The sequence below is a fragment of the Micromesistius poutassou genome (genome assembly GCF_964030765.1).
Source record: "Micromesistius poutassou genome assembly, chromosome: 11".
NCBI lineage: Eukaryota > Metazoa > Chordata > Actinopteri > Gadiformes > Gadidae > Micromesistius > Micromesistius poutassou.
In genome coordinates this window covers 13,226,828-13,370,427 of record NC_140281.1, presented here as the reverse complement: position 1 = coordinate 13,370,427, position 143,600 = coordinate 13,226,828, and the positions used below count along the sequence as shown (strand labels likewise).

At 45.8% G+C, this 143,600-nt stretch overlaps 6 protein-coding genes and 1 pseudogene across 7 annotated transcripts in view; 4 read left to right on the top strand and 3 right to left on the bottom strand.

The window, feature by feature from the left end:
• LOC311355424 (disks large-associated protein 1-like) overlaps positions 1–20,369 on the top strand; it is a 28,748-nt pseudogene extending 8,379 nt beyond the window's left edge. The window contains exons 7-12 of the transcript XR_014684171.1: positions 11,139–11,503; positions 11,700–11,791; positions 14,684–15,114; positions 15,447–15,538; positions 15,674–15,826; positions 17,309–20,369. The product of XR_014684171.1 is annotated as a disks large-associated protein 1-like (transcript). The remainder of the gene's footprint in view (positions 1–11,138; positions 11,504–11,699; positions 11,792–14,683; positions 15,115–15,446; positions 15,539–15,673; positions 15,827–17,308) is intronic.
• Positions 20,370–21,224: 855 nt separating this feature from the next.
• Positions 21,225–26,393, bottom strand: tgif1 (TGFB-induced factor homeobox 1). Its single transcript, XM_084475081.1, has 4 exons — positions 26,294–26,393; positions 24,989–25,126; positions 23,095–23,309; positions 21,225–22,647 (listed from the first exon to the last, which is right to left on the bottom strand). The coding sequence occupies exons 2-4, from the start codon at positions 25,002–25,004 to the stop codon at positions 21,931–21,933; spliced, it is 948 nt and encodes a 315-aa protein (XP_084331207.1). The 5' UTR covers positions 25,005–25,126; positions 26,294–26,393; the 3' UTR covers positions 21,225–21,930.
• A 942-nt stretch (positions 26,394–27,335) lies between these two features.
• otud1 (OTU deubiquitinase 1) lies at positions 27,336–29,524 on the top strand. Its single transcript, XM_084475080.1, has one exon. It carries the CDS (start codon positions 27,883–27,885, stop codon positions 29,251–29,253), a length of 1,371 nt encoding a protein of 456 aa, XP_084331206.1. The 5' UTR covers positions 27,336–27,882; the 3' UTR covers positions 29,254–29,524.
• Positions 29,525–54,759: 25,235 nt separating this feature from the next.
• Positions 54,760–99,414, top strand: prkdc (protein kinase, DNA-activated, catalytic subunit). Its single transcript, XM_084475589.1, has 86 exons — positions 54,760–55,031; positions 55,524–55,600; positions 55,688–55,792; positions 55,940–56,014; positions 56,482–56,590; positions 56,725–56,837; positions 57,431–57,530; positions 57,751–57,806; positions 57,918–57,948; positions 58,232–58,389; positions 58,540–58,686; positions 59,093–59,257; positions 59,484–59,652; positions 59,843–59,892; positions 60,811–60,918; positions 61,194–61,343; positions 61,891–62,003; positions 62,483–62,642; positions 63,100–63,180; positions 63,774–63,893; positions 64,686–64,845; positions 65,310–65,419; positions 65,592–65,679; positions 65,865–66,028; positions 66,531–66,683; positions 67,704–67,811; positions 68,073–68,299; positions 68,491–68,585; positions 68,867–68,969; positions 69,262–69,395; positions 70,021–70,251; positions 70,940–71,166; positions 71,460–71,668; positions 71,998–72,130; positions 72,431–72,589; positions 73,083–73,289; positions 73,910–74,098; positions 74,263–74,367; positions 74,712–74,879; positions 75,327–75,454; positions 76,350–76,557; positions 77,000–77,178; positions 77,491–77,659; positions 77,870–77,935; positions 78,092–78,155; positions 78,271–78,419; positions 78,744–78,884; positions 79,255–79,374; positions 79,460–79,603; positions 79,691–79,842; positions 79,972–80,103; positions 80,292–80,403; positions 80,890–81,014; positions 81,679–81,828; positions 81,995–82,168; positions 82,486–82,584; positions 82,835–83,045; positions 83,484–83,667; positions 84,552–84,749; positions 85,168–85,283; positions 85,710–85,841; positions 86,400–86,579; positions 87,587–87,798; positions 87,906–88,044; positions 88,412–88,600; positions 89,872–90,096; positions 90,353–90,461; positions 90,702–90,804; positions 91,003–91,150; positions 91,391–91,565; positions 91,963–92,156; positions 92,402–92,585; positions 92,967–93,127; positions 93,282–93,493; positions 94,034–94,121; positions 94,220–94,363; positions 94,630–94,837; positions 95,845–95,912; positions 96,017–96,237; positions 96,531–96,623; positions 97,066–97,146; positions 97,257–97,328; positions 97,523–97,724; positions 97,933–98,121; positions 98,482–98,621; positions 99,000–99,414. The coding sequence occupies exons 1-86, from the start codon at positions 54,869–54,871 to the stop codon at positions 99,202–99,204; spliced, it is 12,315 nt and encodes a 4,104-aa protein (XP_084331715.1). The 5' UTR covers positions 54,760–54,868; the 3' UTR covers positions 99,205–99,414.
• Positions 99,415–125,417: 26,003 nt separating this feature from the next.
• garem (GRB2 associated, regulator of MAPK1) lies at positions 125,418–133,467 on the bottom strand. Its single transcript, XM_084475163.1, has 6 exons — positions 133,149–133,467; positions 132,289–132,429; positions 131,610–131,740; positions 129,844–131,073; positions 129,552–129,715; positions 125,418–128,542 (listed from the first exon to the last, which is right to left on the bottom strand). The coding sequence occupies exons 1-6, from the start codon at positions 133,276–133,278 to the stop codon at positions 127,720–127,722; spliced, it is 2,619 nt and encodes an 872-aa protein (XP_084331289.1). The 5' UTR covers positions 133,279–133,467; the 3' UTR covers positions 125,418–127,719.
• A 1,343-nt stretch (positions 133,468–134,810) lies between these two features.
• Positions 134,811–139,967, top strand: ncf2 (neutrophil cytosolic factor 2). The gene is made up of 15 exons (XM_084475120.1): positions 134,811–135,046; positions 135,251–135,333; positions 135,436–135,544; positions 135,790–135,924; positions 136,070–136,177; positions 136,480–136,539; positions 136,691–136,734; positions 137,530–137,671; positions 137,825–137,890; positions 138,139–138,214; positions 138,351–138,394; positions 138,510–138,661; positions 139,020–139,134; positions 139,251–139,368; positions 139,450–139,967. Exons 1-15 carry the CDS (start codon positions 134,873–134,875, stop codon positions 139,533–139,535), a joined length of 1,512 nt encoding a protein of 503 aa, XP_084331246.1. The 5' UTR covers positions 134,811–134,872; the 3' UTR covers positions 139,536–139,967.
• A 128-nt stretch (positions 139,968–140,095) lies between these two features.
• dph2 (diphthamide biosynthesis 2) overlaps positions 140,096–143,600 on the bottom strand; it is a 4,110-nt gene continuing 605 nt past the window's right edge. The window contains exons 2-7 of the mRNA XM_084475121.1: positions 143,598–143,600; positions 143,325–143,437; positions 142,530–142,750; positions 141,414–142,091; positions 140,856–141,041; positions 140,096–140,341 (exon numbers count right to left, since the gene is read on the bottom strand). The exon at positions 143,598–143,600 is cut by the window's right edge and continues 165 nt beyond it. Coding sequence (XP_084331247.1) covers positions 140,214–140,341; positions 140,856–141,041; positions 141,414–142,091; positions 142,530–142,750; positions 143,325–143,437; positions 143,598–143,600 — 1,329 coding nt within the window. The 3' untranslated portion in view covers positions 140,096–140,213. The remainder of the gene's footprint in view (positions 140,342–140,855; positions 141,042–141,413; positions 142,092–142,529; positions 142,751–143,324; positions 143,438–143,597) is intronic.

Here is a 143,600-nt window from a genome sequence, read left to right as displayed (position 1 = left end):
GGCTCAAAGCTCTCCGCAGATTACATTATATGACACGTTACATTATATGAGAGAGAGAGAGAGAGAGAGAGAGAGAGAGAGAGAGAGAGAGAGAGAGAGAGAGAGAGAGAGAGAGAGAGACTACAGTAACACACATGCAATTACACCAAAGTTATCTCTAGCTTGTATTAAAACAACGAGACGGCCAAACAGAACGGTTTGTATCATATGAATTAATATGAAGCAGTGAGAGAGAGAGACCCCATTTGTGTGACCATCTGGGGGACTCAAGTTTTCTTGCAGCAGACACATGCTACTGATTCCAGTTATGCTAACCCTCCAACACACACACACACACACACACACACCTTCACTTGCTATTTAAAGTCAGGACTTCAAGCCCTCTGTTCATACCAGACATGCACACATCCACACACCCACTTAAAACACACCCACTTAAAAACTCATGTAACACACACATAAACACACATACACACACAGACCTACAGTGGTTAGGTGGTGATGCTAGTTTAAGATAGTTAGAATGAGGCTAGCAGACCTAGATAAGCTAGTTTATGAGTAGTTAGCCAGAGGCTAGCAGACCTACAGGGTCTAGGTGATGATGCTAGGCGATGAGCTGTTAGCATGAGGTAGCAGACATACTAGTAGGCTCTATGGTGATGCCAGGTGTTAAGTAGTTAGCATGAATCTAGCAGACCAACAGATAGGCTAGGTGGTTATGTAAGGGGACCATAGCTGGCTAACCAGGCTGTGAATGCAGTTGCTGCTAATCTGAACAGTGACTTGTTAATATGTAGACTAATAAGTTATATCTGTCTCTCTGTCTCTAAACGTTTACATAAACACTGCTGAACATTGCTTAAGCACTGCTTCAGCACACGGTTAAAAGCGTTTTTTCAGCCATGTAATGCAACTTCAACCACTTCTTCAAACACAATCTTTGCTTTCCAGTTCCAACGTGATCTAGAAGGGGTATGGGCCTTTATTGTCTTCACCTATAGGTGGCGGTGTTTGACTAGTCTTCAATAGTTTAAACAGCAGCTGGGTGCACACATGTTGTGATGTGAATTGTTAATTGTATTCATGTGGCCTGCCTGTAAGATACCCCTATCCCCAGATAATTCCTTTTTCAAAAGAGTTATCCGTCCATTATCCAACTATCTTGTATTTGGTTAAATTAGCCCCTCTGAGTAATTGCCTCACACAAATCAGACTTTACTAAAGATCCTTCACACAAAACACTCTCAGACAAGCTCAAAACAATAACTTCATTTAAACAGCAGCTACTGACAGGTGACAAAGTGACATGTCTCTGTAGTATATATACACATGTGGGTGTGGGTGGTAAGGTTTGTGGTGTGTGTGTGTGTGTGTATGTGTGTGTGTGTGGGTGTGTGGTATTTCCTGTAGCAGGTTAATTAGAGGCCAGGTGAGCCGCTAAGCTACACTGCTTATCTGCAGCGCTACAGCACTAAGCTATGGTGCTAAGCTACCATGCTAAGCTCGGGGGCCTCAGCTTCTTTGCAGAGGAAATGGAAGATCAAAGATGGATTCTGTTACCCTGGAATTATTTATCAAAGTAATCCATAAATCACACAGCAGACGTCTCCCTGTCTGTCTGTCTACTTCTCTCTACCCCCCCCCCCTCTCTCGCTCTCTCTCTCTCTCTCTCTCTCTCTCGCTTGCCCGGTACACCTGCAGGTAGCTTTGAAGCTCAGTAGGTGTGTCTGACAGGAACACATACACAATACCTGCCCCCTGAATCAAAGTTTCAGGTACAAGCTGCAGACTGTGCATGTTGGGTTGTCTATAATCCTTGTTTGTGCGCATGGTCGTGTTTGCTTTTGTGTGTGTCTGTGTGGACAGTATCTATGACTGTCGTTTGCTGTCTTTTTGAGAGCAAAAGAGAGAGGGCGGGCGGAAGGGAGAGAGAGAGATGTACTTAACAATTATCTCTCTCTCTCTCTCATCTCGCTCATTCTTTCTCTCGCTTTCTTACAGCAAGGGAGGTGAGGGGGTGAATGGGGGAGAGAGAAATGAGGGAGAATGGTTGAGAGAGTTTGAGAGGTGGATAGATTGGAGGCAGAGAGGGAGGGAGGTGGAGAGAGATAAAAGGGGAGAGGACTACCTCCCTTCCAGGAAAAGATGAGTGTGTGTGTGTGTGTGTGTGTGTCAGTACGTTTACATGCACAGCTTAATTCGATTAAAGCCATAGCTTGACTATGCTCCTCAATTGGACAACTGCAATTGTCCTTATTCAGAGAATACCCCCGTCAGTTCGGCCGCGGCGCAATAAATTAACAAAGATCGTAGTTACTACTTTACAACCTCGTTGATGAGCAACATTTAGAAAAACATGTACTTTTAATTCAGTCTTGGGTGAAATCGAAGCGTAGTGTGTACTGAATGCATGTAGATGATGATACACTCCTTATAGAGGGTAACTACATTGGCACAACACCGGCTTCCTCCATCTTCTGTGCCAGCTTTTTAAATAAATCACAGACCCGAAGTGAGTTGACAGCTGTCTACTGAAAACATCTTTCTCCCGCCGGAGCAGCCCCTCCGCCACTCATCCGTATACGGCATTCCCCGCCACGGCGCAATGAATGAATAAAGATCGTAGTTTCTACTTTACAACCTCGTTGATGAGCAACATTTAGAAAAACATGTACTTTTAATTCAGCCTTGGGTTAAATCGAAGCGTAGTGTGTACTGAATGCATGTTGATGATGATACACTCCTTTTAGGGGGTAACTACATTGGCACGACACCGGCTTCCTCCATCTTCTGCGCCAGCATTTAAAATAAATCGCCGACCCGAAGTAAGTTGACAGCTGTCTACTGAAAACATCTTTCTCCCGCCGGAGCAGCCCCTCCACCGCCCGTCCGTATACGGCATTCCCGCCGCGCCGCAATGAATGAATAAAGATTGTAAACACGTCAGGAGAAAAAAACATTTATTTTGACAGATGTGCCTGAAGTTACTACTTTACAACCTTGTTGATGACCCACATTTAGAAAAACATGTACTTTTAATTCAGCCTTGGGTGAAATCGAAGCGTAGTGTCTGTGTGCTTCCACCTTTAATGAATGCATGCCATGCATTCATTATAGGGTGAATGGGGTCATGGGGTAACTACATTCACTGGCTTCCTCCATCTTCTGCGCCACCTTTTTAAATAAATCGCTGTTTCTCGTTTTCCGACGGCGACAACAACAACAACACGACTATCGCCTCCTTTTACTTCCAGCTCACAGCCCCGGGAAAAGATCTCGAGCATGCGCAGAACGCAATTCAATGCATAAGCCAATTCGACTCCGTACATGCACGCTTAACTCGACTATGAATCGCATTATCTAGGGGTCTTAATTAGTAACCCAATTTGATTCGAGTATAGCTCGTCTAAGTTGTATACATGCATCTTAGTAATGTAATCATAGTTGGACTAAGCCAATAAGTCGACTTTCTTGAGTGTCATATAAACGCACTGTGTGTGTGTGTGTGTGTGTGTGTGTGTGTGTGTGTGTGTGTGTGTGTGTGTGTGTGTGTGTGTGTGTGTGTGTGTGCATGCTTGGGTGCATGCTTGCATGCTCGCGTGTGTGTGCATACAAACGTGTGGGTGTGTTTTCTGTAGCCTAGGGATAGTTTGTTGGGCTAGTCATGGCAGTAGCTGTTAAATTGCTACCCTTTACCAGAGGAGTCATTATATATTACCTGATGTTCCTGGAGGTTAGACAGGGAATGCAGATACAGGTCATTAAGTAGGTAGGGGTTAGGGTTAGACAGAGATAGTGAAATCAAGATGTCTCTGTTTGTAATTCTCTATTCGCTTCGGAAGGATCTTGGATAGTCTGTAGCCTATTTAGAAGAATTCAAAGTCAACCACTAGGGACCGCCACAGTCCTTTCCTCATTAGCGCCTTCAGCAACGTCATGGTTGAAAGCAGCTTTGCCTGTTGCCTGTATTGTGAGTCACAGTCCTGATCATAACATGTCTCTAGAGGTCGCGACGACAACGGTGGGACTCAGAAGACAGGACCTCCTAATTCAGGAGTTCTATCAGACTATTTGAAGTTTCTTTGTTTGGAAGTTGTGTGTTTGGCGGGGGAGTGAATTCTGTTGCCAGAGAAAAAGGGGGAGGGAGGGAGGGAGGAAGGGAGCGAGACAGAAGGGGGGGTGTGTGTGTGTGTTTGTGTGTGTGTGTGTGTGTGTGTGTGTGTGTGTGTGTGTGTGTGTGTGTGTGTGTAAAAGGATGCTAGGTGTTGATGTTTACTTACGACTTAATTGGTCCAAGTCTCTTCAGGCCTGGAATGCTTTGATTTGATCCTCAGCTACTAGGCTCTTCTGATAGGCTCTCGCCACAGGAAGTCACTCGTCCCTCTCCACCTGAGAGAGGGAGAGAGAGAGATGAGGGAGTTTGGGGGAGGGAGGCAATGGGAGATGGAGGGGGGAGGAATTGAGGGATGGAAATTAAAGAGAGATGGCATGGCTGTGGTAAACTCTAATTAGAAATACGCACACACACACACACACACACACACTCAGCTTCTGAAAGCTGCCCCTCTCCCAGTTCAGAACATATGGCAGTGATTTTCTGACTTCCTGTAGAACAAAGTCGACCCGGCCAATCAGAACCCATCGGCTATGGCCTATCAGAACCAGCCTTTGGGAGCCTGTTTACTTTGAGAACGCCTGTAGCAGATGCCATTGTAGTCTGGACAGACAGACAGACAGACAGACAGGCAGGCAGGCAGGCAGGCAGGCCGGTGTGTGTGTGTGTGTGTGTGTGTGTGTGTGTGTGTGTGTGTGTGTGTGTGTGTGTGTGTGTGTGTGTGTGTGTGTGCGCGCGTGCGCTCGCGTGAGGGTGTGTGTACTGGGTGGTTTAGCTGTTCAACAGTGTGGGAGGGCCACAGTGTAAATTAAAGACTTCACTCTGAAAGTGTGTGTATGGTGTGTTTTTGTGTGCGTGAGTGTGTCGGTTTGTGCGTGTGTGGCTTCAGACAGACCCACCCTCTCTTTTTTATTCTCTAACCATCATTAAAATAAGTCTCTTCCTCTCTCTTGCTCTCTTTCATCCCTGCTTCACTAACCAAGTGAAGGAAGGGGGAGGAGGAGGGGTCAGAGGCCGTTTATTGAGACCAGGAGGGAGGGAGAGGGAGAGAGAGAGAGAGAGAGAGAGAGAGAGAGAGAGAGAGAGAGATGAATGGGCTTCAGGAATGCAGCAGATAAACTAATGTTCTCAGCAGGAGAGCTGGAATGTTTAAGGGGATTCTCTCTCCCCCCCTCCCTCCCTACCCTCAGTCCCAACGGTCTCAGATGGTACTCACAACAGACAGACACACACAGGGGTGAATGACGTGTGTGTGCGTGCGCAACAGTGTACCCACACACACCAAAAGTACCGTCTCGTCTTTCTCCCTCTCTCCTTCTTCTGCTCCTCCCCCACAGGATGTTGAAGGGCCGAAGGTCACCAGTGGATACCACACAGACCTCCTCCCCCCTTCTCCCCCCTCCTTCTCCCAGCACATACCTCTACTCTATGTAATGTCTACACCTCTCTCTCTCTCTCTCTCTCTCTCTCTCTCTCTCTGTTCTCAGTAAGCCTCGCTCTACCCTGCAGATGGTTTAAGCGTCTGCAACAGATTGCATTTCCTCTACATGTGTGAGCACTCAGTGTGTGTGTGTGTATATGTGTGTGTCTGTGTGTGTGAGGAATTTGAGGAAAAACCCCCTGCTTGTCAGACGACACTAGACACTGCATCCCACTGCATTCTGGGACATTTCCTCTCAGCCCGCGCACAGCCAGCTAAACTCTGCTTTGTGGTCGTATTGTAAGCTATCGTTGATGCTAGCCAGCGATGTGTGTGTTGTTACCTTGCAATGTGTAATTGTAAGCTTGCTGTGTGTGTGTGTTGTGACAACCCAAGCTTGTGTTAGTTTTGTTGCTAGCTAGCAGTGTGTGTTGCTAGATTTCTAGCACTGTTGTGTTGTTGCTAGTGTAGGTACTTTATCTAGCTGTGTGTGTGTATGTGTGTGTGTGTGTGTGTGTGTGGGGGGGGGGGGTCTGAGTTTGTGTGTGTCTTTGATGTGTTTGTGATGGAAAGAGCATGAACTATTGACCATACTAGATTGTAAAGACAAGCTGACAGCTAATTCTTCTTCTGAAGACCTCAGCTTTGTCTCCGGGTCCTCAGAAAGCTGACTCAGTGTGTGTGTGTGTGTGTGTGTGTGTGTGTGTGTGTGTGTGTGTGTGTGTGTACATATTGTTCCATTGCCTCAGTGTTTAGTGGTGATCAGCTGTGTATCCTGTGGACTGATTGTTATCGGGGAACATGCTGTAGTACTACACACCGTACCGTACCACATACTTCACACACAGTACCAGATCATACTTAATACTACAGTAAGTGACTCACAGTGGAGAATTTATTTATAGACCCTGGTGGGTTCCTCGTGAAAACATCTCACCTCAATAGTCAGGTCTCTCTCTCTCTCTCTCTCTCTATCTCTCTCTCTCTCTCTCTCTCTCTCTCTCTCTCTCACTATCACCCTCTCTTTATTCTTCGTCTCTTGTCATTCCTTCTTCATCTCGCTCCTCTTTCTCAACCCGTCTCTGTCTCATCGCTAACTGGCCTAAATCGTGTTGAGGTGTGTTGTGGGAGTGTTGAAGTGTGTTGTGGGAGTGTTCAGGTGTGTTCAGGTGATTTCAGGTGTGTTCCGGTGAGGGCAGCAGTGGATTTCAAACACCTCTCTTCAGCTTTGCCCCAACATGTTAGCAATGCACCTCCATTATGAACCCACAATGGGATGAATGTGTAAAGTTAAATATAGCTCCTAGCCCTGTTAGCATCAACTACCTAGCCCCTGGGTCCTGCTGCATACTCCCTAGCCCCTAATTACTGCTAGTCCTTATCTCCTATCTCCTAGTCCTGACCCACTTGCTCCGAATTCATACCTCCTAGTTCCTACCCCCTAGTGCCTACTTCCTACAATGTTCTTCCTCTATCCTAGTTCCTACCTCCTACTCCCTACCAGTTAGCTCCTACATCCTTTCAGTGCAGGACCCAGCAGGGTCAGAGTGAGTGGTGCGTGAGTGCTGCTGTGGGCGTGTTAGCTTAGCTTAGCCACCGCTCACTCTCTGCCCCACCAAGCAGCTGGAATGTTAATACAGGAACTGAAGAATCATGTTATCCTCCCTCCCTCCCTCCCTCTCTCTCGCCCTCTCTCTTTCCCACTCTGTCTCTGTCTCTGTGACTCTCGTCTTTCTCTCTCTCTCTCTCTCTCTCTCTCTCTCTCTCTCTCTCTCTCTGTCTCTCTCTCCCTCTCCATCTCTCTCCCTCTCCCTCTCCCTCTCCCTCTTTCTCTCTCTGATGTTGACTCACAGAGTGATCCGTCTTTCCCAGCCCCCAGGGCTGGTGTTTCGGGCCGAGACAAAGGAGCGATGTGTCTGTTCATGTGGACTAGTCAGGCTTAACTCCTGGCCAAGGAGGTCTGGAGAACAATAGAGCTACCTCCTCCTCTTCCACTCCCTCTGCACCTCCTCCCCCTCCTCCACCACCACACACAAGCACGCACAAGTTTGAAAGCGTCCTCGCAGGCTGGCAGGATAGCCATAGATTAGCAGCACAGTTGTCATTAGTCAGAGAAGAAAGTTTGGACTGTGCTAGCGTCACCACCTGTAGAACTAAACTCAAGCACCAAGGCAGACACAGACATGTTTGGCTGACATGTTCAAATGACATCACACCTTAAAACGAAAGTTTTTCTTTTAGTACTGTTGTTCTACTAAATGTACAATACTTGCTGCTGTGACAATGTCCCAAATGTCCTGTCTGGGATCACTGAAATATCATCTTATCGTCTCATCTTATCTTTATTAACCACAAGCACTGTTGCTGTTTTTTTATAGAAATACAAAATTCCACAAACATGACGAGTTTCAGACGTCGTCTTGCGTCAGCACAGACCATATGACACCAAACCGACTCTGCTTCCACTAAATGAAACCAAACGCCATAAGTCAACACTAAACAACAGAGCTTTTCTCCTTCTGAAGCCCCGCCCTCGTGTGGCTGAGAGCCGGTCATTGGCTGAGGGTCTTGTTGATTGACAGCGAGGGTCTTGTTTAAGAGGAAGGCAGGTAACCAGGTGCGAACGAGGGAAGTGGTTAGAGTAGATTGGTTCTACTGGCAGACAGAGAGCAGCTGCCAGATGTAGCCCTGGCTGTAAACATGTTCTTATCTTCGCTCCACATGCACTCAAAATACGGCTCTGTTGACATTACTCTCTGTCACCAGCTACTCACCATGCACGGCCCTGGGGAGCATGTGTAGCACGGCTCTATGTAGCACACACACCTGATGATACCTGATGATGACTTACAAGTTAACTCACCCAAATGGACACACACAATTTGAAGTCCCCACCACGATAGCAAAATGGGAATATGCACACACAAACTCACAGACACACACACACACACACACACACACGCAAACACAGGCCGCTGTTGTGTCTATAGGCATCTTGAGTGCTGTAGCCTTTGACCTGTGGTAGTTGGGAGATGCACCCAAACTGTTAGCTTAGCATTATCACTTAGCATTAGCCTAGCCGTTACTAGCATTAAATCTTGCTTTGCACTTAGTTTTAGCCTAGCCCACCAGCGCCCACCAGCTAGCAGCATGTTGCCCCGCCATGGGGACTTCATTACAAAGGACTCCAGTTGGCCTGTGTGTGTGTGTGTGTGTGTGTGTGTGTTGTGTGTGTGTGTGTGTGTGTGTGTGTGTGTGTGTGTGTGTGTGTGTGTGTGTGTGTGTGTGTGTGTGTGTGTGTGTGTGTGTGTGTGTGTGTGTGTGTGTATCTGGGATTGTAAACTCTATGCTGTGCCGAGTGCACACTCCTGACACACACACACACACACACACACACACACACACACACACACACACACACACACGGACACACACAACGTTGAATCACAGTGATTAAACAGAAGCTATAGGAAGCAAGCTTGTGTGTGATTGTGAGGAGAAAGAGAATGAATGAATGGAGAGTTCTTTGTGTTGGGCAGGGAGGTGTCTTTTGATTTGTAGGCCCTGGGGGGGTCTCCTAGTTGGGGTGTGCTTGTGTGTAGGGGTATGTTTAGGGGGATAGGGTAAGGGTTGTGTTAGCTCTTCACACCAGCATGTCAGTTCACTCCACACGACTTCCCGCATTCCCAGTGGGCAGTGCCTATTGCCTGGAACTTAAGACAGGAATTTGGTTACAACACGTCAAAGCTGCTAGGGCTAACATGCTAACGCTACAGGGAAACTTTACTGTGATGTCATCCTCAAAAGCGATGAACAACCAAAAGCAAAGTTTGTTTATGTGTGTGTGTGTGTGTGTGTGTGTGTGTGTGTGTGTGTGTGTGTGTGTGATGGATGTGAAAAAGCCAGTGCAGTGCAGCAGCCGTTTGCTCTGATGTTGTTGCCAGAGATCAACATCTGGAGCCTTCAGCATCACACACACTCACACCCATACATGTTAACCTCTTTGTGTGTGTGTGTGTGTGTGTGTGTGTGTGTGTGTGTGTGTGTACTGAAGCTGTCAAAACTGTTAAGGTGTTAGGGTGTGGTGAGTTGTCTCCTGTTACACACACACACACACACACACACACACACACACACACATACACACACACAGAAGATATGAGGTTGTTCTGTGTGTGAGGTTAAAGAGATAGAATGTCTCCTTTATAACGCATATTCCCCAAGTACAATGTGTGTGTGTGTGTGTGTGTGTGTGTGTGTGTGTGTGTGTGTGTGTGTGTGTGTGTGTGTGTGTATTTGACACCATTGTAAAGAAAAGACTTGTCAATCATATTCTCAACCTGTAGCCTCTCAACAATATGACCAGACAATATAGCCAACCATTAGCACAACACTAAATCAAAATGAGCATGCTGTAGACCAGAGTTTTTGTTTACGTCTGTATGAAGCCAGACAACAATGAGCTCACCTGAGAATCAGTCTGTCTCAACTTGATACCTGTCCCAACCTGACCATACTGACACCACACTCTTGTTCTCATTTCACTTAAATTCAAAGGGGCATTATTGGCATGGGAAATATATATTTGCATTGCCAATCTCTCTCTCTCTATCTCTCGCTCTCTCTTTTGCTGTGAGTGAGCAGCCGGCAGGAAGTACCAGTGACCGGTGTCATCCGGTGCTGTCCTCTCTGACACCAGAGAGAGACTGATAGATGGAGGGATAAAAAAAAAGCCAGAGTGCATGACTTAGCGTCTCTGTGGGCGTGTCCATCTCTCAGTGGGTGTGTCCATCTCCTGTCAGTGCGTGGATTGGATGTTTCTGTGAGGTTTAACAAGAAGAACTCAATAAGGAAACAATAAATCACAATAAGGAAGTTGTCTGCCCTTCTTTCTACCGGGCTGGCGCTCTGTCTGTCACTCTGTTTACCTGTCTTTCTCTCTCCCTGCCTACCTGTCTGTCTCCCAGTTGGTCCCAGAGGGGGCCAAGGGACCAGGGTCTAGGGGCCGACTGTGTGTCTGTCATCAGGCTCCTAAAGCTGGGCTCCTGTATGGGAGACAAACCCCTATTGTTCTATCTTCCTATGTAACCTGAGAGGGAGAGAGACATTCTGATGGAGAGAGAGAGAGAGAGAGAGAGAGAGAGAGAGAGAGAGAGAGAGAGAGAGAGAGAGAGTTCTAACTGACTTCAATGTGTACTTAGGCCTATGCTCTAAAAGTTTTATTGAAAGCCTGACGAAACTTAAATAGGAACGAAGGAGGTTAAACCGTCTAAGTCACTGGAACACCTAACAGCAGGCGATCTGGCATTTTAATGTACATATACATACATACATATTTGTTGCCCAGTCATGTCTGATCGAATAATCCATTCAGCTATAGCTTCTACACTGTCATTTAATGCTATGCTATATGCTATAAATACTGCATAAAGCGAATTAAGTCCCACTTTATTCATGTATAGCTTTCGGTGAGTTCCAACCTACAACAAAGTTCCAACCTACATGAATGGATACCGCCATTCTTTGTTCAGTGTTTACTTACTGTTCTGGGGACTGACCTCTGACCTCCTCCTCCTTCTCCCCCTCCTCCGCCGCCTCCTCTAGTTTCGTCATGCATCACCACCTACAAGAAGACCCCTCCCCCGGTGCCACCGCGCACCACCCCCTCCAAGCCCTTCATCTCCATCACGGCCCAGAGCAGCACGGAGTCGGCCCAGGACGCCTACCTGGAGGGGGGCTGCGGGGGCATCAGCTCCGGGGGGGCGGGCCTGTCCAACTCCACCGAGAGCATCGACAGCATGAAGGCGCTGACGGCGGCCATCGAGGCCGCCAACGCCCAGGTGCACGGCCCGCCCAGCCAGCACGTCACCAACAGCGTGGCGGTCGCCAGCCGGGTCGCCGTGGCGACGGGGCCCGACAGCAGGGAGCAGCGGGAGGCGCTCAGGAAGTGCCTTTCCATCGGCATCCAGGTCCGGTTTGAATCCCACTTCCGGCGCCTGTGCCCTCTCACTTACTGTCTGAACCTCGCTACTTCTTGTCTCTTATCTCCTTTCACCTCACCGCCTGTACATCTCACTTGCAGTTACCTCGCTTCCTGTACCTTTCACTACCGCCTGTACCTCACTTCCTGGTACCTCATTCACTTCTTCCTGCCTCCTGTTGTAGGTGGATCCTGATGAATCAGAGCCCATCAAGGAGGAGGAGGAGGAGGAGTCCAAGTTCCAGTCCATCGGTATCCAGGTGGAGGACGAGAGAGGGTGAGGAGAGAGAGAGAGAGAGGGGGGGGGGGTGAGTAGACAGCGAGAGAGAGACAGAGAGAGAAAGTCCTGGCAGAACCAGATACATAAGATACAGCGGACATCAACATGTCCTCTGTCAGCAACTAAACATACAGTTTGATTTCGGGATTGGGAGAGCAATAGAATAAAGTATAAGAAATTCAAATACTCATTAAGTAGAGAGATACATTGTATTATATAACAGAATTTTTTTATACAACAGAAGCAGAGAAGTGGTAGTAGGAGGGGTGATGGTAAATGTACGTTTCCCATGCCAATAAAGTCCTTTGAATTGAATAAACAGTGAGACAGAGAGAGAGAGAGAGAGAGAGAGAGAGAGAGAGAGAGGCTGTGTGTCACACACATACACACACCCTGGCCAGTGGACAGCTGCTGCTAAAGGGCTTGGCCAAGGGGGTGTGTGTGTGGGGGGGGTGCTGGGGTGGGGGCGACAGCCATCTGTTGCTGTAGTCATTGTGATTCAGAGACCATGCGACTTTTATAGCCGTGTGTGTGTGTGTGTGTGTGTGTGTGTGTGTGTGTGTGTGTGTGTGTGTGTGTGTGTGTGTGCTGTAAAACAGTGTGAGGAAGAGAGAAAGAAGGGCAGTCGAGTTAGAAAGAGAGTAAAAGAGAAAGACAGACAAAAGACACAGTGAGAGAGAGAGTGTGTGTGTGTGTGTGTGTGTGTGTGTGTGTGTGTGTGTGTGTGTGTGAGGAAGAGAGAGTGACACAGTCTGCTGTGTATGGTAGTCTAAGTGTGAAACATTGGCTTATATTAGCTTACATTGCGACACTCTTGTGGTAGAAATGTCAACAAGATGTACAGGATGTTTCTCTCTTGTAGGATACATCGTGTTCCTTGATGTAGTTCATTGACAAGCTGCAGTAGCACTATACACAGAGATCAGTATGATGCTGTTAGCATGTAAGCTTCAAGATGGAGTGGAGGGAGTCTTGACTCTAGTCTGTTATGTCTGTTCAAACATGGTCCTGTCTACCTAGTAGTATACCTATCTGTCTGTAAATATACCTGAAAGTTCACCTGGCCAAAAGTCTGTGGGGTTACCTGTCCGTCAGCTAGGTTACCTGTCTCCTATGTTACCTATCTGTCTGTAAGGTTATCTGTCTGTTTGATAGGTTACCTGTCTGTCTGAGTGCACCTGTCTTTGGTAATATCTATCCACCTGCAAAGGTGTGGAGGAAGGCTGTAAAACCACTTCAAACACACCTGGACTCACCTGCTGGCACTCAAACATTACTGCTACTCTGTTATTTACAAGATATTTAGAACTATTATAAATATTGAGATCACGGATATAAGTTAACCATCTCACTTTTTGACGCACCACATATTTGTTGGTTTGGGTAGTTTATTTATCCATTGAGGGTGTATCTGTGAGCTAAGGTGCAGCCAGATCATGTGTCTTGAAGCTAGCGAAGATGTAGTTCAAGAAATAGATATATATAGATGCTGCATTGGCCTTTGGATTGTACTTTAACGTCGCCACAATAATGGAGAGGCCAAAGACAGGTCTTTAAACAAATACAAGAAAATGACTTAAAAGGTAAAAAAAGGTAAAAGAAATGACTTTATTATTGACATTTCTCAACCGGAGTCTCCAATTTGGCCGCAGTGTGGACGTATCACAGGAATGGGTCAAAGGAGTCAATGCATTCTCTATGTATACATGTCTATTGTTGAAACTAATTCAGGGGATTAAGCTAGTGCTGGTGTTTAGCGGCTTCTAAGGTGTAGTTTAGGCTAGCTCAGGTGATGAAGCTACCTCTGATGTTTTGCGCCGCCCACCGAGGTTTAGTTTAAGCCAGCTCTAGTGTAGTTAAAGCTAGCTCGGGGTCTGCTTGTCTCATACAATGTTCCACTGAGTTTAACCGAGTTTGAATCCAGGTGGCTTTTTAGTCACACACAGTTTAGGACCCACAACATGACACCAGTAAGACATGTCATGACCTCCGGTCTGACTTTTAATGTTCGAAACTGAACTTGGGTTCAGAAAATGTTTGTGTGTGTGTGTGTGTGTGTGTGTGTGTGTGTGTGTGTGTGTGTGTGTGTGTGTGTGTGTGTGTGTGTGTGTGTGTGTGTGTGTGTGTGTGGGCTTAAATTATCCGATAGCTAACAAGTCAGATGGCTACTACTTTACTTTAGTAGGGACACACTTTAATAATATCATCAGAAAAGGGAAAGAAGGCGTGTCCGTTTAGGGGGCGTCTAGTTCCACCATGTGGGAATGTGAGAATGCTGTTAACGATGGCTGGGAATCTGAACACATTGAGCTGTTTTCCTGCTGACTGCCTGCCACTGTGTCGTGTAGTTTTAGGAGACTTTAGGAGAAATGTCAGAAAGACTTGAATATTATCGCATCTTGTTACATATTTGGGATAATAAAACGATGGATCACCACATCTCTCTGTCTGTCTATCTCACTTTCTCTCTCTGTTTCGCTATTACTTTCTATCTCTATGCCCCTCTTTCTCAGTTTATTCTCTCTGTTTCTCTATTACTCTTTATCTCAGTCCCGCAACTCTCTAGTTACCTTTGATTCTTTCTCTCTCTCTCTCCTTTCTCACTCTTGGTTCTGCCTCTCTCTACCGACAGGAAGTTGGTAGGCAGGCAGGAAGCATACTGGTGTCATTAGAACTGAACACCTGCTACAAGGAGTTAGGCTTTAACTGCCAGACACACCTGTACATGTACACACAACCACAAACACACATGAGCATGCACACAAACACACACCCTCACACGACCACACACAAACAAACAAACACACATAAACCTATTCCCTCCAGACGTGCAGCATCAGCACCGTATCACTCTGTCTCCCCGTCTCTCCTCTCCCCGGCGTTGCATAGTTACCGGAGGATGACACGCTCCAACAGCGTCACCGCGGCCGTGCAGGCGGACATGGACGAGCCAGCCCCTCCCCCTGCCATGCCCACCCCCCGCTGCTCCACCATGCCGCGGGGGTGGTCCCGCGACGCCACCTCCACCACGTCCTCAACCTCCACGGTCAGTATCCAGGGCTCGGGAAACCACTACCACGCCTGCAGCGGAGACGACTACAGCGACCCGGGCTTTGACCCCTCCATCCTGCCGCCGCCCGACCCCTGGATGGACGCCGGGTCTGGGGGGGAGGAGCTAGACCTGGGGGGCGAGGGGAGGTCTCTGTGTCCACGGGACGGGCTCTGGTTCTTAAAGCTGCTCCGGGCGGAGACGGAGCGCATGGAAGGGTGGTGTCAGCAGATGGAGAGAGAGGAGGAGGACCACCAGCTCCCTGAGGAGAGTGAGTGCACCTCTTCTTCTCCCCCCCGCCGATCTGTTTCTATGCCTCCACTCTTCCTGTTTTCACCTCTTTCTCGCCTCTCCTCTTTTCTCCTCTTCTCCTTCTCATTCCCCCTCCTCTCTCTACTCACCTCCTCCTCCCCTCCCCCCTCCTCTTTCCTCCCCCTTTAATGGTCATTTCCCGAAAAGATGCTATATGACAATCTATGTGGACTTATTTTTCATTGACTACATTTCCTGTTGAAGGTCTCCTTATCACCACTTCTATTGGTAATGAAGCTGGTGGTAACTGTGTGTGTGTGTGTGTGTGTGTGTGTGTGTGTGTGTGTGTAGTCCAGGGGAAGATCCGCAGTGCTGTGGGCTCGGCTCAGCTCCTCATTAACCAAAAGTTCCAGCAGTTCAGAGAACTCTGTGAGGAGAACCTGGTGGGTACTGTCCCTATCTGTCCACTCCCCCATGGAACCCCTCTCTGACTCTGCCCCTTTCTAACCACACCTCTTCTTCTCATCTCTTATTAACACAACAACAACAATTGTGTGTGTGTGTGTGTGTTGACTCAGAACCCAGACACACGGCCGCGGCCCGTCTCCCAGGACCTGGCCGGGTTCTGGGATATGCTGCAGCTGTCCATTGAGAACATCAGCCTCAAGTTTGACGAGCTGCACCAACTGAAGGCCAACCACTGGAAACCCCTGGAGCCCCCTCCCATTAAGGTACCCTCCCCTCCCATTAAGGTACCCCCACACCAGCCCTGAGACACCCCTACACCTTTTCTGGGAGACCCCCTTCATCTGTCTTGATACACCCCCACACCTGCATGAGACACCCCTGAACCTTTCCTAAAACACCCCTACACCTGTCCTGAGCCACCCCTGCACCCTTCCTGAGATACCTCTACACACCTTTACACCCGTCCCAAGACACCCCTACACCTGTTACCCCTCTGAGACACTGCTACACCTGTCCATAGACACCTCTACATTTGTCCTGAGACACCCCTATACCTGCCCTTAGACACCCCTACACCTGTCCTAAGACACCCCCACACGTCTGAGACACCCCTGTACCTGTCCCGAGATACCTACTTCCTAATTTAAAAAAGAAAATGTGTTTAAATGCTACTAATTCTAACCAGCATGTTACATTAGCCGCCATGACTTCCCAGCCATTAATGTATAATGTAACGTGTGCTAAGTGGTCTGTGTTGGTTTAGCATTAGCATGCAGTGTGACGTGTATTAGCATCAGCTAGTGTGCATTAGCGGGTGTAACATGTTATATGTACAGTATTAGTTTCAGCATGCAGTGTAAAAAGTGTGCTGAATTACTCAGTCCCCGATTGACACTTTAGACCCTCTGAAAGCCTTAACTGCAAAATTTTGGGGGGCTCTGGAAAAATCTTTAAAGACAGGCAGAAGAAGAATGATATCAATTGGTAACAAGTATTTGTGGCGTCGTAGTATCTTAAAATAACAGATAATAATAATAACAGAAAGAAGAGGTATAGCTTGGTATTTTGCACACTGAGTGTAAGCGTGTGTTAGCGTCTAACATATTGCCTGCATTAGTGTAAGCATGCAGTGTTAGCATGTTGAGCATCAGTTAACATGCTTAAGCGGATGTCTTAGTTCAAGCATGCAGTATTAGAGTGTGTTAGTGTATAACATTTAATCTGCTTTAGCATTAGCTCTGGGGGCTGTTAGCATGTATTAGCATCAGTTAGCGTGCGTTAGCAGGTGTAACATGTCGTGAGCCTTAGTGGAAGCATGCGGTGTTAGCATGCCTCATGTTCTGTGGCTTTTAGCATTAGCGTGTGTCAGCATGCACCGTTAAAGTGTGTTAGCGTGTAACACGTTGTGTTTGGCATCACCTGGTGTCTCTGGTGTTGTGTTTTGTCGACAGTGAGCCGTGTTACCGAGCTGCGCCCCGGCGCGCCGCGGGCCCCCTGTTCCACCGCTAACAGCCACTTTGATCTCACGCAAACGGCCGCCGCCGCCACCGCCACTCACCCTTTACCCCACGCAAATGGCTGCCGCTGTGAATCCGTTACGTCTTTTCAAACCTGCTGCATGCGCTGACATCACTGTGTAACCCTAATCCTCATCATCACCAGCTGATCTCAAAGCTCTCACTCCGCGCCGCGCCACCGCCGGCCGGGGGGGGGCGTGACTCAGACTGTTTATGGTTCCCATCCAGGAGAGGAAGATGGCCCCTGTCGTGCCAAAGAAGCCCCAGAAGGGGCACCCTCCCCTGGCTAGAGACCGCTCGCTGGAGAGCTCTGAGCGCCAGCGGCTGGAGGCCCGCAAGCGCCTGCTAGCCGCTAAGCGTGCCGCGTCCGTCCGCCAGAGCTCCGCCACGGAGAGCGCCGACAGCATCGAGATCTACATCCCCGAGGCCCAGACCCGGCTATGAGACGCTTACACACACACACACAACAGCATAAACGCACATACACACACATCAGCATACAGGCACATACACACTCGCGTCGACACATGCATAGACATGCAGATACACACATGCAGATACAAACACACACACACACACACACCGGATATACACACACACACACACACACACACACACACACACACACACACAGACACACACAAGAACACTGAACACACAGACTCACCAGTGCAGGTGGGTCTCCTATAGCAATACTTGGCAGGTGCTTTGAGCAAAGCGCAGGGTGCACCTCAGTCCCCAGGGTGGTGGTTGCGGAGACAGAACGCAGGCCGCAACCAGATCTATATTTGTTATTTATTTATTTATTTGGATTTATTTATGGATTTATTCTCCTCTACTCCACCCAGTTGGGATGTAGCACCCCCCCCAGACGCTACTAGTGACTTCTGTATTCCTACGACCCTGTGACCCCATCAGGTGACCCGCTATCACAGAGCTAGCTGCTAGCCTCCAGCTAACAACACTAGCCTCAGATAACCCCTGCTAGTACTGCGAGCATTGCTAGACTCTGCTAGCCTCCTGCTAGTAGCACTAGCAACACTAGCCTCAATTAACCCCTGCTAGTACTGCTAGCACAGCTTGCCTTTGCTAGGCCTCATTAGTACCGTTAGCACCCTAGCCTCAGTTAGCCCCTGCTAGTAGCACTAGCACCGGTAGTCTGCTAGCACCGCATGATGCTCTGTAAATACTGTGTTCATTGTGCCGTTAAATACAGCACAGCAGAGAAAGGCTTGTGTGTGTGTGTGTGTGTGTGTGTGTGTGTGTGTGTGTGTGTGTGTGTGTGTGTGTGTGTGTGCTTGCGTAACACGCTGCCAATCATTTGCCATGTCAGTACGGATTTTGTATGCAACACACAGACACTAAAACATATGAATGTGTGATCAAACATGACAATAAGACCCTATTGAAGGTTTCTAATCTCTAGTGAAAGTCATTTTCCTGTCACTTCGATCACTGATTGGCTCATATATGTCAGCCAATCACAATGATTCTGAGGGGATTGCTCCACTAGAGATGGGGCCCATGGTTTGACTGTTGCTCTTTAATTAGGTGATAACGTGACAAACTGTGACAACTGTTTTACAGTTCTATGAGCACCAAGTGGGTGGAGTAAACTTGACAGCTAACAACTAACCTGGGATTTGGTCATCAGCAGGTCTTTAAACCTGTATTTATTTGTAACCAGGGCAGCAGAACACAACAACAAATGACTCACACACCTGGTAGACTGCTACTGCTTCTAAAATACTGGCTGGCATGCTAGTGTGCTAGCTAGCTAGCGAGTATGCCAATAGTTGGCATCCTAATAGGTAGCAGGTTAATAGCTAGTGTGCCACTAGTTAGCTTGCTAATGAAAAATCCCTTCTGTGGAACTGTGTGTGCTTATGCACTTGTGTGTGTGTGTGTGTGTGTGTGTGTGTGTGTGTGTGTGTGTGTGTGTGTGTGTGTGTGTGTGTCTGTGTCTGTGTGTGTGTGTGTGTGTGTGTGTGTGTGTGTGTGTGTGCTAACACACTCATTTCAAGAGTTCTTCCTATTTTTGTAGGTCCCACGTGGCCTGTTGAATAATAATAATAACCAGTATAGACGACCCCTCCTCCGCATACATGATATATTCTATATTCTATATTTATTCTGCGCTTCGAGCGTCTTTTGGTTTGTTGTGAGTACCGACAGGACCGCACGCATGCCGTCTCTCACCCGTGTTCGATTAGGTTCTGTTAGGTTCTGGTGTTGTGTTCCACCGTCTGTGTCACTCTCTGGAATGTTCTTCAGGAGAACACAGAGAGACTGGGAGAGAACCTCTCTCTCCACATTCTCCTCCCAAAACCCGGAGACTTTCTAACGCCACTTCTGATGTTTTATATCAACCTTTTATTTATGGAGTAGGATTTTTAAAATGACTGTTTATGAACATTGTGAATATTGATATTATGCACTGAGGACATGGCCCTTCAACTGTGTCTGTGTTGTTGTTTTTTATTTTACTTCTTATTTTATTGGTTCTCCTCTGCTTCTCTGTCATCAGCCTTAATTTACCTATTGAGCACAACAGCAGCCTCAGGGGAACCGTGTGTGTGTGTGTGTATGTGTGTGTGTGTCCGTGTGTCCGTGTGTGACTGACTGTGTTACCCATGAGCAGTGTTAGTTTCCCGGGTCAGGATCTTTCGGGGTTCGAACCCACAACCTCCTCCGTCTGTTGAGTTCTCAGTTACTAAGTTCAGTCTATCTCTTGTTTAGTGGGTTTTGACTAGAGAAACGCCAAAAGGTTTAACGTCTGGTGCCATTGGGGGTGATGAGAGGCGAGCCTGCTGCCTCCATCGCTAGAAGAAGAGGGAGAGAGAGATTGTACGTGAGCAAACATAGGCAAATTTGTCTCACTTCTGCCATATGATCAAGAGTCTTTATTTATCTGTTTATTTTGTACAACTATTTTGGAACTTCTATTTGAATAGTGTGTAAAATGTTTGACATCCTATCTGTCCTGTTCCGTGTGTAACATATCAGAACCGAGCTCCCTGTCATTCCTGGGTGTCACCCAGGAACCCAGAATGTTGGATTGTGGGTAACAGCCAAAATTGAACAGAGACTCTACAGCAATCCGACACTTCTACGGTTTTGGCATCTAGAAGGATCAGAGAAACCGTTCAACTGGACATCATTTGTACATAAATTAATGTTTCCTTTATGTAAATGTTAAAAAGTAATCCTAATATAATTAAGTAGTCATACTTATTTTGTAATTAATATTACTACACTGTTCATGTCATGGCACGTGTATTAAACTCTATCAGCATTACAATAAATATCTATATATATATATACATATATATATATATATACATATCGCCATCATCTTGTGTTTGTTTGTGTGAGTTTGACCAATTAAAAGCATTACAATGAGGAGTGGCTTAGTTTAAACCCTGTTCTCTCCGTGGGGGCGTCTGTGTTCATCCTACCATGACCCCTGATTTCCTCTGGGGAAGAAGCCTTCAAACATCAATCACTCCCTTTACCACCAAGTGATGTTGACAAGCCATTTAAAAAGTACCCGGTAGGGACATCCCAATTTAGGAGCATCCCCCCGGATGAATGTTCCATGGGTCAGCCTACCTGTCTAAAGTCTCCCCAGTGGACTGTACCAACTGGTAGTCTGATCTATGTTCATTCATCACGGTGGACGCTCCCTCTTGTAATGTCATTGAGGGTCATTTTGCAATGTCTTGTGCTTTTCTTATCAACATCACCTGGTGGTAAAACAGGAGCACTTTAAAGACAGACCACAGCTAATGAGAGCAGACCAGCACCTCCAGACTGATCCACCTACTAGGTTTTAGGTATCTTGCTCAAGGGCACCCTTAGATCAGAGCTACTGGCACCTCTGTCACCACTGCAAGGTCACCTCTTGCAGATGTTCAATCTTGAACCAGCACTCATTTATGCATGGGTGCCTTAAAAAGTGCTTTATGAATGCAATTAATCATTATTATCCAAGTATCATGAGTCAAGACTTCCAGCAGGAAAAAATTAACTTTTCAGAGATTTAGAAAAAAACAAAAAAACAACTTTATTTGAATTGCAAGTGACCTTTGCTCGCCACAAACAGTATGAAAACAAATCACATCTGTGGGCATGGAATCACATGACCTATACATCGTACATAAACGGTATTTAGTTCTGTAGTTTAGTGTGTTTGGCTGACTGGCCTTAGCATCGTGGAGGGACGGCTGGGTCAGCTGACCCCCCCCTCCCTGCTGGAAAACAAACTTAACCTTTAACAGGAAATAGAGACGTTTAAAAATGGCAAAAAACTGTAAAAGCAAAATCCAAAAAAAGACAAAACAAAAAAACGATATTCTTATGAAAATACATAACATGAACTACAGTAGTGATGTCATAAATGCAGAATATTGTTCTGAAGACACTGAGATGAGCTTCCGCTGCCTTAGTGGGCCAACCAATCAGCAACTGATCTACAAAATGTAAAAAATAAAAGGAAAACTTGTGGAATCGACCAATCCCGGTACGGACTAAGGCCTCCGACTCCTCCCCCTTTCTCATTGTTTAAAAGGAATAACATAAAGCAGGCAGCGTTAGTCTGACAATTGTTTTTTGGTCCCTGTGTGCAAAAAGATGGAGCATGTAGAAAGTAACATGTACATGAAGAAATCATAGACAGCCAAGGCACCTGAATAACGTCTCTTGTTCAACAAGGAACCTCCTCCTCCACCACGGATTGGTTCCTTGAACTGGGTGGGGCTTACCGCAGTCCGGCCCCGCCTTCCCACCTCACCATCGAGTCACTGAATGGTGGAGCTCCTGCTCCTCCTCCTGCTGCTCCTCCTCCTGGTCTAGGGGACCAGCTGCTTGGCCTGGAGCTCCATCTCCGCGGCCCTCTTGAGGGCCACATCCACCAGGAGCTGGAAGCCGCTGAAGTCCTGGGTGAGGTCTGGGGGCGTCGGAGGGGGAGTGTTGAACAGCCCGCTGCTGCTGGGGCTCAGATTGCCCTCCAGGGTGGAGCTGATGGAGGTCAGGAGGGAGGCGATGGTGGACGCGCTGATGACGTCGGGGGCCAGGGCGACGGAGGTCATGGAGGAGGTGGGAGAGGAGGGCTGCTGGTGCTGACCGTCGCTGGGGGGTGTGTCCTCTCGGCACCTCGTGGTGCCTGCCGCCCCCCTGTCCGTCTCCGTGGCGACCGCGAGGGGGGGGATGCTGGCCTGCATCGCCGTGGTGACAGTGGTGTGACAGATGACGGAGGGGCGGAGGGGCAGGGAGAGAGATGAAGAGGAGGAGGAGGATGATGAAGAGGAAGAAGAGGGGGAGGAGGCTTTCCGTAAGACCCCCGGCAGGGCGGCATGGCAGCCGGACGGGTGCAGCACCCGCTGGTCGTAGGCGTCGTCGGCGCTGGGCGGCGTGCCGGGCGGTTTGGGCGACTGGGAGCCGTCGGAGAAGCTGTCCCCGGACTTGGAGCTCTTCCGGGAGATGGTGAACTGGTCGGGGTCCTTGCCGTCCTTACGGAGCATCTCCGGGAGCAGGCGCCGCCGGGCGTTGATGAACCAGTTACACACCTGGAGATCAAACATACACACACACACATTTCGTTTCAGATCACAGATACGTGAGGAACAACCACCACACACACACACACACACACTTAGTGTCAGATCACAGGTACACTAGGAGCACACACACACACTTAGTTTCAGATGCATCTTGGGAGCAAAACTCGCTGACTCAAACTTGCTTCTTCGGTTTTGAAAATGATGATGCAGCAATATTTGAGTTGCTGGGAAAGAGGAGCAAGGAGAGGATAAGAGTGAAGAGTAGAAGACAGAGGACAGGAGAAGAGAGGAGAGAAGACGATCATAGATATAAACGAGGAGCCAGAAATACCCTGATATAAACGAGGAGCCAGAAATACCCTGACCCCCCCTCCCCCCCTGTCCTCGTTGTCAACACTCCCTCATCCTAGCATCACCACAGACCTCCTCATGAGGCTGCCCGTCTCCTCCTACCTGCAGGGTAGAGAGCTGTGTCTGGCGGGACAGCTGGGCCTTCTCGTTCTCCGAGGGGTAGGCATTGTAGCGGTGCTCGTACAGCCAGTCCCGCAGGATCTGCACCGACTCCTTGGGAAGGTTCCCACGCCGCTTCCTCTTGCCGCCGCTGGACGACAGATCCAGCGGAGCGCTGTCCTCGTCCTCCGACTCGCTGGCCGACAGCATCATCATGCCTGGGGGGGGAAGGGAGTTCAACATTTTATTTTATACATTGCCTGCTTCGTAGGCAATTGCGTTTGTGTGAGCTACAGTTAGGATACGTGAGTGAGTGAAAACAACTATAGTATCATGGTTCCTCCAAGCGCTAACCCGCCTGTAGCCCCGCCCTCCCGTCTGCTCGGCAGCTGATGTGTCAGAGCTGTCATCTCGCTGCACCATGTGATTCATAAAGGAGGAGGGGGCGGGAGAGCCCTTCACAAAAGGCAGATCTGACGGCGCTGTGTGTGTCTTTGAGGGTTATAAAACCTGCCTTGACAAACACAACCGAGGTCGGGCCGCATGCCACGACTCACATCCCAGGACTCACATCCCAGACGATCAAGGAAACAATTATTGACCAAATGGGGAATTCCTCCCTAACGAGTTTTTTTTGTTGTTCTGGGCGGCTTTCACTCGTTCTTTGTTTTTATTGAATCCCTCTCATTACAAACGCACCCGTTTGACGTGTTAAACATTGACCTGGGCTTTTGATTTAACTCACTGGGGGGGAGGGGGGTTGGTGAGTTGGTGACTTTGCAGCGTTTCGACGGTTGAACGAGTTTCAGAAATAAACAAACAACTTTAACCACGGTAATAGGTTGAAGCAGGTAAAGTTTAGAAGAGTTTCCGTGGCGGAGATTTGCGCTGCAGCGGGATGAGGTCACCGGGGGGAGGGGACCTGTGGCTGCGTCTCGCAGACTAAACAAAAGAATCCTGTGGAGTCTCGGCTTCTTTGTGTGTTCGCTTCAAAAAGTTTTCCAACAGACCAACTGCTGCACTTTCGACTCAAAATCATTCCCGGTAGACTGTAGATCTCTATCACCACCGAGAGGGGATAACATTAAAACGGCTAGAAAGTTTCCCGCGGAGAGCGTGTCTGTTGGGTAAGTTTGAAGAAGTTGTGTGAGTCTATTGTGTTGTCTGAGGACCACGAGGTCAGGGACCGGAGAGCAACACACGCATACACACACTTCTCTTCGAGGTCACAAAACACTGAAACAAACTCTCCCACTGCGTCCCCCTACAACAAGATACAGTCAACAATATCAGCTGCAACATGGGCTTTGAGGCAATAATCCACCTTCTTGAGTTAGGTAAAGTATGGGCTACCAACACGGAGGAACAGTTGCTACACTACAATAAACTTTCTCGCTTTTCAAAGCGTCACCACACACACACACACACACACACACACACACACACACACACACACACACACACACACACACACACACACACACACACACACACACACACACACACACACACACACACACACACACACACACAGGTTTAACGTCTTAATGTATGGTCGCCACATGTAGAACCACCGGTAAACAGGCTTCAACTAAACAACACTCGACCCTTTAACAGCATAAAAGTTAAAGCCTCGAATAAATCAAAAGCGGTAGTAATACATTAAGTGTGAATGTGTTGGAATATGCTGTGCTGTCGGTGTTCAGGGCTGGAAGGTAGCGGTGTATGTGTGTGTGGAGGATATAAAGTGGTAGGATGGACGTCCCGCAGCACATGGACGAGCTGGAGGAGACAATGGACTGCATGGCGCACGGAGGCGCACGGCGATTACCGTCAACAATTCGGTTACATTACGCTCTTTTGCACACGATATCCACTTTTATACGCGGGAGCTTACCCTTTTTTGACTTCATCTCTGCGAATAATTCCCTTTTTCGCCGTTCGCCACGGACGAAGCGCAGTAGTCAGTTTCCTCAAGTCGCTGCAGTTTTTCCTCCAGATATTCCCAGCAGCGAGCGTGTATCCGTAAATTATCCTGTAACACAACACTTCTTGTTTTCTCTTCTCTTCTGATGATATTTTTTCCCCAGTCCAGCGTGTTTCGGGGGGAGAGTGACCTGAGACGTTCACTAAAAGCCGTCTGGCCGTGTGTTTGATCGAGGATTTGGGTGACAGCTATCGCTGACAGCTGTGTGACTCAACCGCTAAGACCCGCCCACCAGCCAGGACTCTGACATCAGCAGCCTGGAGACACACAATGACACACACTACACAACACTATGCACACGCAAAATCAAAACACTACAACGCACACACCCTGTGACACACAATAACACATGCTACACAACACTATGCATACACAATACACAACACTACAACACACAGCTTGTAGAGACACACAATAACACACCCTACACATCACTATGCACAAACAATACACAACACTGCAACCCACACGGCCTGTAGAGACACATGGTAACAAACCCTACACTACACTTTACACATGCTAAGCAAAATACAGCCTACAGACAGACTAATGCACACCAAACAACACAAGTCGACACATACAGCCTGTAGCGACAAATAATTACAAACAATAAAACACACTACACAACACGGCATACAGCTTGTAGAGACAAAACAATAACAACAATAATACAAACTGCACACTATACGAGACTACACTATATGTAGCCTACAACACTACACAACATACAGCCTGTAGAGACAATATTACACACTACATAACAAATACAGCCGGATAAAGACTGCACTACACAATACAATATACACAATGCATGTCTTGTGTCAGTTCAGTTTCTTGTGTGAAATGCTCATCACAGCCCTTTTTTTTAGTCTTTCACAACACAACAGACTTGAGGAGTGACGTCACACGTGTCTCTCGAACCGCGAGAGGGAATCAGACTCGATGTTGTTTATGAATCGGTGCGACAGTGTTGTACAAGCACTGCCGTGTTACATATTAAAACATATTGTACCATTCATATATTCTTAACATTATTATTAGTATTCATATAATGCGGTGCTAACGCCTCAGTATCTACGGGCAGCTAACCACCACGCAACAACAGACTCGGTCGGCGGTTCATTTGTATGCGTCGCGCGGCTCTGCGACAGCTGCTGCAGCGGCGTCGCCTCGCGCTCTTTTATCATAATCCCAGCCCCGTCTTTTGTTCCGCACCGTAACGGTAACCACGGGCTTGACTCGCGGTCCGATGGCGCCCTCTGCTGGTCTGGCGTTGGCACCAAGTAAAATCACAGGGGCGGCTTGTTTTGAAGTGTCATGCTCTGAAATAGGCCTAAAATATTAGTCATTAGTCAGACTCCCAAAACAAATAACATCTGGAATTGAATTAACTTTAAATTGTATTCAACTTTATTTTTGATTATTTTGTATCGTTGAATGTCAGAATTGGGTCTTCCTTCCTATTTTTATGATTACCAGCCTATTATATTGATATTGTATGATATAATGTGTTCCTATGTTGTTTAACCTGAATCTCCTCTAGTGGATGAATATAAAGCCTGTACCTGTAACATCTAAAGAAAATTTAATCTGACCGAGATCACCGAGATCATTTTAAAGGGATAGTTCAGGATTTTGGACAACGGGTCTCATTTCCAAGTGAGCCAGTGTGTTATTTATCATTGGAGACCGTTTCAGTCCTTCTAGTTGCAGAAATCGCTGGTGCAGTTTTTATTGGCAGGCTAGCAGTTCCCCATCTGCAATCTCACACTCGGAGAATATTTTTTAAAAACAAAACTGATGGATTTATCTCAAACTAATTTTCAAATAACAGTGATTTATTTACATCCCGGAGACACGCGCGCCAACGGCGCCCCTGTCGGCCACGTCAGCAATAGCAGAAAATACAAGACCAGTCAGGACAGTTGGGTCACTTTTGTATGGAAATCATAATTTCCTGAAATAGCAATAAAACAATAATAATGATTATAATGTAGGCCTTATATTTTACAGTCTTTAGGCCGACGTTATAATTCTAATATTTACTAACCTTAGATTTTTGAGTGTAGGACATACTCTGCACTGAGTAGCCTACATTATATATATATATATATATATATATATATATATATATATGTATGTATACTTCTATGAAATGTAAAAAAATAAAGATTAAACGCATGCGTTTGATACCGATCATTGTAACATCCTAACATAGGAAATATCACCCCTTCTTTCCTGGGCTTCAGTTGTCCACTGGCAATTCAACAAATACTGGATTATAAAATCACTAATAGCATATTACTAAACCACTTTTATCTCAAACTATTGTTTCTATGACACTGGTCTATTAAAGGCTGTGATTCATCAGAGGGAGACCTCAGAACTTTATTGGTTATGTTGGCACACTGAACGCATTCCACAGCAGCGACGCCACAGCGGCGGCTCGAGGCGCGTCTGAGCGCTGGTCACCGGATGGTTCGCATTCTCTCGGGGTGCTGAACGTTACCGAATGTCACCGGAACCCGACCATGACATGACACGACCTGAAAGAGGAGAGGCGCTGAATATAACACGTCAAGGTCTAAAATTAGTTGGGTTCGTTGCCCTACACGCATGACGCGCACGACGGCTCAACTTGACCGCGTCCCTTCTCCGCAGTGGGCGGTGGGACTCACGGCCATGGAAACGTTCACTACAACTCTCATGTTGTCTCTCTTGACGACACGCAGTATTTTTAGCCGTGGCGGTCACCGTCCCCCTCTCAACAGCCGCCACACTTCACTATAAAGCAGCCGGGCACCATGCGGCAGTACAGCAGCGGTCTGACGCATTACCCGCGCGCATCCAGCAAAGTCTTCATAACTTTACGACGCGGATCGGAGCTGTTGAACGAGACGACGAATTCAGATAATAACGGAACCGACACACAGCACGGGACTCCTCCTTCTTCGACGACCTGTAACGGTAAAACCGAGGATATACTAAACACAGCGCAGTCGCCACCTTCCGCTAGAGGCATGCCCGCGTTCTCCTACTACGAGGCTGTGCCGGTACATCCGGTCCGCTTCACCACTACGGCGGAAGTCATCGTCCGGCGCTCCGGTGTGGGTGAGAGGTCGGTACCGATCCACATCACCACAGAGACCAGGAGGAAGAGCCGGTCTCCGGGTTCTGAGTCTCCGGACTGGGAGGCTTCACACCTCACCGAGAGTGACACCGACAGGATGCTTTCGAGTCTCATAGAACATCTGAGCAACGGAACCGAACTTTTCCCCTCGGAGTCGGAGCACTCCGGAGTTGGAAATTGTCTCTTCGCTAGCTCTGACGGGACGAACGGAATCGGTACCGGTAGGGGCAGAGAAACGGCGCGAAATCCAAACGAATCAAGAGTCGTTGTCCCGCCACTGGACGTGGGACCCATCACAGGTGACAGCTTGGTGATATCATCATCACTCCCGGAGGAGGACGGGGAGGAGCCTACCCTTCTGAGGGAGTCCAGAAGAGACCCGGAGGACCGGGGAATCCAGACCCCGGTCCATGAAGCCCCCCTCCCCCGCGGTCTGCGGGACCAGGTGAGCCGGTACCTGGCGGAAGTGGAGGAGCAGAACGCCTACCTCCGCGAGAGGAACAAGTTCCGCTTCCAGGTCATCCCAGACGGGAACTGTCTGTATCGTGCGGTGTGTCGCGCGACCTCCGGCGACCAGTCGGGACACTTGGAGCTGCGCGAGCGCACCGTCCACCACATCGCAGACCACCTCGAGCAGTTCAGTCACGTGATCGAGGGTGACGTAGGGGAGTTCCTTATCAGCGCGTCGCAGGACGGCGCCTGGGCCGGATATCCGGAGCTGCTGGCCATGAGCCAGATGCTGCGCGTGCACGTTCACCTGACCACGGGGGGTGGCGCGCGCAGTCCCACAGTCTCCACAATGGTGCACTACCTGGGCGGCGACGAGCAGGAGACCGAGTGCACGCCCCCGCGACTAGACGACATCTGGCTCAGCTGGCTCAGCAACGGACACTATGACGTCATACTGGACCAGAGTGACGTCCCAAACCCGGAATACGAGGACTGGTGCATGCAAGCGCAGGCGCAGAGGAGGCGAGACGAGGAGCTGGCGCGCGCCATGGCCGCCTCGCTCTCCCGGATGTACCTGGAGCAGAACGGAAAGTGACGCAATAGACTGAACCTATGACGCACTGCAACTGGCACTTTGTTTCTTACTGACTTGTTTTTATGGGATTTAAATTATTTTTCTAATACGTTTTTGTACTCTAGAACGAAGTGCAGTGCACCTGGTGTTCCCTCTGTCGCTCAGGCGTGCAGATGTTTTTATAAAGTTAGATATTGTGATGATTCAGAATCTTTTTTTGTGTTTGTTATTTCGTATCTTGACTTTATTTTCATGTATTCCTACATAAAGTCTGATTTTAGCTTGTGCCCTGGTTGTTGCCTGTTCATTATCCTATACAGTTTCACTCATTCAAATCTCAAAGGATTTGAGTTATAGTAATACATTTAAGTGTCAACATATAACTTGTCATATCGGTCTACTAAAAACATGCTGCACCAGGATTTACTTTGATTGCGCACGATCGCTAGTTTCAATTAAATAGCCTTTTATATTTAGGCCAACTAAAATACAAGAATCAGAAGAACCTTCAGCTTCTTACTTCATAATTTATGTCTGGCAAAGTCATTTGGGAAGGCACCTTTAATACAATTTAGTCTCGTTATTGTAGTCAAAAACCAACAAACAAATCTTCACAAAGTCCACCATCACTATGGGGTGCCGTTTGTAAAAATTTGGTTACATTTTTTTAGCTGATACATTTCCAACATTTAGCTCACTTTCCTCACATTTAGTGCATTTTCCTCACATTTGAGACAGAAATTCATGTAAAACAACACGTTATATGTAATTTTCAACAATATGTTCAAATGTAAAAAATCCATGTTAAAAATTATATATAAATGTTATATCTAAATCTAAATGTTATATCTAAATGTAAATGTTAAATCTAAATCTAAATGTTACATTTATATCTAAATGTTAAATGTTAAATCTAAATCTAAATGTTACATTTATATCTAAATGTTAAATGTTAAATCTAAATGTTAAATCTAAATCTAAATGTTATATCTAAATCTAAATCTTAAATTCATATCTAAATGTTAAATGTTAAATCTAAATCTAAATGTTAAATGTTAAATCTAAATGTTAAATCTAAATCTAAATGTTAAATCTAAATCTAAATGTTAAATGTTAAATGTAAATGTTAAATCTAAATGGGGTCGCCAAGTGTAAAGCTAAATGTTTAGAAAATATTCCTTAATATTCCTTGGTTCCCCAAGGAAACCACGCCCACTGCAGTGGCTTCAAATCGTGCGGCAACGATCGCACGGCCCCGCCCCCCTCCCCCGGACTTGTGGTGAAAGGCAGGCGGGCATGGCCGGTTCTCTAGAGCAGGGGTTCCCAAACTTTTCCATGCCAAGGCCCCCCAAAAATCATTAGCTTCTGGCCGGGGACCCCCTTTGCAAACCCACCAACAATGCTACAAAATATGTCACACATCAACTTTAAGAACGTTTTTTTAGCAGCATCCTTGCCAAGCAATTCTCGGACAATGTCTTTGGTAGCTGGTAAAAGCAAATCCTCTCCGATTGTGTGAGGTTTTTTTGCACGAGCAATGTGGTATGAAGCTAAAAATGATGCCTTCAGGGCCCGCTCGGGAACGGTAGCTTGCTGTGTGAATGCAGCAGATTGCCTGGCCAAATGCTCCTCTTTACGTCTGAAGAAGTCTGCCGTTTTTTCGGCCTCTGCCGGATGTTTTTGCATCAAGTGACGCTGAAGTTTCGAAGGTTTTAAACACTCGTTTGAGAGGGTCTCCAGACAGAGCACACACTTCGGGCAATCATGGCCATTTTTCTGTATGGCTGTAAAGCCATACTTAATGTACGCTGCCTCGTACCTTCTGATTTTAATTGGTCAGGAGTTCTTAGGTTTTTTTGCAGCAGTGTCCTCCACAGCAGGGCTGTTGGTCGGTTCCGTTGACCTGTTCTTTGTCAAAAACCTGTCCATTTTGAGCTAGCTAGCTTGCTCGCTTGAGGAGCAAAGCAGCTTGATAAATGGCGCAAACCGCCAGGTCTAAACATGACGTCATGGCGTCGTGAACGATGTTTTGACTGGTAGGCAATCAGAAAGATGACTATGGCAAATTATATGTTCCATTATTATAAATTATATTTTATAATTATGATTTTTTTTTTTTATCAGATTTAAAATATTTATTAAAAAATAATTAGAATTTTTTTTTTTTTGTCTTTCCTTTTTTTTTCTTATCTTCCCTCCAATTTTCTGAGGCCCCCCTAGCGCCCCCTGGCGGCCCCCCAGGGGGCCGCGGCCCCCACTTTGAAAACCACTGCTCTAGAGTCCTAGACATCGAACGGGCGGTTATTGCAGCAGTACGGGCTGCACTCCAGGGTGTTGCTCCCCCGGTCCGTTCGATGTCTAGGACTCTAGAGAACCGGCCATGCCCGCCTGCCTTTCACCACCTTTCAAGTCCGGGGGAGGGGGGCGGGGCCGTGCGATCGTTGCCGCGCGATTTGAAGCCACTGCAGTGGGCGTGGTTTCCTTGGGGATTTGAATATTTTCTAAACATTTAGCTTTACACTTGGCGACCCATTTAGATTTAACATTTAGATTTAACATTTAACATTTAGATTTAACATTTAACATTTAAATTTAGATTTAACATTTAGATTTAGATTTAACATTTAGATTTAGATTTAACATTTAGATTTAACATTTAACATTTAGATTTAGATTTAACATTTAGATTTAATATTTAACATTTAGATTTATATACAACATTTAGATTTAGATTTAAGATTTAGATTTAGATTTAACATTTAGATTTAACATTTAACATTTAGATATAAATGTAACATTTAGATTTAGATTTAACATTTAGATTTAGATATAACTTTTATATATAATTTTTAACATGGATTTTTTTACATTTGAACATATTGTTGAAAATTACATATAACGTGTTGTTTTACATGAATTTCTGTCTCAAATGTGAGGAATCCTCATCCTCATCCTCCTCATCCTCCTCATCGTCGTCCGCTTATCCGGGGTCGGGTCGCGGGGGCAGCAGCTCAAGCAGGGGGCCCCAGACTTCCCTTTCCCGGGCCACATTGACCAGCTCTGACGGGGGGATCCCGAGGCGTTCCCAGGCCAGTGTTGAGATATAATCTCTCCACCTAGTCCTGGGTCTTCCCCGGGGTCTCCTCCCCACTGGTCGTGCCTGGAACACCTCCCAAGGGAGGCGTCCAGTGGGCATCCTTACCAGATGCCCGAACCACCTCAACTGACTCCTTTCTAAGCAAAGGAGCAGCGGCTCTAATCCGAGTTCCTCCCGGATGACTGAACTTCTCACCCTATCCCTAAGGGAGAAGCCAGCCACCCTCCTGAGAAAACTCATCTCGGCCGCTTGTATCCGCAATCTCGTCCTTTCGGTCATCACCCACCCCTCATGACCATAGGTGAGGGTAGGAACGAAGATCGACCGGTAGATCGAGAGCTTTGCCTTGCGGCTCAGCTCTCTTTTCGTCACAACAGTGCGGTACAGCGAACGCAATACCGCCCCCGCTGCTCCGATTCTCCGGCCAATCTCACGCTCCATCGTACCCTCACTCGCGAACAAGACCCCGAGGTACTTAAACTCCTTCACTTGGGCTAAGGACTCATTTCCTACCCGGAGAGGGCAATCCACCGGTTTCCTGCTAAGAGTCATGGCCTCAGATTTAGTGGTGCTGATCTTCATCCCCCAAATGTGAGGAAAATGCGCTAAATGTGACGAAAGTGAGCTAAATGTTGAAAATGTATCAGCTAAAAAATTGTAACCGAATTTTTACAAACGGCACCCCATACATCACTACCCTTGAGATTCCATCTGAGGCAGTAATTGTGTCGTAGGCCTATACGGCATTTCAGAATGTTAGTAAACAATAGCCGTAACGACACTTCCGGGTGGCAGAACGAGCGGCTACCACTGACCTGAAGCCATCCAGCCGGCTGTAAACACAAATAATAATAATAAATAATAATAAATAAATAACAATAAAGACTATGTCACACAGTCAACAAAACATTGTTGTTGATCTGAAGTTGAAACGATGACGAAAACTATATTAATATAATATAATATATTATATATATATATATATATATATATATATATATATATATATAAATGAGACGTCCCGTAGCACCCCGCAAGAAGAAAATCATTAATTCAAGCCATTTACTCTGTTTTCTCGATCGTGGAAGGGTTTGTTTACTAATGGTGCCAACGGAGAACGCATCGGCTTTTGCCACCCGGAAGAACATAGTGTGACGTCATGGTGAATTGCCGTATTGGCCACTAGACGGCGCCAGAAGCTTCCTGTACACCTGACGGTTATGAAATAATAACGTCAGTAATTATTGTGCATAGGAATGCACAATCTTGATATCCCTTTTCCGTTATTCTTCTTCCGACCAAACTTATACAATTAATGTGGACAAAAATACTGAACCAATCGATTCCATTCAACATCTGTCACAAAGGTTTAGCTCCATACATCTGGGCAATTACTTTTCATATTTGTAAACTTTATACTTTTTGAGATATTCTACTTTGAAAATACTATTTTTTACAATGGAAGTCAATAGGAGGACGGCGGAACCGTCCGCCCATTCTCTGACACTTATTACTACAGACTTCGTAACCTGGTAAATGTTTTATCGTTAACCTTCTTTCAAAGGTTTAACAAATCAAGACACTTGTATCTTCAATAATCTGAAAACAGAATTTCGATTACCTTTATACTTAAGCAATAGATCACGACAGGCTGTGGTATACGGTCATTATACCACAGTTAAGGGACGGCGACCCCCTTAACTGGTATAATGAACGTATACCACTGACTGAAGTGATCTATTGCTTTTTTATAAAACGGGTGGCTTAAATCAAGCGATCTGATTGGTTCCCAACTGTTGTATATTGAGCGTATACACAGCTATGACGCCCGTTCAGTTTACAGAGTCCAGTATCACTCCGCGCCTAACTTGAACTGTTGTTTATTTATATATAAAAGCAATAGCATAGTTCACTGAAGCCTAAAAAACATGTTGATTGCTGGAGGGGGTGGAAATGTTGTAAAGCAATAGGCACACGGTGAGTGAACTGCTCGACAGTAGGCTAAATTGCCGGCGAACCGAGCTACCGTCTCTAGCCTTCTCTCTGAAGGACGCTACAGTGTGTTGCATAGCAACCGCCGTACACTTTGCCGGCAGCCAGGAGGGACTACTTTATTGTATTCGTTAAAAAAAAATGCTTTTCCGACTTTCTAGCTTTTTCAAAATTGAGGGTGTCTATGACTTTCATTTCGCCATACTTACGTAATCGTTTTACAAAAGCAATAGATCATCCAAAGCTAGAAAGTCGGAAAGGCGGTTGCTATGCAACACACTGTAGCGTCCTTCAGAGAGAAGGCTAGAGACGGTAGCTTGGATCGCCTGAAATTTAGCCTACTGTCGAGCAGTTCACTCACCGTGTGCCTATTGCTTTACAACATTTCCACCCTCTCTAGCAATCAACATGTTTTTAGGCTTCAGTGAACTATGCTATTGCTTTTATATATAAATAAACAACAGTTCAAGTTAGGCGCGGAGTGATACTGAACTCTGTAAACTGAACGGGCGTCTTATATTAGCTGTGTGTATACGCTCAATATACAACAGTTGGGAACCAATCAGATCGCTTGATTTAAGCCACCCGTTTTATAATTTTTTCATAATCACAGTTTAAGTTCGTTTTCAGTTGGTCTCATTGATTTACGCTGAGGGAGGAGCGCGAGGATGTGCAGGCAGCGTTGCCAGATTGGGAAGTTTTTGCCACTCAATTTGACTACTTTTAATCACGTTAGGCTGGAAAAATGAGCATTAGGCGAGTACATTCAATTTCGGTTGGTTTTCAAAACAACTGGCGGGATTATTATAATTCTTTCTACAAACATCAATCAATACCATACCTTTCATATGGCATATCGTTTGTGCAGCTAGTACCACTATTACTTCAGCTGCTACTACTACTACTACTAATCTATGTGGCTTTATTAAAATATATTTTCAACCTCACTTTGTACTACAGCACTCATCACATTTTCTGCAGGAAATGCATTTTCTAGTATTGACTGTGATTTACATTTTAAGAAGCATATCTAACTACCTCCCTCAAACATAATTGTTCAAAGGTAGTGCAATTAAGAGAAGACAAGAGACTGAAGTTGATGGTTTCTATGTTCAGTGTCTAATTTGTGTCCAACCATAACAACTCATCCACACTCAACTATCAATCTTTGCATTGGCTATACAACCCTCAGCTGAATTTAATTGAAATATGGTTAAGGTTCTTTAACAGATGCCTTTATCATAGGCATAGGTCATAGGCATATGCACAGTAATCCCTTATGCGTGGGATTACATTTTCTAGTTTATAGGTGTTAACATGCTGCTCGCTGCCTTTATATGAACTAAATGTTGAAGCATTTTGAATGGACAATTCCTCCTGAAGAATCGACAGTGATAGCCTAACCGTCACTAAAATAGCTTTTTACCCAACAAGACTTCAACGTTCACGGCTGTGTTTTGGTGAAGAGGGCTGTGGAGCTGTTTGATAAGGACAGTACAGACAAACTCTTAGGAGGCATCTGGAACACACCGAGACTGTGAGGTAAACCAAGGAATGTACGAGGAAATGAAATGAAGTAAGGGAGTTTTCGTGTCAAAAGTTGTCTGTTAACCTGCTTCATAATGATCTGTTTTTGTACTGTCTACCCCATCCCTGCTCCTTATGATAGGGTGACCAGACGTCCCCGGTTTCTGGGGACAGTCCCAGTGTTCAGTGACCCATCCCCGGCCACTGCTGTCCCCGGAAATGTCCCCGGTTTTCACTGTGACTGAAAGATCCGCAATAAGAGAGAAACTGCTTTGAGAATGGTAAGGTCAGTGTCCCCTCTTTAGTTTTTCTATGACAAAAGCACTACATGTTTGGAGGGTTTTACACCGCTGAACCGAAAATGTCCCCGGATTTTGTCTCAGAAATCTGGTCACCATACCTTATGACCTGTCTCTGCCCTACCTGCTACTTATTGACCTGTCTCTGTACTGTCAAACTTCTTCCTGTTAAGACTTAATTGTCTCTCACCGGTAGAGGCAGTAGGGCCGAGCTCCGTGAGTGACCAACGACATGCGTCACGACGTAGGTCGCATTGGTCGCTGTGTTGGTCGCTCGTCTGGCTGCTTTTGGTGGCTGTGGTCGCTGGCTGTATAGATATATATATATATGGCTGGCTTGGTCGCTCAAAGTCTATGGGCGGTCGTTAATCAGTTCATTTGCATGTTATTAACGTTTTTTGCGACAGTTGAAGTTAATCGAAATTAAGGTGTTAATTTGACAGCCCTACTTATGACATTTAACAAAACAAATAGGCTAGCCTATATATAATATATAACATACATTATTTGAATATGCCGCAAATTACAACTAATAGATTTTATTGATACTGATAAAGCAATGATTACATCATTTTTAATTGTACTTCAATAGAAAAATATTAAAATAATATTAGCAAGAGTTGTAGGTAGCGTTCGCCAGAGATCATGGCTTTCTGGTACTTCAACTGTCGCAAAAAACGTTAATAACATGTGTTCTATACTAGACTTGTACTTGCTAATATAAAGGAATAAAGAACGAGACGGGCACTGTAAGTTCACTCAACGTGTATAACTGTATTCTTCTTCTTTTCACTTCACATCACATTACACAGTATCACTATAACACTAGGTAAGTGAGTCCTCTGATGGTCAGGTGGAATAGCAGGAACAGCACATAATAGGAATACACAACATATTCCCCCTCTCTTAAGAAGCTTACCCGTAACCAAAAGAACAATGCCATATATCTGACATCAGCAGAGTTGTAATAATTCAAAACTCAGTAGTACAATAACTCATCAGTAGTGCAATAACTCAAGTGCCATCTTATCAGCTTCAACACAAAACTTCACCATAGAAAATGTTGCTAAAACATAACCAACAGCTTTACTGTCATCTCACTTTGCAATTTGCATATACACTGGAGCAGGTAATCTCTTGAAACCTTAAAATGACATTCTCAGGTATTTAAATCACAACAGCCTTGTCTCAATCAAATAGACACAGTGTTCAACATAAACAGTATCTATTCCACTTCAGTAGTCAACAACAGTATTTTTTATTTTTTTACATTTTAACTCATTCTCTTCTTTCACCTCACAGTCCATCTGAACAACTAGTGTTCATACTCCTGAAGCCAAGCAGGCTCCTTTCTCCCTCTCACAGGTCTGTCCATGACCCCAGGGTCAACTGCTTGTTGGGGCGGCTCAGGTTGCTGGGCCGACACCGGCACAGGATCAGGGGCAGGGCAGGCCACTGGTTCTGGGTCTGCATCCCTGTCTACTTCACTCTCAGGGACCAGAGATAGGTGGGTAGCGTTCCATGTGCGCTCATCCTCCAGTATGAAGGCACTAGAACCAGCTTTGCGCATCACTCTGGTAGGTCTCTGAAACTTAGACAGTCCCTTTTTCACATGGAAAGGTTTCTTCACTCGGACTAAACTTCCCTCTTTTATCTTTGGCACAGTAGTCTTTTTTTTAGTCCCTTTTTCACATCAGTGTATGCTTTCGATGCCTGCTGTTTGGCAGCGACCCGTCTGTGTAGTTGTTCCTCTGGCAGTGGATCAGGTTTGCGAGTTCATGAGGTGACACTCCTGTGGTGCCATGTGGAGTAGCACGGTAAGTGAGCAAAAAGTCCTGTACGAACGGCTTCCATGGTCTTTTCTCTTGTTCGGCAGAAAGCAATGTCTCTTTCAGAACGCGGTTCCAGCGCTCTACGGCTCTGTTTGCTTGTGGATAGTAGACACTTTCCTGTGTTTGATGTCTCTCGCTTCAAGGTACTCTGCAAACTCACTGGAAGTGAACTGAGTTCCATTGTCACTCACTAGTTCTGTAGGGTTTCCAAACCGGGCAAACACGGTAGACAGAAAGGAAGTGATTGCTGCAGTTGTGATGGTAGCAGTGAAAGCGTGTGTAGTAGTCAATCAACGTCACTGCAAAGTGACAGTCCCAGCTGGCTGACTCAAACGGTCCCACAATGTCCATGCCCATTTTCTGCCATGGGGCATCAGGTAGTGGAATGGGCTGGAGAGGAGCGGCATGTGTCTTGGCACTTTTGTCATTCAGCCGGCATGATCCACATGCACGGATAGCCTCCTGCACAGACATGTCCATACTGGGCCACCAGTATAAGTCCCGCAGCATTTGTTTGGTGCGGACGACCCCCTGATGTGTCTCATGTGCCAAGTTCACCAGCTGCTTCCTTAAGGCGACTGGCACAAGTCTTTGGTGAGGGCCCTTGTAGATAATCATAACTTGGATTGAGAGTTCATCTCTTGTGGTGAAGTATGGTTTGAGCTCATCTGGTAGCACCTTTGCTGTCTTAGGCCAGCCCCTATGTATTTGTGTTCTAAGGGCTGTGAGCTCAGGGCACGCCTCACATGCATCCGTAAACTCGTTCACTGAGAGAGCTTTGAGTTCTGTGTCCAACAGAGCAACGAGCTCTGGCTCTGTTACTGGCTCTGTATCCTCTTCTGCTGGGAGGGGTAGACAGGAAAAACAATCAGCAACTTGATTTTGTAAGTCAGGACGGTACTCCACGTCGTACGTGAAGCACAAGGGTCTACCAACGCGCAATGCGCATACCTTGGCGGCCCAGGCCTTTTGTTGCGAGCAGTGTGGTCAAAGCCTGGTGGTCTGTGCGTAGTGTGAATCTGGTACCCCATAAGAAAGTCCTCCACTTTTCGGCAGCCCACACACAGGCCAGCGCCTCCTTTTCAATGATAGAATACTTGTGTTCTGCAGGGTTAAGTGTACGTGAGGCACATGCAACTGTGCGCTCTGTTCCATCTGTGTGTAGTTGTGTCAGTACTGCCCCCAAGCCATAATCTGATGCGTCTGTAGACACGAAGGTGGGGAGGCTGGGGTCGAAGACGAACAGCGCTGGGCTGTTCACAATGCAATCCTTAACAGCCTTGAAGCTCATCTTAGCTGCTGAAGTCCACTTAAATTTGTCCTCACGCAGACATGCTCGCATGGGCTCCATGAGCGATGCGTAGTTGTACACAAACTTCTGGTACCACGCTGTGAGCCCCAGGAATGAGCGCAGTGCTGTAGCGTCTGTCGGCGCCGGAGCCTCTGTGATGGCTTTGACGTGCTCTGTGAGTGGCTGTAGGCCCTGGGCAGAAATCGTGTGCCCAAGGAACCGCAGGCTAGACTGGTTGAACTGGCATTTTTCCTCGTTTAGCTGGAGGCCGGTTGCTTGATCGCGGCGAGTACCTCCTGTAGGTTGAGGTCATGTACTGCCTTGACCTTTCCGTATATTATCGTCTAAATAAAACTGGACCCCCCTTGCAGCCTTTCAGAACGAGCGACATCATCTTAGAGAACGCACTTGGGGCTGAGCACAGTCGGTATGGTACCGGAACAGTCCATCATGCGTTATGAATGCAGTTAAGTCTCAGCTCTCCTCTGCCAAGAGCATCTGATGATAAGCATTGGCGAGGTCTATTGTGGAAAACACTGTAGCACCACACATCTCGGAGAACAATTCATCCATATGAGGAAGTGGATAACTGTCCATCTCTATCACCTTGTTAAGCTCACGTAAGCCCATGCACAGCCTCACCGCACCGTTCTTCTGTTGCGTGACCACGATGGGTGAGACCATGGAGATGCATCAATCCTCTCTATTACGTCCATCTGTAACAGTCTCTCGAGCTCCGTGGAGACGGCTTGTCTCACGGAGAGAGGAAGTCTCTGCAGTTTCTGTTGAACAGGCCGTACTGCTTCGTTGCCCTCCTTCACTTTCACCCGGTGGACATGCAAATTAACTGATTAACGACCGCCCATAGACTTTGAGCGACCAAGTCAGCCAGCGACCACAGCGACCAAAAGCAGCCAGACAAGTGATCAACACAGTGACCAATGCAACCTACGTCGCAACGCACGTCGGAGCTCGGCCTTCCTCGGTAGAGGACTGTGAGGTCGACTGTGACAACTATCAAGTCAAGTCGGTGAATTTTGCGTGGGGGGAAAAGCCACATTAATATTGTGAACAACTCCTGGTTGAGCATATATCCACATTGACATGAGACACCGTGTGGGAGCAACCCAACGTTTTTACGGCTGCCAGGGCGAACTCTTCTCAGCTACAACATAATACCCTATATCAGCTATATATCTAGATATCACTACATTACACACATTATTATCCCAAAGAAAAGAACAAGTGCCTGTTTGTCTGAACATACAGTGCTCCACAGCTGGCTAGGTGTGGTTGGAGGTTATGAAACTGGAACAAATATATTACATGGATATGTCCATCGATTGAATATACAGGAATCCATCCGGACCTATCCTCCCAATATAGGCCAGTGGATCTGTTTTTTCACTTGCCTGTTGTTTTCTAGCTCTAATTTCATAATGTTATAAATATCAGGAGGGATCTATCCTGAGGGATCTATCCATCAGTGCATTTAATTAATGAAACCTCACTGAATACCAAACTGATTTTCTGGTTCTTTTGCTGCAAAGGTCATACATGTAGCCATGATACAGGACACATGGCTCAGCTAGTTTTAAAATTCATAGTGGGCCAGTAATAGAATATTCTGATATATGATATAAATCAAAACTGAACATAAAACATAATCCCCGAAAAGGGGGACATTTCCAGTTTGACTAGCAATCTGATTGAAAAACCTAATGTTGTGTCTTCAAAAACAGGTAGTTTTTTCTGTATTTAGCCAGGGACAGGCAACCAAAAACGGGGACGTCTGGTCACCCTATGATATGTATTTTGCAAATCACACACTATAAATATGATAGAGAAGCAGAAACAGGGGCAGTAAATTCAGCTATTTTAAGTTGAAGAATATAAATATATATAAATATATACATAGCCTACATAAACAATATATGAATACATTAGATATCTATATATAAGCACATAAAAGTTTTTGTATGAGCTAAAACCCCTTTCTCGTGCGTTTCAGCAGTTCAAGAGAGGCGAGTTTGGCAATGTGGTGCAGCCTTAACTTGTGAAACACAGACACAACCAATGACAACAAGTCAGAATGATGGTTGTCGATGCCAAACTGTGGTCTCCTCCTAAAAAGTAGCCTAATCCCCCAAGCCCTGTTTGCGATGGTCAGACAATTTGAGCAGGAATATGCTGCACAGTGCTCTGGCATCTTGTGTCTTCTGCTGCTAGCAACTAGGAGTATGACCTAGTGATGAGTCGTGAACGAGCGAGTCGGCTCAAAGCGAATGAGTCGGCTCAAAGAGCCGGCTCTTTTAAGTGAACGATGGGAGTCGGCTCCCGAATAGTGGTGGCTCGTTCGCGAACGAATCAGTTCGAACGAACGACTCTTTAAAACGAACGAACCGACCTGATTCGCCGCTCTCGTTCGTCTCGTTCGTTCGCCGAGACTCGACTCCCAGCTCCACCCACTAGTCGCTGAGTCGCGCTGACTCGCGCTGACTCGCGAGTCGCCGTTCGTTCACTGACTGTGTTTAGCGGTGAAGACTCGAGGACTGAGAAGTCATGAGAGTCAGCCGGGCAACAACATCCCGATTCCGAACATGAAGCACTCCTCAGCTAAAAGGAACCTTAGTTAATGTTGTGTTGATTGATGACCGTTTGCACCATTGCACAATCGTGATTCCTTTGAGAATGAGAACGAGTGAGGAGAGTCTGACCGACTCGGCTGAGAACGTGCATTCGCGAATCGTTTGAACGAGAACGAGGGAGGAGCCGAGTCTGACCGACTCGGCATTCGCGAACGTGCATTCGCGATTCGTTCGAACGAGAACGAGGGAGGAGCCGAGTCTGACCAACTGTGACTGAGAATCATGATTCACCGCTACCGGAAATGCGAACGAACGAACGAATGAACGACTCTTCTTGGCGAACTGACCGACGCAAACTGATTCATTCAAACGAATCATGAAATCCACCACTTCTCCCGAACGCGAGCCGTTGTCTTTTTTGTTCTTCCGCGCTACGGGTGCTACATGCATTCATTCTACGCGTGCTATGCATGTCACGGCGCATGCATGGCAGCCAGCAACCAATCACGAGAATAAGCAGCAAGGGGCGGGGGATTTCGATGCGCGATACACGTTGCCTGTGACTGACAGGAGGAAAAGAGGAGAGAGACGAGTGTGAGTACAAGATGAATAAGACAAGGAAAAGAAGCAGCATTTGGATGCATTTTGATCAGTGTGAGAACACAAAGGTCAACACGCGTGCATGTGTCAAAATGAGCGTCGGAATTACGGCATGGCACTATTATAAAAGGTATACAGTAAGCGGTAATATGAAGAGCCGTTTGGGAGCCGAAAGAGCCAGCTCTTGTTGGTGAGCCGTTCCAAGAGATCCGGCTCACTAAAAAGAGCCGAAATTCCCATCACTAGTATGACTTGTCCAAGATGGCAGCCGCATTTCTTGCGACATAATCACAGCATTCCAATGACCAATGATCCAATGACCGTCGACTTTCGACGCACTAAAAAAAGCTGTTCTATGCAGCCCAATTGAAGTGGATGCCTGGACGCTGAGCTTCAACAGGCAAATGCACTGTGACGCTACGGGAATGTAAGAGAAGGAAATCGAGTCAGTCGACCTGCAATAAGCAGCTGATTCTGAACGAACTCGTCTTCGAGATGGACGTGTTCTAACGCATTTTTAGTCAATGAAATGTTAACACAACAGTATATATTTGACCATTTAATTTTTGAGATTGCAGTCTTAGAGAAATCGCCACTGGATGTGTGTGACAGCCTAGTGTTGTAATGTGTAACAGCATAGTGGCCCGACAATCCAAAACCCAAGTGGAAACCAGGTGGGAAAAGGTTGTAGTTGAAAACGTGACGCAGCTTTTACTTCTTCGCCACCTACAGAGTTTGTTATGGACGATCATTCAAAAACCCCATGTTATTTCCCATAGACATTTGGCCGAGGGAAACGGGAGCCTCGGAGGCGGCACTCATTCTTCAGAGGTCTATTCATGGAACTCCAGTCAGCTCGCCTCCCCCAACTAATTAGGAACAGTGATTATGATTGAGTGGCACCTTGTTTCCAACCAATTAGAGACAGAGAATAATGAGATCGGATGTACATAACATTTCAAAAATAACCTTCCGCAGAGTTTATATCATTCTGTATTAAGACGTAGGCCTAGATCAAACGAAGTTTGAGTGGAATTGTAGTGGTTGTGCTGGTGTCACCACGGTATCTCTACTGCCATGTCTTTTCTAATAAGGTAACCTTTTTATTTTGCAAACCTTCAGTTAGTTATTTTTGCATGACAGAAATTCATGTTTTGATTTTAGCATTATAAAAAAATGCCTTCCCTCGCCTTCCCATGGACATTTTTTTTATTTGTTATTTGATTTGTTTTTATGAACAAATCACTTGGAACAGAATTTTTATAGACACCAGGGGAGAGATTGTAACAGGATGGATGCATTAAAAACGGCTTTTATTTCTCCTAGGGTACTGCAATTGTCTGTCCTACTTGTTGGCTGTCAAGTAATTGGTGAGTTTAAATCTTAAAAATAGGACATTATAAAGGCATAAAACCATGTGCTAACACATGTGCTTAACAGCTTACAGGAATGGGTTGGCTGGGAAGCTTGGATATCCACAAGGTCCCATCCAAACCCCCATATACCAGCCCTACAAAGAGCAGACCGGATCTGCTCCCCAGCAGAAACCATGGATGCCCAACCAGAAGCGTACCCACATGACAGGGCAGACACAAAAGAGCTCATTGCCCAACCACCACCACCAGCTGCTGCCTCGTGGTTTCCAGCAGCGTCCAGGCCCCAAGCTCTTGAAGCTGCTTCTACACCTGTATCAAGCTCATAAGAATCCTAGCATTGCGCCCGACCTTTGTACCTTGATTGAGAATGTAGCCAAGTGGCTGAAAGGTTCCCGCTGTGTCCAAAAAGAAAATCAGATGCAGCAGCAGCCCCAGCGGAAGCCACTACTCAGTGGTATACTAGGGCAATCTCACCTGCACCCAGATCTGCTGGCAATGCTGCACGCGTCCCCAAGTTGGCTGCATTCCTTGGTCTCCATTCCCAAGCAGAAGCCACACAGTAATGTGCCTGAAGAACCAGAGAAACCAATCTACATGCCGCAGAGGCAGATGCCGCAGAGGCATCTGAAGCGGCTGAAGCGGCCCATCTACATGGCCCAGCAGAAGCCTCAGTGGCAGTATCCACGTAAAGGTTCTTAACATGGATGTTGTTCAATGTGTCTTTTTTCGTGCAAGATGCTAATTGAAACTCCATAAAATCCTGTAATGTTTGAAAAGACATCCATAACTATGAATTGTTCAATCACTGACCACCTTTTATTGGCCTTAGGGTGATTACTGGAGGGTCCTCATTGAAGCGAGTTCAACGGTTCATCTGCCTACAGAAAGAAATAAAATGGTTCTGCTTTTATTTGCCGGTCTGCATTTTCACTACTGCATTTTTCTAGCTCTAGTGGTGTTTGAGTTCAGTGCTAAAAGAGCGGTTTCCCCAAAAATATTTTGGGGCAACGCCTCAATTGTATGGGGCACCACTCAAGGGAGTGGTGTATCTTACGATCGTTACTACCTTGCCCGCATGTTTCTGCCTTTATTCAAATGTATGGAAGTTGGTAACTTACCCGGGAATACCAAAAATCCATCCAAGAATTGTAATCATCTCTTAAATTTAGTCTTTGCCAAACAATGGTGGGAAATCCCACTGAGCCTTGTCATCAAAATTAACATTTGCTAAAGTGGAAAACTTTTTTTTTTTTTTTCTAGAAACGTATAGGCTTAAAGACGATTACTTCTTCAAAGATCAGCTGTGCCAATGTTCTCTGGTTTTACCTCTCGCTATGAGAGGCCACTAGTGTGCAAAGTGCTTAATGTGGTGCTTCAAAAGGGACATATATTGGCCTGAGATCACTCAACGGGACCCGTGACCACCAGTCTTATCTCCCAGGAATCCTGGGGCCGTATTCACAAAGAATCTTAAGGCTAAAAGTAGGCTAGGTCAGTGGCGAATTTAGGAGTAACTCATAAAAATAATGTGCGTGTCAGTCCTAAATTTAGGACTCCTATTTTATTTTACTAAGAGCAATTCACAAAGTATTTTAGGCCTAAAAGTAGCACCTAAGTCTAGGAGAGCTTAAAAGTCCTCGAGAGGACTCCTAAATCACTAAGACCTATTCACAAAGAATATGTAAATGGGTGCAACGTGACCGAATGCTTTGGAGACAATGGAAGACTGCAAATTGATAAGGCGATATAGGGAAAATCGTGAGGGTATCAAACTTGTGGTTGAATTAGTGAATAATACTCCGATATTTAGCAACAGGGAAAATGCAACTTTGCAATGTCGACGATTTAGGAATATCGCAACCATTGATCAACCACCAGTGATGGTTAAAACACACGGGGGCAATGTTACAAATGTAGCCTACCTTTAATCATCCTTAATTATTTAATATATAAATATAAATAAATCACTTAAACCATCATTATTTGTCTCATGTATTAATAGTAATACAACACATTTATTTCAAATAAAAATAAATGGTTTGAAGTAAAAAATAATAGGCCTATATATAGGCTACTCTTACTTATGATTACTATCTAATCATTTATTGTAAGATAATTGATTGTATTGAGTTTATAATCAGCTCAGTAAGGAGTCGGGAGTCGGACCAGTTGGGCTTTCGCTTGCGTTTCACGTTGTCTTCTCCTTCATTCATCATGATAGGAGGACTTGAACGGTGGTATGGGCTGATATTTAAAGTGTTTAGTGGCGTAGCCACGGGTGTGCATGGGTGTGCCTGGGACACCCAAGCGTGGTCCTGGCACACCTAAATATTTTCAGAATTAATTCATTACAACGATTTCTTTCAATTTAAAGCAAAATATGACAGAGAGCGCGGTGAGCGGTGCGCGTTGCACTGCGTAGTGACCGGTCTAGGTCCAAGCATTAGCTACCACAGAAGCGGGGATGTGAAGGAACCCCCCCTATTGGATTTTGCGATTCTATCCATAGGCCTACATTTCATTCCCCCATGTACAGCGTGGAGTGATTTTGTGGAGAGCCAGGGCTGCTTTCAGGATGGTTTGGGGCAGCCGCCTGCAAGTGGTTCAATCAACATTTGTCATTTAGTTTTATTTTGTTCATTAATCCCGTCGTATAAGGTCTCGAAAAACCAGCCTAATTGAATCAGTGCTCCGGTTATTGCAGCACGTATCGATCGCTCCGGACCCTGGCTTCCACTGGACACTTGCAGCAGTTATTCTAACAGCGTTCCGGTAAATCACCGTGAACTTGAGGCCACCCAAACTCTCACAGGCGCACCTTAATTACAATCTCTGGCTACGCCCAAACTTTAAGTGCTGGAAATATGCTCATTGGATAATGGTTTGCTTTTAATTACTTCCTTGATATAATGCAATTTACGTATTTTTATTGTTTGCTTTGGTTCTCTTTTTAACGTGCATACAACGTCATTATCGTGGTCTGCACAAACTTGTCATCGTGCGTGTATTATGGAGCTATTACTGTTGCAATATTATTTGCAAATGCGTATCTCAATCTGTGTGTGTGTATTCAGATCTGTGTGTGCGTATTCAGATCTGTGTGTGTGTGTAATATGATGTGTGTGTGTGTATTCAGATCTGTGTGTGCGTATTCAGATCTGTGTGTGTGTATTCAGACCTGTGTGTGTGTGTGTAAAAAAAATCTGTGTCTGTGATGATAAGCGTGTCACTTTTACTGTTGAAACATGAACTTGTACTTACAGCGAACACTCTTGAATTCATGGTATTGCCTCCCGACCATACACTCGACACAACGCCAACCGTGAGCGCAATGAAATGACCCCAAGTGACACGCTTATCATCACTGGGTGCTACGCGCCGACTGGTGGTGTGTAGGCGGTACTGCTACTGCAGCCAGGCAGCGTGAGCCTGTGAGCCTGAGCTCAGGGCAAAGGAACACTGAGGTCACAGACAAATCTCATTTCTACACATTTGCAGATCACAGATCTGCCGCGGCAGAAGTGTTGCAAAATTCACGTGTAAAAACACAGCCAATGGAGAGCTCCTGCCTGAGTTGTAAGTGATGACAGACATTTACAGATCTATGTACGCATTTACAGATCGGTTTACACATTTACAGATCTATGTACACTTACAGATCTGTGTTCACATTCACAGATCTTTGCATGCACTTGCAGATTTGTCTTCACTTGCAAATCTGAATACAGACACAGATTTTTTTTACACACACACAGGTCTGAATACACACACACAGATCTGAATACGCACACACAGATTGAGATACGCATTTGCAAATAATATTGCAACAGTAATAGCTCCATAGTGTATTCTGCTAACTGCACTGTCCATAACTGTTTGATAGGACTTAATTTGTAGCCTAGGCTATTTCCTTATATTTCGTTGATTTAGTGGGCTCGTTTGTGGGAAGTTGCGAATGAGTTTCACGGAGACGACAGGTGTCGTGCCAGAAGTTGATTTTTGCCAGAAACTGATTTCCGGTCCGCGGGAGCGCGCACGGTCTGTTAAAGTTGTGTTTCTGCCTCAAAATGGCTTGATATCACTCAGCAAAGTAATACTGACAAGATTTGATGTCAACCAGTGCTTGAATAATGTGTAAAGGGCCATTACAGGGCCATTACAATGTAAAAATCAGCGGACCGGAAATCAGTTTCTGGCAAAAATCAACTTCTGGCACGTCGTGCCAGAAGTGCGTGCTCCCGCGGACCGGAAATCAGTTTCTGGCAAAAATCAACTTCTGGCACGTCGTGCCAGAAGTTGATTTTTTTTTTTAAAGTTGTGTTTCTGCCTCAAAATGGCTTGATATCACTCAGCAAAGTAATACTGACAAGATTTGATGTCAACCAGTGCTTGAATAATGTGTAAAGGGCCATTACAATGTAAAAATCAGCGGACCGGAAATCAGTTTCTGGCAAAAATCAACTTCTGGCACGACACCGGCACTCAACAGAATCACCGTAGCTACTGACCGCTTCAAAACTCGTGCACGAGAATCGACGTAAGGGGGCGTTAGGGGGCGTTACTCTTAGTTCACTGTCGCATTTCCACCGACAGTACCAGCTCAACTCGACTCGGTTCCAGGGACGTCGCGTTTCCATCTAAAAAAGTAGGCCTCTTCAATGTGGGCGGGTCTTAGAAAAGAACATCTCCAACATGGGCGGGTCGTCTTTAGGTTTTAATCACGGGAGACGCGAAATCTGAATCTGATCAAGACTATTTCATGATTCCTGGGAAAGGTTATGATGGGAAATAAAATGAAATAAAAAGCGCAATGACTGCGCGTCTATTGTTGTCATACGGTAACGTTGATGGAGGCGAAACTTGAGCCCTGGGAAAGGAACGACACTAAAAGAAACAGCGAAACGCTGATCCTCCGGAGCTGGTCCGTGGACTCCAGCCACGCCGGACACATACAACCACGCCGGACACACACACACAACCACGCACAGCCTAACTCTAGCCCCGGGAAAGGAGCGACACACACGGCGAAACGCTGATCAGCGTTCCCCTCAGGAGCGGGTTTGTGGACTTCCACCACGCCGGACACAACTTAACTGAGTGATTATTCCCATTTACAGCCACTGGCCAATCAGTTGCCAGCAGCCTGTTTACGTCACACAAAAGTACCTACTCCACTCGCTTGGAACCTCGACGGAGATAGACCTAGTACTAAAAAAAAGTCCTACAATGGCAAATGAACTGATTTATTGGCTTCTGTATAAAGAAAAATATATGTACTCTTGTCAATTGTTTTTTTTTTCTTGGCCAGTATGCACATAACCCGATATTGCATAGTGAGGAGACTTTTCAAAGGGTTTATTATAGGGGAGCTCAGGCATAATCGGAGTAGGTTGCAGTGAAGGGCGCACATTCAAGGTTCAAGGTGTCTTTATTATCCCCAATGGGGCAATTTGTTGTGCGGCCAGCAGAGAGAAACACACAATTCAAACATACATAGACATGAAAACTCACCAAAAAGTGGACATAATAAATAACATAACATAGAAACATGATAAACAACGTAAAACAATAGATAGTACTAGTTAAAAACACTCATTTGACAGTGTTTAAAAAAACTAGTGACCGCTGGTATAAAGGAGTTCTTGTATTGGTCTTACATCTTTTGGACACAAATCTACGGCCAGATGGAAGCAGTATGAACTGTGAGTGCAGGGGGTGACTAGGATCATCTAGCATCGACCAGGGGGGTATTCCATCAAAGTCGCTAACGAAAGCGGCGATTAGTTTATTAAGCCTGGTTAGAACTAGCGCCAACTTCCACTTGAGGCTAAAGCCGTTCCATCAACGCAGTTCAGCCGCGCATTGCTCATGTTAGTTCAAACCAGGCTCACGTTATCGTGGATTACGCGCGTTCACGAGATATGTAACCAGCCCAGAACCGTGAATGTCGAATCATGGATCAAATGTCCGAAAAGGACCGAGCGGGATCTTTTCCAGCGGCGAACAGAAGCTGCTTGTGGAGGTCTATGAGGAGTACACGCATATAATAACTCAAAAAGGGAACACCGTCCGTAACCATTAATAGAAACAGGGAGGCTGCCTGGCACAAAAATCGGCGATCTGTTGAATGCATAAGTAGTATTAAGCGTAACATATTTTAATTTAATATTGACCATGGATTTATAAGCAGGGAGATAGTCTCGAGTTAACGTGTCGGACTTGCACCCGGTCGTCCGGGGTTCTATCCCCACGCAAGTAATAGTAGGCTAATATAGACCTTATTCTATAAACGTCACCGCGTTCGCGGCGGCCATATTGTTGACATAGTTGACATTCCTAACATAGGCCCTACGCGACAAACTGAGGATTTGAGCCAGCGAAGGAGAGATTTATGGCTGGCTAGAATTAATAGTCGAGACTTCAGCCGACTACTCATAGCGAAGTCTGTTCCCAACATTTCACCACAGGTAACGAGAGAGTTACCTGTGGTAGTAGTTAGAGTTAGATCGGGAGCGTAACTATGTTCCCCGGTCGCGTTTTTCGTAGGTGGAATCCGGAAAAAGTTCCGCCTCAAGCGCTAGGATTGGACAGACAGCCTGTCAGGCAAACTCACACGCTGACTCCTAACCCTAACCCTAACCATAACCGTAACCCTCACCCTAACCGTAACCCTAATATTCATTCTTCCGGATTCCACCTACGAAAAGCACACAAAAGCACAGTCTATAGGCCTACATTATTTTATCACAGGGAGTAAATTGTAACGTTACGATGGATGGTTTCCATTTGATAACGTGCGAACGAAGCCATAATATTGATAACTCAGAACGACAGCTCACTTCACTCAGTTCAGACAACTCACTCTCAATCAGTGTCATGTCAACAAAATGGCCGCGGCGACGTAAAAAGGGGCGTGCGAATAACCTCTATTGGAAGGATTACTAGAGAAATCAAACAACTTTTCATGCCATTTATTTTCCATTTCTTTGAATATTCTTAATTAAGGAATTAATAAAATTAATAAAGGGAATTACAAAATGAAGCCAACGCCAAGAATACCACACATTACTGTGCGTTCACACCAAAAGACACAAATTTCGCCGATTCGCGCGACTCAGCGAATGTTGTAGCGCGACTCAGCGAAATCTGTCGCTGTGCTTAATGTGTGCTTATTTGTGTGCACTTAACGTGTCAATGTCACAGATTGAACAACGAGCGCCACAAATTGATTCCGCTTTTCTTATTTATTTTTACTTGAACGCGTTTTTTAAATGTAACTCCGCCAGCCCGTAATCGCGCCCCCGTAATGCTACCAGTCCGACATGTTCCCATTCCGACAGTCCTGTGCGCGTATGCAAATTAGCCATGTGCGCCAAACAGAAGAAGGGCCCTATCTTGCGCCCGGCGCAATTGACTTTCTACACCGACGCATGTGTCGTTGCTAGTTTGCACCCGGCGCAAAGCTGATTTTCCCCCGCAGCAACCAGGCACCACTACACTTGCATGTTAAATGTCAAAGATTATGCATACGTGTGAAACTGCATAGAAATAGCGTGTGGATTGTGGAAACATTTTTTTTTCCATAGGGCTGCATGAATGAACATGAATGAAGTATAGTAAGCTATGCCATGCGTTAAAATAATAATAATAATAATAATAATAATAACAATAAAACATTCTAGAAAGTATATTCCAGGCTTCCAAAACAAAATCTAGTTTTAGGGTAAATGATTGGTTAAATGATTTGGGAAAGAACAGCTGATACAGCGGTAAATTGTAGGCCTACTTTTAAATCAATGCATCTGCAAACACCGTACAGCAAACACATATGTTCTTGACAAAGACATCGTGTACAAGCCCATTACTTTTAGGATTGATGAGTATTTGATCGTGAGAAAACATAGTTTTACCGCGAGTGAGTGTTTAAAATATTGAATGAATGCGGGTGATGCTTGGTGCGCGTGTGTGTGCACGCCCATCTGTCTAAACACACGCAAATTAAACACGTAAGTGTATGAGAAGGAAATCGAGTCAGTCGACCTGCGATAAGCAGCTGATTCTGAACGGACTCGTCTTCGAGATGGACGTGTTCTAACACATTTTGAATCAATGAAATGTTAACAACAGTATATATCTGACCATTTAATTTTCGAAATTTTAGGTGAAGCCGATTTCCCTTGCAGTCGAGAAGTCGCCACTACGAAAGAATGCAATGTATCCAACTAGCGGGATCTAAACAAACTATAGCTCCAGCGAATTACTACAATGCAGAAGTAGTGGATAATGGCGAAACACAGCAACTCTAGCCTACTCTCAACCAAAATAAAACTAATCGCCGCCCGGTGCAGCAGTGTGAACTGCCCAGTTTTTAGAACGTCTCAGCCCGTCTCGTCGCAAGGAGTTGCGAGTTGCAAGCAGTTGCGTCGCGAATCTTTGGTCTGAACTGGGCTTTAGCATTATAAGCAGTGGCGGTTTTAGGCACGGGCGAAAAACGAGACACACGAGAAAGAAAATGATCCGCATTTTCTATTAACGATAATGCCCCCCCCCCCCCCCCCCCCGTCAACAAATCCGCCACACATTGCTACCTGGGGGGTATTCCATCAACCAAGCTAAACCCAAAGCCGGGCTTATTTTGCTTAGCCTGGCTTCTTTCAGCTAGAGTTGCGTTCCATTAATGTGGCTTAAGGGAATCTCCGCTAAGTAACCATGCAACTTATCCGACCAAACAACCATCAAGCTAAACATAAAGCCGGGCTTCTTTCAGCTGGAGTTGCGTTCCATGAACGTCACTTAAGGGAATCTCCGCTAAGTAACCATGGCAATTTATCCGACCAAACTAACCTGGTCGGGAGCAGGTTAATGTCAGGCTAACTTGAGCGGTGTTTCAGAGAAATCCATCTGTCAGCAACAATTGTACCATCAGAAGGTTCCGCCAAGCCCAGTCCTCACAATTTTGTCATAAATGTACATATATGAAGTACAAACAGCGTATATTTTCACTAAGGGTCTAAGATTAAATGACGCAAATGAAATAATTCAATGAATTGCTATCTATTATTACTGTGGCTATTTGTTCAACACATTTTTACACAAATCTATGTATTATCGCGTTATCAGTAATCAGCGGCTGGGTGAATGATCTAGCACTTGCCCTGTGATAGGCTACGTGCGACCCGAGTTCTAATGTGTAGTATTCTTGGCGTTGGCTTCATTTTGTAATTCCCTTTATTAATTTTATTAATTTGACCCCTCTCACTAAGCATGATAGGGCCAGAGTCGCCATTACCGATTTCTTTTTTTCTTCTTCTTATTCTTTCTTATGGGTACATTCCCCAGGATTACTTTGAGAAGGTCACAGTAGGGCCTACTATTCTTAATTTTCAATTTGTGCCTGGCTATATTCTCCTTCAAACCTAAACATTATATTCTGACCTGTTGTTAGTATTGTCTCGTTGCAAGTGTTTAAATACAATACATGAGTTTACATAGTCTACAGTTGGTTGTTCAGTCAAGTAAAGTTATGTGAATAATAAATCATATTATTAATATTAATGCCTTCTTTATAAACTTTATTTTAATTCCGGTGTTACTTGGAGAGCCAAATTATTTCTAAGGTGGTACTCATGGTAAAAAGTTTGAGAACCACTGTGCTAGACCATTCACCCAGTCGCTGATCACTGATAACGCGATAATACATAGATTTGTGTAAAAATGTGTTGAACAAATAGCCACAGTAATAATAGATAGCAATTCATTGAATTATTTCATTTGCGTCATTTAATCTTAGACCCTTAGTGAAAATATACGCTGTTTGTACTTCATATATGTACATTTATGACAAAATTGTGAGGACTAGGCTTGGCGGAACCTTCTGATGGTACAATTGTTGCTGACAGATGAATTTCTCTGAAACACCGCTCAAGTTAGCCAGACAGTTAACCTGCTCCCGACCAGGTTAGTTTGGTCGGATAAGTTGCCATGGTTACTTAGCGGAAATTCCCTTAAGTGACGTTCATGGAACGCAACTCTAGCTGAAAGAAGCCCGGCTTTATGTTTAGCTTGATGGTTGTTTGGTCGGATAAGTTGCCATGGTTACTTAGCGGAGATTCCCTTAAACCACATTGATGGAACGCAACTCTAGCTGAAAGAAGCCAGGCTAAGCAAAATAAGCCCGGCTTTGGGTTTAGCTTGGTTGATGGAATACCCCCCAGGCTTTCTTGACGGCTCCGTTTTTGTGAATGGATGGCAGGTTATTTAAGGTAGCCCCAACAATCTTGCTACTCATTTACAATACTATGCAGACGTTTGTTTTTTAAAGTTAAAAACCCATACCAGCAGATAAAAGAAAAAGTAAGAACTGATTAAATAAAACGAGTAAAACATCTTCATAAAAGTGCTGTCCACATTAAAATGCATGCGTTTGTGGCAGAAATACATGCGTTGGTGAGCTTTCTTACATACCTGCAGGTCAATCTGATGCTCAAAGGTTAGTATATTGTCAATAACAGTCTCAAGGTATTTATCAAGGTAATTTTGAACAATTTCCAAAGCCAGACCATTAATATCAACAGGGGAGATGAGATCCTGTTGTTGTTGTTTTTTTTCCTAAAATCAATAATCATCTCCTTGGTCTTCTTAACATTGATGTCTAAAAATGATAAATTACACCATCTGATAAAGTCTTACACCACCATTGACTAGTTTGCTCACTCAATGTGCGTAACAAAACAAGCGAATGAGCAACAAATGGACCAAAAACGTACATAACATTATTGTGTTGTTGTTCCAGCAGATCGGAAAGTGGACTGCTCAAATAATGCAGACAAACCCGTGCGTCGAAGAGCATGCTGGGAAAAACTGTGCAGCGGCTTCTGATTGGCTGATAAAACTTCCGCACACCAAAACACAACAGGCGAGTTCTGAGCATTGTCTCAGGATGCAGCTGGATGCAGAGACGGAGTTACACTTGGCATGTGTGGCACTGGCAGCTATGCTTATGGTGGTTTAAGCAGGTGTACTTAAGCGGCAGTCATGTCTTCTAATACCAACGCTTCTGGCGGGATTCATGGCATACTTGTTAAACTACAGGAATCAATTACTGACGAAGACTTAAGGTCTGCAGCTTTCAAATGCCAGGACATTATTGGTGATCTTGGACAGGAGTGTTTGCTATCACAAACTGATAATGAACTTGGTAAGTCTTACTATGCAACGAATGCCCCACTTTCAATCGCCATTTTATTCTTTTGTGGGTGTACCCAATGTCAAATTGGCGAATGACCCCCTGTTTATAATGTTGCTCAGCAAGTGAAAGTGGTAAATTAACGTATGTGTAACGTACATATTGAAATGCAGAAATGCTCTGCTAAATACATTAATACAATTAATTATGTAAAATGTAATTGCTCAAGTAGAGGCCACTGCAAAGGACAGCACCAAATTCAGTGTTGACTAAAATGTATATATATATTACGGTAACTTACAATACATTTTTTACCACTTGAATGAATGTACAGTGTCAGGTGTGCTTTCAGATGCAAGAACTTGACTAGAGATTGTAGGTACTGTTATACTATTTTTGTCGTGAGAAGGAAACACAAACAGTATATGGTTTAATACCGTATACATCTGCATATTTTAATTGTACTTTTAATATTTAATAATAATTTGCCATTCTATGTGAAAGCCCTGCAAACATCCTTGCTGTTCTCAAAGGACTGTGGACTTCTCACCTTCCTCAGAAAGTCCCTTGGATCAGATGAGGTAAATGTCTAACCACAACCAAGCAAATTAAACCATATCTAGTGTTCTGCGTTGCATTTGGTAACACAGGCATTATGTATTTTTAAGCTTCGGGAAACAAGGGTTGAGATTATAAATTTCCTGGAAAAGTTCCTGCAAAGAATGTCATCACGGAACCGGAGCTGGGAGAAGTCTTACGCTGTTGATATACGGGTATGTTGGTGAATCTGGAAAGAAAATGTCAATGTATACTCTATACATTACACACACTTGTGAAGTGACCCTTAAAAATACAAATATCACAGTAATGAAATCTCAACATGAAGAGTTGATTTGACTTGATCTTATTTTTCCCTCCAGGACACTTGCATGGTTGTGTATACAAAGGATAAAGGAGCAAAATGCAGGACTCAAACTCTGGAGCTGCTCCTAAAGGTTAGTCTCTCCATCGCCATCCTTCTCCTGAATATGTGAACCAACTTTGTCAATGTTGTGAAACTGCCAGTGCTGATTAGAACGGAAGGGATTTTTTTCTCCACTGTCTTAAACCTAAGACACATGCCTGCAATTGCATGTTCCAGGAACAAAAATGAAAAATATACAGTATGACTGAATACCCTTTTCTGTACACAATTGGTTGTCTATGTAAGGTCAAGCATTGTAGATTTCTTGAAAATGTTTTTTTCAAGAAATCTTTTCAAGAAATCCACCCCCAAAAGAAGCAGGTAATGGCCCTGTATTAAGTCACAGTTAAGCAACCTTGGGTACCATGAAAGGCACTATAAGTCCAAGCTATTATTATTAACACAGACAGACAGACAGTGTATTTAGCCACAGTTTATGATCTCTGTCATTTGGGTTCATAGTATGCGTATGTTTCTGACACATGTGTTACTTTTTAGGTTCTTTATCTGACCAAGGCTTCCAGTGTGGCATCTGACCTGCGAGTCAGTGAAATATTCAACAGATTCTACAGTGAGCTCTGTCAGAAAACCAAAATCCAAGATTCTGGTGAGTTTGCCCTGTTATTTTGAACTAGACATTTTGTCTACAAAAATATAGTTTGATAATCATAGTTTGAAATGAAAGGAGTAAAGTGCTCAACTGCTTGAAAACCCCTCTGCTCCCTATAACGGTTTCTGCAGTCCTTGGTAAAATCTATGAGTTGTTGGGAGTGCTCGGGGAGGTCCATCCCAGCGAGATGGTGTCCAACTCTGAGAAACTCTACAAGGCCTACCTCGGGGAGCTGAAGGAACAGGTATGCTCTGGAGATGCCTCCAGACCAGAGCACACAAGACCTGCTGCACACCTTCACACATTCACCTAGTGGCACAGAGCCTGGGCCTGAAACCAAACACTGAAAGGGGCCGAGTTTAGTTATGCCTTGTTTCCTGGTTAGTTACGGAGATATTCTATCAAAGATAAACTAATATGTGTGAGTGGGTGAACCTTTCAGATGAGATTTAAATAACTTTTATTTCTTCAGAAGCCAATCTACACAGTGTTGTCTGAAACCTTTCCAGACACTTTTTTTCTGTCGGTTTCAAGGACAAGAGGTTTTAGCTTGCCTTCCCATTTGGAATTGTTTACTTGTGCTGGCCGAGTTTGTTAAACATTGCTAACCAGCTTGGGAGTTATGTATTTCGTTTAATATGCAGAAATTAGTCATTAAACTGAAATGGACCAAAATATGTTGTGTCTAATTTATCCTATATTTTCAGTCTATCAGAACAATGGTTTAATCCTGTTAACAAAGTAGACGTAATGTACACTTGTGTCTAGAGAGCATTTTCCCAATCTGTGTTCTTGATGTATTTGTATGCAGGGTTTCTCATCCTTGTTTCATTTCAGATGACCTCTTCCACGAAGGAGCCCAAGCTGTTTGTCGTGGCAGGCTGTCTGAGAGGCATCACCGCTCTGTTGGTCAACTTCACCAAGACCGTGGAAGAAGGTGGGAGATGCTTGGTTACATTCCGTGTTACACCAATCATGGTCCAGCCTCATTGATGTTCATGTAATGTACTAATACCCTGGAAGTAAAAAATCTCAGTCAGCCTTGTTTTAATTATCAGCCTGTGATAGCTGTGTGATGACCTGCATTGAGGGAATATTAAAATCAACACATTCATCATCTTGTAAATTAACCTATTTGTCTTTGATGTTCCACACAGACCCAGTCACATCCAGAGATATTTTCCAGTATGCCTTGAAAACAATCAGCCCACAGGTGAGAACTTTTTTTAAATTACAATTTGGGATTAGATGGTGGATAATAGCTCAACTCAGTACAACAAGGTCATACCTCCCCATTATGTAATGTCTAATTTGTTTCACGTAGATGGAGATGAGTCGCTACGCTGTCACCTTTGGTAAGATCTACCTCTAGGGTTCTTCTGACTTGAATGTCCTAAACACCATTGTAAGAAGGGCGAGGACGTATGATTGTCGCATGTTGCACTCTCTAGGACTCCCTACCCTCCTTTACCCGGGTCAAGCTACTGCAGTGTTGTCACCCGTCTTTTAGCCCCCTCCTCCTCTCTCTCCCCAGACAGGTTAACCACACGCACCCTTCTCTGTCTCTGTCTCTCTCTTTGTCTGTGTGTGTCTCTCTGTCTCTTTCTTTGTCTATGTGTGTGTCTCTCTCTCTCACAGCTGGCCTGAGGTTGTTGGGGAAGCACGCGGCTCAGTTTGGCAGCTGTCTGATGGACCACTACAAGGCCCTGTTTGAGGTCATGTCCAAACTCTGCGGACACATCAACGGGGAGATGAAAAAGTCGAGCTACTACGCACTCGAGGCCTTTCTTAAACAGGTGACCAATTTTAAGGATGAATCTGGCTGTCTCTCTCTCTCTCTCACTGCCCCCCCGCTCTCTCTTATCTTAACCATTGAACTATTTATTTAACTGAATGCTAGGTTATCTACCCCAGTGCATTATAGAGTTTGTTGTTGTGGTTCTCAGGTTGCCTTCCTGGTTGCAGAGAATATCGAGGAGCACAAATGCACGTTGAAATTCTTCATGCAAAAGTTCTGCTCCATAATAAAGACGATGGACTCCACCCATAGAGAGCTCTCCATCGCCATCCGTGGATATGGGTTCTTTGCAGCTGTATGATTATCTTATTTATTAAATTAATATTATTACTACAAAACTATTCCTGTTTCAAAATATAATACACACAAACAATTCAGGACATGGTTTCCTGTCAATCTACTCCAGACTTTGCCTTGAGAAAGTGGGTGTGGCAAATACTGGCATGAAAACAGAGTAAAGCGAGTATAAGATTGTAGTTTTTTTTAATAGAAAATAAAACTTTTTTAATTGGGAATCAATGCGTAAAGGTTATTCTATTATTCCCACACCCCCTAACTTTAAGGCTATTTTTGAAGCTGTTTTCATTGTAGGAAAAATAACTAAAGTCTTTTATAAGACCAAAACATAGGTGAACAGTCGTTTTGTTTAGTGTGAAAATGGCAGCTGCAATACAAGCAATTTCCCCCCCCCCCCACCATAGCCGTGCAAAAAGGTGTGTCCCCAAGACGTGGACCTGATGTACACGGAGCTAATTCAGCGCTGCAAGCAGATGTACCTGACTGAGTCTGACGGGGAGGAGGAGAGCTTCTACCAGCTGCCCAGCTTCCTCGACTCCATCGCCTGCGTGCTCATCCACCTGGACAAGGTAACGCTAACGGCATCACAACACCATGCTGTCTCGTGCTTTGGGCCTGGTTAATAGAATATTCTTTGGTACGGATGTGTATATGGCTGAATCCCTTAACATTTAGTATTTTTTGAAGTCTTTTGATGGATGTGTATAGGGCTGAATCCCTAACATTACTTGAGGATGAGGAAAGTAATCAGGGTTTCTAGTAGGACGGCAACTAACGATTTAGTTTCGGCTTCAGATCCCCGAGGTGTACACGCCGCTGCTGGAGCGCCTCCTGGTGGTGCAGATTGACAGCTACCCCCAGTACAGTGAGCGGATGCAGAGCGCCTGCGGCCGCGCCATCCTCAAGGTGCTGGTTGCCATGGCTTCCAAAGGGCCTGTACTGTGGAGTTTTATCAGTTCAGTCGGTGAGTTGACGTTCTAGATATATATTGTTTTTATTGGAATTATCTAGATAGGTAGTACATGTTGATGGCAACAACCACGTACATTCAATTTGTTTACAAGTCACAGAAAATATTGAATACCCGGTATGGTGCTTCTCTACTGTGATGCCTAACAACATGCCTAAAGAACAGATACTCTGGTGTGTTTCAGTGCATCAGGGCTTGATCCGCGTCTGCTCCAAACCCATCGTGCTTACAGAGGTCAGATCATTTATCTGTTTTCTCTGTTTCTCATTTATTAGTTCATTTGTCAGACATCAATATGAATGTTTATTTATCCTATGAACACCTTAAAGGGATAGTTCAGGATTTTGGACATCGGGTCTCATTTCCAAGTGAGCCAGTGTGTTATTGATCATTGGAGGCCGTTTTCAATACTTTTCATTCAGTCCTCAGTTGCAGAAATGGCTGGTGCTAGGCTAGTGCAACTCGAGGGGAACTGCTAGCCTGCCAATAAAAACAATCAAGCCAATTATAATGCCCGACTATCAATGTAAATGTCTGTGTTGATAGAATAGTGTTAGAAATAAACTTACCCTTGCATCGCATTGCATTTAGTTTATAATCCCTGTAGTTGGAAGCAAGCTATGGCAGCGGTGGACTGATATTACCTGGAGTGCGCTTCTCTGTTTACGTTCTGCTGTAGTGAATTGGTTGCTACACCGGAGCAGTAAAAACAAGTGAAATTCCGCCGCTGCTGAGAAAGTAGTCCCCCAAAATGTAATGTGATCATTGCGATACAAGGATAGTTTTATTTCTAATATTTTTATATCAAAACAGACATTTACATCGATAGTCAAGCATAATAATTGGTTTGCATCGGGTGTACTTTGGAGTGGGTTTTTATTGGCAGGCTAGCATTTCCCCTCGACTTGCGCTAGCCTAGCACCAGCGATTTCTGCAACTAGAAGGACTGAATGAAAAGTGTTAAACGGTCTCCAATGATAAATAACACACTGGCTCACTTGGAAATGAGACCTGATGTCCAAAATCCTGAACTATCCCTTTAACCAACTTGATTGACAGCAATCTTGGCAATGCTCTTACAGCATTTGAATTGTAAACCAGGAAAGGCAGACTGTGGTGCTCATTCAAGTCAACATCCCTCTTCTCTCTCAGGACAAGAACCCGGGGAATGACCACATGCACACAGGCAAGTGGAAAGTCCCCTCAAGCCTGGACTACCTGAACCTGTACCGGAACCTGCTGGACTGCGACCGTCTAAAGGTAATCTCTCTGCATGCTCACTGAGAGCCCAGGGTGATGCTTGGCGGATGCGTTTCTCCGGGCTTCAATGATTATTTTATTTCCCATTCCAATTGCTGGCAGTTGATCTGTAACACGTCAGCCTTCTGCTGAAGGTGTGCTTACATGGAGGTTGGAGAGATGAGGTGATTTTTGACCTGTATGTATGCAGGCCAAAATCAGTTCATAATCTGTTTTTGTTTCAACAACTCCCAACGAGTCAACGAGTCATTGCAAACTGATTGTTTTTCTCCCAGGACTCAGGATTCTTGGACGGAGCGTTTGAAGGTCAGAACAGTGCTCTGATCTCTCTGAGCCGTCTGCTGTATGACGAGGTCATCAAGTCTATTCTGCGCATAGTGGAGAAGCTGGACCTGTCCGTCCAGAAAGTCACCACAGGAGAGGAGGTTAGCCTCAAATGGTGATATATATATATATATATATATATATATATCTATATATATATATCTATATATATATATATATATCTATATATATATATATCAGTCCATGTTTTTAATGTAACCACCACTCCCCTATGGGAAAATCCCATGGTGAGAGGGTGACAGAATTGTCTTTCTATTTTTATCTTTTCAATAGAAGTGTTTTTGATAAGGGATTTGTTCCGGCACATTACTCAGAACAGAATTAGTATAATAATCTGCAAGATGACCAACATCATCATCATGCTATGGGCAGTATTTCATTACCGTTTTGTTCAAAAAGGTTTGTAATTCAAAATATGCTATTTTTATATTTAGTCATAGTTAACTAGTTATTCATTATTTTTTGTATGAGCATACTACAATGAACACATTAGTATTTTGTTACACTAGCAGGCCCTTTCAGAAGAAACAGACGGTGGGCACCTCACTAGCTAATACCTGTGTCATTCCATACTAGGGTGTTGAGTTGGTTCTTTATTTCTATGTTCCGGTTCTCTCCATCCCTCAGGGTCTGGACGACGTCAACACAGTGGTGCTGGAGTCCTCCGACCCCACCGCCCATCTCATGCCCAACAAGGTCAAGGACTTCACCGCCTTCATCAACCTGGTGGACTTCTGCAGGTGACCCCACCTCACACTCTCCTTTTCTCATCCGTCGTTCAACCAGCACTAGATTGTATGAACGATAGCAGTTCATATCCTCGTGTAACAAGCGATGGTGGTTATCAAGTAGCTCGTCTGCATGCATGCATTCTGCAATGGATATGTTGTCCCACCCCAATAAAAACAACCACAAATGTTGGCGACTAGTATGCTATTAAGTGTGGCTCTTCAAAACTTCAAAACATAGCACACTTGGGTTTAAATTGAACACCTTTATCACAGACAAGTCGGCTGAATACAAAACGTTGTGGCATCATAACACATTGTGGTGAGCACATGTTGAACACGTTGCTCATTTAACGTGTGTGTGTGTGTGTGTGTGTGTGTGTGTGTGTGTGTGTGTGTGTGTGTGTGTGTGTGTGTGTGTGTGTGTGTGTGTGTGTGTGTGTGTGTGTGTGTGTGTGTGTGTGTGTGTGTGTGTGTGTGTGACTGTTCAGTGCACTGCTGCAGAGTACCCATGCGGAGTACTTTGAGCCTTGGGTGTACCCGCTGAGCCACCAGCTCATCCTCCACTCCATCAGAAACCCCCTGGTCAGCGGCTTCTACAGGCTGCTGGCCGTCTCCATGAAGGTGTCCCAGAGGATCCAGTACTACCAGGTATCTGTTCCCCCTCTCTGCTACTGTGGTGTGACCGGACCTCACGGGCTCCTCACCCCTGGTGTGTGTGTGTGTGTGTGTGTTGGGTCCTTTAGTGGGATTTATTGCATAATCATGATTTAGGTTACTAATATAATCAGTGCTGTTTATGATTGGCTTCATTACGGATTTGATTATTTCCCGTAATGCACGTTATTCCAGCATTTTAATGCATAGTTGATAAATAATACTATTGGCGCAACCATGCCCCAACTTTAAGGTGGTGTGTCTTTAATGTCTGGTTGGTATCATGGTGTGCCTTAGCCCATAAAAGCTGTGAAACACTCCTCATTATCATCATATCAAATATTTCTCTATACTTGCTCTAGGATTGACTTAATACACAGGACAAAAACCTAGTTGATTACTACTAACTAGCACTGGGATACTTAAACAAATATGACCTCTTCTCTTCTAGGGAGTCAGCGCCTCACCAGCATCACCTGTGGAGCCGGTGAAGACCAACTGCTTTGCCCTGCTTGCAAAGTTCGGCAAAGAGGTCAGCTCTACTTTCCTCTAGGGCTGCTCGATTAGGGAAAAAAAATCACGATTATTTTGGTCAATATTGATATCACTATTATTCAAACGATTATTTTTGAGTTTGAAAACATGATGCATTTCTCTCCAAAAAAACACGTTTTAAATTTCGCCTAAACAAAATACACAAAATGTTCAAATAGTAAATGTTCATAAATATACTTTAAAAAATACACCATAGGGGGCGCCCCGGTGGTGCACTGCACATACCATATAGGCACAGTGTTAATCACAGAGACCCAGGATCGAATCCGGCCTGGGTCATTTACTGCATGTCTTCCCCTCTGTCTTCCACACTTAAAAAAAATAAATAAATAAAAATAAAAAAATACACCATAAATATACTTAAAGAATATATAAAAGAAAAAATAGTTTCAACTCTATTATATTAGTTTGGAGATTGTTTGACGCAAAAATCTAATTGTGATCTAAATTTGATTAATGGCACCGCCCTTCTTTCCTCCCAATGGGGAGTCCTAAAAGCGCGAACAGCGGTGTGAGTCGTGTTGAGGGAAGCAGAGCGGTCGTACCTCAGTGCTTGTGTCCTCCCTGCAGGTGTGTCTCCGCATGAAGCAGTACAAGGATGAGCTGCTGGCGTCCTGCCTGACCTTTGCCCTCTCCCTGCACCACAGCATGGTGGCTCTGGACATCAAGGCCTACTGCCCAGCACTGGAGGTGGGCATCTCTGTACAGCTCGCTCACCCTGGAGACCGCTATGATCAGTGGACACTTGTTGCACTAGTATCCATAAGGTTTATATAGCACTTGCATGCAAAGTGAATGCTAGTGGCCATGCGGAGAGAACCCAGGTTAGAACCCCTGTTCTGCAGCAACTCCACTGGCTCCCGGTCAAACTCTGCATAAACTTCAAAATCCTCCTGTTTACATTTAAGGCCATCCACAACCTTTCCCCTCCTTATCTGTCCGAACTCTGTCCACCTCTCTGTCCCTCCCGCCCGCCTCGTCACCATGGGGAGCAGGGCTTTCAGCCGCTCTGCCCCCCATCTCTGGAACTCACTCCCTGTGGACCTCAGGAACCTGGACTCTCTCACACTCTTCAAATCTAGGCTAAAAACTCACCTATTCAGAACTGCATACCCCACTTAACCATCTACATTGTCTTTTCTTATGTTTCTTATTTCTTACTGTTTTTTATTCTTTTATGCGTTGTACGGTGTCCTCGAGTGCCCAGAGAGGCGCCTTTAAATAAAATGTATTACTATTATTATTATTATTAGAAGCTAAGGAGCCAAGATTAAATAAATTTTAAAAAAGTATCAGAAATGGTACCCTTTTTTAATTTTATCATATTTTTCATAATACTTTCCTTATGAGTTTTGTTAGTTTTATTCAGGATTGCTCAAATGTATTAGGATGTTTGCATAATTTCAGTATATTTGCACTTTGATTTAGATTATTCACAGTGATCGTATGTGTGTGTGTGTGTCTGTGTATGTGTCCGTCCAGGCTGCCCTGAAACTGGGCCTAAGCCACGTGCCCCTGGCCAACGTGGCCCTGGACGCCCTGGAGGCCTGGTCCTCCTTCATCCCCATGGAGGTCATGCAGCCCTGCTACCAGAACACACTGCCCCTGCTGGACGGATACCTCAAGTCCACCTCCACCAATGGTTATTTATTTTGAAAGATATTTTTTTTTATTATAGAGTGAGATAGAGAGGAAGGTATGGGAGAAAGAGGGGAGGATATGCAGCAAATTACCACAGGCAGGATTCAAACCCGGTTCTAGATGCAACTATTTTCAATGTGATCAGGCTAAATTAGTCTAATCTGGTCCAGATTTATTTGCGAGGACGTAAAGCAGTTTACGGTACAATCGGATTAGATGTTCATTTAATCTGCTAAAGTTTAATTTCCTTACTTTAACGCCATCCACTGCACCCACTAAACTAAACCCAACGTCCATACAGTGTATTGTATTTGCCACTTTCTCTCAATTTCTCTAAAATTCTCTCAATCAACTCTCTCAATCTCTCCAAATTGTAATTGGCCACTACACTCTAAGCTGCATTTGAGTTGAGTCATTATTAGATGAGGTGTTGTGTGTGTGTGTGTGTGTGTGTGTTGGTTTCAGAGAAGGACGACAGTGGCTGGGAGGTGATGTCAGCGGTGTCGTCTAAAAGTGAGAAGGGATACGGCCGAGTGATGAGGAGGCTGCTGAAACAGTCCAAACACCTAGTCATGGTAGTGGCATGCCAAGGGTTCACTTATTACTAACCAGTACTTCTGATATTGACCTAGGAGGTCTCCAATGGTTGGGATAAATAGGGCCATGCAGCACAAAAAGAGTTTGAAGGTGGACAAAGTTAAAAAATAACATGAATTCTTTGCTGTGGTTTTGTCATTGATTTCACAGGAAGAAGCTCCCGTTGTCATGGTGAAGCTCAGGGTTGTGCGGTTGCTAGGGCACCTGGGAGGACAGATGAACAGGAATCTGGTGACGGGTACTGTTAAACTGAATTACTGAATTAAACGTTAAAAAGCATAATATCAACAGCGGGTGTCCATACCAAGCCGTCCCGTCTGAGTTCAGCTCTCCACGTGAGGCGTCCGCTGGTGACCTGAGAAGCTGGACCTCAGTCCTCCAAAACCCTAATAACGGTGGCTCCCCCTCTTCTCTGTCATGCAGTGGTGTCGACAGAGGAGACGATGAAGAAGTTTGTTGCCTGGGATACGGAGAAGAGGCTAAGCTTCGCCGTGCCCTTCTCAGACATGAAGCCGGTCATCTACCTGGACCCCTTCCTGCCCCGCATCAGTGAGCTGGCACTGTCCACCAGCGACAGACACACCAAGGTACGCGGGCCCAAAGGAAGCCCCTAATTACTGCGATTGGGGATTTTGTTTTTGTGAGCTCCTTTATTACACAGCAAGGGTTGTGAACTTTAAAGCTGCTGTAGTCTACATACAACTGAAGAGTTGCAAAGAGAAAAGAGCGCAAAAGAGCCTGAAACCCTGAAATAATTCCCCCTTTCCCTCTGCTCCCTCTCTGCTCGTTTTTTCGCCGCTGAAAAGTGCTTGTCACACACCTGTGGGGGAGCTATGATAATCTTGTGTGCGTGCAAAGATGGAATCCCTGAACTAATCAGGAATGAGAGGCTCTGATTGTAGAGAAAATAACTCAGAATCTTCTCAATCTAAAAAGTCTCAATTACAGTCAACCACAATATAGATTCTCGCTGAGAATTTCACTCACTTAAAGCTGGAACTGGTCCACACATCGTGAACAGGGAGCGGTTTTGTAAACCAGGAGCCCCTTGCTGCCGGCCCATGACCCGGCGCTCTCTGCTCGGCGCAGGTGGCCGCGTGTGAGCTGCTCCACAGCCTGGTGGTCTACATGATCGGGAAGAGCGCCCAGATGGTGGACGATCCCAGCAGCCTGCCGCCCATGTACAACCTCCACAAGAAGCTGCTCCCCGTGCTGCTGCGCCTGGCCTGCGACGTGGACCAGGTCGGTTGTGTTTCTCTGGATCAAAACCAAGTACAAATATGGACAATTAGTGTGGTTTGTTGGTTGGTTCTCTATATGAATAGTTAGCAATAAGATTTGGATCCACCTTCTTCATCAGCAGGAACATAGCATATCTTTGTACCCTTGCGTTTCCTGTTAAACTGGTATGACAAACGTCTAGGATTAGGATAGTAGATTTTTCACTACATAAGAGCTCTACATGGCTTAAGATACTAGATGTACAGTACTTTAGAGCTCTAGATGGAACAAGATACTAGATGTACAGTACTTTAGAGCTCTAGATGGAACAATATACTAGATGTACAGTACTTTAGAGCTCTAGATGGAACAAGATACTAGATGTACAGCACTGTAGAGCTCTAGATGGATAAATATACTAGATGTACAGTACTGTAGAGCTCTAGATGGATTAATAGACTAGATGTACAGTACTTTAGAGCTCTAGATGGATAAATATACTAGATGTACAGTACTTTAGAGCTCTAGATGGATAAATATACTAGATGTACAGTACTGTAGAGCTCTAGATGGAACAAGATACTAGATGTACAGCACTGTAGAGCTCTAGATGGATAAATATACTAGATGTACAGTACTTTAGAGCTCTAGATGGATAAATATACTAGATGTACAGTACTTTATAGCTCTAGATGGATTAATAGACTAGATGTATAGTACTTTAGAGCTCTAGCTGGATTAATATACTAGATTTGTAGTACTTTGGAGAGCTGGATGGTGTTATTGGATAAACTACCGGTATTTATGTCAGTTGAATATATTATTTACACTAGATAGGATAAAGTTGCTCATTTAACTATGTTAACTGTGTGTGTGTGTGTGTGTGTGTGTGTGTGTGTGTGTGTGTGTGTGTGTGTGTGTGTGTGTGTGTGTGTGTGTGTGTGTGTGTGTGTGTGTGTGTGTGTGTGTGTGTGTGTGTGTGTGTGTGTGTGTGAGAGAGATGTGGTCAACTCTTGTTCAAACCTGTGTTCTGGTTGCCAGGTAACAAGGCAGCTGTTTGAGCCCCTGGTGATGCAGCTGATTCACTGGTTCACCAACAACAAAAAGTTTGAGAGCCAGGACACCGTTGCGGTTCTAGAGGCTATTCTGGTAACAGGACGCCTCCATCTTAATGCACTCATGATATGTCATAAATGTACATGTAGGGTTGGATCAGACCTGAAGGTCTGATCCAACCCTACAACCCTACAACCCTTGATCTTCAACATATTTGTAGCTTGATATTTACAGAATGATATATTGTAAATAGGAGATATTATTTGACAGAGGTATTCCTTGGGAGATAGATCCACGATGGCTGTTTGTGTGTCTCTGGTGAACGTTGACCCCCCCCCCCCCCCAACCCTGCAGGAGGGCCTGGTGGACCCCCTGGACAGCACGCTGCGGGACTTCTGCGGCCGTTGTGTGCAGGAGTTTGTCAAGTGGTCCGTGAAGCAGACCACGCCCGCGCAGCAGGAGAGGAGCCCTGCCAACATCAAGTCTCTGTTTAAGCGCATCTACAGCCTGGCCCTGCACCCAAACAGCTTCAAGAGGCTGGGGGCGGCCTTGGCCTTCAACAGCATCTACAGGCAGTTCAGGTCAGGGGACAGCTACTCCTGGTCATCTTCTGTCTAGAGAGTAATGGGGCATGCCTTGTTTTTTTGGGGGGGAGGGGTGGGTGTCTACCAGTAATCTGGGATCCAGCAGTCCTTCGAAAATGAAAGGGTAGAGTCACGCCTTGTTTCCTATTTGATGACGACAATCAAATAAGTAATCTCTGTCTATTCAGGGAGGAGAATGCCTTGGTGGAGCAGTTTGTCTTCGAGGTTCTGGTGGTGTTTGTGGAAAGCCTGGCGCTGGCCCATTCAGACGACCGATCCGTTGGTAATAGTTCTCTAATTTTTTGATTTTAACATCATTTTAACCAAAAATATAAAGAAATGTATGAAAAGATGAAGCATATATTTAACTTAATTGGTTGGTTTTCCATAAATACAAATAACTAAACAAATAATTATTAAATGCATACCAAAAGTATAAACATTATTGTTCATAATTGATAATAGCATATGTAGTTGAGAGCTAAGCAGTGTTACGGAGGGTTCTGTGTGGAAACGTTTGCAGCGGAAGGCATCATTGAGGTTGACCTAGCGGTTCGTCCTCAGGTACAGTGCAGCAGTGCATCGGTGCCATCGACCACCTGAAGAGGATCTTCCATTACAAAGCTGCCTCTCTCAACCAACACAACGCCAAGAGACGCATTCCAAGGTGGGTCCCCAACACCTGCCTCCAGCTTTGGGAGGGGGTTCAGGTGGACCCACAAGGCACTAGGAACCGGCTAGCAACCTGTGGCTCTCTTTATGTGCTGGAAGTATTCACAGATGTATAATGTTGCATAACCACAGAGGGCTCGATCCACCAGAAAATGTAAACAAGCATCTCAATATACATGGAATATCATGGAACATAATTGTCTGATGCTTAATGCACACATTGAAAACCCATAGCAACATGATTAGAAATAGTTTACGGATTTCTCTTCTCGCCTGCCTCTATGTAGGGGCTTCCCCGCGGACATGAGGGTGTGCCTGTCTGACGTGGTGCACTGGCTGCTGGAGCAGTGTGGCCGGCCACAGACTGAGTGCCGCCACAAGTGCATGGAGCTCTTCTATGAGTTGGTCCCCTTGCTTCCAGGTGAGCTGTCCTGCGGCCCGCTAAGTACGCTCTGCTGTATGGAACTACTCTGTGTGGAGTTCAGAGCCAAAAAAGGTCATGGCATTCCACACATTCCACATTCCTCACGGCAATTAATGGTACTTAATGGTACTATAAATGTATCGTTGCTTGTATCGTTAATTCTTTTTTTGCTGTGCAAATTTGAATGGGTTAAAGGGCCCCTATGTTACCACCAGGTGTGAGTGTGATTGGCCATTAGAAGTCGTTTCAAAATCTGCCCTGCCCTGTGCCTCTTGACCTCACCAGTGGCAGTTTCTACCCAGATGTTTACTGTATAGATCAGGCAGATTTTAAAACAGCTTGTAAAGGCTAATTTCACTCACACCTGGTTATAAAATAGGGGCCCACTATTCATTACATGAATCAGTAGAAGTTGAAGTCTCATTCAATCCCATTCTGAGGCTTTTAAATGTATGCAACCTATAGACTCCTTTACCCTTTACAAATGTGCAGCAAGATCCCCTTTTAAAAACAAAACAAGGTAGATCGCTTTAATGTCCTCTGAGGCGTATTCATTCAAGTCCAACTCTGCCTACTGAACACGGCTGTGGTCCACGTATCTTCCCATCGGGTCTGTCTCCAGGTAACAAGGCCCCGTCCCAGTGGCTGGACGCTCTTCTCAAGGAGCAGGGCGTGGCGTTCCTGATCGGGAAGTTTGAGGGCGGGGGCCTGATGAGCCAGCCCACCCTCCGGGACCTGTCGGGCCCCTTCAGCGTGCGCACCACGCTGCAGTGGATGGACCTGCTGCTGGCCGCCCTGGACTGCTACAACACCTTCATCAGGCTGCACCTGGTCAAGCCCCACCAGGTCCTAGGTAGAGCCCCGCCCGCCACTGGCCTCCCGTCATCAAGAGTCTGTTTGGTTGTCGCCCGACGTGTGTGTGTGTGTGTGTGTGTGTGTGTGTGTGTGTGTGTGTGTGTGTGTGTGTGTGTGTGTGTGTGTGTGTGTGTGTGTGTGTGTGTGTGTGTGTGTGTGTGTGTGTGTGTGTGGCACACACAGTAGCTCAGGTGGGGCGACAGTAGCTCAAGGGGTGAGTGTGTGTCGAGGTGTCCCTGAGCAAGACGCCTAACCCTGACTGCTCCCGACGAGCTGGCTGTCGACTTGCATGGCTGACACCGCCGTCGGTTATGTGTGCATGAATAGGTGAATGTAAGGCAATATTGTGTGCATGAATGGGTGAATGTAAGGCAATATTGTAAAGCGCTTTGGATAAAAGCGTTATATAAATGCAGTCCATTTACCATTTACCATTATACCATATAGCAATGTGGGCCAATAGTTTGTCTTTAATGCCCCAAAAACTGTTTGACGCACAAACTGTTTGTATGGTTTTATAGTATATGACATTGAATGTTATTAATTAACTTCAGGAATAAGTTGTCTAAATGAAAGTAACAAGTCCATAATGGCTTTCCCGTTTAGGGTCACATAGTCTCTTCTGTAATCTGTATATAATCTGTGACTTTGTGATTTATTTGATTGTATTCTGGTCGTTCCTCAAGGTTGGGGTGAACAGTCCAGCTTCCGGAAGGCCATCAGGTTCTTCCTGATGGAGCTGGCCACCCAGGAGCTGTCTGCGGCCGCGGGCTGCTTTGCCGTGGGCCAGAAGGGCTGCACCTTCAGCCCGCGGGAGGTGGAGCAGTACCGCTACAGGAAGGGCACCATCATCGTGCGCCTGTTGGAGTTCGCCACCATGGTCCTCCTCAAATGTGACCAGGCCCTCTGGAAGGTGGCCGCACATATTATACACCCCGCAGTTGAATCACGCAGTGATTATCATGACATGCATCCAGTTGAATCATGCAGTGATTATAATAGTTTTTCATCCATTATTCCAATTACGCATCTGAATAATGTAATTATAAATTTATTTATTTTTTCTTTTGTTTTTGTTTGTTTGTTGGTTTCTCTCTTTTCTCCCATTTTTCTCCGTCTTCCTTTTTTCTCTGACTTTGTCCTTAATCTTTCCTCCTCCTGTCCTTCCTGGTCCTGCTCCTCTACACGTGCACCTCTCCCTCCTAGCTCCTGGAGCAGGAGGTGTTCTTCTCCGGGTTCTTTGAGCTGACCGCGGCAGTGGTCTGCCAGCCGTCCTCGGTGGGCTTCAACATGGCCGACGTGGAGGTGATGAAGAACCTGCCGGAGGTGTGTGTACCGATGCTGAAGGCCCTGATGGCCTCACCGTACAGGGCCGGCCTGGAGAACAGCCTGCAGGCCAAACTCACACGACAGAGGTGGGTGCCTCATCCTTGGTAAAGTACCAATCCCAGGGAAGTCCTTTCATGTTCTCTTCATTTTGTTCTGTCAAATGTTGTTCCAACACAATACTCAATACATGAAACTGCATGGAAGTGTACTATTTAATGAACTCAGATTCCATGCAGTTCACTATTATGAGTTATCAACTTATTAGAATGACACAAAATAAAATCTTAATTCATGCTTTGCTATTTTTAGTTCCTTTTGTTTTACTCCCTTTCCAATCCATTTCATTGGTTGATTGAACAAGTGATGTTGCGTGCGTGGTCATTTCATTGGTTGATTGAACAAGTGATGTGCGCAGTGTGGAGGAGCTGTGTGCAGTGGACCTCTATAAGGAAGGCAGGCAGAGCAGCCACAACCACATGGAGATGATTCTGTCTGCCTGCAAGCAGATCCACAACGCAGGCTTCCTCAGCACCGTTCTACACAGCAAGGTATCCTAAAACAACCGTATAATCATAATAAAGGGTTGGGGTTTGGGGTAGGATCTTCCAGTCTCTGTCTTTTCCATTGTGGATGTCTTGGTTCTTATTTTTACCTTGCAGTGTCCACACCGACATGTCTCATCTCCAGCTCTCAAGCACACACACACAAACCTACTTGCACCCAGAGACAGGCACATCTTTCCTCCACATTGGATGGATGCATGTGGATCTTCTTTAGCGTGCTTTCACAGCTCATGTATCACTGTTCATTCGTGGCCGCTTCGCTGTTCTCTCTCCCTGGCAACGTAGGACGTGACGTATGACTCGGCCCTGAGCTCCAGGCTGCTCATGACGGTGTACAAGGGCATCGCTCCTGGGGAGGACAGGAAGGCCCTCCCTCCCCTGGACATCAACAGCAGGAGGCTGGCGGACGGCCTGCTCCAGCTGGCCTTCTCCCTCAGCCAGCAGGTGGGTCAGGACAGGGTCGGTTCTGGTTGGACTTATCTCACAAGGCAGACGGGCGGAGATCAGGGCGAAAGGGGTGTTTTACTTTGTTTTGTTTCGTATTTGTTCTGACCAATCATGTTGCTGGAAGAGAGGATATGTATGTGCGTGATTGCTAGGAACAGCGAACATAAACTCGGCCAGGACTAGTAAGAAAGCGGCCGTGAGAGTTTCAATTGAACACTTGGTAGAACGGCCATTGCAGAAATAAGTCCCCTTCTGAAAGCTTCATCCAATAAGGGGAATTTGTTTTCCTCTGATAGAATATATCCATAATGAAACAGAAAACAAGGCTTTACTGCACCCTCTCAGTTTTTCTGCTCTTTCTGCTGGATTATTTTGTTATTGTACTAGAACAGGGTTATTGTAACATCAAATTTCCCCACAGGATCCATAACGAAATCAGTGTCTAATCAGCCCTTCTCCTTTCCTCTTTCCCATGATGCACCCTGGCCAGAGCGACTCCCTGGTGGAGCTTCTGCTCAACACCATCCGACTCTCGGTGCCGCTGTCTGGCGGTCGCTGTGGCGACAACTTCCTCTGCTTCTCCCACGGCGAGTACTTCTACAGCCTCTTCCAGATGACGGTCAACGCAGAGCTGCTCCGGCTGCTGGACGCCACCGTGCCGGCCCTCATGAGGGCTGCCTCACGCAACCCCAGCATGGTATGCTCCCACAGGTTTATGAACCCGTCCAGATGATGTAGGACTCTACAGTCATGCACCAACTACCACGGTGGAGAGGTGTGCTTAAAGCTGCTGTAGGTACCAAACTTGTTGTTTGGTAAGAGACATTTTGAAACAACACCACCAAATAGAGTTCCCCTCCACCCTATGTTTGTCCACCACTGAGAAGTGTCGCATTTCATACACCTAGGATTGACTGGCAAAATGGATTAATCGTAGCAATCATAGAAACGATGCTCACAGAAATGAGGATGGCTAGGCCATTTGTAACTATTATTACACTAAAATAATAGTTCTTAAATCGTACCTACAGCACCTTTTTTAAGGTTTTTGTAATGTTTTGTATACCAAAGCTAAATTACTTATCTCCCCTCTCTCACCCCTTATTTTCCATTGTATCACATACTTTGTCATCTAGTTGGGTATTTAAATGTTTGAGCCTCATTTTTGTAATTGACTGAACAACTTCATGGAAAAGCGAATGCTGACATCCTACTAGTACATCAGTCTTGCTGACTGATGATGGTTTCAGCGACCCCTTCCTGGGCAGAGGTAAGTGTTTTGAGGCCGTTGTTGAGTGGGTCTGGCTGTGCCTCCAGGTCAGTGTGCTGCTCAACGGAGTGCTGGACCATACCTTCAGAGAGCGCTCCGTCCGGAGGAGCCAGGGCAGCCGGCTGGTGGAGCAGGTGCTGACCCGCTGGGACAGCCTGAGGTCCTGGTGGGCCACGGAGACCGCCACCCCGGAGAGCAAGACCGCCACACTGCTGCTGCTGTCCAAGCTGCTGCAGGTCTCTCACTCACTCACTCACTCACTCACTCACCACTTATGCATTAATTATGCATAAGTGGGATTTTCTGTACTTTTGTTAATAAAATAAGGATTAGGATGATAACATCATTTTTGTGTCAATATGTTTATGTTGTGTGGTCTAATAATTTATTCGTTGATCAGATCGACTCCTCTGTGTGCACCAATATCAACCATGAGGCTTTCAAAGTGGTGTTCTCCACCTTCACCACACTGCTGGTGGACATGACCCTGCCGCTGAACCTGAAGGTAACAAACACGTTCGCGACGTAGAATGCCAACTGCATGAACAATAGTTAGAATGAATCAACCCTTAAATCCTCCCTCATACCTTTTCTGTCTGTAAAGTCTTACTGGTTTGTGGCAAAGATGGGTCAATTCTTGCACTCAATATTACATAACCATCTACCACAACACTGTAAACAACACAACCAAACTTTGTCAACAATAATGTAAAATTATACAGCCTAGCATCTGTTGGGTTTAGTCGTTATTGAAAGACGGTTCATTATGACTACAAGAGTCAGTCAGAGTGTGAGGCGATGTTCCATTTGTTGTTGTTCCATTTCACTCACTCACTCAATCACACACAGAGCCAGGCCCTGCTGGTTTTGCCCTTCTTCACCACCCTGCCCGAGGAGCCCCTGGCTGTCCTGCAGGGGGCGCTGGAGGCACTGGTGGCCTCTCACTTCCCCATGCAGTCGGACGAGTTCCCCCGCGGATCGCCGCAGCGCAACAACTACATGGACTGTGTCCGCAAGGTGAGCCAACCAGGGGCTGTAGGACCGACCGGGGGCCGTAGGGCCGACCGGGGGCCGTAGAGCGCCATGAGACCGGGGAGGAACATGGTACCTTAAAGCTGCGGTGAAATTGGAGAGTTTAAAGAGAGAGCAGAAAACAGCGGAAGACGGCAACATTTTTAAACTAAATAAACATTCACTCCCTCTCTGATCCCACTGTATGTTTTGTTATTGAGAAGTGTTGCTGTCACACACATGTGATTGACAGGCAAGATTAATTCCCTATAAAGATCAGCAAAGAGATGCCCCATCTGTTCTCTGTGAGAATAGATATTCTCACCAAGTATTCCCGCTGGAATAGCTGATGGATGCCTCTGACATTTCTAAAAAATGACTCTTAATTTTAGCTCTTAAATGTTACCACACCATTTTGTAATACCTAAGTATCCATGTTGTTATTGTTTTTAGCTCCTAGATGCCCTAGAACTTTCTCAAAGCCCGCTCTTGCTGAAGGTCCTGGCTGGGGTGTTGTGTCGGGACTCCAAACACATCATGGAGGACCAGTTTCAAAACTGTTTCCAAAGCATCGCCAAGCGGTAAGCAAACCTTCCCAGGCTGTCACCATGGCCATTTGTAAGTACGTCATTGAGTTTGTTTACGTGCACATCATGGTTTGCATAAGCTGAATAATCATTGAGGCACCAAGAAAGGTATCTACGTCCAGATTAGTTTTTGCATGGATGCTTCCGTATTAAAGTAAATTAAACATAATAAATATAAACCAAAATAATGTTATGGATAAGGTACATTTTTGGCTGCACCCAGCTTAAAGTGTAATTCTGTCGAAAATTTAACCCAGGGTCTTTGTTTTGGCATGTAAACACATCAAATAAGCCTTCCAGACACTTTTTTCGTTGATAATCAAGTATAGAGATTGCCCGGCGCAATGTAACAGCCCAAATGGCTTCCATGTTATTGGCTAGGGGCACAGCGACATTTTTTTAACCACTAATATTGCTCAGAATAGCACCAAACCTCTGTAGTAGCATGATTAGGGTCCCTATACATAAAACGAAGCATTAACAACTTGGTTAGTATAGCGGGAGTTTATTGAAAAAGACTGTTTTCCAAGTCTGTGCCTTAGGTCCATGTTTCCAGGAAGTCCACACAAGTCGATTACCGGCTACTATAAATAATATAATGGAGGCGCCAACTAATTTAAAAGAGCCAAGTATGAAGAGGGGAGATTGTTAAGTTAAATTTGTCCTGGGTTCAATTTTCGCCAGAATTACACTTTAAGATCAGTTCATTAGTGTGCTTGTAAACGTGTTGATTGATTGTTCCTCATGAGGTGTCGTCACACAGAATGACTGATACTTTCTGCATGTCCACGTGGGTCCGGTTTTGATCCGCGTGACGTTAGTGTCCTCATCCGCCGCTGTCCTCGCAGGTCCTTCTGAGCCTCTAACCTCCAGCCTCCGGTCCTCCCAGGTCCAGCCCGGAGCGGCAGCTGCAGCTGCTGTGCTTGGTGCACGGGGTGGTCCAGCGGGGAGACCTGCCCCTGCCCGCCATGCTCCAGGCCATGACGGAGCGGGTCCTGCTGCCCCTGGCCTCCCACTGCAGCCCCGGCGCCCTGGCCCTCTTCTTCCTGGAAAACGTCTCAGAAGTCATGACACTGCTGCTGTCACGCTTCACCAAGGTCGGCTGTTCCCAGATGTCGTTTTTGACGTACACGTTTCTGCTTACAGGCGTATCCCTTGCATATGGTTAACTACAAAGCAACCCAAACATACTGCACACAGAAATACACCATGTAGGTAACCGTGTAAATATAACATTTACATTTAGGGCATTTAGCAGACGCTTTTATCCAAAGCGAAGTATATTTGTCAGAAGAAAGAGAAACAATATATCAATGTCGGTCAGTACACATATTCATGGTAACAAGTGCCAAGCATTTAAAATTGCTCCTTTATATAACACAAGCACACACATTGTACGGACACTACCTATATTCTGCGGTCAACCACTTGCTCCTCTTATCAAGAATAGAGCTGGCGTAATAGGCTATTACATCGTCGTGGGTGTGTGTGACATGATTTCCTACTCCATCCACTAAAACTTCCTGTCCCGTGTTTCAGTCCAGTGAAGATGTGTTTGAGTCCCAGCTGCTGAGGAAGCTGGGAAGCCTGAAGCTGATGGAGCTGCTGTACTCCCGGCTCCCCAAAGAGGAGCTGTACTCCAAGGAGTCCCGCGTGAACCAGGCGTACTGCCGCTCGGACTGCACCGAGGGCAACGAGCTATCCAAGGCCCTCATCAAGTAGGTCAAATCCCCTGTACACCCACATGAGTCTGATTGTCACCAGCAGCGATCACACAGTTCACGATAGCAATTTATGATATGATGATATGATGATGATGATGTAGCCTCACACCCTACATGGTTTGTAACCATCGGATTCAGACCTACCATTCACATGACACATAATCCTGTAAATGCACATGGATTGTGATTCCTTGGTTTCACTAAACAGGTCTGCACTGTTATAATGGAACCATGAGAGAGGACGGTAACCCTAGTTTGGGCAGTAGAACCTTGCGCTGTATCAAGGCTATCCGTCTCGCCCACCAGGTTGTGTTTTGAGGGCTTCACGGAGAACATGGCCGGAGAAAGCCAGCTGCTGGAGGCTAGGAGGCAGTACCACTGCGCCGCGTACAACTGCGCCATCGCCGTCATCAGCCGCAGCTTCAGCGAAGCCAAGTTCTACCAGGGCTTCCTCTTCAGCGAGAAGCCAGAGAAGGTAGGCCCTGATCCTCAGAGACCGTCCATCTTACACTGCAGCCGTCCATGGTTAAGCAATGAAGGACGTGTTTTTATTGCTGATGGATGCTTGTTAAGGAGCTGATAAACCCGCGTTGTCCTACATTTAAGACTGTGAGACTGTAGCTGTAGAAGATGTTTACGTTCTTGTAAGATAATTATTTTATATTTGTACTTTTTTTATTTCCAGAATCAATTCATTTTGGAAAACCTTATCGATGTCCAAAGGGCTTATAATTTTCCAGTGGAAATCGAGGTATGTGGCAGCAGATATGCTCTACTGTGTCTATTAAATGTCCCTCCGTCACGGCTTCTCCCAAACCCCACATCTCCCCTGTCCTTAATAATTATTATTATTATTATTATTATTATTATTATTATTATTATATTATTATTTCTCCTTTTGATATAGGTCCCCCTTGAGAGGAAGAAGAAATACATCATGATCCGTAAAGAAGTGAATGAAGAGAACGGAGGTACAGTCTTCCTGACCCTGACCCTTGCATACCCCTTGACTACCTGACCACCACAGATATAACAATAGGGTCAGTGTTAACCGATGCTTCAACAGACCTGTGTTGTGCACCACAGAGGCTCCAGTGTATCTCTCCTCCCAGTCGTACATGGCTGACAGCAGCCTGAGTGAGGAGATGAGCCAGTTTGACTTCTCCACGGGGGTCCAAAGCTTCTCCCTCGGATCCCAGCACCCAGAGGGGAACCCGCGCACAGTCGCCAAAAGGGCAAGTCTCCCTCCACAGCCTCCGCCTCTCTGTATTGACTGACTGCTTTTAAAGAGGAACCCTCACACTAAAGAATGTAACTGCTGCAACAGCACCCTCTATGGTCAACTGGGTTATTGCAAGAATGTTTTTTGGCTCAAATTAGTTCACTTACTCGTTTGATCATTTGGAAACCGCAATTGCATAAGCTATGTGTTCTGCTTTGGTTAAATATAAGTTTACGTGTATTACTCAAAACATTTGCTAAACTAAGCTAAGTTAACTGTACATGTAATCTTACATTAGATGCACATTAACAATTATATTTTTTACCGCCGTGCACAGGAGACTGAGGAGGCGACGGCGTCCCAGGACGTGTCGGTGGTTCTGGAGATGGACGAGCTGAATCAGCACGAATGCATGGCCTCCATGACGGCCCTGATTGGCCACATGCAGAGGAGCGGCATCACACCCAAAGTAGAGCAGGTCAGGGATGCGCTCCTAGTTACACAAACACACACCTCACGACCACGCAGACGACGCACCTCGTAGTGATCCAGGTCTCCCCACCCCAACCACTCCAAATCTCTCCTTCAACCTTCTTCCTTGTGTCTCTTCGCTGTCCTGTCCTGAAGAGCATGGGAGACCCTGGAAATATATAAACACCATTTGAATGCTAAGCCCTGGTGGTTCATGAATATTCAGAATACTGAATAATAAGGTTTTAAATATATATATATATATATATAATTTTTTTCTTATAAATAAAGTAGAGTACTTGTGTTTGACCAAGCATCAAGTTAGTATCAGTAGAGCCTCAGTGCAGGTACCACGTCTGAATGTGTTTGTGGAACAGGGAGCCACGCCCAGAGAGCTTCCTCCATGGATGAAGTTCCTGCTGGGGAAACTGGGGAACCCGGCCACGCCTCTGAACATCCGTCTCTTCGTGGCCAAGCTCATCATCAACACGGAGGAGGTGGACAAACCCACTCACCGCTCGCATCTTACCAATCCCCATCTTCTGTGCTTAGTGTTTACATATTGCTGGCTGGGTGTTGCAGGTGTTCCGGCCGTACGCCGGTCACTGGCTGGGGCCCCTGCTCCAGCTGGTGGTGTCGGGCAACAACGGGGGAGAGGGCATCCACTTCATGGTGGTGGACATCGTGGTCACGGTGCTCTCCTGGATCAGCCTGGCCAGTCCCAAGGTGCGTTGTGTTTTTTTGTATCCCAGGCGCTGCTCATTGTTGTAGGGACAGGTGTCAGATCATAGACTTCACTTCTCTGTCTCTCAGGGAAACCCCAGGGATGAGGTGCTGGCCAATCGTCTGCTGGAGTTCCTGATGAAGCACAGCTTCCACAGCAAGAGGGTGGTGTTCCGCCACAACCTGGAGATCATCCGCACGCTGGTGGAGTGCTGGAAGGACTGTCTGTGTGTGCCCTACCGGTGCGGCTCATGTACTCCCGCTAACGACTGCATTAGCTTAACTCTGAGGCGGACCTGATGCTAGACTGCATTGCATTTTGTCTTCCCTCTCCTTTTGAGTCTTTCCTGTCCTTTGTGTTTTCCTTTTAGTGTGATCTACGAGCGGTTCAGCGGCAGCGACCCCAACAGTAAGGACAACTCTGTTGGGCTTCAGCTCCTGGCCATCGTCCTGGCAAACAGCCTCCCAGCCTACGAGGCCTCCTGCGGGGTGGACTACGACAGGTGACAGACCAGTGCATGCACAATGCAAGAAGGCCATTGAAAGTGACACACATGTCTTTAAAGTCTGCAGCCTACCTAGAGATCTCATCACATGTGTCAATGTGGTAAAACATTCGATACCTAGAACATGATTGTTCCTGAGCATTGCTCATGTCCTGGCTGATTCAGATGCATTGTGTGTCTCTCAGGTACATGCAGTCCCTGGCCAACAACCTGTCCTTCACGCGCTATAAAGAAGTTTACTCTGCAGCCGCTGAGATCGTTGGCCTCATCCTGAAGAACATGGCTGAGAGAGATGAGGTAGGCAGCGTTTCTGTCACCCTGGGTCTGCTTTTTGGTAGCTTGTTCTTCTTGTACAAACTACCAAAAAAAAAAACAAGGCTGCCTTTTAAAAAATTACCCACAGTACCTTTAAAGCTGCACAATGTAAGATTTAAGAGCTATCATTTGAGTGTCATTTGTTAGAAATGCCATTGGCCTCTCAGCCAATTTAGATTTTAGACCAATTCCGGCTTATTTCTGACCAATCAGGGCGTCAATCTTGCATGTCAATCCCAGGTGAAAAACAGGGTTCTTTTGGTTTAATTTGTTTAGTTCCGAAATCTTGCTCTCATCTGCTCTTAGTCTTTCCAACTCAAATCGTACATACAGCAGCTTTAAATAAGACATATTGTACCCCCCCTCCCCCGTTTCCTACATTACACTAATGTGATCATTAGTTCATCAGTAACATGTAGGCCTACATTGTCTCCTGGCTGACTTAACCTGCGTGTCGTTTCCGGTCAGTCTCCGCAAGTCCTTCTGAGCCTGGCGGCCAGCAAGGTGACGGAGCTGAAGAAGAAGGACCTGGACGACAAGTTCATCATCTGCCTGAGTAAAGTGTCAAAGCACTTTCCTCCTTTTATGGACCGGTAAATAATGTATATTGTATATGTGTGTATATAGTGTATATGTATATCACTACTGCATTAACATACATTCTGGGCAATGGGATATGGGAGAAGCGAATATCATAAATGCACCCAAGAAGCATTTATGATCGGATCTGTCCAACCACATTGGGGGGGGGGGGGGGTCTGTGGTCTATGGTCTATTCTGACCCCATACAACACTACTGTTAATGCATCCTACTGCCCAATACCCATCTATTGCGCTTGACTTATAACGAGCCGGAAATGGCCTTGGCTTCCTGGAGTGTCATCCTATTTTGAGCATCTCATAACCTTAAATCCTCAACAGCTGTTGTATCAACATGCAACAGCAGTAATCCGAGCTGCGTAATGACTCCTATGTAACGCCTCCTACGTAACTTCGCCTATTCCCACGGTACTTCATAATTAGGGACGTTGAAAACAAAGCGATTTCGCAAGGGCTTGATGAAGCCTCTTTTCTTTTATTTCCCTCACGGGGAACACTGTTTCATGAGTTCTGTAATCCTGTGAGAGCAATTTCCAATATGAAGCTGGACACGGCAGACCCATTCTAAGGCTAGGTGTAAATGAATGGGACCAGTGTGTCTCTTTTTGACAACACCCTCACCACGGCACCTCTCCGTCCATTGTTTCTGTCCTCCAGGTTTGTGAACTCTGTGTTCTTCCTGCTGCCCAAGCTGCACGGCATCCTGAAGACCCACTGTCTGGAGTGTGTGCTGAGCCGCGCCGAGGTCATCCCGGACATCTACATACTGCTCCAGACCAAGGGCTTCGTGCAGATGATGAGCCACAGGTGGGACACCTCACCACCACACAGCACTCACATGGCATGTGCCTTTCCCCCTGCTTTGGTGTTGATTATCATTCATCAAGTTATGTTCTTCTGTTGTGACTCAACCATGTCAACGCTGCCTGACTCTGAGTGTTGGTGTTGTTCTTCCATTCCCCCCCCCCCCCAGGGACGAGGCAAGACAGAGGGTGTGTCTGGACATCCTCCACAGGGTGCTGGCCCTGCTGACCCCCCCGCAGATGCAGGAGGTCCTGGGAGCAGTGACGGCCTTCGTGTCCCACCCCTCCCCTGCCTGCAGGGAGAGGATGTACGACATCCTCATGTGGATCCAGGACAACTACAGGTTAGTGCTCTGCTGTTTAGTTACTTACCTATTGGGCCTTTCTATCCACCCAGAAGGCTTTTATCACATGACTGCCATTTTGTCCATGTGCACTCACTTCGGGGCCAACGCTAGTTCCTGGCTCAAGTTGGCACCAAGGGGATGTCACTTGTTGGCGTACAAGCAAAGGTGTTTGCATTGATCAGAGAGATACTTTTGCTGAACTGCTGTTGACCATGAAGTTGAATATAGTTGTTTTGGTGCTTTAGATGTCGGCCTTCATTGTTTGCTTAGGTTTCAGGAATGTTTATTTCATGGGACTTCCTGGTTCTTCTTAGTGATGAGGAGAGCATGGCTGACGAGACGTCAGTGAAGGTCCAGGAGGCCGCCAAGGAGACCCTCCTTCAGGGCCTCGTGGATGAGAACCAGGGCCTGCAGTGAGTGGCCGCACACACCCCCTGGGTTTCTGTTCATTTGGGAAACCCAGGGGGATTTGTAGTTCCATGTGACTTTAAATGTTTTCTTTCAGGGTATTTCATTTAGTAAGCAAGTGTGCTTGATATTTGCTAGCGTCAAGCGTTATTTTCCATTTCCTACTCGGCATACACCGGAGAGTAGATGGTAACACGGGTTCAGTCCTACCGACCTGCGTGCTGAAGCGTTGTGTACGCGTGTGCTCCCTCCCAGGCTGTACGTGCGTAACTTCTGGAGCCAGGAGAAGCGTCTGCCGCGGGCCACGCTGGAGCGCATGCTGCAGGTGCTGCACTCGCTGTACTGCTGCGAGATCGAGAGGTCTTTCCTCAGCCTGGCCACCAACCTGCTGCTGGAGATGACCAGCCAGAGCCCCGACTTCACGCGCAACATGTTTGAGTACCCGTTGTCCGAGTGCACCTTCCAGGTCCGTTCCGTCTTCCGAAACTTTGTCCGTCTCCATGCCAACACTTTGTCAGGATCGTGGCATTTATATAAGTATTCCTTCTGACACTACACCTCTGTGGTGTTGGTCATGATTTTACTATTTGACTTATTTTTGCTAATTTGGTTAAGTAGTTAAGTAGTCTGACTGCATTGGTGTGGATCAGCGGAAGTATGACTATTTATGACTGCTAGTTTTTTGGGCTTTATCAAAATGAACAGGATAATTGAGAATGAAACTAATGAGCTGTATTGGGATATTCCCTCTGCATCCCTCTGATGAATCACCACGGTCCATCCCTCTGATGAAACACCTGAGTCCATGGTGTAGGAAGTGATCAAGTCCACTCTGAATACTAATTCCCTTCTCTGCACGCACGCACGCACCCACGAACGCACGCACCCACGCACACATTTTCAGGACTATGTGATCGACTCAAACTGGCGCCAAAGGAGCACAGTGATGACCCCCATGTTTGTGGAGACCCAGGGCTCCCAGGGGCCGGCAGAGAGCCTGGCTTCCCTCTCACTGGCGGGCGGGGCCGGAGGCCAGCTCAGAGCCACGCAAGCCACCCTGGAGTTCACCCAAACACAGGCAGCAGGAGGTAAACCAAACATACCACACGATGCCATTCGTTCAGGCACAGTATGCCCACCTATTTTCCTACAATTTAACTTTTTTCAACTTTTTTTTACTTCAACTGTTTGCTTATTATAATGTCTGTCCATATGGCACCCATTGCACCCCTAACCATCCCTGGAAGAAGGGACCCCTCTTTCCCAGGTTTCTTTCTTGATAGTTAAGGGCATGTCCCTTGGTCTCTGGGGGCTAGGGTTAGGAGTGGGTCATGAACCACCGTTCATGACCCACTCCTAACCCTAGCCCCCAGAGACCAAGACCTGTGAGCACCCTTTGAGACTAACTGAAGTCTATAAGGGCTATATAAAATAAAAAGGCTTTTTTAGTGATTTACTCCATCCTGGCCCTGGTGAAGCTGTGGGGGCCTGTGACCGATCAGTTGGTACAGTACACCCTGTTGTGGTCCAGGGCGGCCCACCCTGGCTCATTAAGCTGGATCATTAAGAACATGGAAACAAGTGAACAGTCAACCACAGTTCAGTTGCAACAATTGAATCATTATTATTATTTAAGGTTTATTTGAATAGGGACAGATACAGAAACATAGTCAAGTCATCCGATGTTCGCATTATAATGTTTCTAGCAAAAGCTAATTTACAACACTTGTCCCTAGTGGGGCTTTTGATTAGAAATAATCATACAGATTAACATTATTAAAAAGTAAGAAAATTGAAATGAAATAAAATGGAAAATAAAAGAAGACATACAGAGGGCACATTGTAAAAAAAAACTAAGTATGCAAGCATGATTGTTGACTGAATTAGCCAACTTGTTGTGTTTCTTTTGGGTCTTATCGTCTTGCATTGTCTTATTCAGTCCATCCTGACCCGGTGTGGTTGTGGTCCGCAGGGCGCCGCTCGGCCTACAACTGGCTGACGGGCAGCAGCGTGGACACGCTGGCTGAGTACTCGCTGGGCTCCGAGTCCCTCTCCTCCTCGCTGCTGGCGTTCGGCAAAAAGCCGGCAGCGGCGCGGAGGCCCGTGGGCGAGGGCTTCGGCACCCGGCGCCTCACCGCGCCCACCGACGAGGGGGACAGCCGCAGCAGAGGTGGGTGGAGGAGCAGAGAGCAGGCGGGTCATTTCGACCCGCTTGGAGGTCCTTTCAGTTGTTGGACATTGGGCAGTATTTTGACAGAGCATTCTGCAGGACAGCTCCCAGGCTCTGGAACTCCCTCCCCCAACATATCCGTGAATCCCAGTGCCTCCTCATCTTCCAGTTCTAACTCAAGACCAATCTCTTCTCCTCTACCTACTCCTAGACCACCCCCATCAACTTTGCATTTCATTTTGTTTATTTCTTTATTTGTTGTTTGTTTCCTCTGTGAAGTGCTTTGAGTGTGAGAAAAACGCTATACAAATCCAATGTATTATTATTATTATTATTATTATTATTATTATTATTTTAACACTACATATGGCCAAGAGGAAATAAGGATTTGTTGTTATCCTCCTCCTCCTCCAACCAGCGGAGAGCGAGCGGCGTGCGGACATCCAGAGGCTGAGACGCAGGTTCCTGAAGGACCAGGAGAAGGTCAGCCTGAGCTTCGCCCGGAAGGAGGTCCAGCAGCAGAGACAGAGGAAGGTACTGGTCACTATGTCGGGCGTTCACTGGAGACGCTCCCTGGAAGACCAGTCTTCCCCTTTAAATGAACAAGAATGTCTTTAACAAATACACTTTACGCTGGCACTTAAAGATAGTACTTAGCATTGTGTAGCGTCTTAACCTAGCTGTCTTTGTTGTGTACAGGGAATGGGTCAACCTAGCAATTGTATGTGCTTTACACTGTACCTACAGCAATATATTGTTTCTCTTTCTTCTGATAAATGTACTTATTTTAAGTCACTTTGTATAAAAGCATCTGCTAAATGTAAACTTTGTAAATGTGTCGGAAAAACTAGGGTAGGCAGAGGGGTTGGTGTGGTTGTTTGTTTTGATTACAAACAGCCTCAATTCTCCCCTCTCTGTCCCGGTCTCTGTCCCTCTCCCTGACCGGACCTCGGACCCCAGGAGGACCAAGTGGACCAGAGGCTGAGGAAGGAGTCCCAGGTGACACTGTACCGCAGCTACCGGGCAGGAGACTTCCCGGACATCCAGATCCCATTCAGCAGCCTCATTGCCCCCCTGCAGGCCCTGGCCCAGGTCAGCCCCCCCCCCCATCGCCCAGCCACTAGCTGGCTGCCTTCTTAAGTAACTCACTGGTCCAAGCCTAAGCTGTGCAGTAATGGTTAGGGTAAGGGTTAGAGAGATGGTGATACTATGTGAACTGGATTGGTCAATACAAAATAAAGTATTGGTGCTGAAATAGTGGTATCCGTGGAGCATCTCGGGAGGGAGGGGGCGGCATTAGCTCAGGAGGTAGAGCGGGTTGGCTGATAACCGCAAGGTTGGTGGTTCGACCCCCGGCTCCTCCTAGCCACGAGTGTCGTGGTGTCCCTGAGTAAGACGCCTCACCCTAATTGCTCCTGACGAGCTGGCTGTCGCCCTGCGTGGTTGACTCCGCCGTCGGTGTGTGAATGGGTGCATGAATGGGTGAATGTCAGTCAACACTGTAAAGCGCTTTGGATAAAAGCGCTATATAAATGAGGACGATCTCAGATGTGTGATTCCTGGTGTGGTTGTCAGAAGTGTTTCCCTCTCTAATACCAGGTATAATGCCTCAACCTGTGCTTCCCTCCTGATGTTCCTGTTGCCCGGCAGAGAGACGCCATCCTGGCCAAGCAGCTCTTCAGCAGCCTGTTCACGGGCATCCTGGGAGAGATGGAGGAGCACAAGTCCAGCGAGGAAGCCCGGCAGATCAAGGAGGGGCTTGTGAGGGACCTCAACTCCTTCCTGAGCAGGAGCACCCTCTGCTTCCCTCCCTTCGTGGCCTGTGTGCAGGTTCGAGACCCCTGAGAGTTGAATCTTAAGTGTTTCCTGGTTGCCAGTCAGCATATCTAGATATGTGTGTATTTAGTGAAGAAAATAACCGTTTTAATTAAAAGTATATGGAGAAATTGTTATATGTGAATCTTTGTGTTCTGATAACCCAAAGCTTGCGTTCTTGGTATATAGTGTTCACCAGACGCGGATTAACGCACAGGCTACCCTAGGCTGCAGCCTAGGGGCCCACGTCTGAAGGGGCCCTGGATTGGCCAGACTATTTTAACTTTTTCTTAAAATAAAAAAAAGTGACCCCCTATTGGCCCATAACAGGAAACATAAAAAAATGAAGCAGCTGATTGGGTAGATGTGTGGGTCATGTGGTCAGTTATTAAAGTCAGTTTTGTTACTACGTCACGGCTGCTGGACAGCATAGCGCCCAAATGTCGATATAGCACACTATTTATGACTTTGCCTCTTTTTCAAAATTGCCGCTAGTTGAAGATAGACTGAGATCCACAATGGCCCAAAACAGACTGAATCACCTGTCTCTGATCTGTCCATTGAAAGTGATAATCTGCGCAAATTGGATTTTACCAGCCTCAGAAAAACTTCTAAAGAGTAAGAATATGTATTTATGATTGTGCTGCTGTGGCATTATTGCTGTTATTATGTAGTGCTACTGTGTTTATTGTATTTGTATGTCTTTCTTTATTTGAGTATTGCACAGCAGTTCGATTTGTGTCTGGGTGTGTGTATGCAGGTGTGCCCCGAGTATGTGCGTGTGGGCCATGTACTATTCCTAGCTTTTACACATGGCCCTAAATTGCATTTTTTTAAAAAGAAGTTATTTTCTGGTTTAAATTCTTTATTATTGTTATTATTGTTTGTTATTTTGCGTGGTCAGAAAGGGGACCTCACACAAATAGTAGCCTAGGGGCCAATAACCACCTTAATCCGCCACTGGTGTTCACTGTAACCCAGTGACCCAACGTAACGTCCTGCTGGATGGTCTGTGTGTCCAGGACATGAGCCTCCAGCACCGGGACCTGCTGCACCTCCAGCCCGCCTCCATCAGCTCCACCTGCCTGGCCAGCCTGCAGCAACCCTCTGGCATCCTGCTGCTGGAGAAAGCCCTCAGACAGGCCACCGGGGGCAGCGCAGAGCCCCCCAGCAAACGCTCCCGAGGACGCAAGGAACTGCCCCCAGACACGGAGAAGTGGATCCACCTGGCCAGGTAGGCGCCGTGTCTCACTCTGCATCTCGGATCGGTCCCATAAACTCCATACCTTTTTATGATTGTGTAGAAGACATATTTATCTGTGTTTCCGTACGCGTCCTAAGGCTGTACAGATCACTGGAGGACTACGACGTGGTCCGCGGGATCTTTGGCGGTAAAATCGGTACCAAGGCGATAACCTGCACGGCACTCAATGCTGAGGCCAACAACGACTTTGCAGAGGCTATAAAGCTCTACAACGAGGTAACCCAGTCTCTCTAGGATCCCTATACTATCAAGTAGATCCATGCTGGTAGGGTACTGGTTATTGTAAGCACATCATAACCTGTGCCTGTTCTCAGACATGATACTCAGCCACCTTTATCCAAACCTTTTGTGTGCAAATGCTGTCGTCTTTCATTTTTTGTGGGCTGGAAAGAAATCACTTGAATCTTATTGACACTATTTCAGTTTAAACAGCATATTACCATAAATATATGTTGTTCCGTTTGACCTACATTTAGAGTATTGTAGATGATGGCTGGCCGTGTTTGAGAGAGGCTCACCAGAAGATGAGCAGCGTGTGTGTGTGACAGCGATGTGTGTGTGTCTGTGTCTCCGTCCCGGCCAGGCTCTGAACCAGGAGCAGTGGAGCGACGGCGAGCCCACCGAGTCGGAGAAGGACTTCTGGGACCTGGCAGCCATGGAGGCCTACAGCCACCTGACAGAGTGGAAGTCCCTGCAATACTGCTCCATCATCAATGTGGACGACAGCCCGGAGCCCGACCTGGACAAGATGTGGGCCGAGCCTTTCTACCAGGTACTGTCGGGATAGGACCGGGTCAGGGAACCCAATCCACTGGAAGGGGTGTGGCTTTAGGCCCAGGCTTAGATTTGACCAGATGGAAGTGTTTAAACCTTACGTGTCCAAGAAGGACATGGTAGGCTTTGGCTGCTCAATAAATGGTAAATGGACTGCATTTATATAGCGCTGTTCTAACCAGTGGCCACTCAAAGTGCTTTATAATCACTGCCTGACATTCACCCGTTCACACACAGGCGACATTCAGCTCGTCGGGAGCAGTTAAGCTCTTTGCACAGTTGCGTATTGCCCGCCTGTACGCAATTTCCCGTACGTGAGTTCACGCCCACTATCGCGCTGCAAGCATATATAGTTGCGGATCTGAGACACGTCAGTACGTGCAGTCTTCGCCTGAACAGAGCATTCTCACCTGTGCTTAAATAATAGTTGATGGGCCAGTAATTATAGATTCTATAGCCAGTATGATCACCAGACACATACCACCTGTGCTTAGACAACTTTTTTGTAATCGTTGAAAAAAAATAGAGTAGAGAAAAATCGGACATTGCAAACATTGCAAATCAGCCGTGTTCATGTGACTGTCCATGTATAGTGTCACATCGGATCTGATATCATCGGATCCGTATCATACAGACTCCTGTAGAGGCGCACTTGCTCAGCAACTCTTCCTTCGAAATCACCCATTCTTGCTCTCTGTGGTTTTTCCGGTCTGTCTGTCCGCTCGTACACCAAGTGACAAAAATCGTGCGGATCCAAGCCATCAGACGCGCCTTAAAAAGGGCGGTGCGACAGCCCATGCGCGGGGCACGTGACCGTCACGTGACCGCAATTTTGCCTGATGCGCGGCTCGCGCATTCTCTCATGCGCGACTGTGCAGCGCGCTTTATGGTCAGGTGTCTTGCTCGGGGACATCCCGACACTCCCGACGCTAGGAGGAGCGAGGAATCGCAACTTGCAACCTTCCAGTTACAAGTCAACCCGCTCTACCTCCTGAGCCACTGCCGCCCCAATAGTCCCTTACTGCTAGCGTTTATTATCATAAGATTCATACCCATCTTTTAGAACCCAGTTTAAGTTTAGTTAAAGTTAGTTAGTAAGTTAGTTAGTTTTAGTTTAAGTAGGACCGGTAACATCATAGGAGTGTGTGTGTGTGTGTGTGTGTGTGTGTGTGTGTGTGTGTGTGTGTGTGTGTGTGTGTGTGTGTGTGTGTGTGTGTGTGTGTGTGTGTGTGTGTGTGTGTGTGTGTGTGTGTGTGTGTGTGTGTCCAGGAGGTGTACCTGGGCCACATGGTGCGCAGCATGCTGAAGCAGCTGCAGCAGGGCCAGCAGGACCAGGCGCTGCTCAGCTTCGTGGACCGGGCCATGCGTGTGGAGGAGCGCCAGCAGCTGCTGGAGAGCCACCACAGCCAGGAGCTCAGCCTGCTGTACGTGCTGCAGGACGACTACGACCGCGCCAAGTACTACGCCCACTACGCCATGGAGCTCTTCATGCAGGTACCGGAGGGAGCAGGCAGACGGGACTCATCCAACCTGATCCTGGTCGTTGGATGAAAAAAAAAAAAAATTCTTATGTCAAAAAAATCACATCGCCACAATTTGTAGTGAATAGGAAACAGCAATTTCAATCCCCCTGTGTTTCGTTAGCTTAGTTTCATTTTGTTCAAAGCAGTTGTAAAACATCTGCAAAGTGTGTTTAGCCAAAGGAGAGGAAATCACTGGTGTTCCCTTTGGTCTGGGCTCTGCTCCCCAGAACTACTCCAGCGTGGACACCCTCCTGGGCCAGAGTCGTCTCACCATCCTGCAGTCAGTGCAGCCGCTCACCGAGATCCAGGACTTCCTGCAGTTCATCAGAGGAGATGGTGTGTAGTCCACCACTGACCCACACGTTTAACCCACAACTAACCCACACCACACATTTAGATCATAACTAACCCACACCACACATTTAGATCATAACTAACCCACACCACACATTTAGAACACAACTAATCCACACCACACATTTAACCCACAGACTATTGAAGAATATTAGACACTTCACTGATGACTCTGGTGGAACCTGGTTCCTATTGTAATGTTTAATCTTGTGTGTTTGTTAGTGTCCGTTTCCTCTCTGAAGCGGCTGATCAGATCCTGGACCGATCGTTACCCTGACACCAGAGTAGATCCAATGAACGTTTGGGATGATGTCATCACGTCCAGGTAAGAAGGGCCTGTTCAATTGTTTTGGTGGCCCTGCCCATCAAAAGGACTGTAAAGGTGTCTTGTTCTGAGAAGATCATTTTCATGTGTTGGGTAATTGAATGGAAAGGTAAAAGGATTTTCCAAATAAATAATTGGAACACACACACACAATCACATTTCAGTTTTTGATGTTATTGCACTCTGTCCGGGGTTAAGATGTTTCTTCCTGGACAAAATCTGTGAGAAGCTGGGCAGCCAGGGGGACAGCATGGAGGTGGACGGCCCTGGGGCCTCCGTGGACATCCTGGTCAACAACTGCAAGTTCGACATGAGGTTGCGCATGGCAGACAGTGCGTGGAAACAGGTGACTGGAGGGCTGCAGCTGCTGTGGTTTTCCTGTTTGCCCCTCCCTTTCTTTGGAGATGTGCTTGTGTTCACGGATTACCCAGGCTTTAAGTAACCCTTCAGTATTTCTCCATCCAAGAACATCAAATTGGACATGATTAGATCAATAAGCACAGAGCAAAGTTATTTCCAGCAGATATTTCCTTCTGTGCATTGACCAGCCTCCTGACAGTAAACTCCCTTCACATCACTCTTGCAGAGTAACTTCCCGGTGGCCACCAAGCTGCTGAAGGAGCTCCACAGGGAGGCCAAGACGCAAAGGGGCTGGTTCCTGCAGTGGGTGCATTGCTTCAGCCGCTTCAGCCACAAACGCAGCCTGGCGCAGAGTCCCGTGGAGCAGATCACTACCATGCTGAAGAGCATACCGCTGCTGGGTAGGCCTACACACAATCCGAAGCCCTAACAATGGAGAGGTGACATGTTGATCAAGGATTTGGGAGATCAGGAAGTAGAGCAGGTCAACAGGCAACTGAACAGGGTTGCTAGTTTAAATCTTCAGCTTCTGCTGGCCAACTGTCATTATGGCTTGTGGCTGTCAAAGTGGCTTGTGGGTGGCTAAGTAGCTTGTTGGTGGCTATTGGGTGTCAAGTTGGCTTGTGGGTGCCAAGGTGGCTTGTGGGTGCCAAGGTGGCTTGTGGGTGCCAAGGCGGGTTGTGGGTGCCAACGCGGCTTGTGGCCATCATGATGGCTTGTGGTCGTCATGGTGGCTTGTGGTCGTCCTAAAATATAAAACCAATGTGTTGACAATGTTTGACGTCCACATCTCCACAGAGGAGCTGGAGTCAGACTGCACCTCGGCTGCGGCCCACATCTTCCGTAACCAGAAGATCCTACAGGGCACCTCGTACAGCCTCCTGGCCTCGGCAGTAGGCAGCAGCCCCTCCGTCCTGGAGGCTGTGGAGACCAGCAAGGCTGAGAAGGTGTTGAGGCTCGCTGGGTCCTCCGCATCCACCAGCCAGCCTAAGGTCAGGGACGATGGGTTCAAAGTATCTAATATCTGCTTTCCCTTTTTGTGTTGAATATTTCTTAATCTTTTAAGAGAGTGGAATGGACGCAAGCAAACAGAATGAGTTGTGGCAGAAAAAAAAGACATTGGAAGTTTTAAAAGCAGGTTTTAAAAATAAATAAATTAAAAAGGTGTTTTCATCAGTGGTGCCCTCACTACGGCTTGATGGGAAATGGCTGCCTGTTTAAATGTGCTGGTGTCCAGGCGGTGGAGGCGGGGCTGCAGCTGAGGGCGCTGCACCTCCTGCTGGGAGCCTGCGGGAAGGCAGACGAGGAGCTGCAGTCGTTCAGCAGCGGCTGTGTGGAGAGCGACGGCGTTGCCCGCACCTACATGACCCTGGCCAACTTCTGTGACCAGCTGCTACGGGACGAGGAGCGCAGCGGCGTCGGTGGGCCGGCCACACAACACACCACCAAAGCTCATGCCACATCACACACACACACACACACACATACACACACACACACACACACACACACACACACACACACACACACACACACACACACACACACACACACACACACACACACACACACACACACACACACACACACACACACACACACACACACACACACACACACACGGAATTTGTCAATTGTATTATGTTTTTTTTTAATGGAATCAAACCCTAATACACCTTATTTTAGATGAAAGGGGATTGAGTGGGTGACATGGTAGTGCTATGGATTGATCCTGGTCCAAATGTTAAATGCACCGGCGTAGGATGCAATGTAAGTGTGTGTGTGTGTGTGTGTGGAGACAGTGAGTGAGTTCCCCGAGCTGTGTTCACTGCCCCTGCACGTGGTGGAGAGCACCCTGAAGGCCCTGAAGCTAAACAGCGAGGACGCCCGTCTCCGCTTCCCCCGCCTGCTGCAGATCATCGAGCTGTACCCCTCCGAGACCCTGGACCTCATGACCAAAGAGGTTTCACAATAAGAGCGCAATGTTCACAACCAACCAGCTCTATCAAATCAACACAATCACGTCTAAATATTGGACAATGCGAATATGATCTTATTTACAACAGTAGAGTTTGTATCATCATATCTTGAGTTGACATGAAGGTTTCTGTGAGTAGATGGCAACGGTACCGTGCTGGATGCTGATTGGCTGGATGAGTCAGATGGTGGCCCTACTGGACAAGCAGGAGGCGGTGGCGGTGCAGCATTCGATTGGCCAGATCGCAGAGAGCTACCCTCAGGCCCTGGTGTACGCCCTCATGGCGAGCAGAGAGAGCTACCACTTCCAGGACTCTGCCACGGGACACAGGCAGCAGGAGTTTGTTAACAAGTAGGATTCACCACTACAGTGTGACCCCATCACTACAACACCACTACAGTGTGACCCCATCACTACAACACCACTACAGTGTGACCCCATCACTACAACACCACTACAGTGTGACCCCATCACTACAACACCACTACAGTGTGACCCCATCACTACAACACCACTGCACTCTGACCCATCACTACAACACCACTACAGTGTGACCCCCATCACTACAACACCACTACAGTGTGACCCCATCACTACAACACCACTACAGTGTGACCCCATCACTACAACACCACTACAGTGTGACCCCATCACTACAACACCACTACAGTGTGACCCCATCACTACAACACCACTACAGTGTGACCCCATCACTACAACACCACTGCACTCTGACCCATCACTACAACACCACTACAGTGTGACCCCCATCACTACAACACCACTGCACTCTGACCCATCACTACAGCACCACTACGTTTTTAAAGGGGCATTATTGTTCTATGTTTCTACTTTCTAATGCTTTGTGTTTGTCTGTGTGCCTGTGTGCAGACTCACCAGTCTTCTGGATAAGGGAGGAGCTGTACAAAACTTTGTAGACTCTCTTCAGCAGCTCACAAACCCTGAAATGCTATTCAAGGTAATATGGTATATGATATGGTCCGTTGAGTCTCTTAACAACACAGATGAGTCTCCGGATCAGCCTCCCCTGAGCTACGTCTGTCCATCTGTCCCCAGGATTGGTGGGAAGATGTAAAGAATGAGCTGGACAAGCCTGGCTTTGACAAGGACAAGATGGCCCGCTTGTACAACGAAATGCATGCATCACTCGGCAACGCCAGAGCTGAAGGATGTGGAAGTTTCCGGAAGAAATTCAGCCAGGTCTGTTTGTTTGGTGGATAGCTTGGGGACGTTCACTTTCAAATTGTTGTTCTCCTGGTCCAATGTGTATGAGCTTCAACAACAATAGAATGACGTTGTGTTTGCAGGGAAGGAAACTGGACACATCGACAAAATATTGATCAAAACTACTATTTAGTATTCAATTTAATTTCCAATTCAAAACCAAGGAACTGGAAAGGGTGCATTCATATTTGGTTTTAGAGCATCAATTGTAAATTATGCAAATATGTGTTGCAAAATTTCAGAAGTTCTATAAAGAGGTGGAGAAGATGCTGGGGCCCCAGGGGACCAAGCTGTTTGAGAGCAGGAAGGACAAAAAGCTGAGGAATCAGGTGGAGGCCCTGGTGGGGTCCATGCGGGGCTTCCAGAAGGAGCCAGGCAACCTGAAGGAGTATTCCCCCTGGCTCAGCGGCTACAAGGCAGACCCCTTCCGCAACCAGCTGGAGGTCCCCGGTCAGTAGAACACCATCTCCTTCACCACTGTCCTACACCATGTCTTACACCATCTGACCTACACCATCTGACCTACCACGGTCCTACATCATGTCCTACCACTGTCCTACACCATGACTTACACCATCTGACTTACCACGGTCCTACCACTGTCCTACACCATGTCCTACACCATCCTACATCATGTCCTACCACTGTCCTACACTAACCCTACCACTGTCCTACACCATGTCCTACACCATCCTACATCATGTCCTACCACTGTCCTACACTAACCCTACCACTGTCCTACACTAACCCTACCACTGTCCTACACCAGGTCCTACCACTGTCCTACACCATGTCCTACCACTGTCCTACACCATGTCCTACCACTGTCCTACACCAGGTCCTACACCATGTCCTACACCATCCTACACCATGTCCTACCACTGTCCTACACCAGGTCCTACACCATGTCCTACCACTGTCCTACACTAACCCTACCACTGTCCTACACCAGGTCCTACCACTGTCCTACACCATGTCCTACCACTGTCCTACACCAGGTCCTACACCATGTCCTACACCATCCTACACCATGTCCTACCACTGTCCTACACCAGGTCCTACACCATGTCCTACCACTGTCCTACACTATGTCCTACACTAACCCTACCACTGTCCTACACCATGTCCTACCACTGTCCTACACTAACCCTACCACTGTCCTACACCATCCTACATCATGTCCTACCACTGTCCTACACCATGTCCTACCACTGTCCTACACCATGTCCTACCATGTCCTACACCATGTCCTACCACTGTCCTACACCAGGTCCTACACCATGTCCTACACCATGTCCTACACCATCCTACACTATGTCCTACCACTGTCCTACACTATGTCCTACCACTGTCCTACCACTGTCCTACACCATGTCCTACACTATGTCCTACCACTGTCCTACCATAGTCCTACCCCGGTTCCACATCGTGTTTCTTCACCACTCTGGTCTCCACAGGACAATACGACGGGCGGTCCAAACCCCTTCCCGAGTACCACGCCAAGATCACCGGTTTTGATGAAAGGGTAGGTTCCCCTTTTTCATCACGTCTTCGCGCGCCCATCACGCAAGATCTCTGTCCTTCCCGACAGCACGTGCCCTTTGACCTCTTGCGACCTTCCCTCCGCAGGTGAAGGTCATGTCGTCCATCCGGCGTCCCAAGCGGCTGATCGTCCGGGGCGACGACGAGCGCGACCACCCCTTCCTGGTGAAGGGCGGCGAGGACCTGCGGCAGGACCAGCGCATCGAGCAGCTGTTTGGTGTCATGAACATCCTGCTGGCCAACCACGCCCCCTGCACCTTGCGCAGCCTGCAGCTCCGCACCTACCAGGTCATCCCCATCACCAGCAGGTACCGGGGTCTCTGGCTCTCTGACGCTCTGTCTGTCTCGCTCGGTCTTTCTGTCTGTTTGTCTCTGTCTCTCTGTCTCTTCCTTTCTCTTGTCTGTCTGTCTCTCTGGCTCTGTCGCTCTCGCTCTCTCTGTCTCTCACTCTTGCCTGTCTCTCTCCGTCTCTCTCTGTCCCTCTCGCTCTCTCTGTATTTCACTTACTCACTCACGTGCTGCCCGCGGCCGCTCTAAGTGAGTGGATGTAGTAGATGTTATGTAAAGCCTGGTTTCATGCTCCGCCCATGTGCCCTGGCAGGATCGGTCTCATCGAGTGGATGGAGAACACGTGCACGCTGAAGGAGCTGGTGGCCCGCAGCAGGACTCCGGCGGAGAGCAGCGTGGACATGAGGTCAGCAGCCCTTCTGCTCCCGGAGAGACCGTATCACCCGCCAGCCCCATTGTTCCATTCGTCAGCTCACAGCAGCTCATGTATCTCTGGTTTAACCTGACGAGTGACTGAGTCAAGGAATTGGTCATCTATAGTGTCATACATGACTGACTAGTCTGTTGAACAGTCAAATTAATTGACAGTGTAGGTGATACAAATGTTGTTTTAGCACCACTACAATGTCTGTCTGTCAGTTGTATGATAGTGTTCTTTCAACCACTGTGTCTTTTTAGCATGAATGTACATTCACACTGTGTGCTTGTAGCATGCTCATCTTAAGAAGGTGCACACAAAATATAGACTCACCAGACCCTGCCGCCCTATGCCCACCTCCCTATCTTTGTCTCAGCTTTTGTGTTATCATACTTGCATTGAACCCTCCAATCATTGTGTTTCTCCTCAGGCCTTTTGAAGTTTATGATGGTTGGATATCCAGCTTTGCTGCTGGAAAGGAAGGTGCACTAAAATATCCAGAGGTATACAAGTAAGTGGGATCTTTTACATACTACCATGACCGACCTACTAAACATGAAATGTCAAAGGGCATTCCTCATAAACCAAAACACTTTTGGTTTGTTTCTGTCGTTCATCCAGAAAGGCTAAGCGTGCCGACGCTGTCAACAACTTCATGAAAGTGACCCAGCTTGTCCCAGAGGATCTGCTCAGGTAAACACTCACTCTCTCTCACCCCACTCTCTCTACGTTCCTACTCGTTCACCCCTCTCACCCCCCTTTCTCTACCGTTCCTACTCTTTCACCCCTCTCACGCACCTCTCTCTACCTCTCTCCCTCTTTCACTCCTCTCACGTACCTCTCTTTTAACCCGCTCACTCTGTCTCCCTCTCTCTGTCTCCGTCCAGGAGGGCGTTTGTGAGGATGAGCACCAGCCCTGAGGCCTTCCTCTCGCTGCGCTCACACTTTGTCAGCTCCCACGCGCTGCTGTGCATCAGCCACTGGATTCTGGGCATCGGCGACCGCCACCTGTCCAACTTCATGGTCAACACGGAGACCGGCGGCATGGTCGGCATCGACTTCGGCCACGCCTTCGGTTCGGCCACGCAGGTTCGCCAGCGCCGCCTCTCATTGGCTGCCGTCCCCCCCGTGTCCATGTCGTCATTAACATTGCTGTTGAGGGGGCCTCTTTCTGACCAACTGACCGCTAGACTGTCAATGCAGGATAACAATATTCATACACTGTAGACAATAGTGTGTAGTTTATGTACGATTTGAGTTTGAGAGCAGATGTTTTACGGTGCTGGTTTTGTGACAGTTCCTGGTGGTGCCCGAGCTCATGCCGTTCCGGCTGACCCGGCAGTTTGTGAGCCTGATGGAGCCGCTGAAGGAGGCGGGTCTGATCCAGAGCGTCATGGTCCACTCCCTCAGGGCCTTCCGCTCACAGCCTGAGCTGCTGCTCAACACCATGGACGTGTTCGTCAAGGAGCCCTCACTGGACTGGAAGGTGAGGGCACTGATCCAGGAGTTGGCCGCCGCCTCCACCTAACGACCGTTATCTGAACTGCCTATCCCCAACCGACGTGAACTGCCTATCCCCTAATGACATCCCCTAATGACATCCTAAAAGCAGAGGGATTGATGTTATGGCTAATTACAGTACTAACCGCTCAGCAGTTCCCATGTTTTTCCAATGCTGTATCAATACTCACAATGTTAATAAAATAAGTTAGGCAAGGGTAGTGTTATGGATCTGGTCAGCCTGTATGTAGAGTGCTAGTATTTTTCATTGCCTTGGTTTTCGTAGTTGTGTATTGGCAAGAATCCACATTGCGATACCCAACGGTGACACTCTCTGAATCCACAGAACTTTGAGCTGAAGCAGCTGAAGAAAGGCGGGACTTGGACTTTAACCGTCAACACCAAAGAGATCAACTGGTACCCACTGCAGAAGGTGGACTTCGCCCGCAGAAAGCTAGAGGGGGCCAATCCTGCCATCATCACCAGGTACAGCATCCAGCTCACCGACACAGGTAGCAGAGCTCTGATTGGCCCCGCTCACTGACACAGGTAGCAGAGCTCTGATTGGCCCCGCTCACTGACACAGGTAGCAGAGCTCTGATTGGCCCCGCTCACCGACACAGGTAGCAGAGCTCTGATTGGCCCCGCTCACTGACACAGGTAGCAGAGCTCTGATTGGCCCCGCTCACTGACACAGGTAGCAGAGCTCTGATTGGCCCCGCTCACTGACACAGGTAGCAGAGCTCTGATTGGCCCCGCTCACTGACACAGGTAGCAGAGCTCTGATTGGCCCCGCTCACTGACACAGGTAGCAGAGCTCTGATTGGCCTCACCCATACCTGTGCTGTGTTTGCCTCTGGTCAGTGAGGAGCTGAGGCTGGGCTTGGAGAAGGACCCCGCCTTCCCAGGGATGCAGCGGGTGGTGCTGGGCACGGAGGAGCACAACGTGCGCGCCCGCCTCCCAGCCCAGGGCCTGACGGTGGAGCAGCAGGTGGCCTGTCTCCTGGACCAGGCCACGGACCCCAACCTGCTGGGCCGCGTCTGGGGGGGCTGGGAGCCCTGGGTCTGAAGGAATAATACATCCTTGGCAAGATGATGTTGGCATCATCAGCGGCCGTCAAAACCACTTTGATAACTTTAAGTTGTTGTGCCCTTGTGTGGTTCTTATGACACTTATGTTTAGACCTAGACAGTCTGTTTGGTTAGAAGTAGTCAAGCTATGGTATGTTTCATTATTTGTGTCCTGTTGACAATTTTGTAATAAAAGTCTGCTGTGTAAGAATCATAAATTGCTTCTCATTACTGACCCCTTTGGCCGGTCGGTGAACTGCAGCTTGTAGGAGCTCAGGCATTGAGAGCTCCGTGGTTTTGACAATACCCATCATAAACTATTGTTAGTGATAATCATAAATACACCATGAAGACAGGTGAGCTATAAACAATGGGATGGGGGTGAGAGAATTTAATGCACTTACAGTCAGGCATGCAAACTGGTTTGGGGTGGAAAAGGTGAGAATGATGTGTGAGCCAAGGAAGACACAGACCCAAGGGTTCCAGGGTTATACTCCGGGGAGTTAAAAAAAAAAATTATATATAAAAAAATTATATTTAAAAAAAATTATTTAAAAATAATTATTTAAAAAATTGACCTGCGCGCGAATGTTTTTTTCTTTGGACCTTTGGAAAAAAAAAGATGCGCACGCAGGTCCAAAAAAAAAGATGCGCGCAGGTCAATTTTTTTTAATTAATTTATTTTTATATATTCTTTTTTTTTATATATATATAATTCTTTTTTTTTATATTCATTTTTTTTTAGAATTATTATTTTTTAACTCCCTGAGTTTATTATTTTATTTTATTATTATTTCGCGTCCTCCTTGGTCTGTTGTTGTTCTGGGATGCACTATCTTTATTTGCACTCAGTGGCCCATCCTTGTCGGAGGCCTTCTGTACCTGTGAGGTAGAATGGAGGGAGTCCGATTTTTCTGTCTCTCATTCACTCCTGTCTCTCACTCAAACATACGCGCACACACAGCTCCAAGTTGTCTCTATACCAGTGGGTCTCAAACGGTGGTACGCGTACCACTGGTGGTACCACTCTCCGCGTACCACTCTAGTGGATACGCGGATGATGAACGATGATGATGAACGATTTTTTTTTTTTAAGTTGAAGCAGAGCTGGGTTCACCGTGTGACACACGCTTTTGCCTGCTTACACACACGCCACACATCCAACAACAATAACAATCCTGATCGCCCCCCCCCCCCCCCCCCCCCCCACCTCAAAAATCCCGATCGCATTGTTGACGGTTCATTTATTACATAAATGAACTGAACAATGAAACAATAAATTATTTACAATGCTCCGAATGAGCACATGTGTGATGGCCGTGCAGTCGCAGCCGCTTTTTTCACGGCTGTTTGGGTGACTTGTGTGAATCGTGTAGATCCGATGAGGTTTTTTTTTGGGGGGGGGGGGGGTCTGGGAGGGTCTAAGGGTCTGATTATAATTTCATCAACAGTAATTCTGTATTGCATCAACGGTAGATGCAATACAGAATTACTGTTGATGAAATTATAATCAGACCCTCAGACGCGGCGCCAAACTCCAGGGTCAGACTATGTGAAAATCCTTGCAGCGCGAGATACAGGTGCGCGCGCCCTGCCGAAACAACTGGCTTCGCGCGTGCGCAGCGTTCTGATTTACTGTTTTCTCATAGACTGTATCTATGCATTTACTTATTTGGTAGATGATCTACCAATCACGGGGGGGGGGGGGCATTATCGATAATAGAAAATGCGGATCATTTTCTTTCTCGTGTGTCTCGTTTTTCGCCCGTGCCTAAAACCGCCACTGCTTTTAATGCTAAAGCCCAGTTCAGACCAAAGATTCGCGACGCAACTGCTTGCAACTCGCGACTCCTTGCGACGAGACAGGCTGAGACGTTCTAAAAACGGGGCAGTTCACACTGCTGCACCGGGCGGCGATTATTTTTATTTTGGTTGAGAGTAGGCTAGAGTTGCTGTGTTTCGCCATTCTCCACTACTTCTGCATTGTAGTAATTCGCTGGAGCTTAGTTTGTTTAGATCCCGCTAGTTGCATTGTATTCTTTCGTAGTGGCGACTTCTCGACTGCAAGGGAAGCTCGGCTTCACCTAAAATTTCGAAAATTAAATGGTCAGATATATACTGTTGTTAACATTTCATTGATTAAAAATGTGTTAGAACACGTCCATCTCGAAGACGAGTCCGTTCAGAATCAGCTGCTTATCGCAGGTCGACTGACTCGATTTCCTTCTCATACACTTAGGCCTACGTGTTTAATTTGCGTGTGTTTAGACAGATGGGCGCGCACACACACGCGCACCAAGCATCACCCGCATTCATTCATTCTATTAAATAGCCTACTCACTCGCGGTAAAACTATGTTTTTTCCCACGATCAAATACTCATCAATCCTAAAAGTAATGGGCTTGTACACGATGTCTGGGTCAAGAACATATATGTTCTTGACACACACACACACACACACACACACACACACACACACACACACACACACACACACACACACACCTCTCCATTGGCAATCCGATTGCACATTGGAATCGGGAGTACTACACTTTCCCTGATCTTTTCGGCTGCTGAGGCCTGATTCTGGCTGGTAGCTGGTAAAGGATTGTCCTTACAGAGGAGCTGGGCCACACTTTGGGTAGATACGATGGAGGCCACTCTCTGTGTGTGTATTGTGCTCTGGCAGTGTTCCAACAGGGCATGCAGCCCTCTGGAACCATAATTTATCTCTTTAACGCAGAGAGTGCATTTAGCACATCCCTTTTTTTCAATTTTTAAAAAAAAGTCTGATAATTTGAAATTGCGTTGACTGCCTTGACCTCAATTGCAGTTTCAACTTTTAGCCAAGGCCACTTCCAACTGGTTTTACATCCTTTATCCACTTGTTGCACAGTAAGTGCCGCACTCTCATCAAATTCTCTCATTCTGCAAATGAAGAGTTGAATATTTTAGCCATACTGTAGCATAACGCGACCAGACTGAAACCGGGACGTCTGATCACCCTAGACTTTCTGTATCATAACGGAGAGCAAAGTAGTTCACTCAGCCCCCTTTCCTCAATATGCCCTGCGCCACCTTCAGCAATCTATTTGACTCAATTAAAATGTATTAAATTATTTTAGTATCCTTAAAAAGCAGTGCCGCCTGTTGATAAAATAAGCCCACTCCAGTGTTTCCCACACATAGGCCAATATTGAACAACGAGCGCCACAAATGGATTCCGCTTTTCTTATTTATTTTTACTTGAACGCGATTTTTAAATTTAACTCCGCCAGCCCGTAATCGCGCCCCCGTAATGCTGCCAGTCCGACGTGTTCCCATTCCGACAGTCCTGTGCGCGTATGCAAATTAGCCATGTGCGCCAAACAGAAGAAGGGCCCTATCTTGCGCCCGGCGCAATTGACTTTCTACACCGACGCATGTGTCATTGCTAGTTTGCACCCGGCGCAAAGCTGATTTTCCCCCGCAGCAACCAGGCACCACTACACTTGCATGTTAAATATTATGATGTCAAAGATTATTCATACGTGTGAAACTGCATAGAAATAGCGTGTGGATTGTGGAAACATTTTTTTCCCTGCATGAATGAACATGAATTAAGTATAGTAGGCTATGCCATCCGTTAAAATAATAATAATAATAATAACAATATATTCGAGCAAAGTATATTCCAGGCTTCCAAAACAAAATCTAGTTTTAGGGTAAATGATTGGGTAAGTTATTTGGGAAAGAACAGCTGATACAGCGGTAAGTTGTACTTTTAAATCAATGCATCTGCAAACACCGTACAGCAAACACATATGTTCTTGACCCAGACATCGTGTACAAGCCCATTACTTTTAGGATTGATGAGTATTTGATCGTGAGAAAAAACATAGTTTTACCGCGAGTGAGTATTTAATAGAATGAATGAATGCGGGTGATGCTTGGTGCGCGTGTGTGCGCGCCCATCTGTCTAAACACACGCAAATTAAACACGTAAGTGTATGAGAAGGAAATCGAGTCAGTCGACCTGCGATAAGCAGCTGATTCTGAACGGACTCTTCTCTCTTCGAGATGGACGTGTTCTAACGCATTTTTAATCAATGAAATGTTAACACAACAGTATATATCTGACCATTTAATTTTCGAAATTTTAGGTGAAGCCGAGCTTCCCTTGCAGTAGAGAAGTCGCCACTACGAAAGAATGCAATGTATCCAACTAGCGGGATCTAAACAAACTAAGCTCCACCGAATTACTACAATGCAGAAGTAGTGGAGAATGGCGAAACACAGCAACTCTAGCCTACTCTCAACCAAAATAAAAATAATCGCCGCCCGGTGCAGCAGTGTGAACTGCCCCGTTTTTAGAAAGTCTCAGCCCGTCTCGTCGCAAGGAGTCGCGAGTTGCAAGCAGTTGCGTCGCGAAATCTTTGGTCTGAACTGGGCTTTAGCATTATAAGCAGTGGCGGTTTTAGGCACGGGCGAAAAACGAGACACACGAGAAAGAAAATGATCCGCATTTTCTATTATCGATAATACCCCCCCGTGAGATCTACCAAATAAGTAAATGCATAGATACAGTCTATGAGAAAACAGTAAATCAGAACGCTGCGCACGCGAAGCCAGTTGTTTCGGCAGGGCGCGCGCACCAGTATCTCGCGCTGCAAGGATTTTCACATAGTCTGACCCTGGAGTTTGGCGCCGCGTCTGAGGGTCTGATTATAATTTCATCAACAGTAATTCTGTATTGCATCTACCGTTGATGCAATACAGAATTACTGTTGATGAAATTATAATCAGACCCTCAGACCCTCCCAGACCCCCCCCCCCAAAAAAAAAAAAAAAAACTCATCGGATCTACACGATTCACACAAGTCACCCAAACTGCGGTGAAAAAAGCGGCAGCCGCCGAAAAGCGCGCTGTTTGCATCCCTGTGTGGTGTAACTTTGGTGATTTGGATACACTGTGACCCCAAACACACTCATGTGTCTTGGGGTGATTGGGTGATTGGCAGGCGAGCCTATAAAAGGCCGCTGCGCCCTGTGACGCATCACGTACAAGGAACACGGATGAAGGGCTAGACCCGAAACGTTTCCCCTTGTTTTTGTGTCCTGTAATTGTTGTTTCGGCTTCTAAAATACTTTTGGAACTTCTCAGCCCTAGTGTGCGATCTCCCCATTCTTCACTTGATAAACACTTCAAACATTAGTTTGCCAGCTGCTGGTCAGAGATGACTGGGCATCAAAATAATTAACATGAAAAAATTCAGTGTTAAATTTCACATGACATATCATTCACAGCTGCTAGTCAGTGATCAAAGTGAATTTCAAATTCAACAATATGGCCAAATATTCAGGTATAACTTGAAAAAACATTCTGCAGTTACACTTATGCTAGAACAATTATCCCTGCTCAGATGCATGTAAAATACAATATAAGACAATAAAATGTGTGATAAACACTTAAAACATTAGTTTACCAGCTGCTGGTCAGAGATGACTATGGGCATCAAGAGAATTAACATGAAAAAGTTCAGTGTTAAATTTCACATGACATGTCATTCACAGCTGCTAGTCAGTGATCAAAGTGTGAATTTCAAATTCAACAATATGGCCAAATATTCAGGGATAACTTGAAAAACATAGCAATAACTACATAACTTACAAATGGGTGTAACACACATTTTACAAACTTTTGAGTTATTAACCAGCAATTAGTCTGAGAACACAACACAAAACAATTATGTGAACGTGTCAAATTTCACAGCTGCTAATCAGAGCTGACTCCAAGAGGGAAAACCTGTTTCTTTATTTCACTTTTCTTTTTGCAACGTTTAGACAAGACAAAGCTTTTTCTTTAGAGATCGCACACAGTTAGAGCATTTTGGGCCATTATCCAGGAACACGTGTTTCAAAGGTGTACTTAAGGTCCTCCGAATAGGAAATATTGAGTGCATAAAGGAGGCCGAGAAGGTAGGCCATGGGAGTATCCGGAAGGTCCTTTACTACTATGGATTCCTCTAAGATGAGTGCGATGTTTTGGATCTTGGGGGATGAGGCTTCAGCCACACAGGACATACAGAATTCCCACAGTGACTCCCTTGGCAGCCACGTCATCTGGATCAGTTTCCTGTTTGAGGACATTAAGAAATATGATTTTCAATTCAAACTCACATCACATACTACGTCTTGTAGGGAGCCAGGCATCTCAAATTGGATTGTCATATCCAATATGAAGTTGTCTGTCATTTTAGCTTTGTTGTTGAAGGACCATTCCGGTGTATACTGATCCATATCCCCGTCATTCAAGCCTATCTGGTGCTGTCCATGGGAAAAATGAGAAAATTTGTAAAGCTGACTTAATGTGGTATTCAATAACACACAAGTTTAAGCAAGCACTCCGATTGGTCAATTCCCATTCTAGAGTGTGTTTAAATGCCTGGTGAAAGAACGGACAAAAATAATGTGCCTAATTACAGAAAGTATCGCTACGCTAACTAGCCGAAACTACTTTCTAGAGCCTAGTTTCCATAACAACGTTCAACTGTTACATTGTTTCACTTACGCAGTAGGAACGAGGCGCTTTTACTATAGGAACTATTTTCTGATGGAGATGAACTCGGGCAGAAAGCTTGAATTTGAGGGCAAATTAACCCACAATATGAAAACATTTTACAATATTGTTGATAATGAAGATGGTTTGTGTTATTGATTTGCAATCTTACACTCGGTGTTCTTGAATGTCATTATTGGTACTTGAAGCACAGGACTTCGGAACTCGGCGCAAGCACCTCGTTCCTACGGCTGTGCTTTGTGTACCAATGACAATCAAGAATGCCATCTTGTGTAAGATTGCTTAAAAGAACCGATCACAGGTGGCCAGAGTAGGAAATGTGACATCCACTATCCCTCAGCACAAGTGCTTCCCAGGGCCAGAGCCGTATATAGAGAGAGTTCCGCCAACTCTGTTTAGAACGTTCAGGACAATTCTGTCGTGGATTGGTTCAAAGGTAGTCACGTGTTTTGTGTAGGCCATCTTACAGACCAAACATTAATCAATCATCATTACCATGCTATCAAGGCAAGTGCGACAACTTACAAGAGACTATATATCTGTAATATCATTACTTTTCGAAAGAAAATGTCGTGTTGTGTAGCCTATGGTTGCTCTCTAAGGCCCAGACGTGGTAAACGTCTGCATCATTTCCCTCAGGACCCTACTAGGAGGAAATTGTGGGAGCAGAGGGTCAGAAGGATGAACTGGAAGCCGAATAATTTTTCCTTGTTGTGTGAGGTAAGAACATTTCTATCATGGACTTTGTAAAGAAAACACATTTGGAAAATATTATTGTACCCCATCAATTCATGGCATGCTTCGAAAAAAGTACTAACCAAAGTGAATTTGATTTGAACTTAGCCTAGTAGTGTTAAGCTACACGATGCTCGCTAGCTCTTTGCGCCTTTTTTATGCTAATGCTAGCACTGAACTCTGGGACAAACAACCTGCATCTGCCGTCTGTATTTTTCCACCAGGCTCTTTTATGCATAAGTATGCACTGGTTAGATGCCATTCTGTGAAAATCTATGCAATTTTTAGAATAATGACAACTATTAATACTACATCATTGCAAGGCTAGCCTACTTGACGTGCTATCTTTCTGCACTGCCGCATTTTACCCTGCATTCTTTCAAAACACCGGCTGCATTGTCTTTGTTTATGTTCATGCATGTCAGAAAGATTGTGATTAACTTTGCACGGAAATCATGTGGATATATTGCAAACAAATGCCCTTTTGCAGCATTGCTTGGTCAGCTATTTCTCGAGTTACAGATAATACATGGTCAGTTCATGTTTATTGGAGAGATTTATGTTACTCTTGTCTAGAGTCTAGTGCAAACAGCATGGTGCCAAAGCGCTTATGTAATCCATGCAATAACTATGCATTGGTTAGATGCATAATTGACCTAATTTCTTAGGTCAAGTTTCAAGGTGTGAGTTAAAATTTAATGAGGTCGCTCCGGTGCTACTTGCAGGAGGACGAGCAGATATGAAGCGGTCGATAGTAGATTATTTTAAGAAGAAAAATGTCTCGGAGGAGGAAACAAATGAGGCTGTTGTTGGTGCTGGAGAAGGGTTAGCAGAGGAAGCAAAAATAATCTCAGATTCTTATTCTGAAGAGGACAGTGACAGGTTGGTGAAAGAGGCGGGGGGCAGTGGGGAGAAAAAAAATAAATTATTGTTTTCAACAAAAATGGCTGGCGCAGTTCCCGTGGTTGCGTTATGAGGGACAAACCATGGTGTGTGTACTGCAGGACATGTGGCCTGTCCGTTGCAGGCAAAACACATTTTGTAAATGGGTCTACACAATTCAAAGTTCAGTCATTAAAATTACACAATGAAAGCCAAAAGCACAAGACGTGCAGGGACCGCTGCATCACATGAAGCTCCCAGTCTCTCCCCACCTCATTTAATCGGATAGATGAGACCAATCGCTCGGCGGAGAATGAACAAATGATCATCAAGTTTAACACCGCCTACAACATTGCTAAAGAGGAACTCCCGTTCACAAAATGATGAAGAATAACGGACTGAACGTCAACCCCACATATTCCAACGACACTGCGTGTGCACAATTTGTGGGAGTTATAGCAGACACACTCAAGGGAAAGACCGCTGACAAAGTCGCATCCGCCCCCTACCTCTCGTTCATGCTTGACGGTTCCACTGACAAATCCACCAAAGAGTGCGAGATTATATATGCCCGTATCGTTGAAGATGGAAAACCAATATTCTTATTGGCCATATTGTGGTTGAACATGGCCATGCAGAAGGTAAGGAGTGTGTCTCATATAGCCAAATGATAATAACTATATGGAAAAATGCTCTATAGGTTAATTATAATTTCCGTTAGAATTAAATTATTATTTAATGCCATCATGCCCAGGTATAAATATATATATATATAAATAAATATGGTGCTACCTAATTTGTTTGGGTGCTACTAAATGAAAAGCTAGGTGGCACCAGTGCTACCTGTCAAAAAGTTAGTCTGGAGCCCTGTAGGTGATGTAGGCATAATTGTCTGTCTTCTCGAGACGTTCAACGTGATATATTTGTAAAAGAGTTTATATTTTAGCAAAGTATGAGAAACCTTTTAACATTCACAAACAGTTTATGATGATAATGAGCGATTTGTTGCAACATCCCATCTTCGTTCCATTGGCAGACGTTGTACAGTGAGCTGACTTGGGTCTACAAGATGGCACCCATGATTTCAGTTGGCAGAACTCTCTCTATATACGGCTCTGCCCAGGGCTATGTGATGCACCCGCTGCAGAGCAGCAATCACACCTCCATCATCAAATTTGCTGCTGCAATGGGTTGGTGCACCTGATCAGCAGAAACAACAATCAAATGGGCCTATACCTAAAAAGAAGCCCTATGAATTATAAGCCATTTAAAATTCACTTTGAGGTTTTCTAACATTAAGTCGAGTTCCTAGCCTCCCTATGGTCCCCCAGTAGCTAAAAATTGCGTTAGGTGTAAACCGAGAAGTAGCTATCTTGCGCCGTCTTTGAAAAAAGGATCGCTTAAACGCTTCGATTTGGCTTCCAGCCCCATATGACGTCATATGGGGCCATGTTACCTCCCCTTTCTCTGCTTGGCCTGCCCAGAGAATTTGGCCCGCCAATGAGACAATGAGCTAGGACCGTGCGAGCGCCACATGTGTGTGTGTGAATACACACTGTAACGCAAGTGTTCTTTGTTATTTGGATAACCGTTCCGCTGTTGGTGTAAAGGCCCATTCACACTTTTGTCTGGTCCTGGAGGTCGTCCGTCAGTGGGTCCGTCGCCTCTGAGCTTACGAATCCGGAGTGCTCCAGACAAACCGGAGCACTACCACCGGAGATCGAGGCGGCAGTAGAGGCAGAAGTCCCAACCACGAGAGTAGTAGGCCTATAATAACTGATATGTATATATATTTTGTATTTAACGTTTTATACTTATATTATACTATATACTTGACCTTATAGTTTTATTGTACACCTGCTTTGGCAATGCAAATGTATATTTTTTATGCCAATAAAACTTTTTTGAATTTAAATTTTGAGCAGAAAATCTGCAGGTTGGTGAGGGGTGCCACATGCCACCTCCACGTACACTTTGTGCCGGATGACACAGAGCATAATCATCTCCTCTACAGATACCATGTTTGCGATTGTCGATGCCGGTCATTTTATACACGACAGTCACTGCCCTCTAGAGGTTGTTTTGCGTAACATCCATAACACTGAAACCGGACGGAGGTATGAAGGGTAGTCCCGGAGACAACGTTTAGTACGGACGGACAAATTTCGTCCGGATCCGGAGGTATGAGGCGGCTTTCATGGCGCATAACATGCAACACAATAACGCAAGCTTGCATGTAGCTCCCATTTGGTGAAAAGACTACACTGCGTCGGGTTGGTTGAGAAGCAATTCCTTCTCAACCAACCCGACGCAGACAACCCCGGGCAACAATCCCCTTCTCCTCCATTTCATTTCTCCGTTGAGTCTGTAGCCTACTTAATATTGACGTGGAAGTGGAAGAACCAGAGGCGTCTGAGAACCCGTCGCAGTCGTTTGAGATTCATAATATCATACGGAGGCGCAAACAGCTTTTGACCATGATAATATATATTATATAGATATCTAAATATAATATGATATTATTTAGATATAGAGCTCCAGGACTCCCGCCGGAGCACCCGGAGTGTTCAGTGTTCCACTGTAAACACTAGCGCATGGTACCGTGGCTGCAAGCTGCTCAGGGCCACACCCCCACCCTCCACCTTGACCCGCCTCTAAAAACGGCACGTTTGTGGAGAGCTCATTGTGGGACTGGCTCCTAGTGGCTGTAACTCTGCCACTCTTAAACGTCTTCAAGTACTGTATTAGGGGCCCACTAACACCTTTATTAAAGCATCCATATAATAGCATGCCATGGGACCTTTAAACAAATAACATTTCCTAGCATTCAGCTAATATCTCCTCATGATCCAATAGCTATGCGACCCCTGAGGGTGTAAAAAAACTCTGGTCTTCTCAGCAGCACGTAGGCTGATAACTATGAAAACTATGTAAACTACACTACCGTAATTTCCCGCATATAGGCCGCATCGTGGACAAACCGCAAGCATTTAATTTATGTATTAAAAAAACAATTGTGTGCATGAGAACGGTGAGAGCACATCAAACGCGCGTAGCAGCTCGGACCCGTCTTTCTTTACTGTCTCAGAGTGTGTGTCGCTGTTAAACACCTGACAATGAGCTAGTTTACAATGATAAGACCGCCATATGAATCTGGAAAAAATTAATAAAGACAGGATTTGGTCTCCTATATTTCCTATGCAGGATAACTCATGTGTGTTTCCATTGAAAACAAGAACATTCAAAGTGATCCTAAACTTTAAACCTACTCTACGTTCTGTTGGGCAAAAGCATCAACCAAGAAATTTAAACAAATAATACAAACTGAACTTCCACCATCATGCATAGCGCACATTTAAACAGATAAAAGAGCAAAGAGGAGCCAGCTCAATAAAAGCATCTTCCCTCATGGTATAATCTATCTATCTATAATCTATGGTATAATTCACCCCTGTGAGATGCGTGCCAGCTCACCAGCATAACCTGCAATGTCCACAAAACCAAGGAAATGGTTCCAACCCAATGTAGAAGAGTATATCACCCTTGTAGTTATGTGGCCCAGAACATTTGACTCGGACTGTAAGAAAAATAATAGCTTGTAGCCTGTAGAGGCCTAGACCTAATCACTAGTATCAAAAGAATGACCTGACAGGTGGTGAGTGATATGGCTGTGATCTAGCCCCCTAATTCTAGCCAAAGCAGGTAGCCTCGGTCTAACATCTGCCGACAACAACCTGTATATCAAAGCAGCATCTTCCTCATGGTATAATCTGAAACCCCTGTCAAATGTGCTAGAGGGACTTCACAACCCATAAGCTTTTATATAAGACAGGCAATTAACTTCCCTTCCCTCTCTCAAGCAGTCCGAGGGCGAAACAGAAATAAACTTTCAGATTTTCTAGTATTTTCAATTACAGTATCTTCATTTTACAATTGTATCTCTATGCTTGTAAAATTTTTATTAATGACCATTAATACTTACAAGACACTGCTTGAAAAGTAGATTAGGATCTTCACGCAGGAACACAGGAAGTCCTTTCATGGCTGCTTCCTTGCTGTGTCTGACGATGTTGGTGGTCTCAAAGAAAAAAAGAAAAAACAGAAAGATAGCTCTAATAATAGCAAGACTAATTGTAATTCAACAGATTGAATTTCATCTGGGCAAAAGTATTGTTTGGTACTGTACTGTGTGTGCACACACCTCATCATCAAGCTTTCTCAGTATCTCCTTCAGATCCTTGCCAAACTCTGTTTTTCGGGCGCGGTACAAACTCAGCAGTAGGGGCGCATATTTTTCTACAGCAGCTCTGAATGTTCCGAGTAGATCTTTGTTTGTAATACAGAAAAACTTCTCACAAATCTGTAAAATGCAGGAAAAAACATATGTACAGAGGAATAGTAAGTAAATTGGGAGAATTTGTAACCTGTCAAAAATTGTCTATAGCCATTATCATTTTTAAAAGCATTTACAGCCTCTCCAGGTTGTAGTGGGTGCCTGCTTGCGTGAATGAACGTGCGTGCACGTGTGTCCGTGCGTGTGTGTCGTCGCTTATTCGCTTCAAATACTTTTTCTTTTCAAAACTTGGGAATTAATACGGCGCGGTAAATAAAGTATTTAAAGCGAATAAGGGACGCTGTTTTTGTTGTTTATTTGGTTTTGAACGAATAGTTTTGGACGCATGCATCGGCTTTGAGTTTGTTACTTTGAAATCACACACACACACACACACACACACACACACACACACACACACACACACACACACACACACACACACACACACACACACACACACACACACCTGCCCGAGTGATGCCGCAGCGCGTTGACTAGTCCGTTCTGAGGCGTCCATAGGCTTTATGGTTTGTGTGTTTGAAAGCCGTGACACTCCTTTACCAGTTGGCCTGAAATACTCGACTTGATTCGGAGGACTCACCTGCCTCAGCCATTTTTCATATCAAAGCAGTGAAGGCGGGGGGAGGGGGAAGAAAGAGGATAGCAGATTAGCCAGCAGGGCGCGCACAGCGCACAGACTTGTGCGGAGGTGAACTTACAGTGAGCCGTTTGACGGGAGAACAAAAATAAATAGGCGGTCGACTGACCGCGGCACTAGTCTCAATGTGCTACGACCAACAACTCTGGTGGTCTGATCACGTGCTAAGTGCATGATGCCTGTAGTGCTAAGAAACTAAGAAACTGTGTCAATTTCCAATGGATAGTGTAGCCCAGGGGTCCAAACTTTTCACCTACCATAATCTAAGATCCGAATCATCAAGCTGGGGCTAATATTCAGATCTTAGCTCCGCCGCCGGGGGGCTTCGCGGTCGGGGTTCCGCCGCCGGCCATAGGCCCGGTCAGGAATCTAGCTAAGATCTGCTAAGAGCTGAATGGCCCGGTGGTTGGGGACCGCTGGTGTAGCCTATCTATGGGCAATTAATTAATTAAATGCATGAAAAGGCCATGCTGTATGGATAACGCGAACACATTGGGTACCTACATCTAATAGAAAAGTATTCATCGAACCGCAGGCCTTGACTAGGCTAGTCTACATAAAAAAGACGTGTGCAACTAGCCTAGCTAAACACCGAATTGTGTTCTCATTTAGGAATGAGGAGTTGACGTCACGGCACAGTAAGCCGTGTAAGCCCCCCCCTTTCCGCCATGTTGGTAGGTACGCCCCTCCGAGTGCAGCTGAGCTTTGCGTTATTGTTGACACGGTAGCTGCTAGCAGAGGAGGTTGTTAAAATTCTTTACTGTTTTAACAATGCCTGGAAGCAACTGCTGCGTTAAAAACTGCTCCAATGCCTCACACGATCGCCGAGGAAACCGTAAGAACAGTGGGCTACAGTTTTTTAGGTTCCCTAAATGGAGAACGCACTTAGGAGAGCAAGTATCCGACATCACGAGGAGACATCGGATTTCTTGGGTGGCTGCAATCAGAAGAAAGGACCTTACTTTCGATAACATTCCCCAGTCGATAAGAGTGTGTTCTCTGCATTTTCACTCAGGTACGTTCTCTAAAAATGTCTTTAAATTTGTTTATGTTGTCGTCTCTTAAAGCCACGAAGTGTACCTTATGTTGGTGCGAACCCTGAAGTGCATCTGAAGTTGTTTTCTAGCAGCTAGCTAGCTACCTAACAAACTGTTGCTTCTTAGAAAATGCTCGATGGCCCAACCATTAATGTTGTTTTAAACAAAACTAGTTGAGATTCAGTTCATGACATTAGTGTTTCCCATGATTGTTTTGAGCTTAACTAACACATTTTCTGTAAAAGCTTAAAGCATTGATTACATTGCATTAAAGCATTGATTGAAGCATTGATTGTGCATTGCATTAAAGCATTGATTGTAATTAAAACATTGATTACATTGAGTTTTCATAATCTAATTATTCTGTTCTAGGTAAACCATCATATGAGATGGTGGAGAACCACCCTGACTGGACACCATCTTTGCGGTTAGGCCACTGTGATGTCAAGCCAACAGATGGAGCGAGATATCAGCGGCATGTAATGCGCAGCAGGACCCAGCGCCAGGAGCAAGTGCCACCGCTGGCAGAGCATCAGGAGCAGCAGCCTCCATCCCCGACAGAGGAGCAGCGGCCTCCATCCCCGACAGAGGAGCAGCGGCCGCCATCCCCGACAGAGGAGCAGCGGCCGCCATCCCCGACAGAGGAGCAGCGGCCGCCATCCCCGACAGAGGAGCAGCGGCCTCCATCCCCGACAGAGGAGCAGCGGCCGCCATCCCCAGCACAGGAGCAGCGGCCGCCATCCCCGACAGAGGAGCAGCCATCCCCAGCACAGGACCTGGAATGTGGACTCTGCACATCTAGAGGAGATGTAATCAACAGTCTTTTGGAGGAAAACAGAAAGCTGAAGGAGGAGCTTGATGAGTACCGGATGAATGAGAACTTTCTGAGTGGTGATGATAACATAGTGAAGTATTACACAGGACTTGCAAGCTATGTTATGTTTCAGACACTTCTATGCAGTCTCACCCCATATCTGCCTCAAGGTAGGATGAAGAAACTCTCACCCTTCCAGCTTGTCCTGTTGACTCTAATGCGCCTCAGACTAGACCTGCCAGTAAAGCACATCAGCCATCTGTTTCGGGTACACAGGATAACAGTCAGTGATGCCTTTCACCATACCCTTGGAGTGATGTATGCACGGCTGTGTCCATTAGTGCACTGGCCAAGCAGAGACTGTTTATTGACGAGTATGCCACACCAGTTTGTGGAATCGTTCGGGAAAAATGTAGCCGCCATTGTGGATTGTTTCGAGGTGTTTATTGAAAAACCCTCAAATGTACTGGCAAGGGCACAGACTTTCTCTCAGTATAAACATGCATACACCATGAAGTACCTAATTACACCCTTACACCTAAAGGGTGTAATTTCTTTCATATCCCAAGGGTGGGGTGGGCGCACTAGTGACAAACGTATAACAGAGCAAAGTGGTTTCCTCAACAAACTGTTGCCAGGTGACATTGTGCTGGCAGATAGGGGCTTTAATATCAGGGAAAGTGTGGGTATGATGTGTGCTGAAGTTAAGGTACAGCTGGATGCGAAAGATGTGGAGGAGACTAGGGCCATAGCACATCTCAGGATTCATGTTGAGAGGGTGATTGGTGTTGTGCGCAACAAATTTAAATTCTTACACTCCACTGTACCTGTGAACATGCTCATCAAATGTGAGGGTGAAAACCTAATGCCGTTGGATAAGATTGTCACTGTTTGCTGTGCCTTAACAAATGTGTAAAAGTGTTGTTTGAGTGCCTCCTTACTGTTTCGTGTTGAAATAAATTCTTGAAACAACATGATATGGCGTAACATTATTTATTGAGAACTGTTAGAATAGAAATAGAACTATAAATTGAATGTGAATATGTGCAGGGGGGGAAAAAAATGCAGTCAAAGAGGCTTAAAAATAATAATACGAAAAACAATAGGGACCTTGCAGGTTCTGCTCGGTCCCTAATAAATAGAAATTGACAGTGCAACATTTCAAAAGGTTGAAACAGTAAACAGTGCAAAAGAACAATGTGCATTTAAAAATAAACATTTAAAAATAGCAAAGAAATCAAAAAAAAATGTGCATGGATGTACAATTCCTTGGCCTCTTCACCACGGTCTGTGGCTGTAGTTCACGAAGCACACTGGGGCCAGGTGATGCTTGGGAGGTAGGTGGTATCGAGAAATATTGCACCGCAAGTTCAGGGAGAGCCACCTTCACAAAGAAGTCCTGTGCCTTCTGAAGCTGTGCATTCCAAAATGTTTTGTCTGGAGCTATGCGCAGAATCACACAGTCCTTCAATGTCCACACTACAAAGTCACAGTAGGCACTCTGTTACAAACAGTTGGGTCTGGACCTGGGTGTAGTACTGGTGGTTCTTCTTGAGGTGCACCTGACCATCAACAGCATGCAGACAGAAGTTGCGGTCATCTGATGAGTACGCACCAAGGATTGTGCTGTCCTTGTACTTCGCGGGGCATTTCACTTCTATGCAGCCTTTCCCACAACAAGTGCAAGTAACAATGGCATCTGGCGATGCTCCTACCTGTGGGAAGGCCGGGTTGACAAAAAACCCACAAGTTTCCACTTGTTGATCGGTGTGCTGATCCTTTGTTTGGGCAGTGTATGCCTGCCTCGCTGTCTCCTCATGTTTGATGCCCCAACTGGTGGCTGCTGTTCCCGGTGGAGGGTGCTGGTGAACTAATGTCTGTTGCATAAACAATGCATTGAGGAGGCTGTGATTCTTCCAGCCCGTGCAGCAAACCAAAGTGATGAGTTGTGCTGTCCCCGCGTCCTTCTCTCTATCTGCACTGCCTGTTCCTCAGACACATCAGCAATGCTCCCTATGGTCTGGCAGTGCTTCTGCAGCGCAGGCAAGTCACTCCTATCAAGGCCGCTTCCATTAGCCAGAGACTGTAAGCTGCGGATGGGCCGAATAGGGTCTCTGAACTCATCACAGTATTCGGGTAGCACACTCAAAATTGCTGATCTTGTCCCTGTCGTGCTGATTTCCCGGTAGAATACTGCTAGCTCTTCCGGTGTTGGTGTCGGTGTGTCATTGGCTGTTTTGGCTAGACGTGTTCTCAGCGCAGGACTATTGTGGGTCTCACCGTCTATTCGTCTGTTTAGAGACCTCCGTGTAGCTGCAGCAGATATGAAATTGATGCGTTGGCCAACCTCTGGCAGGACCTTGTTGTTGATGCTGCTTGGCAGCTTCCAGTAGGCCGGTTCGTCTGTGACTGTGGCCTTCTCCTTTGACCGTACACAGGCATAGACCATAAACAGCAGGGCTCCGACATGGGTGCACGACTCTGCTACACCAGCCATGCATGTACAGTGGGCCGAACACACTTGCCCCGATGGTGTGAGGATGACCCATGGGGTGAGTGGAGGCTCGCAGAGCCGTCGTGAATGCATGACCTGTTAGATACAAGAGGTAAATAAATTAGAGAAACAGTAAAAAGCCTTGAAGACAAGGGACACATTTTATTTCAAGTTACAGCCTAGTCTAGACCCCCATTTCCATTTGTATGCAGCTTTCCAGATTTCCATTTGTCTGCAGCCTGAATCTCACAGACCTTTCATTCACACAGTTAATGGCTTGCTTTAGTCTAACCAGACCATTAACTACCCTAGCCTAACCAGAACTGGTTTGTCTACTTCGAAGCCCCCAACACACAATGCCTAGTATGTTTCATTGGGCTAAAATCAAATTAGCATAACAAGCTGCAAAACATGTGGGAAGTTAATCTAACGTTTGTGTGCATGGAACACCTCGTTACAATCTAGTGTTTACGAAACAATCGCGGTAAATTACTTTGTCACTTTGGTCAACGCAATGTATTCACAACACATTAGTATTAGCATAAAACTCAAAAGGTGAAGCAACTTACCTTTGCCAGTACAACAGTGTTTTGAGCGTTTGGAGGCTTGTAGATGGCCAGGGGCCTCATGTACAAAGCTTGCTTACGCACAAAAAAGCTGCGTAAGCAACTTCTCACGCAAACGTTCGGATGTACAAAGACTGACTTGACGTGAGAAAGTGCGGTTCTCCACGCAAACTAAATGCCTGGCTTACGCACATTTCTGCTGCATTTTGTCAGTTGGCGGCACATAGAGGCAATGCAGCGCAACAACATTAGGCCTACTCGATCACGAGTCATGAAGTAATATTGCAATATGAGGCGAGTTCAAAGTGGATTTGAACGTCCCCAGCAAACATTTTCTCGACCTGCGTCGAAGCGAACAAGTCCAGTCGACGTCGAGTCACGACGTGACTTCATTTCGACATGAAAACATAATCATTAGAGGAATGGTGATTTCAAGGAAGACTTATTTTAGAGTGGTGTAACCGAATAAACACTCCCAGCAAACATTTATGCATTCAACAAGTCTAAAATACGCCAGGTCACAACGTGACTTTATTTCGACCATTTGCCGACATGAAAACATATATGCCGCTACGGAAATGGTGATTTCGAGGAAAGCTTGTTTGACAGTAGTGTAACTGAATAAACACTGTTTATATCGCTATTTGCAGGTAACAACTAGCAACTTGCAGGTTTAATTTATATCCTACTCAATGCATGATATTGTCTGAAAAGGTCTTCTAAAAACGTAAACGTAGAAATTACTATGTTACACAAAACGTAAAATATATAATTTGATGAAAATGCGCCAATTTTTAAGCTATCGTTGAACCCCCTAGCAACAAGTCCTATGACGTAGGCAGAGGCACTCCCCTTCGCGCGCCACTCTCTCACTGTGGGTTTCGACGTAGTACGAGAGCGGTAGCAAGAGACAGATTGAGTTTGCGATTGAGTTTAGTCATGGTGAATTATTGTGTTTGTGCAGGATGCACGAATTCCTGCCTGACAGAACATCGTGTCCATCATTTTCCGTCAAGGAAAAGCAAGGCTTTTCGTTTGTGGGTGCGTTTTGTGGAGGTGAAGAGAGCAGACTTCACGGCAGCGTCTGTCACCGTACACTCGGTGATTTGTGGCGCTCATTTCACTCCGGAGAGCTATCGACACGGAGATTTGTTGGAGTCTCAGATGGGATTTCGGAGTAAGGATCATGTGAGGCTGATGCTGTTCACTTGATGGTTTCAAGTTCAAAGCCGAAGGATCCACTTGAAACCGGCGCGGGCGGGACTGGAGGACCAAGTGCTACCACTGCTAGTGCTAGCAGAAATGCTTTGCACCGAAAGCTGTCTCTTAGCCGAGTAAGTCTTACTTTTACCTCTTTTAACTGCTGTTTTGGTGATTTCCTAATGTGTTAGTGTATTAATGGCGGAATAGAGAAGTGATTTGAGCATTGGGCAATCCTCCAGCTAGTTAGCAACATAGGCCCACCACAACACATTTGGCTATTGCATTAGCAAACATTTTGTAGCTGATGACGTGTGTTCCGATATCCATACTTCCATAGTACACTCACTTAAGGCTGCCCCACACTACACGATTTTTTTTATCTTATGCGATTTTTGAGTCGGAGTACACCACACACTTAACGAGAATCGCAGCCGATTTTTGCTCTCCGATCCGACATAAGATTAGAACACAAGACGGAACACCCCACACTACAGGATAATCTTATCCGATTCTCGGCCGTGTAGGCTACGTCATCCAGCACGAGACAAGAGATCGAGAGACAAGAGATGGTAGATCTAGAGCAGCGGTTCCCAAACTTTTTTTTCCTGCGCACCCCCTTTACGTCCCCACCGGGTTGGCGCACCCCCGATCCCCACTTCAAAAAGAAGGAAAAAAAACGCAACAAAGCTTTGTTTTATCGCCATATAAAGACTCATGTTTAATCATGCGCAAATAACCAGAACACGCATGACAATAACAACATCAACAAATATACAACAAATAGGACAGCCAAGGGACACGACTGACGTTGTGTGCAAGATCTGCTCATGTGTGATACGCGCAATAGACGGGCAGACGACCGATCTACATGACCACTTTATGCGCCTCGCAGAAGTTAATAGAAATGATGATAAACAAAATATCACAGAGCATAGAGCAGGATTGTGAACGTTTACAATGTATCATGTCAATTTACAATCTGCAAAATGTGTCTGTGTTAGGATATTGATGCTGCGCGCCTCCTATTTGCAACGGAATTTGTTTAGGATATAAGGGGCAAATCGGCCCCGATATCGGGACATTTATCTTGTAGTGTGGGGTCAGCTTAAGTGCGCTGATTTTCAGATGTCAATGTCTTCCAAAATCGAATACTCCATGGTGCACTACCCAGAAATTCCCGCAAAAAACATCCCGCTGTGAACGGTGAACTCTTTACGCGTAGTAGCTATAAAAGCTACAAAATAACTAAATTAATGCAGGCTATGTGGAAAATGCTCGTTGAGTCCACACTTCGCGGTTTGACCGTTTTGAGTACACCATCCCGGTCCTTTCAGTACACTTCTATTCGCCCCGATCTGAATTGGAACGCCCTACCTACTCAAACTAAGCATAGTGAGTGCGGATAGTATGGATATTGGAACACGGCACATAGTGACATGGTTGTATCCTGTGTTACTCTCAAGTGATTTCACAATTTATTTATTGATAAATTCTCTGAAATCCCATATGTTTGCCCCTCAAGTTGACAGACAATGTTGCTTAGGGTTAATGGATGAATCTGGCTACATCTAATGCAGTAACATAGTAGCACACACCTCATTGAAAAAGGTCCAAATTGTTCATTAGAATTACATCACATGGAGGATCGCCTCATGAAACGTGATTAAAGTAACCTTAACCTCTTGCTGGAATGTACTGTATTGCCAGCGTCAGACCACTTTTCTTTTTGTTTTAGTTGTGGTGCCTAATACTGAAGTGTACCTTTTTCCTATAGACTTCTCTTAGCAGTCCTCCATTTCAATGAGAATGGAGACAGAGACGTATCCCGGACAAACAGTGGAGAGGCACGCTACGCAGTCCGTTATCCCAGGTTTCGCAAGGGTGGCTGGGTTGTCCGACCCATAAAAGAGAAACCATCATATGGTGAGAACTTCAGTTTTTAAAGATATTTTTTTAAGTCTAGTCTAGTTAATTGACTGAGTCATTTTACCTGACTCAGTCAATTAATTAACTATTCCATTAAATGTGATCTCAATATTTCTTTCCCTCATCTAGAATATGCATCGGCCCTGATGGTCTCACTAAGAGAGGCATACATGAGGTCACCACAGTCCCTCCAAGAAGACAGCAACATCCTGTCCTCAGCTGCACCTGCCCCCCTATCCACACACCACAAGATCGCCAAGGATGAGGCAGTCGGCCACTATCTTCAACGTCATTCACGTTTCAAACAATAAATACATTGTTTACACCAAGGCATTTAGTGTGTTCATTTTGTTAAAGATGTATGTTTATTTATTGATCATCCCCCATATGCCGGCCATTTGAAACCTCTGTATGTTCCCCCTTCTTCTGGAAACTCCTGATTGCAGCCACAATACAAGCGGTTATCGCCTTCCTGATCTCCCTGCCCAGAAACCCATGTGCCCATCGGACCACCTGTCTAGGCTGTATATCGGAATTGCCTAGAATGAGGGGATAAAAGTATTTGATGTAACAGTTTCCATTCTATTCAATAATTAAGTGTATGTGTACATTTAATTAAATATCCACTTAACTGTGAGCATCAAATGCTAATCTTTTGACAGTTTGTTAATTGTGTAGAGAACTGACAAGTATTGGTGTAAGGTGGATAATAATAAGGTAGTATAATTGTATTGTAAATTAGTCTTGTGTAAACATACTCTGCTCTGCTGGCGTGGATAGCGCCATGCTCCTGCCTGAAGTTGAGGTATGCAACCTGCAGCGAAAATGGGTTGAGGCAGCAAGCATCAAACCCGGGATTGAGCGTCAGGCAAGTAATGTCCGTGGCTGGGACTAAATCCTGCACTAGGGCTCAGTAAGCATCCACCTTTGACAACACATGCTGTCCACTGCCAATGCCATAGCCTCACAATGTCCACAAAGGCACCTAGCCAATAAAACACTAATCAGCCGTTTGGAGAAACCCTTCTTTCTAATCTGGCCCCCTCTCCTTCCTTCTAGCAGGCAAAATTGTATACTGGATTTTCAGACAGTGAGATATGATTGTTAGACTGTTATTGTAACTTTGGTATTGACATTATCTATGCATGTAGTCAATATAGCTAGCAGCTAGTGCTAACCAGCTTGAGCTTCCTTGTCTCTGCGTTAAAATCTCAGGTTGTACGTAAAGACAAAACGTTGCTGGCTTAAATTAAGACAATCTTCATGGATGTTTAATCAAGAACAAGGTCGTAAGTATGTTTGTTAAAGCAGATTTATTGCATAACACCAATGTATGCTCGTTGGCGTGCGTTTCTTCCTCAACATCCATGTTAACCGCGCTTGGACTTGACTGGACTCCCTCGCGCTACGTCATTTCCGGTCGGCGGTTTCATAGAGACGGAAGTTATTTTCATAATAATATCACAATTTTAGCTCAAAATATCGTTTTAGAATGGTTAAAAAATTATTCAGTCCTGCACATCTAGTTGTGTTATCCTTAATATACACTATTCTATGTAATGGTGTTTAACCTGCATGTTGCTCTTTAACTGTTGAATTTGAGGCTACATGGCGTATTCTCATGGATAGCGGGTTTTCGTATTTGTAACGTTACATACGAACTGGGAGCGGGAAGCTAGCAGGCTAACGTTAGCTTAGCCCTGAAACGGGACGCTGCTACTTCCCAGCTGGGGAGCAGCAGCGTCCCGTTTCAGGGCTAACGGTAGCTGTGTGTTATTGAAAATAAAACACGGGTGGCAAAGCTCTTTCCCCGTGCATTAGACCTGTGAACTGTTGGTCAATTTTAGGACCCATTCTTCTCATTATTGATAGCGAGAGGGGTGATAGCTTCCGATGTAGTTAAGCTAAATGGACTTGATGTAGCCACCAGGTAGCCCTTGAGGCTGGGGCGCTGGATGGTGACTGTCTTCGTCCACTGAGCAAAACACTTGGTGTATTTTGGCCAGTCAAACTTCTCACTCTCACCAAACTTTGTACTGGTGTTCTTTCCAGCTGCTGTGACGAGATGGAATCCCGAGGCCACAGATACAGTAATCGAAGCAGCCATGAGTTTACACCTGAAACATGCACCTGCAAGGACTGGGGGGATGGGATTTTGATCCCAATAAGTTTTATTTTTTTTAATTTTGTTGTTTAAAGAAGATGTAGGCCTACTTGGGTATAAATAAAATGTTTTTGATGCAGTGCACTATATACCCTGAAATCTGTCTTTTGTTGAAGATTAATAGGACATGTATTCATGCTTGATTGATAAGAGTATGCATAATTAAACAAAATATTATAGATGTAGCCAAATATTGCTGTCCTTTTGATATGACCAAATGCTCTATAGGCTACATTTGGTTCTATCTATACATCATGTCGGCAAAGGGTCGAAATAAAGTCACGTTGCGACTCGACGTCTATTGGACTTGTTGACCACACGGTTTGAGGTAAATATGTTTACAACAGATTGAGAAATGTTTAATTATCTACATGCAGCACAAGAACTGCTTGTTATAGGTTCAGTGGGTAGCTATACTGAAAAACCGTAAATTGGGGCACACTACAAGGTAACTGAAATGTAGCTTAATAGGCCTATTTTTTTCATAATTAAGTGGGTATTTAGTGTATTGGCTTAAAAGTAAATTTCATGTAGGTTGAAATGTCGTCTATACAACGTCGAGACGACGTGGATTGATGTCGTCTATGAGACGTCGAAACGTCACGGGGCTGATATGAAAGAAAAACTTTCATATCAGCCCCTCAAATCGACGCCGTTTCGACCTCCATGACCAACGTCGATTAGACGTCTAATTGACGTCGAAATGTTTGCTGGGGTAGTATTCTTGGCGTTGGCTTCATTTTGTAATTCCCTTTATTAATTTTATTAATTTTATTAATTACCTAATTAAGAATATTCAAAGAAATGGAAAATAAATGGCATGAAAAGTTATTTGATTTCTCTAGTAATGCTTCCTATAAGCCTACTTGCGTGGGGATAGAACCCCGGACGACCGGGTACAAGTCCGACACGTTAACTCGAGACTATCTCCCTGCTTTTAAATCCATGGTCAATATTAAATTAAAATATGTTACGCTTAATACTACTTATGCATTCAACAGATCGCCGATTTTTGTGCCAGGCAGCCTCCCTGTTTCTATTAATGGTTACGGTGTTCCCTTTTTGAGTTATTATATGCGTGTACTCCTCATAGACCTCCACAAGCAGCTTATGTTCGCCGCTGGAAAAGATCCCGCTCTGTCCTTTTCGGACATTTGATCCATGATTCGACATTCACGGTTCTGGGCTGGTTACATATCTCGTGAACGCGCGTAATCCACGATAATGTGAGCCTGGTTTGAACTAACCTGAGCAATGCGCGGCTGAACTGCGTTGATGGAACGGCTTTAGTCTCAAGTGGAAGTTGGCGCTAGTTCTAACCAGGCTTAATCAACTAATCGCCGCTTTCGTTAGCGACTTTGATGGAATACCCCCTTGGTCTGTGGGAAACACTGCCGTGATCCAAATGCAATCGCGGCTGCGACGTGAATGCACGGTAAAGTTGCGCAACACAGGTGGAGCTTATTGACACAACATCATGAACCAAGTCTGAGGCTAAAGCTAACCTCAATCGACCCAGACATCACAGAACTCTGTTCACAGAGCCACGCACACCCCTCTCACTAAGCATGATAGGCCCAGAGTCGCCATTACCAATTTCTTTTATTATTATTCTTATGGGTACATTCCCCAGGATTACTTTGAGAAGGTCACAGTAGGGCTTACTATTCTTAATTTTCAATTTGTGCCTGAGTAGGCTACATTCTCCTTCAAACCTAAACATTATATTGTTTAGGTTGACCTGTTGTGACCTGTTGTTAGTATTGTCTCGTTGCAAGTGTTTAAATACAATACATGAGTTTACATAGTCTACAGTTGGTTGTTCAGTCAAGTAAAGTTATGTGAATAATAAATCATATTATTAATATTAATGCCTTCTTTGTAAACTTTATTTTAATTCCGGTGGTACTTGGAGAGCCAAATCATTTCTAAGGTGGTACTCATGGTAAAAAGTTTGAGAACCACTGCTCTATACTATATTTCTGCTCCTTTCTCCCGTCATAAGAACATTACTGTATGTAACCATGGCTATCTGTTGCGTGGCTTTCCCACTAAGATAGCTTTCTTTATAAAACATTAGTATTCATTTTTAGTGTTTCTCATGTCACAGAAACCACAGTGAATCCTGTGTTTCTGTGCCCCGCTGTGGTGTCGACAGCACAGAGCCCCGGTACCGTTACAGGACAGCGGTGGTTTCTTTCAGCTTGTATTGTATTCCAATTTTAGCGAAAAACACACATAACATTAGCTTTAAAGAAAAAACTCTTTAAGGATGCTTATCTTTGCGTGAATTTCGGGATGACTCGTCTGCCAATGACTTCAAGTTGGTTGTGTTTTAACCGGTGATTGTTGCGCCAAACTGTTTACAAAGGGACACTTGCTTGCGATGCAGCAAGCGCCTGCTAGTTGACCTGCCGGGCGAGACGATCAGTAGCCTACTTCCCCACATAAAGAGCTTAGTTCTGATTGGATCGCTTCCCAAATCGTCCCGCTTACATTTTCGTCTCGTTTTCATTCGTTAACGAAAGTGTCAAAAGATTTCGTCGTTTTCGTCAGACTGTAGAACCCCCCCCACCCCCAATGTTTTCTTAATGGATCTCCACGAATGGCCAATTTTGTTTAAAAAACAGCGAATTTCGCCGAAAGGTGACTAGTTTGCACAGTAAATTAAATTTAAAGTCTTGGTTTTCGCCAGTATCCGCACCTAGTAAATCTTGCATGGCCTACTCCCTTTAAAATGCAACCCTTAGATTTGTTGAATGACTACAATGACGCGCACATTAATTTCTGTTTTAATAGGTCATACAACCAAAACAGGGGGAGTAGCAAAGTGAAGAGTGACAGTACTGACAACGTACCACGGCCCAACCCAGAGGGGTCTGCAGCCATTCTCGTCAGACATAATTTATTTACACTGGCCTGGATTCAGAGGAGAGGAAAACCTTGCATAGATATTTTTTACGGAAACTACACCCTAAATGAGTTTTCTGCTTCACCATGCTAGCACACTAGAAAGCGGTAATGTTTAGGGTTAAAAAACGTTCAGAAGTACATGGTTCAAATTAGATTTATAGCATAACATTTTGTAATTTTTTCCAGTGTCAACTGATCTTGATACTTGCTGTTGTTTTCTTCCTTACATCATAGTACCAAAATCAAGTTTTTTGACCTACAAAACTTCGACTAGAGTGTAGTTTCCATTTATACACAAGTAAGGTTTGGCCAATATCAACATCAGCAAAAGCACCTTGCATGTTCCTTCACGTTCTATCTGTTGACAAAACGATGGTGCTTTGGTAGGTGATAACAGTAGTGTCTGTTTTGTCCCAACATCGCCTTAAAGAAAAAATCTGTCCAAGAATAAGCCAGTTTAATTCAGAGGAAAGTTCTAATGGAAAGTTCTAATCCATCTATAAACAGGGATGAGTAACTCTGAATGCAAGTGTTCTCCTCACTGGCTAATGTTGTGGGACCTTTGACAAACTGGGATATTGTATAACAAAAAATAAATGTACAAATATTGTATAGTCTAAGTGTACTTATGGGATATTGTGGATAAGAGATTGAAAATGAACTTAATAAGAACAAGGAGCTGCCTAGTTTATGGACTTTTCTCTGCAGCTGTTCAAAAATAAATATGCCAATATGCATATTTCCATGCATATTTTCCGTTATTTAAATGATTTTAGTAACTTAATATAGAAATGAAGGTGGTTGACGATCATTCGATCCATCAGGCAACCCCACATTCACATGCAGAGCCTTTGTGTTTGAGGAACAGCACTGCACCAAAGGGAGAGGTACTTTGGCAGGTTGGCAGGTCAGAGGGGAAACACGCTACCAAAGGACATACAGGTAACACCTTTACATTGTGGGAGTTTAAGGTCTGTTGGTTAAGGCATAGAACAGCGTCATTTCCCAGTCGGATAACAGTTCCACCTAAAGCATGTAGTGCATGTGTGTTCACCTGGACACTCTCCTTTGAACACTGAACCAACCTCCTCCACTGACTGCCTTTGAATGACCCCCGTGTTGAGCTGAGCAAAGTGCATGATGCAGAACGTGTACGTCACGGTCCACTGCCTCTTGGTTGCATATTAGTGTTAAGAACAGGGACATATCTACGTTAGTCGGAAAGGCCTCAGTCATTCGGGACTATGTTCGAATCTTCATTAAAAAGGAGACACTTTGGCAAAAAGCAAGTAGTGAATAATTCAAAGCAACCAACTCTAATTATATATATATATAAAAAGGCATCAAATAATATAATACATTGCATGGCTCTACGGGTTAACATCACATAACGAGATCCCGATGAGTCCTTAAAGTGGAATACCACACCATTTGAAACTCCAAGTATTATTGCAAAGACTTATTAACCACTTTCACATTACATTATATGGACATGTGTTTTACGCTCGGGTCAGAAAGGTAAAGGAAATGCACCAGCTCTTGTGTAACTGCAGCTCATTGCAATTATTTGCAACTTCATGGCCAGTCGGTCACATGGCTCCAAAACCAGCAAATGAGAAACTGCTGTTAATACAAGTAGTAGTATCGAATGATACTGGGATTTCGTTGCTAAACTAACCTGCATGTGCCTCTTGTGTTGGGGGAAAATGTCAGTTTCTCCAGTAATGCTTGTTACGCCACTAAAGGAGCAGTATCACACGAGTGTGTACATAAGGTGCAACATTAAGGGGGCGTCTGTCTGTTTAATACAATATATATTAAGCTTTGTCGGTTCACACAAATCTTTAACGTCAGTGGTATTCCCGTTTAAGAACAAAAATCGGACAATGCCCCAACAAAGCTATGTCTTTGTTTATCCTCCCCCCACTGCAGTTCAGTACCATTAACTCATCGGTTTCCATACCAACCGCTGAAGGGACCCGGGGACAGAGTAGCAAGTAACAGACACAGAGAGTCTCCATGAAAGTGCCAAAGGGTTCGATTCAGGTACCGTTGTAGCAGGTCCCCCGCGGACCAATGGGCTTTGAGGATCTGCTCTAGCTGCCGTTCCCAGGAACCCAGGCGACGCTAAAAGCTCGGCAAATTAATTTCAGCCGGTGTGTGGAGTACATACTGGAGGCATGACAGACAATCGACCCTGCTCCCTCTCGACTCGTACTGCTCGCGTTATATTTTGGGCCTCCAGCCGTTCATGAACTGCATGAGCTTCTTGACTTGCAGTTTGCTCAGCTTGAAGTCCTCCGACAGGATCTCCTCCGTCAGCTGCAGCAGCAGGCTCCCGTCGATCTTCTCCGCCACAAAGAGCGTGACCACGTCGTCTGTCAGGCCGATGAAGCGCAGCGAGTGGGAGACCTCCTCGATGGAGAGCCCCGCCAGGCTGACCGGGGGCTGCCACGCCGCCGCCGCCGCCGCAGTGGGCGGCCCGGGGGACAGGCAGCAGCCGGAGGTGGGGGAACACGCCACGGTGAATATCTCTTGCGTGCCCTGCTCATACTGGCTGAGGGGGCGCTGAGGGGTCCGTGGTTCGCGGTCCGCGCCAGTGGCGAGGGGCGCTTCCGCCCCCCTCTTTGATTTGGAGGTTCTGGGGGGCAGGATGGGACAGGAGAGGCTCTGCTTGGCGGTGAACGCGTCCATGGGCTTGTCCCCGCAGGTCCCTGAGGTGCAGCTGGAGGACTTGGTGCAGGCCGGGCACGAGCGCAGGGGGTTCCCCCGCCCGTCCAGGTCCAAGAGGCTGGCCGTCTTGGGGGCGCCTAGGGACCTCTTGCGGGGGAAGCTGTAATAGCTCCGGCCGGCGGGCCCCGGGTAGTCCATGCCGGTCCGGGTGTCGGCAGTGCTGCAGGCGTTGGGCCAGGACAGCCTGGAGGACATGCCCTGCAGCGGGAGGCTGCCGCAGGTGAAGGCGGTGCCGGGCTCGGCCTCGGGCCAGCTGCAGGGGCAGCACGCCTGGCCCTGCTCCTCGGGCTCCCTCACCTCGCTCTCACGGCCGCCGCTGCAAGGAGAAACGAGAGGTTCAAGAGGAACAATTGTCATTGTTTGCCATTGTTTGTGATTGGCTCGTTGAATGGACTGTACTCAATTCTGAATTATTTTTACAGTTCCACTCAACCACCTAGTGCTGTCCATTATGCAAATATGGTAGGCCAGCTTACCTCAAGTGAGACAGCATTTAATATTAGCAAATTCCTATTAATAAGAGTACATAGATAACATCCAAGTTTTTAAAAACTAGGATCCAATTTGCTTCCTCCTTAACAGGTCTTATCACACAAACTGAAATTATCATTAAATGGGAATGTTTTTCTTTAATTAATTCTCTCTTTTAATGTTCATTCTTTTTTTAAGGTGGAAACAATATGCAACTATGGTCAATAACAAACATAGCCCAAAGAATATGCAAGTGTTAACTGCTCTTATTCTGCCTGCTTACACCAAGACTGCATTGCATTTTACAGACTCAATAACAAAGCCTCTGAAAAGCCCATAAAACACAGCCTTGGAACGCCTGGTGTACTTTCAAACTGTGCCAAGAATATCGTGAGACAATGACTCATACCCTGTAAACATTGATCCTGTTTCTATCTATGACTGACATTGATCATGACTTCCTCAAGTTTCCATAATAGCAACTACCTGAAAATAGTAAATCTGTAAACACTGAAAAAAAAAAACTTATGATGTTGGACATTGGCTTCTGGAATCTCTCTATTAGCAGTGAGCGCCTTCTTGCTGTTAACGCCCTCTAGTGTAAGTGAAGGAGTGAGGCCCCTCTTTGATCAAATGTATGAGGATATGATCCTATATTAATTTCAGCCGGAAAGTGACTGTCATTTGTGGCCTTAAAAAAAGCTAAGGGACAGGGACAGTGCTTGCGGTAATATACTGTCTGATTGTCCGGCTTTCTTTCCACAGAGGGTTTCTCTTAACGGTGACTCACGGCCACAGAGTCTAAACAAACACCGTAGTCTGTATCATTGTCCAGGGAACAGGATCTCTCTTACATGTTGTGCAGGCCTGATGAGTAGTAGGACAGGGTGGGGCTGGGGGAGCGTGTCTCCTGCTGCCGAGGCTTGGATCCCACTGACACGACGGGCACCGCCAGCATCTGCTTGGTGGTCCGAGGAGGAATGGGCGGGGCATTCAGGAGGCGACATTCCTCCTTCACCTGCACGGGAAAGATGTGGCTTTGAAAACTAGTTGCACTGCAATGGACTCCATTGACATCTCAGCACACCAGAAGTGTTTTTACTGAATACCAAGAAGTGTTATTCGATTTAGAGACGCAATACTTACAGCTTCCGACTTGGGCGGGACAGGGGGCGGGGATAGAGACAAATCAGAGGTGGCAATTGGTCCCAGAGAACAGGTGGGCTGGTAGGATTGGGCCACCGTCAACCCACCGGCGTTGTTGTTGTTCACACCCCCCCGCGACCCCTCGCTCAACGACGGCTGGGCCATGCGGGACTTGAGGTGGTCCAACCACAGCTCCTCGTAGGGCACCTCCGACTTGGGGACGGGCGTGGGCTGCGGCACTGGGCTGGTGCTCTCCATCAGCTCGGCGAAGTACTGGTCGGCCGGGTCGGCCTGGTCCACGGGGGTGCTGTCCGACGGCAGCAGGGCCCAGTCGCCGCACAGGCTGGCGCAGCCCTGCAGGTTGACCTCGCTGTTGCTGTGCAGGTTGTTGCCATACACGCACACCGACAGCCGGTGGAATGACTGCGTCAGCTCGTCCCGGGCGTACGTCAGGGAGCTGGGCAGGTGCGCGTGGGCAGGGCAGCCGCCGTTGGAGCTGCCGCCGCTGCCCACGCTGCTGCTGATGCTGCCCGCGCTGCCGCTGCTCCTCTTGGGGCTCTTGCCCTCGTCGCCCCAGTCCGTGCGCACGTCCCGCACGGCGCGCGAGTAGTCGTCAATGTGGAACTGCTCCTGGCAGAAGGTGAACCAGCGGTGCACCATGGTGTCCAGCCACAGCTCGCCTTGCAGCAGGCCCTCAGGCAGCGAGCAGCGGGGCACGGCGGCGTGCAGCGGGAAGTGCACCGGCATGATCTTGTTGCTGCGCAGCACGCAGCACACCACCACCGTCTTGGTCTGCACGTTGACCAGCTTGTAGCGGTGGCCCTGCCGGATGTGGTGCAGGTCGTGCTGGTTTCGCGGCGGCCCGCTGGGCACCGCCACGTTGACGGGCAGCCGCGTCTTCTCCACGATGTGTCGGATGGTGTGCTCGCCCTCCTGCATCTGCAGCTCCAGTGGGCTGCAGGTGCTGAAGCGCCCCTTGCACTGGAAGGGCAGGCTGGCGCTCTCGTTGGTGCGGTGGTTCATGCAGATCAGGCAGGGCATCTTGCCGCGGCCGATGCGGCCGATGGAGTGCAGCTTGCCGATCTTCTTGAAGATGGTGTTGAAGCGGGACTTCTCCCGGGAGGTCTTGGTGTAGAGGATCTCCGCCTGGCCCATCAGGGTGAGCTCGTCCCCCGTGCTCAGTGAGATGTTGTACACCTCTGTGTCCTCGTTGCATTCCCCCGACGCCATCTGGAAACGGCCAATGGGGTTGGTTTAGTTGGAAGGACATTTTATTCTGTTCTGAGGATGTGGCCAGATACAGGGAGTGTTCAAAGCTGTTGTTCTGTCCATTGACTTCTTTTATACATGCAGACAGGCAGGGTATCAGTCGCTTGCTGCTTGATTGTGTAACTGTGATCACAGCCATGAGTAAGACTGATTGAATCAGGGTTTAATCAGTTGCTGGGTCAAATATAGACAAAATGCTAACTTGAGTCAAATGTGTGCATTCCTTGGAATTTCTTATTAAACAAATATATTATAAACAGAATAAAGGACTACTATCATACATACTAAAATGTTACCTTTTTCTTATTTATTGCATATCTACTAGTTTATTAGAGGAACATTTTATAAGTCTTAATGTCAGTCAGCAAACTTCCAGAGACACATTAATTCAGGATTCATTCCCCATTCCTCGAAATGTTGTTTCAGACATGCACACACATATACGAAGCAGTCCCATTGCACTTGCTTTCATAAACATCGGTACTTCTCAGGCGTACCTTGACGTTGAACGTAATGTCTTCCATCACGTAGACCCTTTCAGGAAAGGCTTTGGCCACCTCCTCCACACTGTTGAAGTACTGCACCGGTTCCTTGATGTCTCGGTCCTGCTCCAGCAACTTAAACTGACCTGAGACCAGAGGAGGACTAAGTCAGACCTTCATTTCTGTGTGGAAATGTGATCGGCACTTGAAACTCGTGGAGTCTAAAATGGGTTCAAAACTCGTGGAGTCTAAAATGGGTTCAAATTAGTTATACTTATAAATATGTCAGCCCTAAATGGTTGGCTACACTGTCTGTCTATTCCTCTGTATAAACCTTCTAGAGGATGCAGACATGCTGTTTGGAAAATGAGGATGGGGCGGCAGTGGCTCAGGAGGTAGAGCGGGTTGATTGGCAACCGAATGGTAGCAAGTTCAATTCCCGGCTCCTCCTAGCTGAGGAAGTGGAAGTGCCCCTGAGCAAGACAGCTGACCCTAACTGCTCCCGACGAGCTGCCTTTGCAGCCGTCGATGAGTGAAAAGCGCTATAAATGCAGTCCATTTACAATATCACCATTTGTGTGTGTGTGTGTGTGTGTGTGTGTGTGTGTGTGTGTGTGTGTGTGTGTGTGTGTGTGTGTGTGTGTGTGTGTGTGTGTGTGTGCACACACATGCAGTTTGTGGGGCTGTTTCCTACCTTCATAATGAACTGGGATCTCTATTTTGGGACCGATAACATAATGTCCCTCTTCGAGACTGTGAGCCGTTATGGTGGTCCACTGACGGCAGGAATGAAGTAAGAGGTAGTCGTTGTCCCGTAGCCCTTCCACCGACTCGCCTGATGGAAGAAATGCAACATAGGCAAACAAGCAACTCATGAATACGCACAACACTCATTGGCATACTAATGAATCATTTCATGAACTAGTCTACTTTGTAATAGGCCCACTATACATTTCAAGTTAACATGTCCTAAGATGCCAATAGGTAAACAAGTAAGGTTTTAGTAAGTGATTTAACATCAAGCAAACGTTGCTGGCTCTTTAACCAATGGAATGCAGAACGTTTCTAGCAAGTGTTAAAATTATTTATTATAATACAATGCACATTATTCGAAATGGGACCCATCATATACATCCTGCTATAGACTGCTGGTACATTTGTGCATCTGTTGGCTTACACAATTATATATGAATCATACTTTTATTTATATTATCATTGAAGTCCATGATGAGGGCATGCATTGTACTGCATCAAGGGGAAATTGCAGGGTTGTAGAGGAAAGGGAGTTACTACAAGAAAATAGATGAGGCTAGCTGATAACGTTGCAACCTGCACACTGGGCTGCAGCTAAACAGACACTGTTGGGGACAAACAACTGTGGCCTTTTATCGGTAGAATAACCCAAATATGAAAGAGGACCATGTGCATAACTAGCTTTTCATGGTCAGAGCCCTTGGTTGACGTTAGCTTCTGAGGCACTAGCACTGCACAGAGACCCACTTTAGCGTTTGTAAAAGCCTCATCGTATGACCACACAGAAAGGACACTGCTTACCGTGATCCAGCTTCACAATCTGAGGCAATCTGTAAGCACTGACGAGTTGATCTAACGGCAGGGAAGTGTTGCTCCACGGAACATCCTTCAGGTTGTTGTACAACATTGTTCCAAGGTCCATATTGTTCATTTCACTTAGCCAACTACATCGGTAGCTAGCTGCAAAACGTTCGAAAAAGCCTCGCCAAGCTAGCTCACCTTGAGAAATAGTCAACTATTGGTGCGCGGCTTTCTACTCCACATCGTTGTTAATCGATCGTTGCATATCTCTTCTTTAAACGTCTATGTGATGTAGACATCTGTAGTATCAGAATGTGGTTATAATATTGCACAGCCATGTTTGTTTGTTTAATGTTCTAAGCTAGCGAAACAAGGCTGAAGTAGCGCAGGGACATTACGACTTCCGGTCGGATGGATTGGTTTTCAAAGTAAGAACCATGGAAAATTGAACAGGCTTGTTGGACCCAAGGGCATGTTCACAGATGCACACAGACATGTTATGTTATTATATATAACTTATCTACATGACATCCTATAGACGTAATATATGTAATGGAATAGCCATTATTGATATAATGGACAAGTTTTTGCCCATCAGTGCATGTAAAGTTACAATATAACAAACTATAGATGTATAAAAGGTCAGATGTAAAAAATACTATAAAAAAGGTAATCAAACATTGGATATATTGGATATATCCAATATAAGATATACAGACAAAGTTGTTTAATGCAGTTTTCTGCAGGTTGTATGTGCAATAGTTACTTATAAGCATTACAGCATAATAACATAGCAACACCACATGTTACAAAATGTGCTGCTGTGGTTGCACAATCCTGTTCTTCCCCAAACAGATGGTTAAACCTATGTTAGTGCTGTGTTTTTGAAGTCCTTGCAGGTCTGTGTAATTTGAGGGAAGTTTTCCTGAAGCCTTCACCTCACACCTACCTTGAATATGTTCTTCTTAATAAGCACAATACTATAACCAATACAACTACAGCAACTCAAATATTCATAGTCATCTCTCTCTCCCAACCACAATGCACCAGACCCTCAAGAAATGTCTTATTTGGTAAGTTCTTGTCATGACTTTGACTTCCTGTTCAGTTTGACATGTTGGTTTGTCCAACAAACAGAACACCTTGACAACCAAATACGCAATAATCACTTTGGATAATTAAGGATATTTGCATAATTAGTGACATTTTATACTTCTTTCTTTTTTCTTTTATCAACCAAAATCCTTGAATCCTGGATTTCTGGAACGGAGAGGAAGACAGAAGGAGGAGTAGGGAATTGGCTCACATTAAATGTTGATTAATCTGACCTGACCCTCAAACAGGCTTAGCTAATTGGTTATTATGGATATTTTAGATTTATTTAAGGAGCCAGTGAACCAATTGAATCTACATTTGTTGAATGTAATTGTTGCAACCAACCAAATATTATAATAATTCTAATAAAAAATAAGTAGGCCTGCCTCTTTTCCAAAAGCACAAAATCCGAAATAATAAATAATATCAATAATAATCCTCAGTAATAAAATGATATTGTTTATTCCAATGCATTACTTAATTTGAAAACACACAAGAACAGGCTGCTTCAGATTGGATGCAACAGCCCTGTCGTAACTAGGCTGTACTTCCTGATCCTCCGGGCGGTCAAGTGTTTCAATGTTTCCTCTCTCTCAGTCGGTAGCTCTGTGGATCTCTGCATCAGCACCATGACTTTTTTGGACACTCTGAGACAATGGGATGAGGCTGTAGCCTGTGTTGACAAGGCACTCATGCCCCAAGCTCTTCAAATCCTTGTTTCTATTGAAGAACCAAACTCCAAAATCTACTTCAACATTGGCTGTCTCCATCTAATCAACAGTGACTTAGAAGCTGCTGAGAAGGTATGTCTGTCCTTTCATCACATTCCCCCATAAGCAGGACACAAAATAATCTTGGCATTGTTTTCAACATGTAAGGACTTCGGAAAGGTTAAATACAAGTGGTCTATTGCCATCTTTATATAAAATGCAAGTCACGACGAAAAGAGAAGTGCACTTTGTCTCGTTTCCTCTGGGGGAAGTTAACTCTGTGTAACTCTTGGGTAGGGGTTTGACAGAAGCATAGGCAAAGATGAGCACCTGGCTGTGGCCTTCTTTCAGAGAGGAATCACCTTCTACAAAAAGGAAATGTATGGCTCCACACTAGTATCAATTATTGTCACACAGTCCATTCATGATTTATGTCTCCAGTCGTGGATGAAATCTAGTTCACCTAATGATTTCTTTTCAAGGTATGAGGAGAGTTTAGCAGATTTTCAACACGCATTCAAGGAACTGAGGGGCAACCAGCTCATAGATTACAAAGCCCTTGGTCTCAGACACAAACTGTATGCCTGTGAGGTTAGTGTTTCAAACGCACATCAAGTTGCCGCTGCAGAATTTCCACATTTCAACATACGCATAAGAAAATCTTTTACAAATTCAACCAAATCATAATCAACCACCAATCCCACCTGAAATTACCAATTCAACCCTTCGCCCTGACCTACATTCAAAATACATGAATAGTTTGATCACGCCGTGAGGAATTTGAAATGAAGTTGCAATGCCAATACCCAGACTCCTCCCATGTTCTCCACACTCAGGTTCTCCACAACATGGCGTTGTGTGAGGCTCACATGGGCCACTGGAACAAGGCCCAGGCGCACCTTGTGTCAGCCCTCAACTACAAGACCGAGGCCAAGCTCAGCCTCATCGACAGAGCTCTTCAGTCCACTCTGGTCAGTCAGAAGCACTGTAATGACCGCCGCCAAGCTCTCCACAGATGTTCTATAGCTCTGATGGTCTACATACCATACTACAACGCTATCACTTATTTGGCTGCTGACCGGTCTGATATGGATACGACCATTCTTTCCCCAACAGAAGCAGAAACTCTTCCAGCCCGCTGTGGTTCCCTCCAAAGCGCTGTTCCGACCCAATAAGAATTTTGTGGCTGAGCTGGAGAAGAGGGACTATCTTGGCAAATCTAAGGTACCCATCTCTAGGGACAATGTTAATGTATAGCAGGATGTAGAATAGTAAGTTCTTCTCAAAAAGCCCTATATGTTACTCAAGCTGACTCAAGACGTTTTCCTTCCCTCAATGAGTTAAATTAAGTCTTTATAAGTTTACCACTCACTTCAAAAAAGTGTGTGGTTACTTAAAGTGATATAACCATGCCGAATCAGTTGGAAAATTACATTACTGGGCACAAGAGGCATAGAGTCTGTGGTTTGATTTTAGTATCTGGTTTCTCTTAAATAACTCAGTGCCTATTTTCACTTACTCTTCAGGTTGTTTCCTCCATTATTCCACAAGATGAGTTTTCTGGATTTGCTCCATTACAACCACAGGTGAAGTACATGCAGTCTTTCAGACAAAAGACTGCAGAGTTTGGTTCACAAAATCGGATTCACGTTACTTTAAACTACAAATGCATTTTCACTAAAGCCATGTTAAATGTACATTTTCCCTGTTTGAATCTGTGTTTTGGTTTCCACGTAGGTGGACGGTGGGCCTACTATTCCTAAAGAACCTGAAGTTCTGAGGTAGACACTGTAACCAGACATGCACAAATCTACAAGTAAAATGATCAGCCTTTTTCTGCTAATTGTAACAAAGCAAGAAAAGTAGGTCACAGTGACATCTTACAGTCACACTGCAGCAGGCACTACTTTGATCAACTTTTGCTCCAAAGTCTGGTAATTTTGACCTTAACCCTAGGGCCACATTCACGTTCCTTATGCATACATCAGGTTCATTCGCATCCCATAAGGGCCTACATCAGGTTCATGCACATCCCATAGAGGCATACATCAGGTTTATTAAAGGTCCCATGACATGCCACCAGGTGTGGTGTGATTAGCTGTTACAAGCCGTTTTGGAAATCTGCCCCTTATGACATCACAGGTGGGCGTGTCCACCTAGATGTGTGACGGATAGATGAGCAATGTTTGCTTCAGTCCACTGGGTAGGCTGGTAGACTGATCTATCCAGCACACATCTAGTTGGACACGCCCACTTGTGATGTCATAAGGGGCAGATTTTCAAAGCGGCTTGTAACGGCTAATCACACCACACCTGGTGGCATGTCATGGGACCTTTAACATCCCATAGAGGCGTACATCAGGTTTATTCCACTACATACACACAAATCCTATTTTGGGGGGGCTTTTCAAAGACTTGATAATTATAGATTTGTGCCGCTACTACACATATACACTCTGTGACCGCAACAGCGTGATCCACCAAGGCAAAAGATCAGATGTGTGACGAAAGAGTGACGTGAATTGACCGTCACAGCCCAAATCGTCCTCCACCACTGGCGTTCTCTGCCTCCACAGGGCCTTCGAGGGAGAGCCCCACATAGTGCGCTTTGCATTTGTCCCGGAGACAAGCGGTGAGCTGGCGGTGGTGCCCGGGAACGTAGTGTTTGTGTTGCAGAAGGGAGCCGACAACTGGGCCTCAGTTGTCTTCAATGAAAGAGTACGTACAAAATATCACAGTCCACTTTTATAATGGCCCAATACGTATAGACTAGGCTAGGGATGCATATAACGGGTTGTGCTTCAATTACTTGTACACCAATGGATCTTGGCTCCAAAATCCAATCAGTCGACCTACGTCCTGTATTTACAGAGAGGCCTGGTTCCATACAATTACCTGGAGCGGATGGAGATCAATCTGAACTTAAAACCAACTCAAGTAAGTGAATGTTTTCCATTTTGGTAGTTTACCAGTGTTTTCACTTGCATCACCCACACAAGTTTTTCTTTGAATGGTTAAATGTATTCAGGATCACAATTAATTGACACAAGTACAACGTAGATGCCGTTTGCGCGTGTATTTATTTTAATTGTGCACAATGTTATAGTCTCCACACAGGCATGCCACGTGTAGCTATTAGTTTCAAGTGTTTTCAAGTGCATAGAAATAAATTTGTCTCTGTGTAGGATGGCAACAGCCAAAACATTTATTTAGCAGACCTTCCAAGGCGAAAGGCACCCACTCGACCGGAGAATGAACCAGGTATATATACTTTAAACATGCAAAACACAATAACACGGTTTGTTCAGATGGATAAACCAAACCGTATTCCATCTGGGTTTGACAGGATAGTTTATTATTGTACATATTCTTAAGTTAACCAGCTGTGCTTCTTTAGTTCCGAAGCCCAGTAAAAACAACGAAGACACCACAAACTCTGAGGTATGCATAATCAAATCTTATTCACCCGTCATCTGACCAGTACGTTTTTCTCTAGGTCAAAATAAAGTAATGTGTGCTTGCCTCAGAGCTGATAAGGGTGTCGTTCTCTGATTAGGCTGCGGAAGATGGTGAAAATTCGGCATGCCTTGTGAAAGTGCATTACAAATTCAACATAGCACTATATATAGACTACGGTTCTCCCTTCACTGCACTGGTGGAGTGGATCAGCAAGAAACTGAAGCTGCCAGCGGAGGACGTCACCTTGAGGTATTACGTCAGAATGACTGTTTCCGCAGCTTTACAAAGACAATTTCAAAACGTGTTTAAAGGATCAATTTGGTAAAAAAAATTATCAGTTTGTCATCAGTTTAAGAAAATGTGTATTATATGTGTGTGTTATATATGTGTATTATAAATACAAAAATATATTCATAGGATCTAGACTTGTATCGCCTGTAGCCAAATCACTTACAGGGTACAAACATTCAAAATGAAATATGAAGAAGTGATGAGAATAAATATAAATCACAACCCGATGTATACAACAATGACCTCCGTTTGGAAACAAACATGTATCCATTCAACAAAAACATCCAAATCGCGTGTTCCTTTTTGTGTACTCCAGTTGTACGTCCCCAGCGGCTGGACTGACTGTAATGGACGCCAGCACAGACATGCAGGGGTTCTGGAGCAGTGCCAACTGTGGCCGCATCACTCTGTGGTGTGTCCCCAAGCAGGAGGTGGGAGGCCCCTTCATCAGGCTGAGCATTGCTCCTAACTAGATCGTGCTTTAGGGGAATTCAGGGGTGAAGGGTTGACGAGGTGTGAACTAACTGGTCCCGTTTTGTCTTGCTAGCCGGTGACAGAGAGCCCGGGGGTGCAGATGCATGTTGTGGCGCTATACTCCTACGAGTCCCAGAGTCCAGAGGACCTCAGCTTTAACCAGGGGGATAGCATCCTGCTCCTCTGTAAAGGTAATGCACACAAACTTTGGTTTATCCAGGATAAAAATAAATGACGAGTTTTACTCACTATTAATTGTTCTATTTCTTTAGTGAACCAGGACTGGTTTGAAGGGCAGTGTAATGGAGGTACTGGTATATTCCCTGCAGCCTATGTGGAAACTCCTGTGGACGCCTAATAAACAGTTGCTGTGATGTTACTGTGTACTCACCATTTGGCAAGTGATTGTAGCACTTGAAGCAATTCGCTTATTTGTAAAATTTTATGTACTCGCATGATTCTTGCAACTTTTGGGTTGTATACACATGCCTGAATGCACTTATTGTAAATTGCTTTGGACAATCGGCTAAATAACAGTAATTGTATGCAATACATTACATATAGCTTTAACGCCACTCAACTTAGTTAATCATATTGATATATTTTCTATGGAATTTGTACTCCATGTCATCAAAGCCTATCTGCTCAAACAGGGCTCTGTAGTGGAGCTGTCTAAGGCATATTATTTGCATTAACTTATTTCTCAATTTATGCCATGGTCACAAGCACAGCCGTGCATTGAAATGGTGCGCATGTTTTAAACAATAAACTATGGCTTCTTTGCCCAGTCTACATGGATTTATTTGAATAAGTGGTCCTCAAACAGCTTTGTGTTTGATAGAATAGTCGAATGTGGGTGGGACAGGGCACAGACTCCACAGTGTAGATAGCCATCCCATTGTGTCACTATCATTTCAAATATGAATAAAACATGTGTATAGAACAACGGGGAAATCATGTGTGAGCGGCTTGTTGCATGGAGGTGAACCAGCAGTGGTTAAATAAGGCCTGGGGTTGATCTGAATGGGGCGAGTCATCACGAGGACTTCCCTTCGCCCTCGTAGGCGATGGCGATGCCCCTCCTGCCCTCCACAGCCTTGACCACCGGCGTCTCTCCCAGCTTCCTCTCCAGGCCCTGCCAGCTGCGGCCCGCTAGGTAGGACGCTGCGCCCACAGAGAGAGAGGGGTTAGAGATGCTGACAACTGGCCCTCGCCGTCTGGGACCCTTCAATACTGGAGCGCATCCCTCTCTAGGAACACATTACTGACTGAATATATATATTTATATAAAGAAAAAAAAACATACTAACACAGTGGTTACATCGATCTATCATTTAAATAAGTCCCAATGATGCCCCTATAAACCCTACAAATTGAATAATGAATGCATTGTGATAATCAATTTATGCAAAACATTAGCAGAAAATATTTTTCCTCACATTCAGATTACTACAAACACGAATCTACAATGATCTGCAGCACATGCTTGTTATTGCATGGTGTGGCAGTGTCTCTGGGTGTCGTCATGGTGAGCTGGTATCATGGCAGTGAACCAGGGACGACCATGACAAGCGGTAGTACGTGACAATACAGGATTTTACTTAATCATGTAATCATGCATACCAGCTCAGACCCCTCAACTAAAGAACCTTGTCTAGCCATGCGCTGCGTCCGGTACCTGCTGTGTTGGTTTGGGCCACGGTGAGGTTCTGGTTCCTGAGGACCAGGGAGGAGGGGTCATCAGAGGGAAGCGAGGCCTCGTCAGACGACAGGCCGTGCTTCCGCAGCGCCCCGGTGATCAGGGACACGTCCGTCTCCTCGCCCGCCTGCTGCTCACTGGCCAGCGGCACGTGACTCTGCCCACCTGGGGCGGAAAGAGGGTCATTAATGGCCCAGTGCAACCAAGCTACTCGTCATGCTTTTACAATAACATTTGCTCTACATTTGTATATATTCCATGACGTAGATAGATAGATGGGGATTAATAAAGTTTCCATCTATCCCCGGAGGGGAAATTACTTTGTTACAGCAGCACAGCAGCAGTGGGAAAACACAGCATAAAATACAATATAATAAAAAGTAGTGCTGAGGAAAAACAAAAATAGATGCTAAAGTAAATGCTAAAGAAAGGACAAACAGAACAAACAAGACAAAAGTATAAACAGTATAACCTATAAAGTTTCCCAGTGCCAGTCCTTCACAGTACAATAATTAATAGTGAACAGGCCCAGCAGACCTGGCAGGAGGTTGCGGAAGTCAGTGACGTAGTCCTCGGACCACTCGCGGTCGTGGTTGCAGGCCACCTCCATCTCGAAGGGCGTCACCACGGGCTTGTAGAAGTCGCCGTGCTCCAGCAGCGAGTTCTCGGGGCAGGCGATCAGCACGAACACGTCGATCTCCTGGAAGTTGGCCAGCTTGGCCACGTTGAGCTTGCCCATGGCGAACATGTAGCTCTTCTTGCCCGCCCGGCGGACGGTCTCCTTCAGCTGCGTGATGATGGCCAGGTAGTCGGCCACGCCCAGCGTGCCCACCAGGATGCCCACCACGCCCGCGTCCTTGGCCCGCTCGATGGCGTAGTAGCGCTTCATCAGCGTGCGGTTGACGGACGGCGACTCGGCGCGGCCGGTGGAGGTGGCGGGCTGGAAGGTGGTGAAGCGGCAGCGGTTCCAGGTCATCATGAAGTTCCGCAGCACTGCGCCCTCGGCGCCGACGAAGAACACGCCGTAGTCCCGGACGCCCAGGCCCGCTTTCAGGACGCAGCGCCGGCCGAACTCACGGACCACCCGGGCGTGGTCCGACTCCCCGGGGTCCTCGGGCCCCGGCGGCGCCTCTCTGTGACCGTGGCAGTGGTCGAGGATGAGCGTGGAGGTGACCATGTTGGGGTAGGCCGGAGCGAGGAGCGCCTGGAGGTCGCCTGTGGGAGAAGAGTCATCAGGGGTTTGGGTTTCATTCAAAGCAGGAGTTTGGGGTAGCAAGCGATCGTGACGTTGAGTTTTTGGCAAAACTATCATGGTTAAATTTATCCGAACCAAGTGACCCAATCAACAGGACTGCTCCTTTTAACGTCATTTTGGGCAACAATTAACAGTATTACAGTATTGCTCATTTTCACTGCAATGAAAATGAAATGATACCCTGCATAAATAATGCAGGGTATCATTTCTGGCATATTTTCATTGCAGTGAAAATGAGCAATACTACAAAATTATTATATTTATTTTGTTTCATTCAAGTGGATTTGATATTAGTGTTTGCACTCCCCCCCCCCCCCCTTTGCATTCCAATGAAATGACCTCAATGTAAAACACCTGTCCGATGTGAATCCCAGGTCCATTCTGAAGGAGTAGCCTACCGATGGCGTGAGCGTAGTTGACGTCGTACAGCACGACCACAAGGCTCTGCGGGTCGGGGTACAGCTCCCGGAAAGCGGAGGCACACTTCTCCAGGTCCAGAGGCCGCCTCTCGAACACGTAGATGAGCGGCAGGCGCGTGGTGGGGCTGAGGCAGGCCCGGCCGTAGTGCACGATGCAGTCCGCCCCCACGTGCTCCGCGGCCACCTCGTCCACACAGCAGCTGGGGAGAGAGAGAGAGAGAGAGAGAGAGAGAGAGAGAGAGAGAGAGAGAGAGAGAGAGAGAGAGAGAGAGAGAGAGAGATGGTGCTGGCTGCAGAAAAATATCATTCCTCTCCTGTTCCATCGCTCTTCTATAACTTATAGAATAACCAAACTGCCAACCAAACTGCCATGCCATTAAAGAACAGTTGGTTTACATTGATGGTTTCCATCTTCGCATGACCTCCCGAAATCGAGAGAATACTTCATGATTACATTTAGGGCATTTAGTAGACGCTTTTATGCAAAGCAACTTACAAAAAGTACATTTTTAGAGGAAAGAGAAACAATATAATGCTGTCGGAACAGTAAGGACGTTCATAATTTAGCAATCTTACACGAGATGGCGTTCTTGAATGTCATTATTGGTACGCGAAGCACAGCCGTAGGAACGAGAATAAGATTGCTTAATTCAATCATAACTAGTCAACCATTATTCCCAGCCTCACTGAGGACAAGTCATCAGCATGCAGGTGGAAGGTAGCCCCCAGGGTGATCTATCTAACATAGCATATCCCCAACACCAGCAGCAATACCTGCCATAGGATGTGTCTCCCAATACAAACAGCTTGGCTGAGGTACTTTTCTCGATCTCGGTGGCAATGGGAACAGAATGCACCAGCACTTCATCTGGGAACTGTAGTGCAACCTGTGGCGATGAAATGAATTGCATTATTAACGTGAACAATGCCAGGATACGAACACCATTCGTTTCATGTTCATAGGGTTGCCTTGTGACGCCAAGTTCCTCCATGGGCACGGTTTTTGCTTTTAATTTATTTTGAGAAAAACAACGTGCCAATGTCTACCTT

Excerpts from the sequence above, each read along its gene's own strand:
- tgif1 (XM_084475081.1), bottom strand. Across the intron at positions 22,648-23,094 it reads CACAGCTCTCTACCCTGCAG|GTGTGTAACTGGTTCATCAA; the intron begins GTAGGAGGAGAC and ends TTTGATCTCCAG.
- ncf2 (XM_084475120.1), top strand. The coding sequence starts at position 134,873 with ATGACTTTTTTGGACACTCTGAGACAATGGGATGAGGCTGTAGCCTGT. Across the intron at positions 135,334-135,435 it reads ACCTTCTACAAAAAGGAAAT|GTATGAGGAGAGTTTAGCAG; the intron begins GTATGGCTCCAC and ends TTTCTTTTCAAG. Across the intron at positions 135,545-135,789 it reads ACAAACTGTATGCCTGTGAG|GTTCTCCACAACATGGCGTT; the intron begins GTTAGTGTTTCA and ends CTCCACACTCAG.
- garem (XM_084475163.1), bottom strand. The coding sequence starts at position 133,278 with ATGAACAATATGGACCTTGGAACAATGTTGTACAACAACCTGAAGGAT. Across the intron at positions 129,716-129,843 it reads TCCCGCCCAAGTCGGAAGCT|GTGAAGGAGGAATGTCGCCT; the intron begins GTAAGTATTGCG and ends TTTCCCGTGCAG. Across the intron at positions 128,543-129,551 it reads TCATCAGGCCTGCACAACAT|CGGCGGCCGTGAGAGCGAGG; the intron begins GTAAGAGAGATC and ends TTCTCCTTGCAG.
- otud1 (XM_084475080.1), top strand. The coding sequence starts at position 27,883 with ATGCGGCAGTACAGCAGCGGTCTGACGCATTACCCGCGCGCATCCAGC.
- prkdc (XM_084475589.1), top strand. The coding sequence starts at position 54,869 with ATGTCTTCTAATACCAACGCTTCTGGCGGGATTCATGGCATACTTGTT. Across the intron at positions 75,455-76,349 it reads TTCCAAAGCATCGCCAAGCG|GTCCAGCCCGGAGCGGCAGC; the intron begins GTAAGCAAACCT and ends CGGTCCTCCCAG. Across the intron at positions 94,364-94,629 it reads TCCGGAAGAAATTCAGCCAG|AAGTTCTATAAAGAGGTGGA; the intron begins GTCTGTTTGTTT and ends GCAAAATTTCAG.